Here is a 144179-nt window from a genome sequence, read left to right as displayed (position 1 = left end):
AAGAACCCAGAGAGGGTTATTTGGTTATTATCTATTTAATTAATAGTGTTATTATATTATATTATATTATTTGTATTTGATTGTGGCTTTCTAAAAAAAAAAAAACAATAATTTTTTACATTTAGGCACTCCTGCAAATCGTCACACCTTTTCTGTTACAAACTGACCCTGGCCCCTCATCAGAGAAGGTAAAAGTTATGTGGCCCTCACAGGAAACAGTTTGAGGACCCCTGTTTAACACATATTGCCAAAGGCAGAACAATGACCTATATGCCAATATATACCAATATATTTTTTATTTCTATTAGAAAAATGTTTCAGTAAAATGTTACACATTCTTGTATATTTGCCACTTATTGCCACAGTTAACTATGATGCTTTGGGCCTCTTTTGACCTCCTTGTTAGTTTGTAAGGTTGTGACTTCTGATTAAACAAATTCGATGCTAATCAAAACGTTAGTCCTTCTTTTCCCCCAAATTAGAATCGATAAAGAATCGATAAAGAATCGAATCATTAAGCAATATCGATAATGGAATCGGAATCGTAAAAATCGTTTCAATTCCCATCCCTATTTAGTTCTATTACTTGAATCTATCAAGATTGTTAAAATTGATATTAAATATCCATATGACGAAATATGTTAGAAAACACACAAGCTTCCATAGGGTTCACATGACTTTATATTGCACTCCCATTGAGTAAAGTCTGTGTATGGAACTATACGAGACCGGAGGCTTACTTGTATGTAGAATGTTCGGGATCCGGTGATGATCTCAAACAGATTGTCTCTCTGCAGGAGCTCTCTTATGGAAAGAAATTATTACTCAGTATTAGAAGCTGTTTCATATGACTCCTATTATTTGTATTTTTGTTTTAAGGGTGGTATTTGTGAAGTTTAATCTTAAGAAGTTCACCAAATGAACATTTAAAAACCATGACAAAACACTGTTATACTGTGTTTATAGTATCAGCTCTTGAAAAGTTGACAGAGAACATTATCTAGCTGAGCACACACTGCATGTGTTTATAATCAATTACAAGGGAATGAGAGAGGTGGTGAGAGAGCATGTTGGACTCTGCGGTCTCATTGACTCACCCCGACTTGACGAGGCATTCATGAACTTTCTGAATGTCCCTGAGGGGAATGGCTCGCAGAGGCTCTTTGTCCTGATACAGACATTCACAAGAGAGGTAAGCAGACAAAGCAAAACCACGATAAAGATCTGCGAGGGATGTCAACTCACCATCTCAGACTTGTAGTAACTGACTGCATTGTTATCGAGGGTAAAAAAGCGTCTCTTCCAGCTTTTTCTCTGAAACAACCACCACATGACATTTCCATTCCTTATGCAACTCCACCATTACAACCGTTTAAATGGGCATGAGTACTCACAACGTTGCCTTGTTTTACACAGTAGCCGAACCGCAGCACACCAGGCTTGTTGCCCTCATTCTGTAACATTATGATCTCTTTATTTTACCAGTCAAGAGTAAACAAATCATCATACGCATACGTTTTATACAGTAGTATGAAAAAGTATCGGAACCTTTTCGGAATTTCTCACATTTCTGCATAAAATCCCCATCAAATGTAATCTGATCTTTGTCAAAATCACACCGATGTAAAAACAGTGTTTGCTTTAACTTAAACCACCCAAACATTTATAGGTTTTCATATTTTAATGAGAATAGCATGCAACCAGTGACAGAAGGGTGAAAAATAAGTAAGTGAACCCTCTGGTTAAAGAGACCTAAAGAGCAATTGAAACCAATTTTTGCCAAACAATTTAAGTCAGGTGTTGGCCCAATCACTGATGAGTGGTTTAAAGCTGCTCTGCCCACTATAAAACACACACCTGGTAAGAATTGTCTTGATGAGAAGCATTGTCTGATGTGCATCATGGCTCATGTGAAAGAGCTGTCTGAAGACCTGCGATCAAATATTGTTATTTCTATTAAGCTGAGAAAAGATACAAAACCATCCCTAAAAGTCTGGATGTAGATCAGTCGACAATCAGAGAAGTTGTCTATAAATGGAGAGCGTTTAGCACTGTTGCTTCCCTCCCAAGGAGTGGCCGTCCACCAAAGATGCGCCAAGAGTTCAGCGCAGAATACTCAGAGAGGTAAAAAAGAACCCTAGTGTTTGCTAAAGACTTACAGACATCGCAGGCACAGTCCAATATCTCTGTGCACACATCAACTATGTGTAAAACTATGGCCAAGAATGATGTTCATGGGAGGAAGCAATTGATGTATAACAAAAACATTGTTGCTCGCTTAATGTTCCCAAAAAGGCACTTGGACACTCCACAGAAGTTTTGGCAAAATATTTTGTGGACTGATGAAACCAAAGTTGAATTGTTTGTGAGTAACACACAACATCATGTGTGGAGGAAAAATGGAACAGCTCACCAACATCAACACCTCATACCCAGCCTGAAGCATGGTAGAGGGAGCATCATGATTTGGGGCTGTTTTGCTACCTCAGGGCCTGGATAACTTGTAATCATTAATGGAAGAATGAATTCAAAGGTTTATCAGGATGTTTTGCAGGAAAACCTGAGGCTCTCTGTCACACAGTTGAAGCTAAAAAGAGGATGGATGCTGCAACAAGACAATGATCCAAAACACAGAAGTAAATCAACTTCAGAATGGTTTCAGAAGAACAAAATACACGTTCTGGAGTGCCGAAGTCAAAGTCCAGACTTGAACCCCATTGAGATGATGTGGCATGACCTAAACATGACAGCGATTCATGCCAGACATCCCAGGAATTTGACTGAACTACAACAGTTTTGTAGAGATGAATGGGCCAAGATTAGTCCTGATCAATATGCCAGACTGATCTGCAGCTACAGACAGCATCTGGTTGATCTTATTGCTGCCATAGTGGGGCCCAGAAAATATTAAATGTGATGGTTCACTTACTTATTTTTCCGCCATCTATCATTGTTTGCATACTATCCTCATTAAAATATGAAAACCTATAAATGTTTGGGGGCTTTTATTTAAAGCAGATCTGTGTGATTTTGACAAAGATCAGATCACATTTGATGGGGACTTTATGCTTTTTTTTAATTTTATGCAGATACTTTTCACATACAAGTTTTAGCTTTGGAGTTGTCACTTTACCAGAATGGGAGTGTGCACCACTACACCCCCGTGGATCTCAGTTTTGTATGCCTGCTGCTTCCCCCCTCCATAAATGTCACTGATAAATGCGGCCACATCAGATCTTGGAGGTGCAGGACCAGACTTGGGGACCTAAGCAGTAAACAATACAAAGTTGTTCAAACTAGGGATGTCCCGATCCGATCACGTGTTCAGAAATCTGGCCGATCGGTTTTTCAAAGGAGAAGAAGAGGAATGTTCTTCAATAGATTGTTACATAGGCAGAGTCGCATTCACAGTAGCAAAACTCAAGCATCAAAATACACTTTATTATTTATTACTAGTGCTACAGTAAGGTTGTACTTACGCTATTCAAACACTTGTTTCCACATTAAGATTATCTAGAAATTAGACACACGATGCACATTATCTGGTCTTTCACAATTAGATCACGGACTGTACATTTATTTTTGAATTCATTCTTTGCCTTTGATGGCCAGTGGTTTATATTAATAGTTACCTTATGTTTTTTTTTTTTTTTTTTTTTTTTACAATTGTATGAATGTTAAGAATGTTGCGTAAAAAAATGTCTCAAATGTTAATAAGGCTTTCATGATGTTGGTTGACTTTATAATTACGTAATTCTCCTCACAAATTTCCCTTCAGACGTCTTAAATTAAATGACTGCTCGGGTAACTTCATTTCACTACATGAAAGGAGAAATGCACTCTAAGCTAACTCGAAGTCCAGCTGTCCAGTATGGAGACATTGACAGAAATAAAATAAATTTAAACCATCTGGTGCGTACCAGAAACAATCTAGTAAACAGTAGTTATATATAGCATTTAAAGGGATCCTCGATCTTAAAGACATGTAATTCTTAAAAGATAAATGTTAGTATGAGTTATAATAATTTGATATTAAAACTAGTGTTGCACCGATACTATTTTTTGGCCCCGATACCGATACCGGGCTGTGCAGTATCGGCCGATACCTGGCTGTGCAGTATCGGCCGATACCCATACCGATACCACCCCGTTTTATATATATACATATATATACATACATACATACATACATACATACACACATACATACATACACATATATATACATACATACATACATACACACATATATATATATATATGTATATATATATATATATATTAGAGGTGTGCATCGGTACTGCCCTCACGATTCGATTCGATTACGATTCGGAGGGCCACGATTCGATTCGATTACGATTCGGAGGGCCACGATTCGATTCGGTTCGATTCAGCAATGCATCGCGATGCCTTAAAGCCTGGGATGCATTAAAATTCTAAAGCAAAGCATATTTTTCATGAATCATGGAGCAACACAAGCGGTCAGACATTAAACAACTTTTTATTGGCTCTTGTGTCACTCCTGGTTGAAGTCAAATGAAAATACTTTTAGATATACTGGACTGTCTCAGGAAATTAGAATACACAATATTCTAATTTTTTGAGACAGTCCTGTGTATATATACAGGACTGTCTCAGGAAATTAGAATACACAATATTCTAATTTCCTGAGACCGTTATGAAATTACGATTCGATTCGATTCAGAGGGTCACGATTCGATTCGGTTCGATTCAGCAATGCATCGCGATGCCTTAACGCCTGGGATGCATTAAAATTCTAAAGCAAAGCATATTTTTCATGAATCATGGAGCAACACAAGCGGTCAGACATTAAACAACTTTTTATTGGCTCTTGTGTCAAATGAAAATACTTTTAGATATACCAGTATATATATAAAAAAAAAAAAAAACTGATCACAGCATTTAATTGGTGCTTTGAATGAGACCAGGGCTTTCTCTTTTTTTTTTTTTACACACAGTAGCAGCCTTTCACACAGTGCAACATCTGAACTCCTGTGCAAAATCAGTAATAACAGTCACTGTATTTTAGTCACAACAACCCATCGATAAAAATATTCAAGTAAGTATTAAAGAAAGCGACAAAGAAGATATTGTAGTGCTGCAGCATCTTTATCGCAATGTCAATCCAGGGATCAGTTCAGTTGCAAACAAAACATCCAACTAAATTGCAATGTAGAACTAAAGTAAAATGTAGGCCTAGCCCACTATATATGTGCAATCAACTTAGAAATGCAATCAGTAAATACCACATAACAATAAAAAATAATGAATTAAAATGAAGTGCAGCAGCAGTTTAGCAGCCATAACGATCTGTTTCAACATGAGGAAATATCATTTTTTTGCAATTGAGAGAGCAGAGAGATAGTAGAGGTTAGATGGGGCCTAAAAAATCCAGCCCGACCCGACACGGCCCGCTGGTATTGAAGCCCGAGCCGGCTTGGAGTGACGCGAAAAAAAAAAAACGCAGCAGCAGCAATTTATTTTCATTTCTTCGAGATGGCAGAAAAAAACGCATGTTTCTTAATGTTTAAATAGTCTACACATTTTTGTGATCATAATAGAAGCATTTGCACAACGAAATAACGCTGGGAAAGTTTAATATTAAAAAAAAAAAAAAAAACATGCGATTTTGCAGACACACAGAGAAGATTCAAAAGGATCACATTTCGTTTGCCTTTGTGTGCATATAAAAGTGTCTTTCGTAACAAATTCTCAGTTGGCAGAAAAAAAAACGCAAGTTTTCTTAATGTTTAAGTAGTCTACATATTTTTGTGATTATTATAAAATCTTTTACACAACGAGATAACGCTGGGAAAGTTTAATATATTAAAAAAACGAGTTTGCAGACACACAGAGGAGAGGATTCAAAAGGATCACATTTGTGTTGCCTTTGTGTGCATAAAAAAAAGTGTCTTTCGTTACGAATTCTCAGTTGGCAGAAAAAAAAACGCAAGTTTTCTTAATGTTTAAATAGTCTACATATTTTTGTGATCATTATAAAATCATTTTCACAACGAAATAACGCTGGGAAAGTTTAATATATATATATATATAAAAAAACGAGTTTGCAGACACAGAGGAGAGCATTCAAAAGGATCACATTTGTGTTGCCTTTGTGTGCATAAATAAAAGTGTCTTTCGTAACGAATCGCAAGTGCCACAGCGAAGGAGAAGAAGAAAAAGCGGGCGGCGCCACTGCTTCATGTGAGTGCACAAGCAAATGCACAATACAGAGAGCCTGCTCTCGGTTTTATCCCATTTTTATTTTATTTTATTTTTTTATAATTTATCAGTCCGGCGCGGGGTGGCCCGACCCGACCCGAACGTGAATGCTTAACATTTTGGGCCCGAACTCGGGCACAAGATCTAACCTCTAAGAGATAGGACATAACATAACAATGGCTGAAGCGGAGAAAGAGGGAGCAAGAAAGATTCTTGACGCACCTAAGACATTGAAAGCTGACATCTGGAGACATTTTGGCTTCTAGGAGGTTGGTGGGAAACTTGACCAGAGTTATGCAGTGTGTAAAAAATGAAACATGACAATAATAATACAAATGGGGAAACCAAATCCATTGCATCACCGGAATTGCGCAGGGAAGATTTTTGAACGAACTTATATATTTTAAAATGCGCTGAATCGATTCGGCTTGGTGCCCGCATCAAATCGAATCGTCCATGCCCCGCATCGGGATGCATCGCCGCATCGATTATTGTTGACACCACTAGCTGCAGCTATCGAATATTTTAGTATTCGAGTATTCGACTGAAAATTCTATCGAATAATCGAGTAATCGGATAAAACATTTTTTTTTTAGGTAAGGAGCAATTATAAATATACATAAGAAAACAAGACATTTCATTTAATATTGAACCATTTTCAGTCGATCAATGTCTTTATTTTCGATGTACATTGTTGAAAACAGCCAACAATTGCATCTCAGAAGTGACTAGAAGAAAACAAAAATCAAACATTTTAACTGTTTTCACTCAAAAACTTCTAGATCTTATAAAAAAAAATCTTATTTCTTACCTAAAAATTTCATTACGCTTGATAACACACTAGGGCTGCAGCTATCGATTATTTTGGTGTAGTAGTTGATTAATCAATGAACTAGTTAGTTCGACTAATCGAGTAATCGGATAAACATGAAAAAATTTAAATACCTGAACTGGGCCTCAAACGGTATTAAAAAAAAATGAATAAATAAGGATCTATATGTGTACAACAAAAGAACAATTGGCTAACTTACAAAGCAAACTTCCAGTGGCTTAAACGCTATAAGATACATTTTTTTTTTTTTTTTTTAAATAATGCTCTTAACAAATGGCTCAGACACATATTCCCACAAAAATTGGCTAAATATACCTTTAACCCTTTAACACCTAAGCCTATTTTGGCCGAATTTGCATGCATTTGACGTTGTCTTTATATTTCAAAGAAAAAATTGTTCACAATGGCCAAGTTGGGTCCCTTTTTTAAGGACACCTTGAACTTCATGTCCAAACTGTTGTTTTCTTCACTGACCAATTATAATCCACATTTTGGACCCAAAAAGACAAAAAAATCCCAAAATATTTTTTCAAAATTTGTAATGTTGATGTCCCATTGACAACCAAACATGCTCGACCAAACGTTTTGAAACTTGATAATATTTATTCTACTTGTTAGGATAAACATTCAATAGAAAAAAATAATATTGAATAGTTTTATGTCTGACAATTCAACACAAACAGCCAGTATGGTCATAGGCGTTTTTGGCCTTTACACATACTATGGTCAAAACGGGTTATATACAGTGCAAAATAGTGAGAAAAAAAAAATATATATATATATCATCTAACACAAAAAGGGTTTGGAGGATATCTCTTTGTGAAGTTAGGTATTATACCCATCACCTTATCTAAAGTATTTACGTACATGCAACCAAGCTTCTCGAACACTCATCTTTATAAAAATTTTCTTGAAGAAAAATGTATATAACATTGAAAAAAAGTATTTAAAAAATATTGACAAGTAGTTCAGTTCAATTCAAATTTTTCTGGCATACGACCCAATAAAGTTTTTTATTTTGCGAACTCAATAAAGCTTCTGCATGAACAGGTCACGGAGCTGCGTCTCACACAACGTCACACAGCCTATGCCGTCCCGTTTGTGCGCTGCTGTCAGCCTGTCACTTCTATTCGTAGAAACGCCGACTCATCCCAGGAAAACAACGGCAAATACGCCTCATCTTCTTCCTTGGGTTAATTAAATAATGCATTAGCTTGCGCTAAATTTAGTTTTAGATTCATTCTGCACGTTTCAGAGTCGCTCGCTCAAACTGGCCGTTGTTTGCTTCAGCATGCCTCCTTTTCCTTTGTTGGCGCCTCGCTCGGAAATGTATTTAAATTTTTTTTTTCAACAAATGTCCACATTCGGTTCGTCCTTCATGACATCACAACGACTCTTGGGATATGTAGTCTTTTGTGCTTCTTTCGGTTTTGAAAAAGGACAAGAAATGATGGAAGTATGGAGATAGATACATGGTCCATGCAGCGTTTTAATGCATATTTATGAGTGCAAGAAAACTATAAAACTCAAATGACAATATCTCCCGTTTTTCTTGGTCGATTGACTTCAAATAAAAACTGGTGTGGACATCAACTTCCGTACTTTCAAATGAGACCAACCAGCGGCATGTGGGTGACGTAATTACAGCGTGAAGGAGCTTCAAAGACGACATGGGTAAACGCGTCGCTGCCGACACGTTCGGTGTTAAAGGGTTAAACTAAATTACGAATGTATTAAAAAACATTAGCTCAAACAAAAACCTAGCTTATGTTGATCTTAACAGGGAGCAGCTGGATTTGGCCATGTAAAATGAGGCAGACTAGAGGGCAGTGTATCCACCCAAATCAATAAAACTAAATCCAAACACTTTCAAAAACAAACCATTACAACACCACTTTAATTAAACGAATAATCGAAGCAGCAAAATTTAATTTGAATCTTTTTTTCCTCATCGAATACTCGAGTTAATCGATTAATCGTTGCAGCACTAGTTTAGATTGTTATTTCTTTGTTTGTTTCTCATGATTCCATATTTTTTTCCTCAGAATGGAGTGATACCATATTATATTATATATATTATATATTATATATTTCCCTGCACTTGCTCTATAAAATTAACATTTACTGACCACCACAATGTTTTTTATTCATTTCTTTTAGTGTTTCTGAATGCTAAAGAGTTGCACTTTTGAACTAATTCATTATTTTTTCAAGCTTTTTATCTGAGTTTGTTCTACATGATAAAATGTCTGAGTGAGTGCTCGTCCGAGACTGGTGATTCCATACTTTTTGCTAGGGATTGTAGTACACAGAAAGCCCAGCTAAACTCAAATGTTGTTAAGCATTTGTAGATGTGGAGAGCATTGGCAGCGCAATAGAAAAACAACAGTTGAAATGCCTTGTTAATGGCAGAGTTCTCAGAAAAGGGCCAAACTGGTTTGCGCTGATAGAGGCACCTGACATAACCACTCATTTCGACACATGTATAAAAGACGAGGAGATGATGTATTGTAAGCCACAATGACATCATGTGGAAATCTAAAAAGGCAGCCTGCCCATTAAAAGAAGACATTTTTGCATAAAATAAAACCTTCAAACAGGTATGTAACATTTGTTTGCGTTTGCCTATGTACATAAACAGAGGAAGGCTTTAGCAAAAAAACAGTCCAATATTTTCATACTCATACAAAGTCTATTGTATGTGAAGCTATCCCCAATTATAAAGGCAAAGGAAAGTCCTTCGAAGGAATGCTTATTGAAAATTGGAGCAAATTTCTAGAGTTTTTGGATGATCTATGGAAAAGTTTCACGTACTTAAAAAAAAACTTTCTTGGTGTTAATGTGTGCTACACTTACAGTAATCTTGCTAGCCTGGTTGAGAGCAGTGACCCAGTCCCTCATGTCTGTCACATCATTGGCTTGGAGGAAGTACCTTCGGGATACTGCGTTGATGACTGTGGGGAAGAAAAAAAAAAAAACATCAATAGCAGTTCCATACCTTCCTACAATCACTGCCTTATCTCAGTTTAGCACATGTATAAATAATTTGGTTTTACAGTGTGTGACTGTGACTCAGTGGTTCCCCGAGGACTTACCAAAGCAGAACTCTGTCTTTGGCTTCTGCTTCCCTGTAGCTTCATTTACCTGACAGCAGAACAGAGTAAGTGTCAAACATGAGTTTGCTTTGAAGTTGAGGTTTCTACGAAAGATGCACACACTAGTAGGCATGTGCAGGTTACCGGTTTCAAGGTTTACTGTGGTATGAAAACTTCTCGGTTTCCATACATCAAAAATTTTCCGTCATAACGTAGTACAGTGAAGGAATCTGACCTTTAAGCCAGATTGCCTGAACCACGCCAGCCAAACCGCCGGAACCGCGGTAGTGCAATTCCAACGACCCAGGCCGGCAGTGTCCCTTCAACCAGGCCAAAAGGCCAAACTCTGCGCGTTCACATTAGTTTTAACTAGGGGTGTCAAACGATTAAAATTTTTAATTGAGTTAATTACAGCTAAAAAATTAATTAATCGTAATTCAAACCATCTATAAAATATGCCATATTTTTCTGTAAATTATTGTTGGAATGGAAAGACCGAGATTGATATATACATTCAACATTCTTTCTTTCTTTCTTTATTATAACAATAAATCAACAAGATGGTATTACCATTATTAACATTCTGTTAAAGCGATCCATGGATAGAAAGACTTGTAGGTCTTAAAAGATAAAAATAATAAATATATAAATAAATAAAATATATAAATATTTATAAAGATTTATAGAAAATAAATAAAAGATAATAACTAGTACAAGTTATAGAAGTTTTATATTAAAACCCCTCTTCATGTTTTCGTTTGAATAAAATTTGTAACATTTTCAATCAAAAAATAAACTAGTAGCCCGCCATTGTTGATGTCAATAATTACTTACACAATGCTCATGGATGCTGAAGCCTATAAAATTAGTCGCACCCAAGCGCCAGCAGAGGGCGGCAGAAAAACACAACAAGTACACCTTTCACTTTGCTGTCCTTTTAATATGTTTGAGTGGGGTATTTGTGCGTTAATTGCGTCAAATATTTTAACGGGATTAATTAAAAAAATTAATTACCGCTCGTTAACGCGTTAATTTTGACAGCCCTAGTTTTATTTAACCCCTTGTACTGACTCCAATTCAAAAGCTGGAAAAAGGCTTCGAAACACAAGTTGACAATTTATTCCAAGTCTGCAGCAATCATACAGCACAGAGAGACCCGGGCGAGGAAGCAAACTGGATGCACGGTCACCATATCAGAAGTCAACAAAATAATCCCAGAGAGAAATGACAACTATTAGTTAAACATTCGGTCTTTTAAAGGCTCTGATCAGGCAAGCTATACTCCGAAGAAAGGGTTTGTTTGGGTGTTGTTTAGGATTATTCCCTGTGTGGATTGGGCAAGAGGGTTTTGAGTGTTACTGTTGTCAGAGCAACGAGAGTTGAGGATTTTGCCACCTCACCGCCACGTGAGTGCTAAGTGTCAACTTCACAGTCGCGGGTTCCTCTTTATCAGATGTTCCTTGTGGCAAGACAAGATGTCCCGTCATTTGTTCTGGACTGTCCAGAAGAGCTGATTGCGGGATTTGGTGAAAAACCTCCCAAAAACCTCAATTGACATCCAATTATCAAACTTGGAGGACTGGCTGTGAATGCATTATTATTCGCTCCCGGCCTCCCCCAGTCAAAATGGTTTGGACGCTCAGTGACATAAATGGCAGACATTGAGTGAATAACTAAAGAAATTGAAGACACCTTTTATAACTACATATTACATTCAGTTATGAAATTGTATTCACTGTAAATCAGGTCAAGAAACGCAGCGTTGTGAACATTCTCCCCATTATTTTCCCACTTCCATTACTGGTTTAAAAAGTGAAACAAGTAACTGTGGAGTTAGAAGTTCATATCTCTGATTTCAACTGTCCAGAGAGAAGCTGTCAGCATTGAAGCCAGATGTGATTATCTCTGCTCAAGTCAACATCTGGAATTTGTCAGCGACTCTTTTGCAGCTAAACTCTGCATGTGACCATTAGCTACAGCTGCAGATAGATCAGATTGTTTCTATCTGTTGGACTGCACGAAAGCCATCTCCGTACGCCCACTGGAACAATCATTAGGTACACATGCACATTCCAAGCAGACATCAGATACAAACGCGGCAGCAAATATTTTGTCTTTACAAAGAGAATAGAGATGGAGGTAGAACCAGAAGTCGACACAAACAGCAGATGTTAAGATAATCACTGGAAAATACTTGAGCCAGCTTGTGAGGGGTAGGGAACTTGGAGAATAAAACTTATCAAGTACTTTGATAAAACTTTGACCGTATTAAATCAATGGGCACAATAGGACATGCGATTGTTTAATAATTATTATAATTTTTTAAAATGTAAGCTTTTGTTTTCTTCATAAAAGCAGCAATTGTGCAGAGACATGGCTACCTGGATCCCTTACACCAATCTTCATTCTTCACAGATAAACCCCCCTTAGCCTGAATTAAACGGTATTATAATGAATACTAGGATTAAGCCTGTCGCAATATGCAATAATTCCATTTATCGCGCGATAAATAAAAATGAAGGCAGTAATTTTTCCGCTGCGATTTATCGCCTCGCGTGCACGTGTGTGCGCGCGTGCGGCAGACGTGCTGTTAAAAGTTCGGATTCCTCGTTACTAGGCATGTGCCGGTTACCGGTTTCACGGTTTACGGTGGTGTGAAAACGTCGCGGTTTCAAAACCACTAAAATTTTCCGTCAGACCGTAGGACAGTATTCGCTATTTTTCTTGTGTCAAAAATGCAGCCAGAAGCGGCTTGGCGCAGCAGCGCTCACCCCCTCCCGTTTGTTGCTGTGTGTGAGAGTGATGCTATCGGCTACACAGCCAGCTAACCCAAAAACAATTACTCCAAACATAAGGCGTACTGTTCTTCAATTTATTGAGCTCTCAAATCGTGGTAAGTTTAATATACAAAATGATTACATTTAAAATGTTGTACAATTAGATTTTTCCATGTGAGTAGCTTCCACAGATTAGCACCATGGAAAAAGTTCGCCAAAAACAAAAGACACATTTTCCTTTCAAATATACAAACTAAGTAAAAGCTTACAAAGATGAATGTTAGCCTAGGCTCAGCTGGGAGCGCAACTTCGTTGAGTGTTACAGCCGCAGAGTGAGAAAACAAGCTTGATTCGCTTGAATGAAGGGGAAAAAAATGATAGCATCAAAGATCGCTAATTGCGAACAATGATCTTGCCCTAAGCACAAATCCACGTTGGCTGGATCAAGGTGAGGTCTCACTCCCAATAGTTTTTTTTTTTTTTCAGATGAAACCTTTCCACAACAATATTGACATTTTAACTAACTTATACATTTTTACCTAACTTATGAATTCCTTATGTTCTTTTTAACACAAAGGCATGACATCATGTAGACTAGAGTTGACACAGTGGCTGAAAATGGCGAAACTTCACTTAAGCTTTTCCACCCACAAAAAAAAGTCATGCAGTATAAATTTTTAAAAAGTTTATTCAGAAGTGTTTTTACTTTATAGAAATTATTTTGTTCTTGCTGTAATCTTGTGCAACTTGAGCTGTGGCTGTGAGTATAGTCTATAAGTTATATTTATTTAATTTTATTTAAAATATTTTTTTATTGATAATTTATTCATTTTAATATATTCATGTTCCAATTTGCAACTATGGTCTGGAAAAAAAAAAAAAATCCTGTTCAATGGAAAAAAGTTGTTTGTTTTTTTTAACCCATACATCTCAAAATTTTGGGGAGCTATAATTGCAATACCGTGATACCGTAAAACCGCGGTATTTTTGCTCACGGTTATCGTACCGTCAAAATCTCATACCGGCACATGCCTACTCGTTACCAACTGCGCAAAATGCATCTTCGTTCCAGGTCCGGCAAAAACTAGCGCCGGAGCCAATCGTTCCCATTATATCCTATTGTTCAACGTATACCGGCCGCGTCAGTGCTCCGGAGTGACTGTGGACCATCTACGGCACGCCGGTGTTGTTGACGTGTGGGCGCTCCCGTCAGGAGTGACATTTCACGCGGGGCGGCTATTTTTCGCCACAACGCCGGATATTTACAACGAAGTCCGCCAAAACATTGTTACCGACTTGGCTGCGACGAACAACCTCGCTTTGACAACGAACAGCTGAATGAAATTAAGAGCGCTATGCTTCAAACGCGTCCTGTTTATGAAAGTCGATTGTCATATGCTGGTTTTGTGTAGTAATGAGCAGACGTGACTTCAGCGGCGCTTGCTAACTTTTTTAATGCGCCCACACAGTAGATATCATGAAATGGCAAACGAGATGTGCTACGTCCCATGCCATTGGCTACGTGAGCCCAGAGTGATTATGGGAGACGTAGTCCATATACTACATCGATGAATTCTAAACTGTCATGACTGAATGGAAGTTAAGAAGGCCAAATCAATCCATACCAGTGACTATAGATAATGTTGCAAATATTGTTAATTCAGTACGTGACACAGATGGATTCGGACCACAAATAGGCTATCTTGCTCATGTAGTAAACCTAGCTGCTAGGAGAGCTGTAGCAATCAACAGTGTGCCCTGCCTCACTTTACAAACAGTAAAGATTGTTCTCAGCACTTTTATACAATTTTTTTTCAGATCAGTAAGAAGTAAGCACATAAATATTTTGCACTAAAATGCATGTTTCTATGATGGCAATTTAATTTTTGCTCGTTAGCAAAAACAAAACAAAAACAAAAAAAAAAACGAAACAAAAAATATAATTGTTATTTTTTTACAGAGCATTAAATGCATTGAGTCGGATCCAAAATCGTGTCCCCTGTATCAAAAATCGTACCGAACCATGACTTAACTGTATCGTTGCATCCCTATGGAACACCATTGCAGAAGCTATGACGGGAAAAGTTTTCATTTGCCTAAATGCTTAAGTTATTAAGTGCAATTTTTTTTTTTTAAAACACATTTTATTTATTCTGTGTTTCTGTGCGGTATCAATATTTTTTATTTTTACTTAAGAGGGATGGTCTATTGTTTTTAGTTGTGATTTCTTAAAAAGTATTTTTGAATTTGAGAGTAAATATTTATCGCGTTCAAATTGGTGTACTTGATCTATTAATATATACAGTACACTGTATTCTCACTGTGTTATTGTAAGTTGGTAAAAAAAAAAATATTGGGGGGGGCGCAATAATATCGCATATCGCAATAATTTATGAGAATAATTATCGCACACTAAAATTTGTTATCGCGACAGGCCTACTAGGGATGTCCCGATCGCATATTTTTGCACCTGAGTTAAAAATCGTAGCGCTGCGCCACACCAAAATAAAAGGCGCCACACCTTGCAAATGAGATTTTTTTTTTTTTGGAATATCTTCTAATTATTAATTTGTATTATTCAACATGACGTCTAAATGGATATAAGAAGCTCATTTTTCCGCACTATTTGCCATAAATCGGCTGAAATAGCACGACAAACACAAATTGTTCCTTTACACGCTTTATTTTGAAAAGCGCTTCCGTTCTCCGCCTGAAAGTTTGCGCCTCTAGTACATCGGTGCGGGGATCGAAATGGGAGAAAAATCCACAGAGGCATTTGAAGTTAATAAATTTACTTCTGTCTTATACTGTAAAAACGACCTTCATATTGACATTGACGTAACGTTTAAGTTCTTTATGGCGTGTCTTTGACCCGAATCGTCGCCTCCTAGCATAGCATTTGCTCGGCGCTGATGTCACTCGTGATTTCAGATGAGGATTTCGAAGTACAGCTTTTTGGAAAGACAAAAATTCCTGAATACGAGGGTCCGCTAACAAAATGACAGTTGTTGTGGTGATCTAGGCCGTCGCGTTCCTAAATAATTAGTTAGCGTCTGAAGCTAATTAAATATTTCAAAACGTGAGGCTCACGCTCCCCAAATACGAAGATATTAGCTCTCACGTTCTGAGGAGTAGAAATAAAGAAATGGTTATGGCAAGCGGTGCATTTTAATGTTTATATAAAGTTTTCTAATGAGGCAAGATCACAGCCGGAGAAGAAGATCAGGAAAGTGCACAGTTCAGCGTAGGAGAACTCTCAACTAAGAAAAAAAGGAAAACAGAGAATCTAGCAGGGAACCAACATGGACAGAAATGGCAAAGTTCAAGCCGTGGCTGTACCACACAAATCAAGGTCAGTGGTAAGAATCCTGCACCTAATATTTTTAATAGTCATAAATTCATAATTGTATTATTTTACCTTAAATTCTGGTGTTGAAAAATGTTCGTTGTCTATAACCTGGCATATTCCTTATACAAAAAATTACAAGACAGATGGCGCATTTACATTGAAAGAAGTATTTTTCATCTCATTGAAACAAATCATGATTTGCACTAACAATCAGAAAAGTAACTCCAACAAAGACTTCAGTTTGAACTGAAGTCGGATTGACTAATGTAAATTAGACATATTTGATTTTCTTATTCCTGTGTAGGTGAAGACAGACTTGAGAATCAGGGGCACCTTGCAGCACGCCTCACTAAAAATTGACCATTATCTCCGTCAAACCTGACCGAGTGGAAACACAAAAAGCTTTTTACGTTGAAAATTCTTTTGAACAAACGCTTAACTCCCTGAATTCTTTATAAATATGGACGTAAAACAGTGTTGATTCTTGGTTAAAAGCAAAAGGACAGTTTGCATTTATTTTGTGTAAATATGTCGAATGTGCTGCAAGTCACTGTGGCGCCGCCTTGTCACCACAAAGAGCTTTTTCAGTCTCGATTATTTGTTAAAAGAGCAAAGAACCAGGCAGTTAGCATTTATTTTACGTACATATGTCAAATGTGCTGCTATTCTTTAAGCCGCTGTAGCGCCACCTTATCACCACATTGAGCTTTTTTCTGTTGAAAATTCTTGTGAATAAATGTTTAAATCCCTGAATTCTCAATAGATATGGACGTAAAACAGTCTTGATTCTTGGTTAAAAGCAAAAAAAATGTGCGGTTAGCATTTATTTTACGTAAATATTGCGAACTGACACCAATGCAGTAGCGGCTAATTCCTTCCATTGATTTTTTTTAACGTTTCAAAATGCATGCATGGTACGAAAAATGAAATAATTTGAACAAATCACTCCTGAGACAATGCTTCCTGTTTGTATACGGTACAGTTTTCGTGCTTTTTCAACCTAAATCTGGCGTTAGATTGCTGCGTGTGTGTGATTGAGAATAACTCCTTGTGATGTGGGCAGGCCCCCTACTTGAAGGCGTGGTGCAGTGGATGACGGACGTGACCCGTCAATATAATTATGAAGTCTATGACCTCGCCTAACGATGATTAACACTAGAGCTGAAACGATTATTCGAATAATTCGCGTATCTTGATTTTAAAAATTGATTGAGGCATTTTCTCCGCCTGGAGGAATCGTTTGCTAGCTCTTAAGCATGAAGTTTTGCCAGGACAACTTTTGATGCGGCACAACGCGCTGACGTCATGTGCATAGAGAAAGAAGAGAGTGGCGGCGGATACATTTTATTTTAACCGCACATGAATATAGAGGTAACGACGAAAAAACAGAAAATGTCCAAAGTGCGGGAGCATTTCAAGCTGGAGACCAAGGCGAACACTGTTTCATGTATTCACTGTAAGACAGCGCTTGCACACCACTACCCCTGCCCAGCCCCGGCTTCCGCACCCCCAGCTAGACCCCGCTTGATTACCTTTCTTTTTTTTTTTATTATTATTATTATTATTTTTTTTTAAAACCTGTCCTGTTCAGCTGTTTGACACAGAGAATGGAAGTCTAAGTGCCCGGATTCTGAACAGTTTTAATGTTTCACATTGAGAGTCTGACATACTCCCATTGTGATCATTCAAAATACCTTTTTATTATGACAAAGCAGCGAACAGGAAGGGATTATGGGGGGACAGAAGAAAAGAAATACAAGAGAAGAAGGAAAAGAAACACATACACAAACAACAACTAGAAATACATTGAACATCTAAACTAGTTACTAATATGCTGGTGCTATCGTCAGCGAGATGTATTTCCGGTTTACACCATGTGGGGGCCTATTGGCCAGTGAAAGAGGAGAATGGGGGTGGGGGTGTCTATAAGCCTATAAGCTAAGTGATTGAAAGGGGTAGAGTGTACACAAATCAGTTCTGTGATCTAGAACCCAGTAATCGTGTGAATCTCTTATGAGTGTAAGCCCGTTGGCGACCAACCCTACGCCGCTGCATCGCCAATCCCGGCACCGGGACCCCCGACCCGAGCATGCCCTACCACATCCAGCAGCACGCAGGCCCCACCGGGCGCGCGACAGCCACGCAGACGGGCGGAGAAGCCGCGCGGGCCCCCACCCAGCCAGCCCGGGGAGGTAGGGGGGTGGGGGGCCATGCGCAGCCCATCCCTCCTCCCGCAATCCAGCAAAGGAGCCATCGTCCCCCCCCCCCGGGACCCAGGGTGGTCCCCCGGGCCACCCGCGCACCCATCAACCGGCCTTCAGGGATGGCAGGAGGGGACGCATCACCAACCCCACGCCTACACCCACCCCCGCCCGCCCACCCGGGCCACGAGCCACAGCCGCAGCCCCCCAACCGGCACGCACGCCACGGGACCCCCAGCGGCCCACCAAGCCCCAGGCAAGGCAGGGTCCCCCGCCGGTGCAGGCGACACCCCGCTGATACACCGGAGCCCAGCCAGCGACCCGCGACGGAGCGCAGGGCGGATGCCCAGCCAGAGAAGAGAGGGGAAGGCGGAGGCAGGAGAACGCCCAGGAACTGCCACGGGGCGATGCAAGATCGGAGACCCGACCCCCCAACCTACTCCCGCGGCCGGCAGCCGAGGCAGAGGGGAGGCCACACCCCAGGAGCCACGCCATATAGAAAAGTGTGGGACCCACCTACCACCCCATTACTGTGGCTGCCAGGTTCCCGACTGGCAGCCATCACCCAGCACCGTGATGGGGGTGTGAGGGGAGGGTAGTGCAATGTATGCATTAAAATAGGAGAGCTTGGCTTGGGGCAGTGGGACCGCAGCATGGAGCTTCTGCCCAGCCGCCCGTCCCACCGCCCTTTGCCAGAGCTCTCCTGTGGAGTATGATGTGTGGTGCATTTAAAAAAGGTGCAGAGATGGCGGGGCCTGTGGTGAGGAGGCAGCCGTGAGGTACCCCCACCCCCAACAGGTCCCAACCATCCCACAACCTTGGTGTGTGGTGCATTAAAAACAGGGGGGAGCCGGGCCGGGACTGTAAAGCCCCGTCCCAACTCTCCCCGGAGAAATGTATGAGCATGTAAGTGCCAGGGTGAAAAATATTCAAGTGAGAAGTGCGTGAGTTAAGAGGCAGGCTCCCGCGGGCGTGGCCCCGTCCACCAGAACCACCGGCCGCAGGACGGAAGAGGCGTCAGGGCCCCGATCAATCTCCGCCCCAGACCACCCATGGCGCCTCCGCGACCGCCCACCCCCCTCCCACCCACCGAGCACCCACCCCGCACTCCGAGCAGGCGCCACACCAAGCGCCGGCGACCAGGGGACGTCCACCCCACCGGCAAGGGACAGCAAGCCTGACCCAAGGCCCCGCGGGCCCCAAGAGGCCCCGCCAATGACCCCGCCGGCCGGGGGGCAGCAGCGGCCGCCGCGGCCCAGGGAGGCGGACAGGGCCGGAAGCAGACCAAGGGGACGGAAGCGCACCCCCCACAACCCACCCCCGGGCCAGGAGGGGCGCGCGGCATGACACCAGAGGGCACCTCCCCGGCACCCGGTACAGGGAGACGCGGCTCCGGCCGGGCGGACCTGGGAGGGAACCATGGCTGCCGCATGCACCCCCCGGCCCCCACCCCAACTCCACCCCACCCCACCCCGCTCGATTACCGCCCCCGAAACCCAGGCGCCACAGCGCGACCCGCCCGCCTAGCCCCCGTTCCACTGAAGGCACCACATTTACACCGAAAGCGAAGGAGCAATACTCAGGACAAGGTAAAATGAAGTTAACATAGCGCTAATAAATAGGATCAACTTTACGGTACCTTGCTAACGAAATGTTAGCCCTGGGGAGGGCTAGGTTTCTATTAATTATGACTACTGTCGATGCGTGGCTAACGTGTCTTTCATACAGGCTTTATTTAATATATAGAAACACAGCACTGTAGAGTGATGAGGGTGTAAAATAAAAACATAATAGAGCTAACTGTCAATTTTAGCTTGGTAGTTATTGATGGATAAAACGCTAAGTAGCACTGGGGCCTAATGTGCTCCAATACCATACATTTATTTTGTCCATTGGAAAAACTCAAAATTGTATCAGGACTTACAATTTAGACTTAAACTTCACTAGAACTTAAAACTAGCTTGACACAAATGGAAATTCAATTGAAACACGTGGGAAAGCACCGTGTGTTATCAAGCTTAATGACATTTTTATGTAAGAAATAAGATTTTTTATATAAGATCTTAAGTTTTTTTGTGTTTGTTATTTTCAATGTATATTGTTGAAAACAGCCAACAATTGCATCTCAGATGTAACTAGAATAAAAAAAAAGACTAATTCACTGCTTTCACTCAAAAAAAAACTTTAGATCTTATTTAAAAAATATATATAAAAATGCCGTTACACTTGATGACACACATCACTTAAAAGTTAGGATTTTTTCCCACGTGTTTCAATTGAATTTGTGACAAGCCATTTTTAAGTTCTAGTTAAGTGTTAAGTTAGTCTAAACTGTAAGTCCTGATAGGATTTTGAGTTTTTGCAGTGTCAAAAATAAATGTATGATACAGGCTGTATTGGATTACATTAGGGACCAGTGCTACTTGGTGTTTTATCCAGGAATGACTACTGAGCTAAAATTGATAGTTAGCATTATTTAGTTTTTATTTTACACCATCACTCCACATTGCTATGTTATGTTAAAGCATGTATGTAAGACACGTTAGCCACGCATCGACAATGGTCATAAATAATAGAAACCTAGCCCTCCGCAGGGCTAACGTTACGTGAGCTAGTAACAGTAACGTTAATCTTATTTATTAGCGTTTAGCATTCTTTATTAGCGCTTAGCGCTGTACTGCTTTAAGATGGCGGCTGTTTACTAATACTGCGGCCGAGTCTGTCATTTCGCATCTAGTTCAACATACATGTGATCCCTATGAGACTCATCAGACGCTACCTGCTACCAACATAGCATCGTGCGGGCTAGTATTTAGCAACGTCGGAGTCGTATGTAGCGGCTGTCGGCTGCAGTAAGTTTTTTTTTTTTTGCTTCTTCCTCTTCGCACGTGACATCAGCGTGTTGTCCCTTTGTTTCTTCCTCTTCGCACGTGACATCAGCGCGTTGTCCCGCATTAAAAGTAGTCCGAGCAAAACGTGATGCTTACAGCTGTCAAAATAAATGATTACTCGAGGTGAATAAAATTACTCGGATCAGTTTTTAAACTCGAGTTACTCGAGTTGCTCGAGTATTCATTTCAGCTCTATGTCCAATTACTCGATCAATCAATGAAATTTTCGGTAGAATACTCGATTACTAAAATATTCAATAGCTGCAGCAACACATTTGTGCCTTTGATCGTAGCGCTACCGAGGGGTCTCTGGCCAGATCAAAGCTACAAACCTGTCAATCATCGTTAAACTTTAAGTACCAAACGCCAGCTGCACTGGTGACCAAGAAAACCAGTTTGGTCACACAGCTTTTCAGGAGTGAGCGTGAGAGGCTGTACGAGCATGTAGCAAAAAAATAAAACAAATATATTTTTTAACTAAAAACCCAATCCTTCTCACCCGATTTTGATCCTCTGAAAAACGGTGCGATTTTCAATCATGTGATCGGATCAGGACATCTCTAATGGATACAACGTGATCATAGTGAGTCAACCAAAGTCTTCCCAAACAGAGCTATTCAAGTCTGGTGAAAATTCTTCTAGTTTTAATGTCGCAATATACAGTATACTTTATATCGTAATATATCACAACGCCCCAAAAAGTCACAATGTCCGTTTTTTTTCCTATATCGTTCCGCTCTAGTAGCAGGTCTTAAGTGTTTAGAAAAGTTGGTTAGAAAAGTGTTTTTGCCAAGCGGAGACTAGGCAGCGGCTCGATGAAACAGCTCCGCTGACCCGGGGATGTGCATGGATGTTCACAGGTGCATGTTTGCGCAGAGTGTTCGACCCAAAGTCTCCCTATTGAAGGTAAGAAAGAGGGCTTTTAGGGGCAGTCTCTTAAGATTTCAGGGCTCTGTGTACTCATCAGGGGATTGGTGGAGCATGCATGGAGGAGAAAAAGTATTTCAAATTAACTCAAAATACAGTTGTGGTCAAAAGTTTACATACACTTGTGAAGAACATAATGTCATGGCTCTCTTGAGTTTCCAGTTATTTCTACAACTCTGATTTTTCTCTGCTAGAGTGATTGGAACAGATACTTCTTTGTCACAAAAAACATTGAACATGAAGTTTGGTTCTTTTATGACTTTATTATGGGTGAACAGAAAAAAGTGATCAAATCTGCTGAGTCAAAAATATACATACAGCAGCGCTAATATTTGTTAACATGTCCCTAAGCCATTTTCACTTTAATTAGGTGCTTTTGGTAGCTATCCACAAGCTTCTGGCAAGCTTCTGGTTGAATCTTTGACCACTCCTCTTGACAGAATTGGTGCAGTTCAGTTAAATTTGATGGCTTTCTGAAATGGACTTGTTTCTTCAGCATTTTCCACAAGTTCTCAATGGGGTTTAAGTCAGGACTTTGGGAAGGCCATTCAAAAACCTTAATTCTAGCCTGATTTAGCCATTCCATTACCACTTTTGATGTATGTTTGGGGTCATGGTCCTGTTGGAACACCAACTGCGCCCAAGACCCAATCTTCGGGCTGATGACTTTAGGTTATCTTGAAGAATTTGAAGGTAATCCTCCTTCTTCATTATCCCATTTACTCTCTGTAAAGCACCAGTTCCATTGGCAGCAAAACAGCCCCACAGCATAATACTACCACCACTGTGCTTGACGGTAGGCATGGTGTACTTGAGTTAAAGGCCTCACCTTTTCTCCTCCAAACATATTGCTGGGCATTGTGGCCAAACAGCTCGATTTTTGTTTCGTCTGACCACAGAACTTTCCTCCAAAAGGTCATGTCTTTGTCCGTGTGATCAGCAGCAAACTTCAGTCGAGCCTTAAGCTGCCGCTTTTGGAGCAAGGGCTTCCTTCTTGCACGGTAGCCTCTCAGTCCATGGGGATGCAAAACACGCTTGACTGTGTGTGTGTCTGAAACCTGTGTTCCAGCAGCTTCTAATTCTTGGCAGATCTGCTTTTTGGTGATTCTCGGTTGAATCTTCACCCTCCTGACCAATTTTCTCTCTGCAGCAGGTGATAGCTTGCGTTTTCTTCCTGATCGTGGCAGTGACAAAACAGTGCCATGCACTTTATACTTACAAACACTTGTTTGCACTGTTGCTCTTGGGACCTGCATCTGCTTTGAAATGGCGCAAAGTGACTTTCCTGACTTGTTCAAGTCAATGATTGTTCAAGTCAATAATCACTCACAAGAAATTGCGATTCGTGTTGCTGTATGTATATTTTTGACCCAGCAGATTTGATCACTTTTTCTGTTCACCCATAATAAAGTCATAAAAGAACCAAACTTCATGAATGTTTTTGTGACAAAGAAGTATCTGTTTCAATCACTCTATCAGAGAAAAATCAGAGTTGTAGAAATAACTGGAAACTCAAGAGAGCCATGACATTATGTTCTTCACAAGTGTATGTAAACTTTTGACCACAATTGTATCTTGTATAGTCCCTTTAACTATAAGGAAAATATCCATTTCAATTTTTGCCTTGTAGGAGATTGTTTTGACCGTTTGCGCATGAGCAGTACTACCTGAAAAATTTGAATATCAAGTACAAGTTTTATTTAGGTTATTCAACATTAAAAACCAACACATTTCATTGAGGCATTACACGCATATTAACATACAGTATGTCAAGCAGTTCCTTGTAACTTTGCTGAATAAGATTTTTCCGCTTACGAAACCACAAACCCACAAACTTAGAATTTAGAATACTGTGAAAGTCTTCAGTTTTGCCCACGGTTCGCACATGTGTAATTCAAAACACCTGCAAAAGGGTCTTGAGCTTTTAAGAAGTCACTCTTGGGTTGCCAATCTGAGATGACACTCTAATTTTCTGAATAGTACTGTACATTTATGTTATCAGCTTGAATTCCCATAGCTATGTCTGGTTTTCTTCAGAACAGTGATTTCCAAAAAGGGTGTGGTAGCACACAGTGTGCTGTGGGAGATCATTTTGGATGCTATGCGAAATTATCTTAAATTGATCAATTTATAATGAATGTATATTTGTTAATCTACCAACAAGTGACATACAGGAAAATGACATTCTCTTCCATTAGATGGCAGAAGACACAATAAACCTGCGTATCCACCGATTCACAAGTCTTCCTGTAAGATTTCAAACTTAAGTTGTGAGAAAATTCAGATGAAATCATGAACATTTTTTTTAACAACTAACAAAACTACATGGAATTTGTTGAAATCCACTCCATCGACTAATCAAACCCTCGCTAGCTTGAAGATTAAGCCCGATTTTAAAAATCCTGAACTTCCCCCTGTCAAATACTGTTCCAAATCTACAAATATGGACATCTATTAGGGGTGTGCCATCTTGGGCACCCCACGATTCGATTAGATTATGATTCAGGGTGCTACGATTCGATATTTGAACGATGATCACGGTATTGACGATGATCACGCTTATCGCGATTATCACGACTATCATGATTATCGATGCATCGTACATTACTGATTAATAAAGTAGCCAAACTAATTTATGTCCATTACTTATTTAAAATCGATGGAAACCTGCCCATACAACAAAAAGCTGCCCTTAAGCAGTTTATTTATTTATTTATTTTTACAAGAAAGTGCAAAAACATTAACCATTTTAAAGGGAGTACATATTTCTCTCAACAGTACAATAAAATTTACACTGTTGGAATGAATTCCACATTTTCTGGACACAAAGTGTCCTCAGATATAAGACTTTTTTTTTTTAACCAATATACTTTGTTTTCACAGTGTTACCTCCCTTGTGTCACTCTTGGAGTGACAGGTGGAAATCACAACTGCACTTGATCACTTTTAACTTTTTTAGCGTTTATTGCAGAGCACATTAAAAAAAAAAACACCGCCACACACACACTCATTACAGCGCGCGTACTTTCTTCTCTCCCTGCCCGCCCACGTGCACACACGCCTGTTGGCTCCCAGGCAGCACTTGCAACAAGATTTCTGTACTATTTCGCATGTTTGTAGTGTTACCGCTGTACTTAATCAGGGTTTTACACGTTCTGCGTATGAAATACACATTAGCGAATTAGCTAATTAGCTTAGCGCTCGGCGCTAACTATTAACATCTCAAAAACGACAACAATAAAGGCTACACAGTACAAGAGGGTTCGTGTACTCACCTCTTATAGACGCACACAGGTTTTAGCAACACACTCATGACATTTTTCAATTGAAATGCTTTAAAACTACAGCTGGACATCTGAAAGACAAGGTGCAACAAACTATCTCTCTTCCCCTCTTGCCCTAAAAATGAACTTGCGCACAAAAGCACGACCGCCGGGTCACACTGTGCCTGCCTGTCTCATACAAAAAATTATTTTCCAGTCTTTTAAAAAGGAGTAAATCTCTCTCCCAGTAACCAGGAGCATCCATCATAACGTTGTGCGTGCGTCCAGTAACAGTGTCCGTGCGGCTGACGTGTCTTGAATTTCGTTCCGCTACGAGCGCCTGTCATAAAGTTATGAGGGAAAATCATCGTTTTTGAATCTTTATGAATAGTAATCGAATCGTCACGTGTCGAATCGCGATGTATGTAATAATTAGGGCTGTCAAACGATTAAAAATTTTAATCGAGTTAATTACAGCTTAAAAATTAATTAATCGCAATTAATCGCAATTCAAACCATCTATAAAATATGTCATATTTTTCTGTAAATTATTGTTGTAATGGAAACTTAAGACACAAGATGGATATATACATTCAACATACGGTATATAAGGACTGTTGTTTGTTTATTATAACAATAAATCAACAAGGTGGCATTAACATTATTAACATTCTGTTAAAGCGATCCATGGATAGAAAGACTTGTAGTTCTTAAAAGATAAATCTTAGTACAAGTTACAGAAATTTTATATTAAAACCCCTCTTAATGTTTTCGTTTTGATAAAATTTGTAAAAATTTTCAATCAAAACATAAACTAGTAGCCCGCCATTGTTGATGTACAATAATTACTTACACAATGCTCATGGGTGCTGAAGCCTATAAAATCAGTCGCACCCAAGCGCCAGCAGAGGGCGGCAAAACTCCATAAAACACAATTAACAACTGGGCATTTCACTGGACTGTCATTTGAATCTGTCTGAGCTGGGCATGTGCGTTAATTGCATCAAATATTTTAACGTGATTAATTTAAAAAATGAATTACCGCCCGTTAACGCGATAATTTTGACAGCCCTAGTAATAATCGATTTTTTTTAAACTTCTCTAACATCTATATTCTCACAATGCTAAAATATGGACACTAATATGGAGGTTTACCTTCGAAATGTATGTTAGTCTTAGGCTGCCAACAAAACTTGCTCCACTGGGCAGGTTCTGCATGACAAACAGACACACAGTCACACACAGATGTGTCACAGAGTCACAGTCCAAGGTTACCCTGGCTCGTATTGGTCACTTCCTTTTACCGTTTGTTCAAATGTGTTGTGTCATACAATGCGCGACGCACCTGAGGGTTGTCCATGTACCACAGCAAAGCATTCCCCTGTGTGTCCAGGATAAAGTAACGCCTCTGGAAACGGCTGCTGTTCTCTTTCTCTTCAATGTCCAGGAAGCCACACACGCGGTTCAGACGGTCCACGTACGGCATGCTGCCGCTATCACATATCACTGGGACACAAACAATGCATGTAAAGACCAAGACCTCAATACACATGTGCGCACACACAGGAAGTGAGAGAGCAAGAGCATCTCACACTCAGCAGTTTTTCATGTGACGTGATTGAGGCTGAGCAGCAGCTAAAGCCCGAGGCATGCTCAGGCCCTCCACCAAAGCCAAAAATTACAGACTGCACTCAAGATCTGCACACATTTCCATTGGCCAGACATCAGGCTGTTGGTAATGGAAGTGGTGGTGGAGGGGGTAGCTGCGTAAAGATTCTGAAATGTATTCATTAAGACAATGCCATGCGTGTGAATCAGACAGTCAGCCAATAACTTTGGTATGCTGAAGATATTTAGTGGTGTTAAGTATGGTGTCATCCACACGCACCCACGCAAAACACACAGTCTTGAGGCGCGAGGCACATGAGTGGCAAGTTGATTCTTTACTTATGCTGTCATCCTTATTCAATTCCTGCATGAAGTCAAACATTCTCTCAGCACTGACTGAATGAAAATGCCTTCACTTTGCTTACAGACAGATTGAATTAAAAGAACTTAAATCTTTCAGAACTTGAAACTTCAGAAAAGTGGAGAATAGGCATGTGCCGGTATGAGATTCTGACGGTGTGATAACCTTAAGCCAAAATATCATGGTTTCACAGTATCAAGGTATTGCAATTACAGCTCTAAAATTGGATACTTTGAGACATCTGTTTTTTTTTTTTTAAATCCATTGAACAGGATTTGTATTTTTCAAACCATATTCGCAACTAGGAATATATGTATAATTAACAAAAAAAAAAAAAAAAAAAAGCAGTCGTTTAGGTGAGCCTAAACTCACACCCGCAGCTCAAAATTATTACCATCAGAACAAATTAGTGCTGCAACGATTAAACGATTAACTCGAGTATTCGATTAGAAAAAAAAGATTCAAATTAAATTTTGCTGCTTCGAGTATTCGTTTAATTAAAGTGACGTTGTAATGGTTTGTTTTTGAAAGCGTTTGCATTTAGTTTTATTGATTTGGGTGGATACACTGCCCTCTAGTCTGCCTCATTTTACATGGCCAAATCAAACTGCTCCCTGTTACGACCAACATAAGCTAAGTTTTTGTTGAGCTAATGTTTTTTAATGAATTTGTAATTTAGGTTAAAGGTATATTTAGCCATTTTTTGTAGGAATATGTGTCTGAGCCATTTGTTAAGAGCATGGTAAAAAAAATAAAAAAAATAAAAGTTAGTATTTTATAGCATTTAAGCTAGTGGAACTTAGCTTTTTAAGTTAGCCAATTGTTGTTTTGTTGTACATATGTACGTAGATCCTTATTTTTTTTTATACCGTTTGAGGCCCAACTCAGGTATTTTAATTTTTTCATGTTTATCCAATTACTCGATTAGTCAAACTAACTAGTTCATTGATTAATCGACTACTAAAATAATCGATAGCTGCAGCCCTAGTGTGTTACCAAGCGTAATAATAATCTTTTTAGGTAAGAAAGAAGATTTTTTATAAGATCTCGAAGTTTTTGAGTGAAAACAGTAAAAAAGTTTGTTTTTTGTTTTTTTCTAGTCACTTCTGAGATGCAATTGTTGGCTGACTACGGCGAAGTTGTGCACCCCGCTCCCCAAATTTTTATTTTTTTGTGTGTGTGCTCAATGTATTTATTCAGATTTAGCATTGGAAAGAGATACATATAAGGCATGTTTTTTTTCCTCACTTTTTCCCCAAAGTATGATTTAAAAAAATGTGTATATATATATATATATATTAATAAATGGTTTTAAGTAGGGATGGGAATCGAAATCCGATTCCAATTCGGAACCGGTTCCGAGTGTTTCGAGGCCTCGACATCATAATGAAAAAGCCTTAACGATCCCTATAACGCATATTGCGTCGTGACGTGTCTTGTTGTCCAGACGCATCAAACTAGCATGGCGCCAAGAACCACTCGCTCCAAAGTTTGGCTACACTTCACCAGGAAAAAGGGTGAAAATGAAAGGTTACGATAGTTTAGCACGAGCATTGCCGCCGTAAACATAACAATGACAGCACGTAGGTTCGAACGCTCGAAAGTGTGTCTACACTTCGCGTCCTCACCGAGACGCTAAGGCATAGTCCTGGCTATACAGCTAGCTAAACTCCCAAATGACGATGCAGAAGACGTTGGTATAATTTGCTGACTTCATTCAACCATCACTTGAAACTAAAAATAGAAATGAAACAAATCAATTTCGTCCCCAATAACAAACAGGTTTGCATCAACGTAAATCAGCGATGATTAGTTGCTAACACAGTGATAACAAACAGTTAGCATGCGTTCGCTAGCATTAGCACATCATTTAAACCACTACACAACTGGATTTAAGTGTCTGATCGCGAGTGGAAACACACAACAACAACACAGAAGATGATACATACAGGCGTTGGCTCTGTAGCTATTTTACAAACATTAACAAAGAACCTAGGCTCGTGGCAGTGTTTCCCTTTCTCACTAACTCGCTCACTCGCTTGGATGCGCATTTCTTCTTCTTCGCTGTAAGCGCGCTCTTCTTCACGTGAGAGCGTTCTTCTTCGTGTGAGGAAGCGCAAGGGCGCCACCACTTGAGCGTGAAAGCACCATAAAAACTAAAAGGCATGCATTTCAATATACTGGTAAATAAAAACAGGGGTCCCCAAACTACGGCCCGCGGCTCCATATTTGGTCCGGCCCCCTGAACAATTCCAGAAAGCATTTCGAATTTTTTTTGGTTTTTTTCTCCCTCAGTAATGTTATTTATTTCCTGGCCTTTTTCAGTGAATAACTCAGAGAGGGTTATTTGGTTATTATCTATTTAATTAATAGTGCTATTATTATTTATTATTATTATATTATATTATTATTTTTATTTTATTTACTTTTGCTCCGTGAAGAATCCACAGAGGGTTATTTGATTGTGGCTTTATGAAAAACAATATTTTTTTTACATTTACGCACTCCTGCAATCCTCACACTTTTTCTGTTACAAACTGACCCCGGCCTCTCATCAGAGAAGGGAAAAGTTACGTGGCCCTCACAGGAAAACGTTTGGGGACATTGCCAAAGGCAGAACAACGACCTATATGCCAAAATATACCAATATTTTTTATTTCTATTAGAAAAATGTTTCAGTAAAACTTATTGCCACAGTTAACATTGAGGCTTTGGGCCTCTTTTGACTTCGTTGTGAGTTTGTAAGGTTTTGACTTCTGATTAAACAAACTTGATGCCAATCAAAATGTTTGTTCTTCTTTTTCCCGAAATTAGAATCGATAAGAGAATCGATAAAGAATCGAATCGTTAAGCAATACAGTGTTTCCCACAGGATTTTAGGAGACTGTGGTGGGAGGGTCTCTGACCAGTGTTTCCCATAGGATTTTTTGAAACTGTGGTGGTGGGCTGCATCGGAGTCAGACAGCCTCACCATGTCGTGCCACGGCTAATTTTTTTTTTTTTTCTTCATTATTTTTTTCCCCCAAGAAGAACCATAACAAAGATTTATTTGAAATATTTCATTAGCTAGGCTAATGTTATAGCTCTCAGCTACGGTACATGTATGTAAAATGCGTAGCTGATTACAGCTACGTTACCCTATGCAATAATGCGACTTTTTTTTCTCGTAGCAATAGTACGACTTACATCTCGTAGTGACTCAGGGTTGGCAACCCAAACTGTTGAAAGAGCCAAACTTTTGAATCTATATTTTATCCTCTATCAGTTTTGACATCAACCAGCATTTATATATATATTTTTTAAACATTGACACCTTTTTAAAACGATATCTCGATTCTTGGCAGGAGCATATCGATAACTTTTTGGGATACAAAGTATCATGATTTATCACCATTTCTAGATTCTGTCACACCCCTGGAAAAGACCACTTGAATGCATCTCTACTGTCGTTCAAATGGATGACTAAAAACCCTTGTGCAGAAACTTGGCCCAAAAATGAAAATAAAAGCATTGGACTACTCACACTGGCACACATGCCACACAAATACACAAAAAATTTTGGGATCCTAAAACATCTGGTTCAACCATTAAGGGGAGGAGCAGGGAAGAAGTTGTGGCATTTTCGGTCAATGCGGGAGAATGACACACATGTATTTCATCCGAACACTGATAATAGCACATCTGTTTTATTTATGGAATTTTTCTACCTCTGCTGAGATTTTTCGGGAGACTACAGACCGAAGCACATGTGACTTCATCAAAATGTCTGGGACTAATCAGAAGAATGACAGGAAGGCCCAAAAGTTGATGCAATTCAGGCTGTGATGTGCTAAAATGAAACGCCACTCCCATCAATTTCACAAAGGCAGGAATGATTTGTGAGCTAAACTGAATATTTTCCTCGACTTGAGTAATTAAATAATTGCAGGTTACCAGTACAATCCACAGACAAATGTATTGGACATGGAAGAAAATACTGTAATTGATCCCCCCCATGTGAAGTTATAACAGGTTTAGGGTTTTCTGCATTTTTGTGTGTGTTTTAGAGAATGTTTGCCAGTTTGTCCCTTTAGGGGAGCTTTTGAGAAGTGGAACCATTTAAAAAAATGTTTGAAAAAAATTGCATGATATATTTAGCGCATTACCTTATTCGCTACCATTGACGGCATTATACAGTGGGGCAAATAAGTATTTAGTCAACCACTAATTGTGCAAGTTCTCCCACTTGAAAATATTAGAGAGGCCTGTAATTGTCAACATGGGTAAACCTCAACCATTAGAGACAGAATGTGGGGGGGAAAAAACTGAAAATCACATTGTTTGATTTTTAAAGAATTTATTTGCAAATCATGGTGGAAAATAAGTATTTGGTCAATACCAAAAGTTCATCTCAATCCTTTGTCATGTACCCTTTGTTGGCAATAACGGAGGCCAAACGTTTTCTGTAACTCTTCACAAGCTTTTCACACACTGTTGCTGGTATTTTGGCCCATTCCTCCATGCAGATCTCTTCTAGAGCAGTGATGTTTTGGGGCTGTCGTTGGGCAACACGGACTTTCAACTCCCTCCACAGATTTTCTATGGGGTTGAGATCTGGAGACTGGCTAGTCCACTCCAGGACCTTGAAATGCTTCTTACGAAGCCACTCCTTTGTTGCCCTGGCTGTGTGTTTGGGATCATTGTCATGCTGAAAGACCCAGCCACGTGTCATCTTCAATGCCCTTGCTGATGGAAGGAGATTTTCACTCAAAATCTCTCAATACATGGCCCCATTCATTCTTTCCTTTACACAGACCAGTCGTCCTGGTCCCTTTGCAGAAAAACAGCCCCAAAGCATGATGTTTCCACCCCCATGCTTCACAGTGGATATGGTGTTCCTCGGATGCAATTCAGTATTCTTTCTCCTCCAAACACGAGAACCTGTGTTTCTACCAAAAAGTTCTATTTTGGTTTCATCTAACCATAACACATTCTCCCAGTCCTCTTCTGGATCATCCAAATGCTCTCTAGCGAACCGCAGACAGGCCTGGACGTGTACTGGCTTTAGCAGGGGGACACGTCTGGTAGTGCAGGATTTGAGTCCCTGGCGGCGAATTGTGTTACTGATAGTAGCCTATGTTACTGTGGTCCCAGCTCTCTGTAGGTCATCTACTAGGTCCCCCCGTGTGGCTCTAGGATTTTTGCTCACCCTTCTTATCATTTTGACGCCACGGGGTGAGATCTTGCATGGAGCTCCAGATCGAGGAAGATTATCAGTGGTCTTGTATGTCTTCCATTTTCTAATAATTGCTCTCATAGTTGATTTCCTTACACCAAGCATTTTACCTATTGCAGATTCAGTCTTCCCAGCCTGGTGCAGGTCTACAATTTTGTCTCTGGTGTCCTTCGACAGCTCTTTGGTCTTGGCCATAGTGGAGTTTGGAGTGTGACTGACTGAGATTGTGGACAGGTGTCTTTTATACCGATAATGAGTTAAAACAGGTGCCATTAATACAGGTAACGAGTGGAGCCTCGTTAGACCTCATTAGAAGAAGTTAGACCTCTTTGACAGCCAGAAATCTTGCTTGTTTGTAGGTGACCAAATACTTATTTTCCACTCTAATTTGGAAATAAATTCTTTAAAAATCAAACAATGTGATTTTCTGTTTTTTTTCCCACACTGTCTCTCATGGTTGAGGTTTACCCATGTTGACAATTACAGGCCTCTCTAATCTTTTCAAGTATGAGAACTTGCACAATTGGTGGTTGACTAAATACTTATTTGCCCCACTGTATATCCAATCTAATTTAACTAGAATGTGTTGGCAGTGAATCGTCATGTTTTAATGTGTATTTTAGTAACTGATGGCATTACATGTTTGAATCATGTAGGCATGTGCCGGTATGAGATTTTCACGGTACGATAACCGTGAGCAAAAATACAGCGGTTTCACGGTATCACGGTATTGCAATTATAGCTCCAAAATTTTGAGATGCATGGGTTTAAAAATAAATAAATAAAATCCATTGAACAGGATTTTTTCAAAATATATTTGCAAATTGGAACATGAATATAATGTGAAAATAAATAAATTAACAAAAAATAACAAATATTATATAAAATTAAAATAAATAGAACCTAGACTATACCCACAGCCACAGCTCAAGTTGCTCAATATTAGACTAAGAACAAAATAATTGCTATAAAAAGTAAAAACACTTCTAAATAAAATTAAAAATATATACTGTATGACTTTTTTTGAGGGGGGAAGCTCAAGTGAAGTTTCGCCATTTTCAGCCACTGTGTCAACTCTAGTCTACATGGTGCCATGCCTTTGTGTTAAAAAGAACAAAGAATTCATAAGTTAATAAGTTAGTTAAAATGTATAAGTTAGTTTTATAAATTAGTTAAAATGTAAATATTGTTGAGGAAAGGTTTCATCTAAAAAAAAAAAAAAAAAGAGGAGTGAGACCTCCTCTCACAATTAGCGATCTTCGACGCGATTCTTTTTCTTTCCCCCCTTCATTCAAGCTTTTCTCTCACTCAGCGGCTGTGAGACATAAAAGAAGCTGCTCTCCCAGTTTAGCCTAGGCTAACATTCGTCTTTGTAAGTTTTAGTTAGTTTGTATATTGAATTTGAAAGGAAAATGTGTGTTTTGTTTTTGGCGAACTTTTTAATGGTGCTACTGCTATCCTGTTGAACCTAATCACACATGGAAAAATACAATTGTACAACGTTTTAAATGTATTTATTTGTATATTTCACCACGATTTGAGAGCTCAATAAATTGAAGAAAAGTACGCCTTGTGTTTGGAGGATTTGTTTTTGGGTTTGCTGGCTGTTTAGTGACACTCGCGGCAACAAACGGGAAGGGGTGAGCGGTGCCGCACCAAGCCACTTCGACTGCATTTTGGCACATGAAAAATAGCGAATACCGTACTAAGGTATGACGGAAAATTTTAGTGGTTTTGAAACCGCGACGTTTTCACACCACGGTAAACCGTGAAACCGGTAACCGGCACATGTCTATTTGAATGGGGGAAAAAAATCAATATTTACTGGTTAAAGCAAAATAAAAGTAAAATATGGACACATTTCAGAGCTCTTCTGTGTATGGCATTATAGTGGTGTTAATAACTTGTAGTACTTCCGTAAAGTGTTTGCAATGGGGAAAGACCCAGAACTGAAATTCGTCAACATTATGCTCATCTGATGACTTTGATGCGTGCTCTAGGACACTGGAGTATAAAAGGACTTTACACTAGAGATTTACGGCGCCGATATTTGGAAATTTGATGTATATCGGCATGAGCATTTTGTTTTAATCCAACTGGCCGAAATGAAAAAAACAAACAAATTAAAACTGGGTTATTTCGGCTAAGATGCAGCCCTTCCTCTCTCTCTTGCACTAATATTCACCCTGTCCTCTGATTGGTTAAATGGTCATCAAATGTTTTTTATTTGCATTTACTTGAGATAATGCTGAGCCTGTTTTTGTTGGAAGTTAAAACAAAGTTAAATTATTTAAGTTACAGTGTATTAAAAAGTGAGTAAACCCCTTGCATTTCTGCAGATATTGAAGAATTTCTTTTCATGGGACAACACTGACAAAATGACACTTTGACACAATGAAAAGTGTTTTCCCTCCAAATTGTCGTGTGACTCGTTACAGGAGTGCTGTATGACAATGACAAATGACAAGCAGTACTCAATTTGGACATTTAGGGATGTACGTAGTTTCCATGCTGTGTACTCACTTTTGTTGCCAGGGGTTTAGATATTAATGGCTCTATTTTGAGTTATTTTGAGGGGAAAATAAATCAACTCTATTATATAAACTGCACGCAGACTACTTTTCATTGTGTCAAAGTGTCATTTTGTCAGTGTTGTCCCATGAAAAGATATACTTAAATATCTGCAGAAATGCGAGGGGTGTACTCACTTTTGTGATACACTGTATATTGAAATTTTGTTTATTGCAGCACTGGAAACATAGGCATCATAATCAACTATTGTTGTGACATAACAACCAGAATAGACATAAAAAAAAGTGGGCGTTCCCTAATGCATTGTTTTAGATTAAATGATAATAAAATAATAGTAATAAAATTAACCAGAAACTGCAATTTCTGGAGAAATTACACCTGGTCTTTCCTGTGTGGCTATACAGATCGTAGCCCCGCCCAGGGCTATCAATACAATGGACAAACATGCCTGTCAATGGCATTAAAGAAATTAAATGCCATTAGAAATGAACGGAAAATTTGGACGTCCATGGCCGTCAACGGCAGAACCATCCATAAGCGTCAATGGAAGCGGGGAAGTTTGGGGGACACGTCCCATTGATATCTGGTCATTTTCTGTTAATTTGGGGATATTGGATTTTTTTGCCATTGAAAATGAATGGGAAAATTTTTGGACATCCATGGCTGTCAACGGCCTCAAAGTACATTGGCATCAGTAGAATGGACAAACATGCCAGTCAATGGCAATCAACAAAATATATGCCATGAGAAATGAATGGGAAATGTTGACGTCCATGGCCGTCAACGGCAGCACCATCCGTAAGTGTCAATGGAAGCGGGGAAGTTTGGGGGACACGTTCCATTTATATCTGGTCATTTTCTGTTGATTTGGGGAAATTTTGTTTTTTCCCCCATTGAAACTAACATGCCTGTCAATGGCATTAAACAGAGGAAATGCCATTGGAAATGAATGGAAAATTTGGACGTCCATGGCCGTCAATGGCAGCACCATCCATCAGCGTGAAAAAAATGTTCTCTGTCACTTTTAGGCCCCTCGCCATCCCGGAATTTTTGATGCCCATCTTGTATGTTTTTGTCAAAAATTGACGGACTAGTAACATTTTGAAACTTGTCTTTTTTTTCCCCTTAAAAATGAATGGGCAGGTTTTTGGCAAATTTCCAGGGAACCGTATATTTTTTCCAATTTGTGTTAATAACTTTTATTCCCCTCACTGTCCTGGAATTTTTGATGCCCAAATTGTGTGATTTGGTGAAAAATTGTAGGACTGGATACATTTTGAAACTTTTTTTTTTCTCATTAAAAATGAATGGGCAGGTTTTTGGCAAATTTCTGGGGAACCGTAAATTTTTTCCAAATTCTGTAAACAACTTTTATGCCCCTCACCGTCCCGGAATTTTTGATACCTAAATTATGTAATCTGGTAAAAAAATTGTAGGACTAGATATTTTAAGAATTGCTTTTTTTTTTTTTTTTTTAAATTGTCGTTTACGGACGAACGGAAAATTTTTCGGGGCCGTTTGAAAAAAAGCCTGCGTCACGCGAAAATTCCGGACGCGTCGATACTTGAACGGTGCCGATTGGTCAAGCGGTTCGGGCTGCGCGGCGCGCCGAAGGACTCCCATTCAAAAAAAAAAAACAGAATAACATATACCTGATCTTTCCAAAGGAAAGACCAGATAATAATGAAATTGTAAAAAATAAAAATAAAAAAACAGCATGACTTGAGTGCCCAATTTGTTTCCTGCTTGTAAAATTACATTAGTGTTTTATTTTCATTTTTTTAACATGGTGACCACTTCTTAGAAACTTTAAATATTATTTTCTCCGTTATCATCATTCTAAGAAGTTCGTGATTTGCATACTTATATTCTTTGAGCAACCAACTTTCAAATGAAGGTAATTTATGCTAGCTCTTGTCTTTTCCTTTAACGCAATGCCATGCTAAAATGAACTTATTGCTGCCATTGACGGCCATAGACGTCCAATCCCTTCGCAGTGGCACCTCTGGAAATTTTTCATAGGGGTGGCCAGATGGGGCCACTTAAAATCTTGGGGTGGCACACAAAAACTAAAAGCCATAATTTCAAGTTATCTTGTTGTAGTAAAAAGGCAGAAGAAAACTATCAGAAAGACTTAAGGACACGTCCACTGATATACTTTGGTGTATTGTGTTATATTTCATGTTACTAATGATTTAATGTACATCAGACGTGTCCAAAGTCCGGCCCGGGGGCCAAATGCGGCCCGTGGTCAAATTTCATCCGGCCCCCAGCCTCTGTCATAAAATCAATAACGTCTGGCCCGCACACAGACTTAATAAATTGGTCAGCAGCACTGCTACCAGCATATGAAGTAGCTTACACACTAAATGCTGCTCCTCATTTACCCACTAAAAGGCAGCAGCATTCTAAGCAACATTACCCCACGTTACCCTTTATTCCCCATTTCTAAAATGGCGACAATCAACAAAAAAACTAAAGTTGACTGTGACGGCCGACGCTTCAAGGATAGGTGAAAATTGGAGTACTGTATTTCTTCTCTAAAATATGCAACAACTGTGTCTGTGTCATTTGCAAAGAGAGAGTCATTGTTTTTAAAGAGTTCAATGTGAGGCGATATTAACAAACAAGACACGCTGACATGTACGACAAGATTACAGGGAAGATATGTAGCGAGAAATCGAAGCAAGTTGAAGCTAGTTTAATTTTACAGCAGCAGTATTTTGCAAGAGCCCGAGAGTCGAAAGAACGCCACAAAAGCTAGTTGCAAGATTGTTGAAATAATTAATTTAGGGCTGTCAAACGATTAAAATTTTTTATCGAGTTAATCACAGCTTAAAAATGAATTAATTGTAATTAATCAATTCAAACCATCTATAAAATATGCCATATTTTTTCTGTAAATTATTGTTGGAATGGAAAGACACATGACAGATATATACATTCAACAGACTGTACATAAGTACTGTATTTGTTCATTATAACAATAAATCAACAAGATGGCATTAACATTAACATTCTGTTAAAGCGATCCATGGATAGACTTGTATATCTTAAAAGATAAATGTTAGTACAAGTTATAGAAATTTTATATTAAAACCCCTCTTAATGTTTTCGTTTTAATAAAAATTTGTAAAATTTTCAATCAAAAAATAAACTAGGTGCTCGCCATTGTTGATGTCAATAATTACACAATGCTCATGGTGCTGAAACCCATAAAATCAGTCGAACCCAAGCGCCAGCAGAGGGCGACAAAACACCAAAAAACACAAGTAACAAGTGGACATGACACTGTGCTTTGAGCGGGGCATGTGTGTTAATTGCGTCAAATATTTTAACATGATTAAAAAAATTAATTACAGCCCGTTAATGCGATAATTTTGACAGCCCTAAATTAATTTTAAAAATAAATAAACAAAGCAAATGTGACACACAGAATGGCTTGCTAAAATTTGCTTAAATATATTGTTCTATGTAAAGGCCAATGTCGGCCCTCCAGATTTTTACCACACCAAATCTGGCCCCCTTTGCAAAAAGTTTGGACACCCCTGATGTACATAGTCCATTACAATCCAGTCAACACTTCTATTCAAGTCACAATTTAATTGTGTTATGTAAATATGAAGCATAAAGTGTATTTTCATCCAATTTGGGTTAAAAGCATAACTGATGCTACTACAATCCAAGGGCGTAGGTTTGCATAGAGGTGGTAGGGACATAACTAAAGATACACGATAATATCGGTTATCGATAATTATCGGCCGATAATGGCAATTATGACAGCACACAGATAATACAGATAAAAAAATCAACCGATAATGCAATCCGATAATTATACACTTGATTTAGCCTCCAAATGTGCGCAACCAAGCAGTTTTCTCCACTTCTCCAACGCCGCCTGCTCAACCCCTCCCCTCTCTGAAGCCCCTTTGGGAGGAGTACGGCGTCATAGAAGAGGCGGTGTTACACATCAGTGTTGAGGCGCTCTCACTAGCGTGCGTTGCTTTTCCCGTGTGTGAAATGAAATAAACGACGCTCTCGCCATCTACAAAACAGTTCCACGAGGCGTAAAGAAAGTGTCCTCATTGAACACCACTAACCCAGCAGCCATTTAAAACTGCATCACAATGATTTTTGGAACGAATACGAGGCTGCTGCTAGCGCGAATGCTAAAGCTATTGTAAACACAAATAAACTATAAAGGAAGCTACAAGGCTTGTGACGATACAGAGATGCTGCGGTCCTCCCGGTGTCGGGTTGTTTGGGAATGCAGCCCAATGCGGGTGGTAAACTCCCATCTATGGCTAAACACCTCACGAGACCGATAGTCGACAGGTAGCTGTCTTCCGACGGAGCCCGCCGGTCCGGCAGGCCGCCGCCGCCTCGCCCTAGGCGGGCAAAGCAGAGCCATGCACCGAATATGCCGCAGCGAGCCGGACTGAAGGGCACAGGCGGGAGGAAATTCCCGAAATGACCCGATAGCCAAACCCCTGGATGAAAAAACATGCCGATCACATCAGTTTTACCACGGACATTTACACAAGTGGTGTCAAGAGAGCATGTTTATCATGACGGCACAGTGGTTAGTTGATAATTTTAACATGCACCAAACCACACAAAGAAGTCATCCAGTCAGTAATGCATTCAGTACGCTTTAAATTTATGCCATCTTAATCAGATCATTCTTCTTAAATCTGGTCAAATAATTTCCCCCATCTTGTTTGAGTGTTGAAGACTCGTTAACAGATGAATGCGCCAGATTATTCCACTTACTTGAACTAGATATTGCCATTTGTTCTTATTAAGCCCAAACATTAAAAAAAAAAAAAAAAGTCATTTTTCACCTAAATCAAGAAAAAAATGCTTTCAAATAATGTTTTGAACCATACATATTCTTGAATAAGTTTTGTAGTTGTTTTTTTTTTTTTTAGGATTATGTATAATAATTTATTGCTTAAAATAAGGCTGTTAAGCTTATTTTCAGCTGGCTATTTTTCTTAAAGAAAAATATACTTGAAGTGCTGGCAGTTAATTTCACTTACAGTTGTGGTCAAAAGTTTACATACACTTGTGAAGAACATAATGTCATGGCTCTCTTGAGTTTCCAGTTATTTCTACAACTCAGATTTTTCTCTGATAGAGTGATTGGAACAGATACTTCTTTGTCACAAAAAACATTCATGAAGTTTGGTTCTTTTATGACTTTATTATGGGTGAACAGAAAAAAGTGATCAAATCTGCTGGGTCAAAAATATACATACAGCAACATGAATTAGCAATTTTGGTGACTTGGAAAGTTGTGTCAGTGAAATGAGCTTATGAGTGGTGCGCTGGTGACATTTTCGTTGTCTGTCATTTTGACTGACAGGGTCATAAAAATCTGGTCATAATCTATTTTTACCCGTCACTTAAATTTTTAAAATGATGATAATGACATTGTGGTGACCCTTCGTTTGGCGTAATTCACCTTCCGTACTTGTGTTTCCATTTGGCCGAGCGCGTTAGCGGCTACGACACAGTCACGTGACAGAGACACTTAAGAGCCGCGCGCGTTCCGGCTTGAATAGAGAGTTCACAGAGAGCAGCAGAGCTACAGCGGCTGGACACAGCAATTCGAGCTAACAAGACTCTTAACAATGCATACCGCTTCAACATATTCAATAGTATTTAGTTTTCATTCATTTTAAATTAATATTCTGTCAGAACAAGCTTAACAGAGAATCCACACCGTCCCATCACACGTCAAGCAGATGAATATGTAACTTTTTTCCCCGCAGTGACAAAAACAGCTGACTATGGCCCCAGTAGCTAGGCTACGTATGGAACAATGAAATTAACAGTTCACCTGCTGTGGCCTGAACGGAGTCTTACACCTTCCTCCTGGTGCGCATGGACTTGAATTGCATGCCCGCTTGTGCAGTCCCTGTTTTTCCACCTCTTTTATCAACACCATTGTCGTTTTGGGGCTTTTTGAAGAAACTTCGGACACTCAGTTGCCTTGACATTTTTCAGAGTAAGGCCAACGACGTCATGCATCAAGAGAGACAATAGCTAATTAATATGCTCACTCGCCACCCTGTGGTCTGGGGCGTGAATTGCAACCTGTCAAAATGACAGGTGGACTTCAGTTTTTTCCGTCACCATTTAAAAAAAAATCGGTCAACGACGGAAAATATTCGGTTAACGCGACCCGTGGTTGAATGTATATATCCATCTTGTGTCTTATCTTTCTATTCCAACAATAATTTACAGAAAAATATGGCATATTTTATAGATGGTTTGAATTGCGATTAATTGCGATTAATTACGATTAATTAATTTTTAAGCTGTAATTAACTCGATTAAAAATTTTAATCGTTTGACACCCCTAGTTTTAAGGTGCCGTAGCTCTATGCTGGATTTCGACCTACTTGAGCATTGTAGCTTTTTTTTTTTTTTTTTTTTGGCCCCTCCAGCAGACTAATGCCCACCCTCACCTGGCATCCTGGCAACACCACTGATGTAGAGGTACCACTGTACTGGCAAGCGGGGTGGCCAACAAATTTATAGGGGGGGCCGTGGCCACCCTCGGCCACCCCCTGGTGGCGCCACTGTTAACTAGAAAAGGCTGGCATCAATGAATTGGAGAATGTGCCAAATAACTTCATCAAGAGTGACAAATGACAGTCATTTCCATTTGTTCCACGTAGAATTTGATTGGCACTAATGAGGCTATTATGGTGTACTAACAGGAAGTATAAGTTGGCTCATGAAGAAGACGAGGATGATGAAGAATTGCCGCCATCACACCGACTCTGAAATCAGCTGCACCTGACATGTTCGTGTCGACCCAAGTCACCACTCACACAAGCGCGCAACTCTAAAGTTCAACCGTGTGGACTCACCCGCCTCGCAGTGTCTTGTCCCAACAACGAAACCAGCGTCCAGGTCGGCTACTAGGCACACTTGAGACAGCGGAACAACATGACGAAAGCCGACTTGTTCCAAAACAACTTTTCGGTCAGTACCAGAGCCCCGAGCTCGCCCTGCCTATTTGTTCTTGTGAGCGGATAACGCAACAGGCGTCTTCTGCTTCGTTCTTCTTTCCGGGTTGCACGTTTCGTTATTAGAATAAAACCAACCCCGGATATGATCCTCCGTCCCCTCCTCCTCTGCTCATTTGAGGAACTAGCAGACACAAATTGCAAGTTTTCAACTCAACTACTTATTTCGATTGGATGATCCACCGCAGCCTGCAGTTTTTGTTGTGACAAGCTGAGCAAATGTGCTCACTCCTTTGTTATCTGCTATTGACGCCGGTCAAGTAGGTCAAGCACAAACACACTAGTGTTTCCCAACATTTATTGAGCCAAGGCACATATTTTACGTCGGGTGGGGGGGGGGGGGGGGGGGAACTCTCGGCACTCAGTAAGAATTTTGTAAAAAGTAGATGCACAAATTATGTAAGCCTTCTGCCATCTAGTGGGAAAACATTTCATTGTTCTTCCTGACACTGGACGTCACAGTCAGTGGCGCAACTACGTTGAGCAGCGAATGCGCCGCACATGGGCGCGAGCCGACAGGGGGCGCCGTCACGAGGAATCCCCTTATCGCTCCAGGTCCCAGACAAAATTACTCCCACTCACGTTTTTTTTTTTACTTACACCTTTAAAGAGCATACGACAGGAGAAAAGTCTTAAATGGCATTTTTATGTGAATTAGAATCATATTTTGAGACGATTCGACTATATACAACAATTTAGCAAAGCGCAGATGACGAGAAATTCGTTTTTTAATCTGCCGGTTAGCCACGCCTACCATTATAGGGCTTTAGCGTCCCCAACAGGTGGATGACGTCAGCGGTAGACTGGGCTCATCGGTTTTACTATTCAGCCCATTGAGGGGAAATTATTCAGAACGTGGAAAACGTGACGAAGAGAGCAGCAAAATGTCATTGTTTCAGTCTCTCTACTCCAATATTTTTTACTGGATATTCTTTTTATCCGAGTATTTTTCCCCACTAGCTATATAAATGGCTTGAGAAGGACCAGTCAGCCCGTCGAGGGGGAACTATTCACAACGAGGAAAACGCGACGAAGAGAACTGCAAAATGTCATTGTTTCTGTCTCTTTACTTCAATATTTTTACAGGATATTCTTTTTATCCAAGTATTTCCCCCAATTGCTAAATAAATGGCATGGTCATGACAAATAACAGTCATGTGTTAAATGGAATATGAAATCATAAAAATGCATTTATTCAGGACGACATGGCAAAATTACTCCATAATGGTCAAAACTGTCGACTTCACCTTTACTGTCGCACCTCCCGAACGATATTTTATGACACCTAAATCGGACATGTCATTTCCCTTCCCCGGCTTCGGAGAATGTAAACAAACCAAAAGGCGTGACAGCTAGCCGACATGCTAACCCGAACCGAGTGATGTTTCAAAGTCTTCGAAGCGGAAAATAACACATAACTAGCCTGGATTTATTGACATGACGACTGGGTTGTCGATTGTCTTCGCAGATCGGCAAACTGCCCGGCGGAGAGCAATTTACAGTTCTTCCCCGGAGGAGGGCGGCTGCAGTTGTTGTGCAGCTAACGTGCTGCTAATGTGCATGAGGAGAGCTTTTTATATGCCTATCAATGATCAAACGTAAGTAGTCCTTTATTTAAAGAAAGTTTGTAGTGTTTACTTTGTAATCGCTGTATTCGTATTTGACATAATACAAAACAAGATGTTTACTCACTTCCTCGTAAGTCCAATGGTCCCACAGTAAATATCCACGGTGAATGGGAACCTTTTGAAACTCCAAAAAGGCGCATACGCCTCTCCCTCATACAGAATGATTTTTCTGCAGCCGTTTGGCTGGCTTGATGCGAAAAATAAACGTATTAATCCGCAAAATCAGCTGAATCCTTCGTCCTCATACACAACAGTAAGCTGTATAGTGAAGAGGACGTCTTCTACCGTACACGTCACAGCGCCCTCCTCCTCAATGCAAGACCGAAGCCGGAAGTCACTCATTTTCATGGCGCGGGATTCAAAAAACTAAATAAATATAGCGATCGCTTCCACACACATCCAAGCGGTCCATATCATTCAGGAGCATAAAATACCGCGTGTATTATGAAATAAACGTGCTTTTTCGTGTCACACGCACTTTAAATTGATCATTAGTAAAGTCAATAGATTGTTGCCAACGAATTTGATTATCGATTTTTGCCGGCAGCAATGAGCAGTCCTTAATGAGAGGCATACAGTCACTGACAAAAGTCTTGTCGCTTATCCATTTTGTAGAAACAATTGCTAATAACTAGGGCTGTCAAACGATTAAAATTTTTAATCGCGTTAATTACAGCTTAAAAATTAATTAATCGTAATTAATCGCAATTAATCGCAATTCAAACCATCTATAAAATATGCCATATTTTTCTGTAAATTACTGTTGGAATGGAAAGATAAGACACAAGATGGATATATACATTCAACATAAGGTACATAAGGACTATTTGTTTATTATAACAATAAATCAACAAGATGGCATTAACATTATTAACATTCTGTTAAAGCGATCCATGGATAGAAAGACTTGTAGTTCTTAATAGAAAAATGTTAGTACAAGTTAGATAAATTTTATATTAAAACCCCTCTTAATGTTTTCGTTTTAATAAAATTTGTAAAATTTTCAATCAAAAAATAAACTAGTAGCCCGCTATTGTTGATGTCAATAATTACTTACTCAATGCTCATGGATGCTTATAAAATCAGTCGCACCCAAGCGCCAGCAGAGGGTGGCAAAACTCCATAAAACACAACAAGTGAACGTTTCAATGTGTACTGTCATTTAAAACTCCCTGAGCGGGGCATCTGCGTTAATTGCGTCAAATATTTTAACGTGATTAATTTAAAAAATTAATTAACGCCCGTTAACGCGATAATTTTGACAGCCCTAATATATATATACACATATATATATATATATATGTACTCAACATGCGGTACATAAGGACTGTATTTGTTTATTATAACAATAAATCATCAAGATGGCATAACATTATTAACATTCTGTTAAAGCGATCCATGGATAGAAAGACTTGTAGTTCTTAAAAGAAAAATGTTAGTACAAGTTATAGAAATGTTATATTAAAACCCCTCTTAATGTTTTCGTTTTAATCAAATTTGTAAAATTTTCAATCAAAAAATAAACTTGTCGCCCGCCATTGTCGATGTCAATAATTACTTACACAATGCTCCTGGGTGCTGAGGCCTATAAAATCAGTCGCACCCAAGCGCCAGCAGAGGGCAGCAAAACTCCGCAAAACACAATTAACAAGTGGGCCTTTCACTCTTCTGTCGTTTAAATCTGTCTGAGCTCGGCAAGTGCGTTAATTGCGTCAAATATTTTAACGTGATTAATTTTAAAAATTAATTACCACCCGTTAACGCGATAATTTTGACAGCCCTACTAATAACCTGACTTTTAATTATTAAATTGGTTTCAGAAACAGCTCATATGAATGCTAAGACCCTCCCAAATGATGTTGAATGTACAAAATTATATTCGTTTCACTGAAAAAAAGAGTTCTCATTTAATGACATAAAGGTCAAATTTTGGCAAGACAAAAATATTTGTCGCCTACAGAAAGTAGTGTGAAAATTAAACAAAAAATATACTTCAAATACAAAAATATGTTGCATAACATAAGCGAATTAAGTGGTGGTGCTGTGAGATCCAAATTTAATATTTTGTATGACTTCCATGGGCTTCGGCAAGGATTCATACAATTTATTGATGAAGTCATCAGGAACATCAAAGAAAGCAGTCTTGCATGCCTCCTAGAGTTCATCAAAATTCATGGGTTTCGTCTTCCATGCTTCCTCTTTCATCCTGTTCATCTCTGGTGACTGGGCTGGCCAGTCCTGGAGGATCTTGATCTTCTTTGCCTTGAGGAACTTTGAGGTAGGGATTGAAGTATACGATGGAGCACCACCCTGCTACAGAATTTGTCCCTTTTTATGGTTAGAAATGTAAGAGGCAGCAAAGATTTGTTGATATTTCAGACTATTTATGTTGCTTTCCACCCTGCAGATCTCTTGCACATCCCCATACTGGATGTAACCCCAGACCATGATTTTGCCACCACCAAACTTCACTGTTGTGTGGCGAAAGTGGATTTTTCAGATGAATCTTCCATTGAATTACACCACAGTCGCCGCTAATATTGCAGGGTACCTACTGGAGCCCGCATGGATCCGAGATTCGCTCAGAAAACAGTTAAGTCTAATTAAGTTTAGGGTAAAGAATTGGGCTGGGGCCAATTGTGCCAAAAACCCTTTGAACTTCACATAGTGTGACCGATGTTTTTTTGTTTCGGAATGAACAACAAAACATTAAAAGTAACAGGAGTTACTTTGCCAAGTAACTAATTACTCTTACATTCAGGTAACTTTTAAAGTAAGATTAACAACACTGGTGTCAGCAATAAAATTAATTTACAAGATATATGCTCAGTTAGTAGATTAGCCATAAATACGTACGTAAATACGGGCATCTCAGTTATGTGTGTGTGGGTCACTCACACCTTTGAATATGGTACCCCGGTTGTGGCTCTGTTGTACAATTAGCGTCTTTAATGGACAAACTGAAACGCCGCTTTTGAAAGCTTAGGTTAGAAAAAAACTACGTATATCCATTTTGTTTCTTCTGTCCTAAGGTGTCCTAAGCAAATGACCGTCTCTAAGGTACTAGTCACATGATCTGTTCACAAATTAATTTTGACCCATTATAAAAGTATTTTTTTGTTCATTTCATTTATTTCTGTTGTTTTATTGCTTAACAACTTTTATAGACAAAATTTTTACCGGCAAAGTCTTCATTTTAAACTCATGTATTGGAAAGTCAATTACATTCTATGAGAGTTTCGGCCACCGGGGTGGGGGGTTATAACCTCTTTCTATGTCCGTCTTAATTCCTTATAAAACAGGTTCAAAGTTGTATCCATTGGTTTACTCCGAGTCTCCGATATCTACACAAAATACAAACATAAAGTAAGCTGCAAGTTGTGTTAAAACTTTATCAAATTATTACCCTTACACTAAACTTGTTGAAGTCATTTAGTGAAATCATGAAATGAGAATAATCGTGATATGAGGCCAACTGGTGATGAAAACTTGAGTGGGGTGATGAAAAGTTGATGACAGACAGAGCCCACGATGACTTGTCTTGAATAATTCTTCAGCAATTGTGCAATCCTCATGTGAGCTACACTTTTTACTTCATAACTAAGAGTCGTCTTCCATATGCTTGTCTTCTGCAACCAGAGGAGGAAGTGGCAGCACATCATATGACCTGATTAAGTTAAGTGTGACTTCACAGATTTCATTCTTCAAGTTTATGCCTAGGTTAATTTCTTGAGGCCATTACCGTAGTTACTTCACTTATGTTATTCTTTCATCCACATAAGATGATGTAATATAAATATAAACAAAACATTATTCTTTCATCCACATAAGATGATATAATATAAATATAAACAACACACAAAAACTAGGGCTGTCAAAATTATCGCGTTAACGCGCGGTAATTAATTTTTTAAATTAATCACGTTAAAATATTTGACGCAATTAACGCACATGTCCCGCTCAGAAAGTATTCTGCCTTTTGGTAAGTTTTACAGCAAGGCTTTTTGCGCTGTCCAACAGCGAACCCTTATGGTCGCTTGGCGACATGGTTTATTATTTTCTTCTTTTCTTCATTATGGCTGCACGATGTCTCGGGCTGATAATGTTGTGCTTATATGATCCTTGGACAAGATTTGTCTGTAAGTATGGTTGTTGTAAAGAATGTACATATTATGTTAGTAAGCGAAATGTAATATTTTTTGTATGAGACGCTTTTTGTTTATGTTTAGTGAACCTGTATAGCGTGCTAAGCTAACGTTGTTGCTAATGCAATGCTGTGTACTTTTTTGTTGTTGTTTCACTACGGTCTAAAGAGGACAGTGGTTTGAGGCCATTTTATTAATAAATCAGATGAAAAAGGAAGAAGTCTGATTATTAAGGCGTCGTTCACTAGCTGTCTACCTTTGGAAAAAGTAGACGCTTCGGAGTGAGGACAGCATAGACAGATTTGAATGACAGTAGAGTGAAATGCCCACTACAGTCCTTATGTACCGTATGTTGAATGTATATATCCATCTTGTGTCTTATCTTTCCATTCCAACAAATTATTTTACAGAATATATATATAATTTACAGAAAAATATGGCATATTTTATAGATGGTTTGAATTGCGATTAATTGCGATTAATTACGATTAATTAATTTTTAAGCTGTAATTAACTCGATTAAAAATTTTAATCGTTTGACAGCCCTAACAAAAACATATAACAGTGATATTAAAGGCAGGGGTCAATTTTCATTTGCCTCTAAAAATACTGTAGAGTCAATTTCACATTGTCATGCTTTTGCCTGAAAGTAGACAACGTTACTGCTTCAACGATTACTAAATTAACTCAAGTAATTCAATTGCAAAAAAAAAAAAAAAAAAAAAGCTTAGAATACAATTTTGCTGCTTTGAGGATTCGTTTACTTAGTGACGTTGTAATGGTTTGTTTTGTAAGTGTTGCATTTAGTTTACTTGATTTGGGTGTATTCACTGTCCTCAAGTGGCAACAGAGAATATGACATAACTCGTCTAACATAGCTGAATCCAGCTGCTCCCTGTTTAGACCAACATAAGGTATAGTTTTGTTTGAGGTAATATGCTTTTTTTTTTATGCATTCGTTATGTGGTTTGGAAGTGTATTAAATAGGGCTGTCCCAAACGACTAATTTCCTCCCGATTAGTCAGCCGACTATTTTTACGATTAGTCGACTAATCAAATAATTTTTTTTTTTACTAATTTAATAATGAAATTTTTGTTAAAGCTTATTAATTTACAAAAAAACATTTTGGAACACCTAAATTCTTTATTAATGTATAAATAAATAACATAAATATCAATAATAAATCACAAACAATGAGGTCAAATGCTGCTGGCATTAACTGGTGCAAAAAAAAAATGTAAAAGGAAACACTGTGACTTCACCTTTTTAACAGGAGTCAAAACAATTCTTACTCTTTTTGCGGTATGTCATTGTCTATATTGTTCTAAATGTTAAAATGAATTGCAATGTCCCGGACAATCATTTTCAGAATACTTTGTGTGAGTTCAGATGCTCTTTCCGGTGTGCATTCCGCATTTTTTGGGGAAGGAAAAAACTTTTCAACTTTTGTTTGTTTTAACCTGAAGATAACGCAGAGGGCACACTGAAATATTACCACAATTATTTTGAATGAAAGGCACACATACCCACAGTAACAAAAATTAAGTATATAGTATTAATTTTATAGTATACTATTATATGTAAATATATAATATATAATGTATATATTATTATTATATTATATATTATAATTATTATATATATGATATAATATAAATTAACTAGTGTAATTAGTGCAGTCATGGATTACAGTAAGCAGGCCAGTGGTGTTTCCATATATATTTTTTATATTATGCACAGTGGCAGTGTATCAAATACTTGTTCTGTCCACTGTATATATAGGATATATGTATATATTTTACCTAAGTGGGAGCTTCCATGATCCTAATAAATTTAATAATAATTAAAAAAAATATATATAATTATATTAATTATTTTATTAAATAAAAATGCGCTTTGATACGACGCACATAAAGGCAACTTCCATTTAAAAAATCGTTAGAGAGTTGTATGGACTTACAATCCGCTAGCTTGTTGTTTCTTGTTGTCTTCGAAAATTATACTTGGGTGACGGCGTTTCAAGTGTTCGTTTATAGCCGACGTGCTACCGTGGTATGCGAGCTCAGCTTAGCAAAGAGTACACGCAGTGGCAGTGGCACCCTCCATATTTTCCTTGAAATAATTCCAGGCTCTGGTTATTCTGGTCCGCTTTTTTGGCTTTATGCCGCTTTCACGTGTAACCATCACTGACCTTTTTGGAAATTGGCGGTGTTTTCAACTCCTCACCGGCGATTCACTTGGCTCGTTGTCGCCAGTTCATCTGGGTTCGTTCGATTTCCTCCTTGGGAGGGCGGCAGCGTGCATAAAAACACCGAGAGGCGTCGGATGGCTCTTTAAGGATACTTTTATTGACCAAAACAAAAACGTGGGGGATGAAGCCACTCAACTCCGCGGTAGCCGCGCACTTTTCCAATTCGCCGATCTCGCTCCCTTTCTCTCGCTCGCTCGCCCACTTTCTTCCTCTTTGCTCAATCTGACAACGCCGGTCACATTGAAATAAAAGCGGCCCCCTTGGGGGTGCCAGTAACAACCGCTTGTATCGCGAGCGCCTGCCATTCTAAACTTTATCCGCATGTAATTTTTTTGAACCCGTCATTACCCGTCGACGGTATGTTTTGCCCGTCGACGCATTTACGTCATCGATGACGTCGACAACGTCGACTAGTTGGGACAGCTCTAGTATTAAACAGTTATTTTTTGTGGGAATGTGTGTTTGAATATTTTTTGTTGTTGTCGTTGTTGTACTTAGATCAGCATTTTTTTTTTTTTTTTACTGTTTGAGGCTAAACCCAGGTATTTTAATTTAGTTTTAAATACTTTTTTTGCCCCTGTGAAATGAAAGTGCAGTTCTGCATAGTTTGAAGAAACACTCAGGAATTTTATTTTGTATTCCCATTTAATGCTCTTAGCAAGCCTTTGTTTTACATCTCCTCAAATTCATTCTGCAACGCAGTAAATGTTCTTAATCAGATTACTCGATTATTCCAACTAACTAGTTGATAGAATAATTGATTACTTAAGTAATCGATAGATGCAGCCCTAAACAACACCAAGAAATATTGCCAGATATGTGCCGAGGCTAAAACATTAGTCAACTGCAGATTCTAACATCTGTACGGATTAAATAAATATAATAATGACAGCAATATGGCCTATTTGTTATTTAATTGCATTTGTCATTTTTGAAGTGTTTGTTTACAACTGGGATCACCGTTTTGAAACAGAGTTACTTCTTGAGTACTGAGTAATGTAAAAAGCTACCTGTTTGTTACATACTGCCAAAATAAAAAACAATGCTTCTTATATATGTTCATACTTTACTGAAATGACTTGGATGAGTGAGAATATTCACAAGCATAATGACATGTTATTATTTTATACAATGATTTAAGAAGGTGGGAAGCTGATAAAAACAAATATGCAGCATTTTAATTCTCTGCAAATGTTTACGTTCTCAAATGATCGCTTCTACAAGATTCTGAGGGAATCAACAAAAACATAATGATGTGCTTCCTTGAGGGGTCTGACGGGTCTCTCATGTAGTTCTTGGGGCCTACACTGTGCTCACGGGCATCATATTGGTGACCACCTGGCCATAATACCGTAATACAGTAGGGTTTTTTTTTTGTTTGTTTTTGTTTTTTTAACTGTATATTATGACCTAAAATATTTTACCCTTTTCAGGCGCAGTGATCACTCCAGTGGACATCTACTTAAAAGTTATCATTAGCTTAAATCATTCACAAAAGTTATCATTATCTTAACTCATTCAGTGTTGTGGTAGTTAGAAAAAGAGGGTCGTTTCAATCCCTCGCAGTTAAAATAGATTAAATGTCTATCGCCGTCAATGGTAGGGTGACCATATTTTGATTTCTAAAAAAGACACTCAGCCCAGCCTCAGCCCGGCCTCAAGATACTTGAATTTTATTCGAAGTTCACTCAAAGATGCCTATATCACTTTAATATATTTAAAGTGTGCCCCCTCACTCCGGATGGAAAAATGCAGTTTGGAAAAAAAAAAAAAAAAAAAAAAAATATATATATATATATATATATATATATATATATGCGCAGACCCATAGAAATGTAGTCCAGTCAATACACATACACACAGTAGGCTATGTGCCAACTAAACATTTTTTTAATAAATTACTATCACGACAATTGTCCTTGACAAATTGTTATTCCCATTCAATTGATGTTCTCATTCAATGTTCTAGATTGCACACAAACAAAAACCGAAATAAACTGACAAACTATTCAATCAGCATGTTTCCAAACGTAGCAGTTCAAAACTACGTTTCCCATAATGCCTAGCGCGGTTTAGCTTACTGATAGTTAGCTGAGGCAAAAATCAAACTTTGCTATAAAAGTTTACAATCATCAGCAGCGCGCCGATGCGACACCAAACGGGATTTTACAGTCAAAGCTCCAACAGAAGTCAACAGTTGCCATTATATACGTATTTATCATCAATAAATTGAAAAAAAACTTCAGGCATTGTGGCCAAATCGTCAACCCAGTAGATGGCGGTAATGCCTCATGATAGGGGTAAACTGCCAACAAAAACAAGAAGAACTACTACTTCCCTCCATTCTCGTAGGAGCCATGTCAACTGCTGCCACCAAGCGGTTGGAGGGATTCTCTTCAAATTGGTCCCGTGAAAAATCATAAAAACCGGACATTTTTATGAATTTATAAAACCCGCCCGGACCACGAGGACACTACGTGAAAGTAGGACTTGTCCGGGCAAAAGAGGACGTTTGGTCACCCTAGTCAATGGCAGCCAAAAAGTTAAGCTATGTGATGTCACAAGAGATTTGTATCATATATAATATATAAATAAAATTCCTTGATCAAAATATACACAGCGCACTTATTTGGATTTCACGGAGCTACTAAAGCGACATAGACATAAATAAAATAAATTTAAACCATCTGGTGCGCACCAGAAACAATCTGGTAAACATCAGCATTATATAGCATTTAAGCTAGCGGACTTTTGCTATGCAAGTCAGTCAATTGTTCTTTTGTTTTACTTTAGATCCTCATTTATTTTATTTTATTTTTTTCGTTTGAGGCCACGCTCAGGTACTAGTTGAGTCCAAGATTGACGTAAAGCTCACCTAATCCTTTATTATCATTTTTAGCACTGCAAAACTGCGGTTTACTAAATCCTGTATTATCATTTTTAGCATGCCGAGACTGCTGAAGCCACCTGAGCTTAGCCTCAATCGATATTAAAAAAATAAATACATGAGGATCCTACAAAAGAGCTAACTTGCATAGTGAAAGTCGGCTAGCTTAAATGCTATATAATGCTAATGTTTTCCAGATTGTTTCTGGTATGCGCCAGATGGTTTGAATTTATTTTATTTCTGTCGATGTTCCTTTAGGGCAGGGGCCCACAACCCAAAATGTTGAAAGAGCCATATTGGACCGATAAAAACAAAAAATATATCTGGAGCCGCAAAAAATTAAAAGCCTTATGTAAGCCTTATAAAGAAGGCAAAACAGGCTATATTACCTATATTAGCCTACTAGCAAAATCACTAAGTTGGCTACAAATACATAATGAGCCATCATGATTAAATGTTTATGTTCCCTGCAGCGCATCCTATAGAGAATGACGCACCATGTGACTTCTCTGATGGACGATGCCGTCTGAAGTCTAACTTCATCACAATGTTTGTGTCATGTTTGTCCTCCTACAGAAACCATATTTAATATATATTTCCCTCCCCTATATTTTTCCATTTTTAAACATTTTTGAAAAAGTTCCAGGGAGCCACTAGGGCAGCACTAAAAAGCCACATGCGGCTCTAGAGCTGCAGGTTGCTGACCCCGTTTAGAAGCTCCATAGAATTTGTCTGTTTAATTATTTTATTTTATTGTATTCAGAATTATTCATATTTATTGTTACTCATGGCTTTTTTTAAATTTGCATTTTTTAAAGTTATTTTTTTATTAAATAATTTTTTTTTCTCCAATTAGTTCATTATTTGGATTCATTAACAGTATTTAACAATATTTGTTTATTGCCCATCTCAAAATTTGCCCGAGTAACCCAAATGTTACAATTGGCAGTCAAAAGGGGGCTGCAGAATATTAGCCACTGGGCTGTAAGTTTGAGACCTCTGATAATATAAATGTAATAAATAGGGTAAGGAAAAAAAAACATTCATGCATGAAAAGCCTTAAATCTAAATAATGAATGGCATGTCAAAAGTCTGTAATTGTGAAAGTGCCGTAAATAAACAAATGAGGATTAAAAACAACTTTGTACCAGTAACAGTGAATTAACTAATTGTATGGATCTCATTAAGAACTAGAAAATGCAATTTCGGGAGTAATTACACCTGGGTCTTTCCTCTGTGGAGATACAGATCTTAGCCCCACTCAGGTGTAGCAATAGAATGGACAATAATGCCAGTCAATGGCATTAAACAAAGTAAACGCCATTAGAAATGATTGGGAGAATTGGACGTCCATGTCCGTCAATGGCAGCACCCTCCATAAGCGTCAATGCAATCTGGGACATTTGGGGTACACATTCTATTGATATCTGGTCATTTCCTGTTGATTTTGGGGAAAGAACAAAATTCCAATTGAAAATGAATGGGAAAAAATTTGGACGTCCATGGACATCAATGGTATCAACTTACATAGGCGTCAATGGAATCCAAGTACATTGGCATCAATAGAATGAAAAAACATGATAAAATGTCATTAGAAATGAATGGGAAATTTGGACATCCATGGCCGTCACTGGCGGCACCCTTCATAAGCGTCAATGGAATTTGGGAAGTTTGGGGGACACGTCCTGTTGATATATATTCATTTTCTGTTGATTTGGGGAAAAAAAAAAAATTCCCATTGAAAATGAATGGGAAAAATTTTGGACGTCCATGCACGTCAATGGTATCAACTTACATAGGCGTCAATGGATCCAAGTACATTGGCATCATTACAATGAAAAAACATAATTAAATGCCATTAGAAATGAATGGGAAATTTGGACGTCCATGGACGTCAATTGAATCACCCTCCATAAGCGTAAAAGGAATTGGGGAAGTTTGTGGGACACGTCCTATTGATATCTAGTCATTTTTTTTTTTTTTGTTGATTTGTGGGGGGAAAAAAATTCCCATTGAAAATGAATGGGAAAAAATTTGGACGTCCATGGAAGTCAACGGTATCAACTTACATAGGCGTCAGTGGAATCCAAGTACATTGGCATGAATAGAATGAAAAAACATGATTAAATGCCATCAGAAATGAATGGGAAATTCTTTTCTCCCTCTCTATCTTTAACAGAACACCTTCTTCAAATGCCCAAAAGCATATACCAATATAGGTGGTAAAAATCTAATTCGGGCACAGCAGAAACAGTGAAGGGGTAGAAGAAGAATGGACGGCTCATGTGATGAAAGAAGTTTAGGTAAGTACAATGAACACGAAAAGTCGTGGTGTAGGTGTGTTTACATGTGGCTAAAGGCTAAACTCAGGAGCACGGCACTGAGCAGTGCTGCAGGGCTGCAGGACAGAGCCGCTGTACCGCTGTGGTGCTTGTCTCCTTGGCTGTGGCTCCTGTGTGGGCCGTTACAGTTGTCACCATAGCAACACTCCATCTTTGCCCCAGAGTTGCTCCCGTGAGCTTTGTCACAGAAAGCCTTGTAGGTACATGACTTGAGCACAGTGTCTGAAAGAGAAGTCACACCAAGTGCACGGTTCAAGTTCTCTATTTGGGACTGTGGATTTAGAACTTTAGAACTAGGCCTATAGTAGGAATTAATTAATCATGAAATACCACCACGATCATGTTGCATTTTGTTGTTATTGCGCTAGTATATTTACTGACGGGGTCCGGTGATGGTGGCGCAGGCATCAGCATACAGTGGGCAGGAGGCGGAGCCTTGTTTGTTGCAATCATCCTCACTAGATGCTGCACATGTGTGGCATTTCAGGGCGCCGCCTTTGCAGACAGAACAGGGCACAACACCTGACTTGAAATTAAGCATGAACACTTCACAGGACATTAACTTGAGTAATTTCTTTAGAAAAAAACCTTCAAATCAAAATTTGTTGCTTTGAGGGTTCGTTTAATTAGTGACGTTGTAATGGTTTGTTTTGTTTGCATTTAGTTTTATTGATTTGAGCGGATACACTCCCCTCTAGTGGCAACAGTGAATATGACATAACTCGTCTAACATGGCTGAATCCAGCTGCTCCCGGTTAAGACCAACATAAGGTATGATTTTGTGTGCGCTAATATGCTTTTTTATGCATTCGTTATTTAGTTTAGAAGTACCGTAATTTCCGGACTACAAGCCGCTACTTTTTTCGTTCATTTTGAATCCTGCGGCTTATAGTCCAGTGCGGCTTATTTGTTGATTTATTTGTGTTGATAGGCAACACATGCCTCCTAGCATGCATTGCAGACCTACAGATGTAAGTAACAATCAATATTCAGCATGCATTGCAGTACTACAGATGTAAGTAACAATAAATATTCATGTTCTGTGCTAATTCTTTATTCATTTACTGTTCCAGTTGTTTCATTAATTGCTTGTGATGGTATTTGGTAACACTTTATTTGACAGCGGGGTCATAAGACTGTCATAAGACCATCATAATTATGACATGACACTATCATGGGCATTACTGAATGCTTATGACAGATGTCATTAAGTGTCATCCAGCAAATTATGTTACCAACTTCATTTATGTCCAGCTCAGATATTTTACATCCATTCAAAAGTGAGATCATATGCTGAATAAAACTGAATGATAACGGTTATAAGCATTCATTAATGCTCATGACAGTGTTATGTCATAATTGTCTAATCTTCTAATGACAGTCTTATGGTGCCACTGTCAAATAAAGTGTTACCAAATACCGTAACTAGCAATTAATTAAACAACAGTAACTGAATAAATAATTAGCACAGAACATGAATTTTGATTGTTATTTACATCTGTTGCGCTGCAATGCATGCTAAGAGGCATGCTGGACAACAACAGTTTTGACAGCAGGTGGCATAAAAGGTTGACTGTCTCCCCCGAGGGAGTAGTGATGGCCAAATGAAGCTTCTTGAAGCAATGAAGCTTTGCAGCCAATTGGTTAAAAGCTTCATGGTGGTTCAATTGGTCTTCTGACCGTCATATGATGCCGCTGTCTAATGAAGTGTTACCGGCTAATATCTTTTGGTGTCAATATCCCATAATACAGTGAGGACAGCTGGGACTTATAGGCCAGTGCGGCTTATCTATGAACAAATGCCGTTTTCGTGTCACATTTTGGTGGGTGGCGGCTTATAGTCAGGTGCGCTATATAGTGCGAAAATTACGGTATATTAAGCAGTTTTTTTGTGGGAATGTGTTTGAATGATTTGTTAAGAGCATTGTAAACTGCTCCCCTGTTAAGTTTTTGTTTGAGGTTATATGTTGTTTATGCATTTGCTATTTTGTTTAGAAGTATAGTATATATTTAGTTCTATTGATTTGGGTGGATACACTACCCTCGATGTCTAACACGGCTGAATCCAGCTGCTCCCTGTTAAATCCAACATAAGGTATGCATTTGTTTGAGCTACTATATTTGTTTATGCATTCGTTATTAAGTTTAAAAGTATAGTGTGTATATATGTGTTTGAACAATGGTGTCACTACAAAATAAGTAGCGTGTAAAACATGCTTGAGTGTAGTAGTAATGACTGTGGGACGAGTGGTCTCAATTTGATTTTTAACTAATTAAACACAGTAATCTAAAAAAAAGAAATAATCCATTGACTTTCCTAATGACCAATTTGAAGGTGTTTAAAAAAAAAAAAAAAAAAAAAAAAACAAGAAACAAAAACGGGAGTGGGAGTCATTTTTACTGGGAGCGGGACAAGATTGGGAGTCATTCTACAGGGACAGGATTGGATTCAGTTTTCGACTCAAGTCCAGGATTGGGATGGAATGGAATGGAGTTTTTCTATGGGAGCGGGAAGGAACAGGAGTTAATTCCACTCCCAAAAATTATGCTCTAGTATGCACCTGAGAGTTGCTTGGAGTCCGCCATTAAGCTAAATTTTGTTTACAGTGCAGTGAATTTTATTGCTGTTTTTTTTCTCCATTCTTTCCAGTTTTAAATAAAATTGAGCAGTCAAATACTTTTTTGTTTTTTTTCTTTGCATATCGGCTCAGATCTGACGTTTTTTGCATCGGGAGAAAGTACTTTTACTTTTTACTTGTAAATTATAAAGGAAGTACTTTTGTACTTGAGTAATTTTTTTTCTTAAATACTTGTACTTTTAAGTAAGTAAGTAGTAACAGTGCTTTTACTTAAGTAAAAAAGTGAGTACAGTGGTACCTCGACATACGAAGTTAATTCAATTCAATTTTATTTGTATAGCCATACAGTTGGGTCAAAAGTTTACATACACTTGTGAAGAACATAATGTCATGGCTCTCGAGTTTCCAGTTATTTCTACAACTCTGATTTTTCTCTGATAGAGTGATTGGAACAGATACTTCTTTGTCACAAAAAACATTCATGAAGTTTGGTTCTTTTATGACTTTATTATGGGTTAACAGAAAAAGTGATCAAATCTGCTGGGTCAAAAATATACATACAGCAACACGAATTACCAATTTCTTGTGAGTGATTATTGACTTGAACAATCATTGACTTGAACAAGTCAGGAAAGTCACTCGGAGCCATTTCAAAGCAGCTGCAGGTCCCAAGAGCAACAGTGCAAGCAATTGTTTGTAAGTATAAAGTGCATGGCACTGTTTTGTCACTGCCACGATCAGGAAGAAAACGCAAGCTATCACCTGCTGCTGAGAGAAAATCGGTCAGGAGGGTGCAGATTCAACCGAGAATTACCAAAAAAGCAGATCTGCCAAGAATTAGAAGCAGCTGGAACACAGGTGTCAGTGTCCACAGTCAAGTGTGTTTTGCATCTCCATGGACTGAGAGGCTGCCGTGCAAGAAGGAAGCCCTTGCTCCAAAAGCGGCACCTTAAGGCTCGACTGAAGTTTGCTGCTGATCACATGGACAAAGATAAGACCTTCTGGAGGAAAGTTCTGTGGTCAGACGAAACAAAAATCGAGCTGTTTGGCCACAATGCCCAGCAATATGTTTGGAGGAGAAAAGGTGAGGCCTCTAACCCCAAGTACACCATGCCTACCGTCAAGCACGGTGGTGGTAGTATTATGCTGTGGGGCTGTTTCGCTACCAATGGAACTGGTGCTTTAAAGAGAGTAAATGGGATAATGAAGAAGGAGGATTACCTTCAAATTCTTCAAGATAACCTAACGTCATCAGCCCGAAGATTGGGTCTTGGGCGCAGTTGGGTGTTCCAACAGGACAATGACCCCAAACACACATCAAAAGTGGTAATGGAATGGCTAAATCAGGCTAGAATTAAGGTCCTGACTTAAACCCTATTTAGAACTTGTGGACAATGCTGAAGAAACAAGTCCATGTCAGAAAGCCATCAAATTTAACTGAACTTCACCAATTTTGTCAAGAGGAGTGGTCAAAGTTTCAACCAGAAGCTTGCCAGAAGCTTGTGGATGGCTACCAAAAGCGCGTAATTGAAGTGAAAATGGCTAAGCGACATGTTACCAAATATTCGCGCTGCTGTATGTATATTTTTGACCCAGCAGATTTGATCACTTTTTTCTGTTCACCCATAATAAAGTCATAAAAGAACCAGACTTCATGAATGTTTTTGTGACAAATAAATATCTGTGCCAATCACTCTATCAGAGAAAAATCAGAGTTGTAGAAATAACTGGAAACTCAAGAGAGCCATGACATTATGTTCTTCACAAGTGTATGTAAACTTTTGACCACAACTGTATATCACAACAGGTTTGTCTCAGAGGGCTTTACAGAGTCATTTTGATATACAGTCAGATACGGTAGATGAATGTGATGAATCCATGTCCTGGGCATCCCCCATCCTAAGACCCTCCATGGCCAAGTAAAAACTAAAAAAAAAAAAAAAACATGGGAAAAGAGAAACTTTGGGGAGAACCACAGTCAGGAGAGATCCACTCCTGGGATGGACAGGCTATAGATGCACCAGGACTGATGATGGGTATTAGCAGAAGGAGTTCCAGTTTGTAGAGATGCAGTGGAGTGAGGGAACATGAGGAGGTCCATCTTGCCAGGGGTCAGGATAGTCAGGCGGCTGCGGCTGAATTCCAGGACCTTGTTTGTAAGTCGAAATGGTCGTATGTTGAGCAGGATTTTCCCATAAAAACACATTATAATTCCATTAATTCGTTCCACAGCCCAAAAACCTACACTAAATCCTTAATAAATACTGCTGGTACTGTTGCAAATAGCAATTACACAGAGCAAAACAAATAAATTATGAATAAAAATTGGAATGAAAATAGTAATAATAAAAATAATTCCTGTAATAATGTAACGAATTGGTTCTAATGTGGCAGATGTGTTTTGCATGGTGTACCTGAATGCACCGGGTGGCTGACTTGAAGGAGGAAGAGAGGATTGTTACTTTCACTTTTCATGTACCGTCGAAGTAGGCATGTTGTGTTGCACAAAGTATGAAATAAATGATTAAAAATCTGATGAAGCTGGCGACTTCTTTGGCGATGTTACAATAATAATAATTTTCACCTTAACTTATAAAGACTGGCAAATGGAGGTCGTACGAGGACTATTGAGATCGTAGACATTCTACAGCCGTAATGTCGAGCCAGTTCACGGATGCGGACACCCCGCTCATATTTTTCCATCATTTCCATCTTCATATCAATGGTCAGCCTCACCTTTTTCTTTTTCACCACTTGCACTAACCTTCTTGGAACACATGTTGATTTCTCTCACAAGAAAATCTGCCGTGCGTCCGTCTTGAAGGAAAACAAAGGAACTGCGGCGCTGTCATAAATGGTCTTATTTCGTGCATGTCGACGGATTTGGAAACAAATGGCGAGTCAAATTTCACGTTGGATTTCGTAAAGATCTTTTGTTGAAGCGATCGTATGTCGAGGATCCACTGTACTTCATCCACCACTGGTTGACCATGAAAAGCTACCATATTAACAAAAATGCAGCTCACTTTTGCCTCATTGCATTATATCCAGACCACCTTGGCTTAAAAAAAAAATCTTTCTTTTTTTTAATTGTTCAGCCCTAGTCTCACTAATGAACATCATTTCACCTTCACCACTCTGATGAAAACTTACTGTGGCCAGCCAGAGAGAGGACAATCAGCAGGGCTAAAGGAACCTTCATTGCAGCAGACGTCGATCCAGACAGCGACCGGGTAAGAAGAAGCAATGGAAAGGAGGGATGACCAAGTAAGACGATGCAGTGGAAATGGGGGGTGAACAAGTTGGAAGTTTTAGACGTTGGAAGCCGCCTCACGGCATTAAAGTCTAATCTCTCTAATCTCAATTTATGCTGCACAGCCAGAAGACCATGCTAATTGACTTAACAGAAGATACTTGAACAGAGTTCTATATTTTTGTATTTTTAAAAAACACGCTTCCTAAAAATTCAAATACAGGTAGGGTGTGTGAAAGGAGTTGTGGGTCATGATTAACAGAATGCAACGTCTCCGGTCTGGAGGTCAAAGCTGTTACGTATTGTACGTATGACAACAATGGCGCTTATGTGTCTCGGGTCACATTGATTGAGATGTGGGGTTTAGATCCACTTTGTAAGATAATAAATCAAAGTTTTCCTGTCTAATTTTTTCCCACTGTAATGTTTACATCACTGATATACTGTAATATAACTTTTTTTAATTAGCGTAATAATGATCTATTGAATTACAGGTACAGTGGGGTAAATAAGTATTTAGTCAACCACCAATTGTGCAAGTTCTCCTACTTGAAAAGATTAGAGAGCCCTGTAATTGTCAACATGGGCAAACCTTAACCATAAGAGACAGAATGTGGGTAAAAAAAAAAAAAAATCACATTGTTTGATTTTTAAAGAATTTATATCCAAATTAGAATGGAAAATAAGTATTTGGTCACCTTCAAACAAGCAAGATTTCTGCAGGCATGCAAACTTGCCACCTTTCGGCGAAATTTCGCCGTTTTGAAATCAAAATGGGTCATTTTTCTGAATCACGTAGATCCGAGGAGAAAAAAATGGGGCGATGGGGGGGGGGGGGGGGGGGGTCTGTCAACGAGCGAGTGAAACCGTTAACTTCAAAACCGTAGTCCATGCTCAAAACTACACTCTAGTCCAAGGGTCCCCATCTGCCGGGCCGCGGACCGGTTCCGGTGCGCATTTGCCACCGGGCCGCACAGAAATAATAATCTAATAACGACCGCATTCTGGCCGAACTAACCCTGTGCCCCTGCTTAACACACCAATATCCCTGTCTACTCTAGATATAATACTACGGAATAGATTAGAATGTCGTCACAGAAATCAATTGATTGGACAGCAGGCAGTACATCTTGTTTGTGTATATAATATATCTATGTGCGCTTGTCCTCGATAATAACGTATTACTAGGACGCGGGCGCAGCACATTTGTTCCCGGAAATAATTAGCCCCCACACGAGCGAAGATAACTGGAAAACGGACGTCTTTGGAGATATTTTTAGGACGAAAAGGATATTTTTACGGCGAAAAGGACACCTGACGAGCCTACAACCTCGAAGACCCACGAACTGCGAAGAAGTGGATTCGTGACCCGTTTGTGAATAAACAGAGAGATCGCAAATGACGGCGACCTTATTAAACGTACATTTGAGACAACAACTCTACCGAGGTTCTGGATTAAAGTCATTCTGGAATATCCTGACATCGCGACAAGAGCTTTGAAAACCTTGCTACAATGTCCAACATCGTATCTTTGTGAAGCGGGCTTCTTAATCAATGTTTAATGACAAGAAGAAGTTGTTAATGGTGAGCGCGGTGTGCAGCTGTTGTGTGCAGCTTACATGGCAGGATGAATCTGAGGAGAACTATTCCACAAGTCCTTCCATGATCAAACGTAAGTTAATATTCCTTTCTTTCAAGAAAGTTTGTAGTGTTTACTTTGGAATCGCTGCATTTGCGCATTTTGCAGGTATGTTTAACGTTACGCGCATGCGCATAACCACTTCGTTGCAATTTTTGATGGGGTTCAAAATTTGTCAGAACACCGGTCCGTGAAAAAAAGACCCAAATAACACCGGTCCGTGGTGCAAAAAAGGTTGGGGACCCCTGCTCTAGTCCGATGACCCAGACCTATCACCGCCACTCTCTTCTCGTGACAACAAATGACTGACAAAAGTGAGAGACGGGAGTACAGTGTTTCTCTGCTTAATGCAAATGGGACATACTGTATATTTTATAATTTAGATTTTGTATAATTTGCTACTTAATGTGTCTTATATGTTCTGATTTCAGGCTGAGAGATTTAGACTTGTATATGTTAAATTATTATGTACTGTGTTTAATTCGAGATGTCTCTGGTTGCACTATGAAATGCACTTTTCCGCTCATGCCGTGTGTCCATGTTACTTTGTCACCTTTTTCACCCCTAACCAGTTTGCATGCCTGTTTCTGGCTGTCAAAGAGGTCCAACTTCTAACGGGGTCTAACGAAGCTCCACTCGTGACCTGTATTAATGGCACCTGTTTTAACTCATTATCGGTATAAAAGACACCTGTCCACAAGCTCGGTCAGTCACACTCCAAACTCCACTACGGCCAAGACCAAAAAGCTGTCGAAGAACACCAGAGACAAAATTGTAGACATGCACCGGGCTGGGAAGATTGAATCTGCAATAGGTAAAACACTTGGTGTAAAGAAATTAATTGTGGGAGCTATTATTAGAAAATGGAAGACATACAAGACCACTGATAATCTCCCTCGATCTGGGGCTCCATGTAAGATCTCACCCCGTGGCGTCAAAATGATAAGAATGGTGAGCAAAAATCCTAGAACCACACGGGGCGACCTAGTGAATGACCTACAGAGAGCTGGGACCACAGTAACAAAGGCTACAACTTAAGCCCGACTCCATCCCGTTTACTTGTAGCGTTAGCCGCTAGCGTTAGCCTACCGGGCTTCTGTTTGGCTTCCTGAAAATCACGTGACTCCATACGTAAGCACACTGTCTGCTTTCTTAAAGGAGAATGAACATAGACGAAGAACACAAAGTCAAAGCAGGATGAAAAGACTATATTTTCTTGTTTTATTAATTTACCGAATTTACCGACATGGTCAAAATTACGTCGATCATCGTGAAGAATTTCGGTAACGGTAAATTTTCGGTTTACCGCCCTGCTCTAATACAATGGACCCATTAATAGACTTTTTTTTGGAAAAATCACAATTTCTTTAGGTAGTCACATGAATAATGAGGTGGCCTCTGAAAATCAACGTAAAACAACTTGGCAAGGACTTTCCAGAGAGTACTTGGTGAGTCACTCTTTAAACAATCATGTGGTATTTATAGCTGATTGGACTTTCTTAAACATGTATAATCTACGTGACATGGTTAGTGATGATTGGGACTGATAATAGAATCGTTAGATAATCTGCCAAATGATTCCATGGTATTGAAACACTCTGTTGACTTAATTATCGAGGGTTGATTGAATATTTGCCTGTGCTCATATATACCTAATACATATTTTTTCTTATTGATATAACCAGTAAATGATTATTGCTTGCTCTAATAGGTTGTAGTATAATGTTTAAAGTGTTATAAAGTGTTAAAGAGGGTCGGGGTGACAACTGCCTTGCTTCATGGCCGCAACATTGCGTAACTAGAGCTTCTGGAACATCTTCAGCATCTTACGTCTAGACTTTCGAGGACATCTTCCATTCGAGGACATCTTCCATGGCCGCAGCGTCGCATAACTGAAGTGTCTGGGTCATTCTGACCACTTTATCTAAATGCCCTTGCTTACACACGTGTATTTAGTTAGTTCCGCCTACATGCTCACACATAGCCAATCAAAATCACATGGGTTTCTCCAGCTTGCTTTCCCCCTCCCTTTAGGGCCGCACCTTTCTGTGTTAGGACAAGCCCCTAATAAAAGAAAGAGCAAGGAGTTTAGTTTTAGATCAATTTTGGTGACTAGACAGTGAAATGCTAGTTTACGCTGTCCCTCCTTGCTCTCCTCGGCCAAGAAAACTGAGTGTCTTCTCTCCTTATTTTTGGTTAACTTTACAAATGTCTACCTAAGGATCTATTTTGAACTTGACACACTCCCTACACTTGTCGCAGTGCAGTAAAGCTGCGTGTGCTAAATCTGTTGGCCTCTGGGGACCGCTGTTGGCTGGGGGCCCTAGGCAATTGCCTGGTTTGCCTAATGGGATGCGACGCCACTGTTCATCAATGAATTTTCACAACACGCTCAAAAGTCTGGTTAGTCTTTTTATTTGAACAAATATTTCATGTTAGGTGCTTTTTGTTCACATTAAAACAAAAAATGAGAGAGAAAATAAACTGCATGATCTGAAACAAATGATGGAGAGTGCAATCTTATACAGTCAAGGTGTACAAAACAGAACAGTAAGCCGATTAAAATGGGACTGTCAATATTTTCGTTAATCAGGAAGGAGCCTTCATTCTAACAATACATAACCACACACACACAAACAAAAACTGATGGTATTCATAATTGTGCTGTCCTGCAGTGTTGTTAGTGGCCAATAAGTTTATATTTGTTCTTTCAGTTCCAATGGAACTGTTCTAGTTTTGTAGATCTATTGCCTTCATTTCTCTGAAGGAACCCTGAAGGTGGACAGCTATCTCTGATGGTGTGAATATTGTTTGGTGACAGTGAAACTGATGTTGTAGTGTCGGATAGGAAATTAAAAAATGTCACAGTGTTAATACAATCACAGGGGAATCATTGATTGTCTTTTTATATATCTGTTTGAATGATATGCATCCTTGACACTGACCATTTTTCTCGCTAGCGTGCAGCTTTGGCAACCGTCTACTAACACGCGACGCCCCCGAGACGTTCAGGAGAATAGATTATTCATAATGTTGCTTTAACATGAAACAATGCTCAAGCTTTTGTGGGCATGGCTCAAAAGCAACCTCAGCCCGCCTTAAATGTGATGTCACTCGGCTGTAGCCGTTGCATGACAATTATGCCGTTAAGCTGCTGGGAATTGTATTTAAGCCACAAGCACGTCATTGTTGTCCACTGGCAGGATAGCCAAAAGCACGAGGGGTCCACGAAATGCAATCAAAACAGATGACTACACGTGAAGAGTCTCTTTTAGCATGCTTTCAGAGACAGGAAGCAGTAGGAGACATCTGTGTTGGGGCAGCATGAGGTGTGGGCTGGCACAAGTCATGCTTGAGGCACAATGAAGTCCGCCTCAGTCCACTTTTCCCATTTTAGCGATGAGCTCGTCACAGATCTTAGTGAGTTCTTCAATCTCTTGATTCTGTTGCACAAACGAGACGGAAAAGACAATTTCTTCATTGAACAAACACCATGGTCGATGCTGCTTGCCTTCTGCTGCAGAGCTTGTTCTAGGGACTCGTTCTTCATTTGCTCCTTTCTGAGGCTGGCGGTCAGGGCCAAGCTCTCGGAACTGGCCTTTGTGCGCACTTGAGCGATCTCCTCATTGGCCCTGAGTAGGGTAGAATGTGAATTTTTCTGCAGCAAAATTTATAAGTTGGGACATGACACAAAATTTTATGAAAGTCTTACTTGTCGAGCTTCTCTTCTGCATGGACTTTGAGTGTCTGGTATCTCTGCTCCTCCTGTTTAACTCTGGCCAGATACTCCTGAGCACATTTCTTAAGTACCTCTTCATTCTGTGGAGGGAGCATAAATGAAAATTGTATAATATTTTGTGTAATATGTGTAATATTTTTGTATTAGAACTACATTTTTTGTTCACTTTTCACACTACTTTCTGTAGGCGACAAAACTGTGGTCTTGCCAAAATTTGACCTGTATGTCTTCATTAAATGATAAATCTTTTTTCAGTGAAACAAATATATTTTTGTACATTCAACATCATTTGGGAGGGTCTTAGCTTTCAAATGAGCCATTTCTGAAACAAATAGAATAATTAAAAGTCAGTTTATTAGCAATTGTTTCTACAATATGGATAAGCGACAAGACTTTTGTCAGGGACTGTATTGTAAATATAAAAATCATGTAAAAACTTTTTTACCATTGTGCACTAAACTGACTGAGCTCATCACGTTTGTTTTAGTTTATTACCTATTATTTATGAATACAGTTGTGGTCAAAAGTTTACATACACTAGTGAAGAACATGATGTCATGGCTCTCTTGAGTTTCCAGTTATTTCTACAACTCTGATTTTTCTCTGATATAGTGATTGGAACAGATACTTCTTTGTCACAAAAAACATTCATGAAGTTTGGTTCTTTTATGACTTTATTATGGGTTAACAGAAAAAGTGATCAAATCTGCTGGGTCAAAAATAGACATACATGGATCTGAAAAAGCGAATCATTGACTTGAACAAGTCAGGAAAGTCACTTGGAGCCATTTCAAAGCAGCTGCAGGTCCCAAGAGCAACAGTGCAAACAATTGTTTGTAAGTATAAAGTGCATGGCACTGTTTTGTCACTGCCACGATCAGGAAGAAAACGCACGGTGAAGATTCAACCGAGAATCACCAAAAAGCAGATCCGCCAAGAATTAGAAGCTGCTGGAACACAGGTGTCAAATGTCCACATTCAAGCGTGTTTTGCATCTCCATGGACTGAGAGGCTGCCGTACAAGAAGGAAGCCCTTGCTCCAAAAGCAGCACGTTAAGGCTCGACTGAAGTTTGCTGCTGATCACATGGACAAAGATAAGACCTTCTGGAGGAAAGTTCTGTGGTCAGACGAAACAAAAATCGAGCTGTTTGGCAGCAATGCCCAGCAATATGTTTGGAGGAGAAAAGGTGAGGCCTTTAACCCCAAGTACACCATGCCTACCGTCAAGCACAGTGGTGGTAGTATTATGCTGTGAGGCTGTTTCGCTGCCAATGGAACTGGTGCTTTACAGAGAGTAAAGGGATAATGAAGAAGGAGGATTATCTTCAAATTTTTCAAGATGACCTAAAGTCATCAGCCCGAAGATTGGGTCTTGGGCGCGGTTGGGTGTTCCAACAGGACAATGACCCCAAACACACATCAAAAGTGGTAATGGAATGGCTAAATCAGGCTAGATTTAAGGTTTTCGAATGGCCTTCCCAAAGTCCTGACTTAAACCCCATTGAGAACTTGTGGACAATGCTAAAGAAACAAGTCCATGTCAGAAAGCCATCAAATTTAACTGAACTGCACCAATTCTGTCAAGAGGAGTGGTCAAAGATTCAACCAGAAGCTTGTGGATGGCTACCGAAAGCGCCTAATTGAAGTGAAAATGGCCAAGGGACATGTTACCAAATATTGGCGCTGCTGTATGTATGTTGTTGAACCAGCAGATTTGATCACTTTTTTCTGTTCACCCATAATAAAGTCATAAAAGAACCAAACTTCATGAATGTTTTTTGTGACAAAGAAGTATCTGTTCCAATCGCTCTATCAGAGAAAAATCTGAGTTGTAGAAATAACTGGAAACTCAAGAGAGCCATGACATTATGTTCTTCACAAGTGTATGTAAACTTTTGACCACAACTGTATGTAGCAGAAAACGAAATGTCCTCCAGTTCTGGAAATACCCATTTATTTTATTGTAATTGTTTCTCCAGCTGCCGTGTGGAGCAACTATCCCTCTCCACCCCCTAAGGGAAACCTGAGTAGAGTATGTATTTAAAAAAAAAAATATTTTTTTGCTTTAAGAAACAAATGATTCATTGCAACTTGTTGAGAAACCGAATTCCTGCGACTTAAATTTGTGGCATGACACATGAGGAAAAACTGCACTGTCTGCTTGCCAAGCAGTGGTGTATTGTGCGTTGCCAGCATCTGGCACAGTTATTTGCCTCTTTTTGACCCTTTAAGGTTCTCATATCAGTGTGACTGTTCATCCATCTGTGTGTGAAATGAGGACAAATGTCAGCACGTACTTTCTTAAAGCCTTCAAGGGTGCTCTTCATATTCTCATAGCGCCGGAAAACATCAGACAATGAACGTTCCACCGAATTGAGGTCTGTAAGAGCTGCCTCCTTCTCCATGGTTACAGCATGCAAAGCCTTCTGGGAACTCATGCTGTTTCTTTGCTCATCCTCTGAGCGAATCATACAAAAAAGGAATAAATGATGAGAATTACTTTCTAGCCCAAGTGTATGCGCTTACTCACCAATCATCTGTGCAATCGTCTTCTCGTACTCTGCAACAATCTTTCTGTAAAACCACAAAACACATTATTTGTGTGTCTTTCTGTCTGTCTGTCTGTCTGTTCGACTGTCTTCACCTCATCTCATTGACTTCCTGTCTGCTGTCGTCATACTTCCTCTTCCAGTCGTTCACTTCTGCCTCTTTAGTAATAATCTAAAGAAAATGCATGAGCTGTGATCAGAACCAAAAGAAGGTTCCCAATTATAAAGTGATGACATGCCGCACCTCCTCTCTAATGAGGGTTAAAACAGCCTTTTTCTCCTCTTCACTGATGCAGATGGAGTCCAGAACCTCACTTCCTGTTTTCTGCATGCCACTTCCTCCTGATTTGTTCTTCCACTTGCTTGGGTCTTCATTGTGCTGAGGGAAGAGGAAAAGCAAACAGCTGCTTAATTCAGCATATTCACATACAGAGTACCTAAACATAGCTTACAATGGGGCTACGTTCATACTACAGGTCTTAATGCACGAATCCGATTTTTTCGTGTTTTTCCGACTCCAGTGAGGCATTAACTTGACGGTCTGAACTTGACAAGTCGCATAGATCTGGACCATTTCAAATCCGATCTGGGTCACTTTCGTATGTGGTTCAAATCCGATCCGGGCCACATTTTTCCAGTCGCGGCGGTCTGTACTGTCCAGTCTCTCAAATCAGAATTCATGCAGCAATTACGTCATCAAAAAGCGAGCGAGACGCCACTTTAGCGGTGCAGCTGTGCGTTATTAGCGCCTAGCTTGCCTTGAACACGGCTTTTTAGGAAGGGTCAGACTTGACAACAGTCATAAAGAAAAGAAAAATGGGTTGAGGATAAGCCTGAGAAGGATCGTTTTTTTTGTCTGCTCCATATAAGCTATATTTCAACATTGCTTACACGGCCAAGAGTCGGGGCAAACTCCCCGTATGTGTGTGTGACATGCACGGACAGTGCGTGCATGCTATCGATCCATATGCTTTGAATATAAACCTAAACTGGGATTATTTATGTCTGTTATTTGTGTCCTCTTTTTAAAAAGCAAAATATAATATTCCAGGAATGACGGATGACAGCCAGCATGTGTGGTCATTTGTTTTGATGCTTCTGCGCATGCGGGTCGTCTTGCTCAGCGCGTGTCGGACTGCGAATTAGTGCACATGCGTAATACTTGAATGGTCTCAATGGACAAAGGCAGTCTGAACGGGCACGCCAAAAAACAGATATGACAAAAAAATCGGATTTGTGCATTAAGACCTGTAGTATGAACGTAGCCTAGGAGTGTGACAAAATATCGACATAGTGATAGATCGTGATACTTTGTATCCCAAAACAGGGGTCCCCAACGACCGGGCGGCGGACCGGTACCGGTTCGTGGCGCATTTGGTACCGGGCCGCGCAGAAATAATAAATAATTTATTAAGGACTGCATTCCGGCCAATTGACTTTGTGCCGCTTAACACACCAATATCCCTGTCTACTCTAGATATACAACTACAGGATAGGAGGTCGTCATAGAAATGCATTGATTGGGCTGTTAGCACTAAATCTCGTTTTGTATATCTATGCGCGCTTGGATTCGATAATAACGTATGACGTAGGTCGTCGCCAATCACATTTCTTCCCGGAAATAATTAGCCTCCACACTAGAATAACTGAATAACAGACGTCTTTGGACACTTTTTACGGGGAAAAGGGAACCTGACGAGCCAGAAGATTTATGCTGCTTCCCAATCACTAAAGACCCACGAACTGCGAAGGAGTGAATTCGTGACCCGTATGTGAATAAACAGAGTGATTCGGGGCATGTCTGTGCAACAGGAATATCAGCTTGTAGAGATCGCAAATCACGCCGACCTTAAACGTACATTTGAGACAACAACTCTACCGAAGTTCTGGATTGAAGTCATTTCGGAATATCCCGACATCGCTTGGAGCACGCTGAAAACTGTGCTACAATTTCCAACATTGCTAGCTTGATGCTAGCTTCTCTCACTCTCCCATCTCGTCTCAACGAAACAAACTCAGCCCTCCCACTGATTCAGCGGGTGAGTTGTATTTTTTCCCTGCACTTAACACGACGGGGCTAAAAACAAATGCTATTTTATATTTGCTGTATTTTTCTTCCCCACATTGCCGGTGTTCTGACAAAGTTGGCATGCGCGTAACGTTAAAAAGGACCCCGAATGCAGCGATTCCTGAGTACACACTACAAACTTTCTTTAAAGAAAGGAATATTAACTTACGTTTGCCATGTTTGGCGCACACAACAACTGCACGTAGCCCTCTCACTTAACGACTTCGCCGTGTCGTTAAGCGTTAATTTACGCCATTTCCGTGTTGCACATGTATGTTTGTTATGTAAATAGTTTTTTTAGCACCATTGGGTAACATTGAGAGTCCAAGTGAATATAAAAGAGGGACACCGGTCCGTGAAAAAAAAAAAGACCCAAATCACACCGGTCCGTGGTGCAAAAAAGGTTGGGGACCCCTGCTCTAATCCCATTCATATTTGTGTCGGTTGGCAGAGCGAAACCGATGATAGCATATTAAATGATAATTATTCTATACATTATTTTGCGGCCACGGTGTATCAGCTTCACAAAAAGAAATGCAAAACATACCATTTGGTGTTTCCCACACGAACTGTTGTCGGGGTTTCATCAGTGTGATTGCTCCCCTCAATGATCCTTTCATTATGCTGCATTGGCTTTCGTTTGGGCTCAAATTGAAAACCCAAAACACCAAAGAAAGGTTCATTACTCTCCTCGTCACCATTAGAAGAATGTTCGTTACGTCGAATTCGTCGCTGCAACTAGAAACGTAATTGTCCGCCATCATCGCTGCCATTCAGTACTAAAGCAATTGTTTCCTTGTTTTGATGTCACGCACACAATCTGCCAGATTTCCGGGATCTCGGGGCCGGGTCTTTTTAGCTTGAAATTGACCCAAATTTCTCTCATTTTCTTGGTGTTGCGATGTGTGTAATTACACGAAGTGACATGATATGAATCCAAAAGGCATTCGTTTATGGATAAATGATGGAATATTAGCATTTCCCCAGGTGTTGACATACACTTTAAGCGATAGCTGTGAGGTAGATATCCGTGACTTTTTTACAGACGCCATTTTTTTTTTTCATTGTGACGTAATTTGTTTAAAAGTTTAAAATATGCAAGTCAATAATTTTTTCAAGTCTTTTTTTTTTTTTTTTATTATTATTTTTTTTTTTTACACGAAATATTATACATCAATTAATGATTCTAAGCTAAAAATGACATTTTGTATGATATAATTAATTACCTTCTTTTTATGGCTGGATTGAAACAAAGCGGTTGCGTGACGTCTGTAAACGGGGGTTTCCAGGGTAAAACGGACAAATTCAAAATCGTTCGGGGGCTTAATGCGCCATGAATCTGCTATGGCAGCATATAGACATATTGTTCTATCAAACACAACAGTTCTTTCATCTTAAAATACAGCAGTTTATTTTAAATAGGGGTGCAAGAGCAGAAACTGCTTTTTCAGCCTTGTCTGTTTTCCGCCATATATAGATACAAGTTTTTTTTTTTATTATGAAAAACATGTCTTATATGAATCGCTTTCCAATGCTAAATCTGAATAAAAACATTGAACACGCAAAAAAAAAAAAAAAAAGGTTTTTTGGGGGGGTTTTTTGGGTGGAGGGCGCTACTTCGCGGTTTTTCCACTCATCGCGGTGGGTTCCGGTCCCCGTTAACCGCAAAAAACGAGGAATCACTGTACTGCTTCTTTTCAGTCCTTGCTCACCCCTCGGCCCTTGCCCCTCCCCCATACATGATTTGCCCTTCTCTGGATTATATCTCTATTCTAATCTCTCAGATGATAATCATAATCCATCTGTTACTTGAAGAGAGGAACTCTATGGCTACCATGAGACATGCAGTGTCACTGTGTTGCAGTGTTAACAACACTAGAGCAATGAGGGTAATTTCCTAATGGAGCCTTAGCTATGTTTGTTTTTATGGGCCCATTCAATGTTCAATTCCCAATTGATGGTGTGGATCAGGATAACATTTCAGGCACCAGTAGTCCTTTCAAGTGCATAAAAACATGCTGCCCAAGCTTGTCTTTAGTGGTATACACCAGTACTTCCTAATTGTGAAACTAATCAAATAAAATGCAGTTCTCACCAGGGTGCAGTTGTATGGCTCTTCTGGCGTGGAAGATACATGACAGACTTGAACTGGAAGAGATCGATTAACATTACTTACAATAAGTAGAGCATTGCAATACTGTAAAACTGCAATGAAACGTTAACCTTTAACAATATGGAAGTGAAGATTGATGGATTTACAAGCTGTGGATAGGAGGGTGTTCAAATGTATGTGACCTATATACAAGTTTCTTGAAAAGTGTTGGTTTTGTTGATAGTTCCAACAGACGGTTCTTTTTCATGTTTATCATCTGACCAACTATGCTTACACGGTACATCTTGTCTTCTCAAGCAGATAAGTACTGACTGTGCTGTACAGTCATAGCACACGTGACTACAGTGTTACTGCAGCTCCAGTTAATCATTTGTGTTGAATGTATGCAAACAGTAAGGACTAATGACCTTCTCACTGTCCTGGATTGATCGACTGATTGTTTGTCCCAGAAGGGGAGGCGTGAGAGGCATGGTGACTAAACTTTAACAGCTATCCGAGTCTCGTACACCATTGTCCTTCAATGGCAATAATAACAGTTATTTAAATATGGCATTCATTAAAATACTATGAAAATTTAAAATAAAAATTAAAAAACATAAAAAATTCACATAATATTAAAGCCATAAAGAGAGTTTATCCATAAAGAGAGTTTATTTCCTCTTATATTAATTTTATCAGTTTGGCTTGTATTAAGTTTATTAATTTACTCTTGTTATATATTTTTTTAATCCTAAAAAATACAACCTAAATAGTCCAATAATAATTTAGAAAATAATTATATATTATAATTACTAAATAATATTTAAAATCCTTTTTTTTTTTTTTTTTTTTTTTTTAAAAAACCCTTTCAGGGACAGTAAGGTAAGGTAAATTTATTTACAGGACTGTCTCAGGAAATTAGAATAAGAACTTTATCACAATATTCTAATTATCTGAGACAGTCCTGTATAAATTAGAATAAGAACTTTATCACAATATTCTAATTATCTGAGACAGACTGTCTCAGATAATTAGAATATTGTGATAAAGTTCTTATTCTAATTTCCTGAGACAGTCCTGTATATAGCACAATTCAACACAAGGCAATTCAAAGTGCTTTACATCACATGAAGACCATAAAAATCACATTTAACTCAACACAACGTAAAAACCAAGACAGAAGATCACATTTAATCACAGAATAAAAATAAATGAATAAAAATAAAACAAAAATAAATATAAAGCAAAAACTACTACTAATAATAATCATTGAAATCAGCATTGGAGATAAGCACAAGAGGAATAGAAGGCAGGTAGATTGAAATATATAGACAGTTATGGACATGCAGTGCTAAACAAAAGCGTTTTTAGCCCTGATTTAAAGGAGCTAACAGTTTGAGCATACTTCAGACGTTCGGGTAACTTGTTCCAGAGGTGAGGAGCATAATAACTAAATGCTGCCTCACCCTGCTTGGTTCTTGTTCTTGGAACATGCAGAAGACCCGTTCCAGACGACCTTAGGGGTCTAGATGTCTCATAGGAATCTAACAAGTCAAGCATGTATTTTGGTCCAAGGCCATTAAGTGTTTTGTAGACGAGCAGTAGTATTTTATAGTCTATCCTTTGACTCACTGGAAGCCAGTGTAGCGATTTCAAAACCGGTGTAATGTGGTCCAGCTTCCTTGTATTTGTGAGGACTCTGGCTGCAGCATTCTGTACTAGCTGCAGCTTCCTGACTGATTTTTTATCAAAACCTGTAAATATACCATTGCAGTAGTCCAATCTGCTGAAAATGAATGCATGCTTAAGTTTTTCCATGTCTTGTTGAGTCAGAAGCCCCTTAATTCTGGTTATATTTTTTAGGTGGTAATAAGCGGATTTAGTGACGGACTTTAGATGGCTATCAAATTTTAGGTCTGAGTCAATAATTACGCCAAGGTTTCTGACTTGATTTGTAGCTGTAAGTGACATTGTGCTAAGTTGGCTGCTTATCTTTGACCTTTCCTTTTTTGGCCCAAAAATGATCACCTCTGTCTTCTCCACATTTAACTGGAGAAAATTCTGGCACATCCATTCATTGATTTGATGAATGCATTTACTCAGGGAGACTAAGGGACTATAATCATGTGGGGACACAGAAATGTACAGTTGTGTGTCATCTGCATAGGCGTGATAGGAGATGTACTGTTCCATTATCTGAGCTAACGGAAGCATATAGATGTTAAGATGTAGTCTTATAGATGTAGTCACTACAGTGGGCACTATGTTTTTAATCCTAAAAAATACAAACTAAGTAGTCCAATAATAAATTAAAAAATAAAAATAAATTATATAATAATAGTTTTTAAATAATATTATTTTTTTATAACCCTTTCAGGGACAGTGGTCCTTACAGTGGGCACTATTCCAAAATTGACATTAAAGATCTTTAACCCATCATAGGGCAGTTGACTATTTTTGGTCATTAAAAAAAACTATTAGCAATTATATACAATTATACATATATATCTTGATCATTATTGTATTTAAAAAAAAAAAATTGTCATTATAAATTGTAACTACTACACTGTAGACATGTGCCGATTACCGGTTTCAAGGTATACCTGGGTATAAAAACATCACGGTTTTAACACCGCAAAAAATGTCCACAATACCATCCCTAAGGTATTAGCTATTTTTTATGACCCAAAAATGCAGGCAGAAATCTCTCGCTTGCAGCTGCAAGGCTCAACCCTCTGCCACCGATTGTTGCTCAGTGTCAGTGAGTCAGCTGTGCTACATGATGGCTGGAGGAGGTGAAACTCCTGAACTTTTTCCCCCATCAAAGAAAAAGAAATCGCTGGTATGGAAATACTTCGGCTTCAGAAAAATTACAGACGGCCACGGCTTAGAAGGAGGAGGGCCAACCGACATGTAAGACATTTGCGTAGAGTGGCTGCCGAGGAGGCAATACCTCCAATATGATTTCTGTCATGTCTCGGAAGTCATGTTGGTGTTTTTTGTTTTGTTGGTGCAGAATTTCCTGCTTTTATTTTGGTAGTGGCATTCCGCCTGGTTCCCATCTTTACTTCTTGCTTTTAGCAATCAGGTTGATCATTTCCACCTGTGATCCATTGTATATATAGTCTGCACCTAAACTTGCCCTGTGTCGGTTCGTCTTGTATCCTTCCATATTACCAGCTCATGCAAGATTTTTCTTGCTCAAATTTTTGGTATCCAGCAAGTGCTGTGATTTTTCGTTGTCTCTTTTTGAACTCCAATGAACTGAAAATAAACCTTTTTTGTTTAAACGGAACATTCGTGCATTTGGGTCCTTAGTGAATCCCTGTCAATTTCGTATTTATACAAAATTAAATGTTAGTAAACACTAGAGGTGGGAATCTTTGGGCACCTAACAATTCGATCACGATTCAGAGGCTCTGATTCGATTATAAATTGATCATTGATGCAGAACCCCCCCCCCCCCCAGTGCTTTTAATGTTTTGTAAATTAGTTCCTAAATCCTCTCAGGCTTAACCAAACTACTGTTTCCGTATCAAGTTAACAGTTAATAACAGTAAATAAAATACTCAAGTCCCCATTCTGTATCAACAGCTTTAAAATACATTCCATTAATTTAATGTTGTGAATCAACCGTTAAAGTTGTTAAAATTGCTCCCGTTATTCCATAATTTCCCTAAACTGTTAAAAAGAGAAGTCTACTGCTTTAAGATGGCGGCTGTTTACTAACGCCAGTAAGTCTGTCATTTCACATCTAGTTCTCTAATATATTTTCTATCGCCGCCGTCGTCTGTCATTTCGCATCTAGTTCTACATATATGTGATATCTACCGTGGCCGTATGTTTGTAGCAACTAGCAACTGGTAGTTGTTTGTAGCGGCTGTCGCCCACACAAGTATTTTTGGGTTTTTTTTATCTAGCGGCATGAGTTGAACATGATATTTACTCTTGTTCCGTTCCTCATTGCGTCCTGAAGACCGCGCTGACTGTGTTTTAGTTCCGCTTTACCTGGCATATTTCAACAATCGGAATTTTGATGTTAATGAATCGTTCTCGAATCTTCCACGGCCGACTCGCGAATAATCTAAGAATCGGAAATTTCGCACAGCTCTAGTAAAGATTGTCATGAACGTTTCCCACCAGCTACAAGAGTTAACTCCAGTGTTTAGTGTGTCTAGCGGTGGTAAAACTGGTGGTTTTTTTCTGTCTGGCAACGCTCTGTGTTGAGAAAGTGTGTATAATGTAAACATGATACGAGTCATACACACGAGCTTTCAATGGAAAATAATTCAATTATTTTTGTTCTGATGGTAATAATGTTGAGCTGTGGCTGTGGGTTTACGCTCACCTAAACTGCATTTTAATTTTATTTACAATATTTCAGTATTTTATTTAAAAAAATATTTTAACTTAACATTATACTTATGTTCCAATTAGCTAATATTGTTATTATATTAATTTTGAAAAATAACAATTTTGTTCAATGGAAAAAAGTTTTTTTTTTTTAACCAGATATCTCAAAGTAACATGTTTTAGAGCTGTAATTGCAATACGGTGAAACTGATATTTTGGTTTTAGGTTATCATACTGTCAGAATCTCATACCGGCACATGCCAGCGCCACTGTTAATAAAAGCTAAAATAATTAGATTAAAAGTAATTAAAACAGAAATACACTCTGTTACAGCCCCAAGTAACACTCCAAAGTACTTTTTTTTTTCATGGTATTTAAATCATTGCACGCCATTGACAGCGATAGATGTCCAATTCATTTTAACTCGGAGGACTGCTCATGAATGATGGTTATTTAGTACCATTGACGGCGCTAGACATTTAATCCATTTTGCCAGGGAGAGGTGAATGTCATCTGCCCCTCCCTGTCAAAATTGATACCTTGTGCATAAAAGGGTTAAATTACCAAAAATATTCACTTGCCTTTTAAAAGGGTTCAATCATTTGCTGCCTTTGACAGCGATTGCCGTGCGTCAATGGCAGCCAATGACTGTGTAGGGATGTCCCGATCCAGGTTTTTGCACTTCCGATCCGATACCGATATTGTTTTCCACTTCTGATCCGATACCGATACTTGCCGATACCGACCTATCTGAGCACGTGTAAAGTTATTTAGCCTCCTTATTTAGTTGTCATACTCATGTTGAAAAAGGTTTTAGTACTCTTGATAACAACTAGCCAGCTGAATTAAGTGAGTTTGAATAACACACAACGGTTGGTAACAATGTTTATTCCGTGACAAACACAAAACATTATAAATAACAAACAGAAACGGCATAGTCAGTCAGTAAAACGTGCAAATAATGTTGTAAACTGTCTTAAAAAAGCAAAACACACCAACAACCTCAGTGGAAAATCCCATAAATCCCCCAAACTATTAGATGCTTTTAATGTTTCGTGCATTAGTTACAAAAACTGTATGAAAAGCCTCTCAGGTTTAAATAAACGACTATTTCAGTATCAAGTTAACATTTTAAAACAGTAAATAAAATACTCAAGTCCCCATTCTGTATCAGCAGCTTTAAACTACATTCAATTCATTTCATTTTGCGAATCAACTGTTGAAGTTGTTAAAATTGCTCCCGTTATTCCATAATTTCACTTCTGTCTACTTTCGACATGTGAAAGTTTTAAAACTGTTTTGAAGATAGATTCAAGTCAAGATTTTGCCGATTTCGGGGTATTTTAGATGAAAAGTTAATTAGGTTTGCTTGGAAGGTTCACAACAGCCTACTAGGGAAGTCTTCTGCTTTAAGGTGGCGGCTGTTTACTAACGCATCTGGTTTTCAATACTTCAGTGTTGCTAACCCAGTCTAGTCTGTCGTTTTGCATCTAGTTCTATATACATATGATATTTATTATCTCCAGTAAAACGACCTTGACGTAGTTTGTAGCGGCTGTCAGCAGCAGTCAGGTATTCTGGTGTTTTTTATCCAGCGGCATGAGTTGAGCTAAAGCCGTGAGTTGAGCATTGGCATTACCCGGGTCTACGACAAGCATTATGTTTACTTTCGGGACGCAATGCAGTCAGTTTCTCATTGCGTCCCGAAGACCGCACTGTGTATTAGTTCCGCTTTATCTGACATATTTCAATAATCGGAATTTGGATGTGAATCGTTCTCGAATCTTCCACGGCCGAATCGCTCAAGGATGGAATGACGGCTGGGCATGTTGTACCGTGGTTCTAAGTGTTGGATGGTGCGTCTTTACTCACGAGAGATAATGGCTCGTCATCCAGAATGAATTCTTCGGCAATTACTCTTGTTATTCCCTGGGCTTTGGGACTGTCGAGTGCCAGTTTGTCACGCATTGCAAAAGTTTCTGCCAGTGTTAGTTGCGTAGGACCTTTCTTTTTGTCTTCGGTTTCCTTAACATACTCCTCATATTGTTTGTGGTGGTATTTCGCTAAATGCTTGATTAGGTTGGTTGTATTAAAACTTCTTACAGCTTTACCACTACGCTTGACTTTATTGTTGCATATGTTGCATATGTTGCACTCTGCCTCTTCGTCTTTGTCGTCCTTTAAGGTGAAATGATCCCACACAGCTGACATTTTTACCGATAAAGTCTCTATGTAAATTGGGAGACGGTAACGTAAATGTAGTGTGTTGAAGGTGTGCCGTAAAATGCGGACCGGGTTTTAGGGAAACCTAAGCAAAAACTGGAATGGGTTATGTAAATCGGTGCGCTGAAAACCCGGCGCGGATTTAAAAAAAAAAAAAAAAAAACTGGATCGGAAGTCTGGATCGGAATTTTTCCATGTTCCGATACCGATGCGCATTTTTTTTGCCCATATCGGCGTCCGATCCGATCCTAATATCGGATCGGGACATCTCTAGTTAACAGTGCATGTCTGACTGCTGTATTAACACAATTGGCAACAGCACTGATAGAAGTTTAAAATGGAAGAATAAGTCATGATGTACTGATTCATGAACTCACTGCTTTGGTCCTTGTCTGCTTTGAGGCATGTGCTGCTGGCCAACTTCTCCTCATCAGTAGCATGGCCGTCATGATCATCCTTGATCAAGAGAACATAATCAGTAATTGAAAAGTTATTGTAACCTTTTGATGTGTCTAACCAGCACAGCCATTTTCACCTGCTCACTGAGGTCCTTTTGCTTGGGCTGCACCGGCTTTACTTCACACAAATTTCTGAACATGAAAATGGAGAAAATATAAGTAAATGGGGGGAAGAAAAGCGATCATAAACTTATATTAATATTACAAGGTGGTTGATAAATGATAGTCATACTTCAAGAGTATACTAGTATATTTGGCTGAAAATGCCCAATTGTGCAGAGGATTAAAAATCATCATAAAATAATACATTGTCTAAATATTAGATGCTTTCAGAAACACCCTTTGCAAACAAACACTTTAGGTTCCATAAATAGAAAAACAAGAAAATGTTCATTTAAAGTGCAGATGTTAATAAACCTCTTTTGTAAAATTGGAATAGGAATGATCTCATTGTCAAACTTGACGCCAGAACAAATCTGCTTTCCCATTATATTCAGGAAAATATGTGAATGAGCGAATAAATATTAAGTGCAAGATTTTACAATTAAATGTTTCCTAAGATGCTTCCTAAACACTTTAATTATTGTGACCTCCATAAAAGTGGTTTAAAATTGCTGTTCAATAAATGTTTATCACACTAAGTTTTAAATTGTACAATGGCTCCCTCTTGTGGTGAGATTTTTGTTGCATAAATATTAAACTCGATTTTTTTTTTTTTTTAACAATCATATTACAGCACTGTAGTCTTAGTTTTCAGGCATACACAATCAAGAGAAATTGTGACCTTAGAGTATTCTAAACAGTGAAGCATATTACAATCCTACCACAAGAGGGGGCGTTTGGATCTATATTGTTGCGTACAACATTGTACCACAGGACACTTCATTAAATACACCCATAAAACTCTTCTTTCGTATGGTTATTATCACCCACGATCATGATAGTTATTAATTGAACATTTTGTTGTTGCTGTGGTTGTGGTTGCACTTTAACTTTGGCTGCCATAAACAGTTAATTGCTCAAACTCCGGCCTGCAGGCCAATTGTGGCTCGCGGTTGCAATGTAATTATGTTTGGCCCGCAAGATCAACCCAAATGTATATTAGAGCTGGCCTCCCACTGTGTACTGTATCATATGTACCGCTAATACTCAGTCAAGACCGGCAAACAACCCCTTCCTTTTCTGTTGAGGTTATTAGCAACTATACTACTGTACCTCTCCTGCAAATGAAAGAATGGGGGGGTCTGATGTGAATCAATGTGGATGAGTGTAGATAAGTGTAACCTAATGGATAATTGAGTAAATATTTTCAATTGAATAACTTGATGGAATTTAATATTTTTAATTTTATATTTGCATTTCAATTATTTTAGTTTAAAAATTATCTAATTCACAAAATGTAAATTATAGATGAAACGGGTCTCCACCCCTCTGCTGTAGCACAGGGCGAGTGGAAAATGACCAGCAACGCAATGAGACCGACCCTTTTTTTTCAATTGACCGCATTGTGAGCTGCTCCAGCAGAGAGGTGTTGCATTGGAGAGCCACTGAACGAATTTATTCGACATTTTTATGTTAATATCCCTCCAAAAAGCGAGATAAACTTTTGTAGCACTTCCTTATCAGCGTGGGCTGAGTTGGAGACGGTGTGCGTGAGGCAAAAGTGTAGTTTACGCGTCCTTGGTAAGTTTAGCCTAGCATTAGCTGGACAGTATGGCCGTTAATAAGAATTTGTCGACTCATTGTTGACTAAAGTTAGTGAAATAATTGTCATCTTATATGTAGATGAATAGACAAGGGGGTGGAACCGGTGTTCCTTTAGCCTGGAGTTTGTGAAGCTCTTTGAATGCATCTTGGTGAGTTACTTCAAATGTGCTAACTACAGTCAAGTGCAAAAATGTAGTCACATCAGTTGAATCTTATGCACTCATGAAACCTATTGTCTGTGATACTAAATTGTTGACAATGACACATTTATTTTTCTTTTCAATGTTGAATGTCATTTCTGTATTTGTTTAAATGGGAACAGACTCATTAATTTTGTTAAAAATAACATTGGTTGGGAATTAGAAAAAGAATTCGATTATAATAGCCTTGTTTTATACAGGCTAGGTTTTTGATGACCTTGAATTACACTGGATTTGGATTCTGGATTCTCCCTGAAGAGGGGAATGGCGAGCTAACCCTTGATTGACGGACCTGACTGCTTCCTTTTCCCTAGGAGCACAATCTTCACTTCCTACCTCTCTAGTGTGGTAGGATTGCGAACTGCTTCTGCAGTGGACAGGATAAAAAACCTGAACAGTGCACTTTTATTTTCATATAAATTGGGACACTCTTCACTTATTTTGAAGGGACACTTTAATTTATTCTTTTTTCTGGCACTAATCTGAACTGCTATACATTAGAGAGTCGGCTCTAATAGGCAGTCATTGTGAATATATTGTAAATATTTGTACATAGTTTTCTCTTTTAATTATAATTTCGAATTTTAACCCTTCCGTGGCTCCAGTTATTTATTGTGTGCTAAATTTCTTCTTGTTACACCAAAATTTTCCTTCAGGAGACAAACCTAAGCGCACGTGCCCAATTGGAAAAATTCCTGTTGACTCTACAGGGGTTACATAAGTGTAGCAAACTATAAGATAAAATTAACGTTTCCTTTACATGATATTTCTACTTAAAATGCAGAGACTTTTTAACTTAGGGTTCATTTTTTTACTGTTCATGGTGCATGGGATGAATTTCCATTAAAAAAAAAAAAAAAAAAAATTAAAAACTTGAAAAGGCTAGAGATGGGCAGAATGTATTTAACTCTGTAAAATAAGAAAAACATACAGAGCCCCTAAAGGGACATCGACAGAAATGAAACAAATTTAAAGAGCATACAACAGGAGAAAAAAAGTCTTAAATCGCATTATGTGAATTAGAATCATATTTTGAGACGATTCGACTATATACAATAATTTAGCAAAGCGCAGATGACGAGATATTAGCCTTTCAATCTGCCGGTTAGCCACGCCTACCATTAGAGGGCTATAGCGTCCCCAACAGGTGGATGACGTCAGCGGGAGACGGGGCTCATCGGTTTTACTATTCAGCCCATTGAGGGGGAATTATTCAGAGCGAGGAAAACGCGACGAAGAGAGCCACAAAATGTCATTCAAAATGTCATTTCAGTCTCTCTACTCCAATATTTTTTATAGGATATTCTTTTTATACAAGTATTTTTCCACAATAGCTAAATAAATGGCTTGAGAAGGACCAGTCAGCCCGTCGAGGGGGAGCTGTTCCCGAGAAAAACGCGACGACGAGAGCTGCAAAATGTCATTGTTTCTGTCTCTTTACTTCAATATTTTTACAGGATATTGTTTTTATCCAAGTATTTTCTCCAATTGCTAAATAAATGCCATGGCCATGACAAATAACAGTGTTGTGCTAAATGGAATATGAAATAATAAAAATGCATTCATTCAGGACGACATGGCAAAATTACTCCATAATGGTCAAAACTGTCGACTTCACCTTTACTGTCGCGCCTCCCGAACGATATTTTATGACACCTAAATCGGACATATGTCATTTCCCTTCCCCGGCTTCGGAGAATGTAAACAAACCAAGAGGCGTGACAGCTAGCCGACATGCTAACCCGAACCGAGTGAAGTTTCAAAGTCTTCGAAGCGGAAAATCGCACATAACTAGCCTGGATTATTTGACATGACGACTGGGTTGTCAATTGTCTTCGCCGGAGAGCAATTTACAGCTCGTTCCCAGGAGGAGGGCGGCTGCAGTTGTTGTGCAGCTAACGTGCAGCTAATGTGCATGAGGAGAGCTTTTTACATGCCTATCAATGATCAAACATAAGTAGTCCTTTATTTAAAGAAAGTTTGTAGTGTTTTCTTTCTAATCGCTGTATTCGTATTTGACATAATACAAAACAAGATGTTTACTCACTTTTTCGTAAATCCAATGGTCCAAAAGTAGTAGGGATTGTTTTGACCAATATCCACGGTGAATGGGAACCTTTTGAAATTTCAAAAAGACGCATACGCATCTCCCTCATAGCGCAAGATTTTTCTGCAGCCGTTTGGCTGGTGTGATGCGAAAAATAAACGTATTAATCCACAAAATCAGATGAATCCTTAGTCCGCATACACAACAGTACGGCTGTATAGTGAAGAGGATGCCTTCAACCGTACACCTCACAGCGCCCTCCTCCTCAATGCAAGACCGAAGCCGGAAGTCACTAATTTTCATTACGCGGGATTAAAAAAATTAAATAAATATAGCGATCGCTTCCTCACACATCCAAGCGGTCCATATCATTCAGGGGCATAAAACACTGTGTCTATTATGAAATAAACATGCTTTTTCGTGTCACATGCACTTTAGGCAATCTGGTGCGCACCAGAAACAATCTTAAGCATTATCTGACATTTAAACTAGCAAACTTTTGCTATGCAAGTTAGCCAATTGTTGCAATTGGCGAACTTGTATCGCAAAAGTCTGTTAGCTTAAATGTTATATAATGCTAATGTTTACAACAATAGGCCAACTTGGATATAGCAAAGGTCTGTTAGCTTAAATGATATACAATGCTAATGTATACAGTTGGCTAACTTGCGTAGCAAAAGTCTGGTAGCTTAAATGCTATATAATGCTAATGTTGACAACAATTGGCTAACGTGCATAGCAAAAGTCCACTAGCTTAAATGCTCTGTAATGCTAATGTTTAACAGGGTTTAGGGTTAGTTTAGGTTTCTGGTGCGCACTAGAAACAATCTGGTGCGCACCAGATTGCTTAAATTTATTTTATTTCTGTTGATGTCCCTTTAGGTTTAGGAGCTCCGTAAAAAAAAAATAGTTTCAGTTTTAGATGGCTGGAGTAGAGATTTAGAGCGCTTTCACACTAGACCAAGAGGACCGGGGTCCGTTTGGAGAGTTACCTCACAGCAAAACTTGCAATTGCAAATGAGGTATTGAAAAAGTTCAGCATTCATACTGCGCCAACAGAACTTTTAGAGTAGCACCACGTGGACAAAAGGAGCACTCATTGATTGGACAAATAGAAGAGGAAATACCTCCAACTAGGAAGGAAGGAACATGGAGCGTCATAGCGTGGTGCTGTGACGCTGCACATAATGTAGCATAGCATTATTTTTACATGTTAAATTGTATATAGTTTTTTTTTATTACCTTCTTTTATTTTGCAATGATAATTTAACCGTGAATCTGTATGTGTTAACTGACTGTTTTGTGAAACAGACGTTTTGCATACATGTAAGTTTGAATTAAAAAAAAAAAAAAAAACTAATGTAGCATAGCAAAGCAAGTCGCCGCTCGACTCTCCTCTCTCCCGACTCAATGCCGAGCGAACTGGAGTATATAAAAAATGTATAGGTGGAAAATAAACCACAAAAGGAACCCCAAGTCACACAGGTGTGCAATCGCTCTCACTTTTGTGACTTTTTGGACTGTCAAATTGTTGCCACTTTCAGGAGAGCCGCAGAGGCACTGTCAGATGGTGCATTCAGTAACAGCATGCAAAACACAATCGCCTCATTGGAACCCGATTCTGTGTATCAAATGCAACTGCTTAGCGGAGCACAGCAACATTACACCATGGTTAATCGTCTGTCATCTTGCCATTGTTGATTTTGAATAGCGATCGCGCTGTACTTCCACTTCCAAGGATGCCCTGCGTGTTCCACCACAACCTGGAGCATCACAGCTCCACGCAGTGACACTGCACATAAAGTAGCAAAGCGCACCCTGCTCCGGTTGCGTTCACAAGCAAAGCAGGGTGCGCTTAAAGCGGACCGAGACCCACGATTTTTGAGCTGACCAGAGTTCGGTTGTTTGGTCCGAACTAAAGTTCAGATGCGCATTCACATTAGTGGACTATCTGAGGAAAAAGAACTCTGGTCTGTTTAAAAACGGACCAAACAGGTAGTGTGAAAGTGCCCTAAGTGTGAATGGGTCTGTTTCTTTAATTTATTGGCTGTGTCCTGTGATTGACTGGTGAGCAGTCCAGGGTGCATTTTGCTTATCAACAAGGATAGACTCCAGCTCCATATAACCCCAAACTGGATAAGAAAAGAGCAAATGAATGGATGGTTATTATACAATGTATCACAAAAGTGAGTACACCCCTTGCATTTCTGCAGATAGTTAAGTATATCTTTTCATGAGACAACACTGACAAAATCACACTTTGACACAATGAAAAGTAGTCTGTATGCAGCTTATATAATTGAGTTAATTTATTTTCCCCTCAAAATAACTCAAAATATAGCAATTAATAGCATAAACCCTGGCAACAAAAGTAGGTGCACCCCTTAGAAACTACATACATCCCTAAATGTCCAAATTGAGTACTGCTTTTCATTTTCCCTCCAAAATGTCATGTGACTCGTTCAGTGTTGTTAATTTTGCTTTAAAAAAGTAATTAATTGCAGTTACAAATTACTTCTCCCAAAAAGTAATTGCGTTAGTAACTCAGTTACCTGAATTTAAGATTAATTGGTTACTTGGCAAAGTAACTAGTGATAATTTTCATATTTTGTTTTTTTTCTCAAAAAAAAAAAAAAAAAAAGGTCACACAATGTGCAGTTTAAAGGGTTTTTGGGAGAATTGGCCCTTGCCCAATTCTTTACCCTTCACTTAACTAGACACAAGGGTATTGTGATAACTAGATAGTAACCTTTGCTATGTGTGGAAGTCATTTAAAGTTGTGAATCAACCGTTAAAGTTGTTAAAATTGCTTCCGCTATTGCATTAGTTCCCTTCTGTCTACTTTCAACATGTGTAAGTTTTAAAACTGTTTCATCATTTAAAGATAGATTTAAGTCAAGATTTTGCCGATTTAGGACCATTTTAGATTTAAAAAAAAAAAAAAAATTAAAAGTAGGTTCGCTAGGAAGGATCTCTACAACAGAGCCTTTCTGAGAGGTCTACTGCTTTAAGATGGCGCCTGTTTACTAACGCATGTAGTCCTTAAAACATGTTGCCAATGCAGCCGTGTCTATCAGTTGCATCTAGTTCTATAATATGTGATATCTACCGTATCATGTGGGCGTAGTTTGTAGGCTACAGTCAGGTATTATTGGAGCCACCTAGCATCGCGTTTGCAACGGCGTCTTTCCCACTCCTGCTCTGCTCTCTCGTCTCCGTGAGTCCATCTCTCTGACTTTTTTTATTCAACCAACTTAGTAACACATAGTAAAGCACGCCTTTCCCGCTTCAGTAACGGTAACGGTGTTGCCAAGATGAGAAAAGTAATTAATTAGATTACTCACTACTGAAAAAAATAACGCAGTTTGTAACGCCGTTATATTGTAACGCCGTTATTAACAACACTGGACTCATTACAGGAGTGCTGTCAGCATTGCTGCAGAAATTGAAGAGGTGGGGGGTCAGCCTGTTAGTGCTCAGACACTACGCCGCACTCTACATCAAATTCGTGTGTATGGCTGCCACCCTAGGAGGAAGCCTCTTCTGAAGACGGTACACAAGAAAGGCCGCCCGTCTCATCAGACCATAGGACATGGTTCCAGTAATCCATGTGCTTTGTTGACATGTCTTCAGCAAACTGTTTGTGGGCTTTCTTTTGTACCGTCTTCAGAAGAGGCTTTCTCCTGGGGTGACAGCCATGCACACCAATTTGATGTAGAGTGCGGCGTATGGTCTGAGCACTAACAGGCTGACCCCCCACCTCTTCAATCTCTGCAGCAATGCTGACAGCACTTCTGTAACGAGTCACATGACATTTTGGAGGGGAAATGACAAGCAGTACTCAATTTGGACATTTAGGGATGTACGTAGTTTCTCAGGGTGTACTCCTGTTTCCAGGGGTTTAGATATTAATGGCTATATTTTGAGGGGAAAATGAATTACTGTAATTTTCGGACTATAAGCCGCTATTTTTTTCCGTCATTTTGATACCTGTGGCTTATAGTCCAGTGCGGCTTATTTGTTGATTTTTTTAGGTAACACTTTATTTGACAGCGGTGTCATAAGACTGTCATAAGATCATCAAAATTATGAAATGACACTATCATGGACATTACTGAATGCTTATGTCATTAAGTGTCATTTGGCAAATTATGTCACTAACTCAATTTTTGTCCATCTTGGATCTTTTGCATCCATTCAAAAGTGAGATCATTTGCTGGATAACACTTAATGACATCTGTTATAAGCATTCATGATTGCTCAGGACAGACACATTTCATAATTATGATTGTGTAATGACAGTCATATGGCACCACTGTCAAATAAAGTGTCAGTAAATACCATAACTAGCAATTGATGAAACAATTGGAACAGTAACTGAAGAAATATTTAGCACAGAACATGAGTTTTGATTGTTATTTAGATCTGTAGCACTGCAATGCATGCTAAGAGGCATGTTGGATGACAAAAGTCAATAATGGCAGCAGAGGTTGACTGTCTCCCATAAGGGAGCAGTGATGGCCAAATGAAGCTTCTTGAAGCAATAAAGCTTTGCAGTAACTGGTTCAAAGTTTAATGATGGTTCATTTGGTCTTATGTCAGTCGGTCGTATGATGCCGCTGTCAAATAAGGTTGTACCGGTTAATATCTTTTGGTGTAAATAAATATCCCATGATACAGTGAGGACAGCTGCGGCTTATAGTCCAATGCGGCTTATCTATGAACAAATGCCATTTTTGTGCCAAATTTGGTGGGCTGCGGCTTATAGTCAGGTGCGCCTTATAGACCCTACTCACCTACGTCACAAAATGACGTGTCGCTGTATCCGGCCGCCATATTGTCCATATTTTTTAGACTTATTCTCATTGTTTTCAATTAGTCGTTCAAGTTATAGAGCAATTCACGGAAGCCCCGGTGTTATCTGACGCTGTAAACTCATTGGATGCGTTGCATAAAAGGCGTTATGTGGAAAAGCTTCAGTTTATCCATTCGCCAGATCCATATTTGATGCCTAAATCGATGTTTTTCGACCCGCTGTCTTCGCCGTCTTTGCCTGACATCTGCTAGCTACCCTGATATTTACAACTATCTTGTCCAAACAAAATCAACCTATTCTCACGAAAGTTTGAAAAACTTTATGAGCTTGGAGGCTTATAAATACTTCGTTGCTGGTTGGGTGAAACAGGTCCTCGTCCACGAAAATTCGGCAGGAATCTATCTTGTGCTCGGGAAGGTGAGTTACGAAATTTTCAATTCAAAATCTTTTGTTCTTGCTAACATCCACTGTCAAGTCTAATGTATTTCATGTCATTTGTCAATGGAGCTAGGGCTTTTAATGTTTATATGGTTTAGCGATTGCACTCTCACTACATACATACAGTGCCTTGCAAAAGTATTCGGCCCCCTTGAATCTTGCAACCTTTCGCCACATTTCAGGCTTCAGACATAAAGATATGAAATTTAATTTTTTTGTCAAGAATCAACAACAAGTGGGACACAATCGTGAAGTGGAACAACATTTATTGGATAATTTAAACTTTTTTAACAAATAAAAAACTGAAAAGTGGGGCGTGTAATATTATTCGGCCCCTTTACTTTCAGTGCAGCAAACTCACTCCAGAAGTTCAGTGAGGATCTCTGAATGATCCAATGTTGTCCTAAATGACCGATGATGATAAATAGAATCCACCTGTGTGTAATCAAGTCTCTGTATAAATGCACCTGCTCTGTGATAGTCTCAGGGTTCTTTTTAAAGTGCAGAGAGCATTATGAAAACCAAGGAACACACCAGGCAGGTCCGAGATACTGTTGTGGAGAAGTTTAAAGCCGGATTTGGATACAAAAAGATTTCCCAAGCTTTAAACATCTCAAGGAGCACTGTGCAAGCCATTATATTGAAATGGAAGGAGCATCAGACCACTGCAAATCTACCAAGACCCGGCCGTCCATCCAAACTTTCTTCTGAAACAAGGAGAAAACCTATCAGAGATGCAGCTAAGAGGCCCATGATCACTCTGGATGAACTGCAGAGATCTACAGCTGAGGTGGGAGAGTCTGTCCATAGGACAACAATCAGTCGTACACTGCACAAATCTGGCCTTTATGGAAGAGTGGCAAGAAGAAAGCCATTTCTCAAAGATATCCATAAAAAGTCTCGTTTAAAGTTTTCCACAAGCCACCTGGGAGACACACTAAACATGTGGAAGAAGGTGCTCTGGTCAGATGAAACCAAAATTTTAACTTTTTGGCCACAATGCAAAACGATATGTTTGGCGTAAAAGCAACACAGCTCATCACCCTGAACACACCATCCCCACTGTCAAACATGGTGGTGGCAGCATCATGGTTTGGGCCTGCTTTTCTTCAGCAGGGACAGGGAAGATGGTTAAAATTGACGGGAAGATGGATGCAGCCAAATACAGGAACATTCTGGAAGAAAACCTGTTGGTATCTGCACAAGACCTGAGACTGGGACGGAGATTTATCTTCCAACAGGACAATGATCCAAAACATAAAGCCAAATCTACAATGGAATGGTTAAAAAATAAACGTATCCAGGTGTTAGAATGGCCAAGTCAAAGTCCAGACCTGAATCCAATCGAGAATCTGTGGAAAGAGTTGAAGACTGCTGTTCACAAACACTCTCCATCCAACCTCACTGAGCTCGAGCTGTTTTGCAAGGAAGAATGGGCAAGAATGTCAGTCTCTCGATGTGCAAAACTGATAGAAACATACCCCAAGCGACTTGCAGCTGTAATTGGAGCAAAAGGTGGCGCTACAAAGTATTAACGCAAGGGGGCCGAATAATATTGCACGCCCCACTTTTCAGTTTCTTATTTGTTAAAAAAGTTTAAATTATCCAATAATTTTTTTTCCACTTCACGATTGTGTCCCACTTGTTGATTCTTGACAAAAAATTAAAATTTTATATCTTTATGTTTGAAGCCTGAAATGTGGCGAAAGTTTGCAAGGTTCAAGGGGGCCGAATACTTTTGCAAGGCACTGTATATAATATGTAATAAATATGAAGTGCGATAGCACTACTCCAGATTGTCCCTAGTTGAATTTATTTTTTGGCTTTTGACCTCAATAGTGAAATTGTAAATTAATTGTATGACAACTGTCTGATTATCCCCTTATAATTATATATTTTCAGGTAGTTCATCCACAACGTCTGAGTGTATGTTGTCGGCGATTAGCCAAGCAATGATCTTAATTGTGGTTGTCAGCCCAAAACCCTCTAAATATATATTAAATGCATCTTACCAGATATAAAATGACTACTACATAATCTGTGGTAGTCGTTTGGAGCCCAGTTTTTTCGTCGAATTGCAGCAGTCAATCTCGGTCTCCTCTCCGGGTCTCTCGGAATACGGTAAAACTTCAAGTCTCTCCGTCTATCTTCTCTGTTTTTGCAACCGACCGCCACACACGACTTCACCATTTTGATTATTAATGTTAACGAGCAGAAAAACACGCCATAATAGGAGGAATTTACGAAGCGCTAATGCATTAACATGACGAGTACACGGACAACATGGCGCGGGGGCGTGGCTGTGACGTCACGTGAGTAGGGTCTATAGTGCGAAAATTAGGGTTACTCTATTATATAAGCTGCATACAGACTACTTTTTATTTTGTCAAAATGTCATTTTCTCAGTGATGTTCCATGAAAAGATATACTTAACTATCTGCAGAAACGCGAAAGGTGTACTCACTTTTGTGATACACTGTATATGTTCTTGTTTTGACAGTATAAGTGTACCTAATGAGGTGTCCAGTGAGCTGATTGACCAGCCAAGCATTGAGAGAAGCACAAAAATCAAACCCACTTTGATGAGCTCAGGTTCACTCTGCACAATAACGTGCATTCACTGTTGTTCCCTTCAGCAATTAGACACAAAGCTATGTTTGTTCAGCTTGAAAATGTGAGTCACAGTCCAGCTGGATGAATCTACAGTAACTGGAAGTCGCTACAATGTGAGCATTTCTATTACGGTACTTTACTCACATGATAATGCTGCTGCTGACCACACTTCCCTCTTGCTGGCAGGCTGGTTTTGCACCGTCAGAGTTGACGTTGCCATTGAGCAAGTCATGTTCATGGCAGGGTATCTTGTTTGAGTCTGAGCTCAGGTTAGCAATCACGGGGGCCTCATCGTCCACCTCTGAAGGATCCGGTGTATTCAGCGGGGAGTGGACCGGCAGGGACGGAGGTCGTTGTGCTTGTGATGCAGCATTTGACTGGGACAAAGGCTTGGGTGTTCGCGTCAGATTGAGGTTCTTGCCAAGACCAAAGCTGTTGTTGTTGGGTGATGAGCCAGTCAGGTTATTAAGGGCATCGACCTCATCCTGGTTGCAATTCTTGTGGACAAATTGGTCTATAATATCAGCAAAGAAAGACAAAACAACTATTATATAACATGTTACACAATTACTGTCCATTAGCAATACAATCGCGGAACTGTCAAAGATGTTGCTGTGCTGTTATTAATGTATTGTTGCAATGAATTGCATCATTGTGAAATTTGTTATTTAGGTACAGTAGAATTACTACCTTTTTGACAGTTTCAATCAAAATGTGCATTTTTTTTTTTTGTTAAGTCTTTCAAACTAGCTCTGTTGTGCAGATGTTCCTCATGTTATGGTCATTGCGTTGAAATTAGGGCTGTCAAACGATTAAAATTTTTAATCTAGTTAATTACAGCTTAAAAATTAATTAATCGTAATTAATTGCAATTCAGACCATCTATAAAATATGCCATATTTTTCTGTAAATTATTGTTGGAATGGAAAGATAAGACACACGATGGATTTATACATTCAACATACGGTACATAAGGACTGTATTTGTTTATTATAACAAATCAATTAATCAATTATCAATTAAAGCATTAACATTCTGTTAAAGCGATCCATGGATAGAAAGACTTGTAGTTCTTAAAAGATAAATGTTAGTAGAGCTCATAGAAATTTTATATTAAAACCCCTCTTAATGTTTTCGTTTTAATAACATTTGTAAAATGTTCAATAAAAAAATTAACTAGTAGCCCGCCATTGTTGATGTCAATAATTACTTACACAATGCTCATGGCTACTGAAGCCTATAAAATCAGTCACACCCTTGCGCCAGCAGAGGGCAGCAAAACTCCATGAAACACAATTAACAAGTGGGCATTTCACTATACTGTCATTTAAATCTCTCTGAGCGTGGCATGTGTGTTAATTGCGTAAAATATTTTAACGTGATTAATTTTTAAAAATTACCGCTCGTTAACGAAATAATTTTGACAGCCCTAGTTGAAATTCATTAGTGTTGCAACGATTAATCAATTACCTCGAGTAATTCAATTAGAAAAAAGCCTCAAATTTTGCTGCCTTGTGTATTTAACTAAAGTGGCGTTGTAATGTTTTGTTTTGAAAGTGTTTGCATTTATCAGGCATGCAAACTTGCCACCTTTCGGCGAAATTTCGCCGTTTTGAAATCAAAATGGGTCATTTTTCTGAATCACGTAGATCCGAGGAGAAGAAAATGGGGCGATGGGGGGGGGGGGGGGGGGTCTGTCAACGAGCGAGTTAAACCGTTAACTTCAAAACCGTAGTCCATGCTCAAAACTACACTCTAGTCCAAGGGTCCCCATCTGCCGGGCCGCGGACCGGTTCCGGTGCGCATTTGCCACCGGGCCGCACAGAAATAATAATCTAATAACGACCGCATTCTGGCCGAACTAACCCTGTGCCCCTGCTTAACACACCAATATCCCTGTCTACTCTAGATATAATACCACGGAATAGATTATAATGATGTCACAGAAATCCATTGATTGGACAGCAGGCAGTACATCTTGTTTGTGTATATATTATATCTATGTGTGCTTGTCCTCGATAATAACGTATTACTAGGCCGCGGGCGCAGCACATTTGTTCCCGGAAATAATTAGCCCCCACACGAGCGAAGGTAACTGGAAAACGGACGTCTTTGGAGATATTTTTACGGCGAAAAGGACACCTGACGAGCCTACAACCTCGAAGACCCACGAACTGCGAAGAAGTGGATTCGTGACCCGTTTGTGAATAAACAAAGAGATCGCAAATGACGGCGACCTTATTAAACGTACATTTGAGACAACAACTCTACCGAGGTTCTGGATTAAAGTCATTCTGGAATATCCTGACATCGCGACAAGAGCTTTGAAAACCTTGCTACAATGTCCAACATGTATCTTTGTGAAGCGGGCTTCTTAATCAATGTTTAATGACAAGGCGAAGTTGTTAATGGTGAGCGCGGTGTGCAGCTGTTGTGTGCAGCTTACATGGCAGGATGAATCTGAGGAGAACTTTTCTACTAGTCCTTCCATGATCAAACGTAAGTTAATATTCCTTTCTTTCAAGAAAGTTTGTAGTGTTTACTTTGGAATCGCTGCATTTGCGCATTTTGCAGGTATGTTTAACGTTACGCGCATGCGCATAACCACGTCGTTGCAATTTTTGATGGGGTTCAAAATTTGTCAGAACACCGGTCCGTGTAAAAAAGACCCAAATAACACCGGTCCGTGGTGCAAAAAAGGTTGGGGACCCCTGCTCTAGTCCGATGACCCAGACCTATCACCGCCACTCTCTTCTCGTGACAACAAATGACTGACAAAAGTAAGAGGCGGGAGTACAGTTGTTCTCTGCTTAATGCAAATGGGACATACTGTATATTTTATAATTTAGATTTTGTATAATTTGCTACTTAATGTGTCTTATATGTTCTGATTTCAGGCTGAGAGATTTAGACTTGTATATGTTAAATTATTATGTACTGTGTTTAATTCGAGATGTCTCTGGTTGCACTATGAAATGCACTTTTCCGCTCATGCCGTGTGTCCACGTTACTTTGTCACCTTTTTCACCCCTAACCAGTTTGCATGCCTGATTTATTTTTATTGATTTAGGTGGATACAATGCCCTCTAATGGCAACAGTGAATATGACTGAACTCATTTAACATGGCTGAATCCAGCTGCTCCCTGTTAAGAACAAAATAAGGTTAGTTTTTTGTTTTAGCTAATATGCTTTTTTAATGCATTCGTCATTTAGTTTATGGGTATATTTAGCCGATTTTTTTGTGGGAATATGTGCTTGAACGATTTGGTAAAAGCATTGTAAAACATAAAAAAAAAAATTGGCATTTTATAGCATTGAAGCTAGCGGACTTTTGCTATGCAAGTTAGCCAATTGTTATTTTGTTGTTCTTAGATCGTCATTTTTTTGTAAATACCGTTTGAGTCAAAGCTCATGTATTTTAATTTTTTTATGTTCCTAATCCAATGACTCGATTTTTCGAACTAATTCAAAGACTACGAAATAATCGATAGCTGCAGCCCTAAAATCCATGCACTGTCTATAATGCTTTTATTTGTTATCCAGGCATTGAGTGGTTAAAGTTCCTTCATGGTCCTTCTGGTAGAACACTTAAAATGGCTGCAAGCTTCCTCTAGCATTGCCTTCACATCCTGTTAACAGCAATCTAACGACCGCAGGGGCAGACCAAACTCTGTTGAGTCATATACTACCCAGACGTGGTACACAAAACTCAGGTTACCAAAAAAACAAACACATGAATAGAAACTGTATATAACATTGAAACGGCATTAACCCATCACATCCATGGTGAGTGCATGACAGCATAACAGCATCTCAGTGTTGAAAGTTAATGTGCAAGTTTATATGGTGCCCAAAACCAGAGCTCTCTCAGGCACTCATGCCGTTTTGAGAGAGAACAGCTGTAAAGGAGCCCCACCCAGGCTGACACAGTTCACAGCGCCATGTGGCCTAGCAACGTCAACATTTGCCTTTATTACCCTTTCCTCGCTAATTAAAAAAGCCAACCAGAAATTGGGGCTGTGCTCTAACAGAACGTTTCAATATCAATACAGTCAGTGTTAACAATCACATGTACCCTTCTAGGCATATCGTCTAAATATAGTAAACAAGTATTTCCTCACAAAGACAATTTTATTCAGCACAGTAGTGCATTTTGAACTTCATCAGACAGGGAGGTAAACCTCCATGAATAGGAATTTTAATAAATGGTTAGTATGCCACAGTTAAAGGGACAGACAACAGCTTTATAAGGTCAATACCAGCGGAAATAATCATGATTAACTCATTGGCTGCCGTTAACCGTGTTTGAGCTATTTAAACTGGAAGGCGAACATACGTTCATTTCGGTTTGCGTATTGCATTGCCTAATGGAAACACAGCTACTGTTTGCATGCAAGTCATCACTTAAAGGGAACCTTGGAATTAAAGTAGGGTGACCAAACGTCCTCTTTTGCCCGGACAAGTCCTACTTTCACGTAGTATCCTCTGCGTCCGGGCGGGTTTTATAAATTCATAAAAATGTCCGGTTTTTATGATTTTTCACGGGACCAATTTGAAGAGAATCCCTCCGGTCGCTGGTGGCAGCGCTTGCCTGTGATGACATGGCTCCTAGTGGTAGGGAGGGAAGGAGTTGTTCTTCTTTTTGTTTTTGTTGGCAGTTTACCACTATCATGAGGCTTTACCGCCATCTACTGGGTTAAAGATTTGGCCACAACGCCTGAAGTTTTTTACGATAAATACTAGAGCTGGGAATCTTTGGGCACCTAACGATTCCATTACGATTCAGAGGCTCCGATTCGATTATAAAACGATTATTGATGCACCCCCTCCTTTTTTTTGTTTTTTTTGTTTTTGTTTTGTTTTGTACATTAGTTCCAAAATTGTTCAAAAATACTCTCAGGCTAAACCAAACTACTACTTCAGTATCAAGTTAACATATAGTAGTAAACAAATATACAAAAATAACAGTAAATAAAAAAACTCCAGTCCCCATTCTGTATCAGCAGCTTTAAACTACATTCAATTAATTTAATGTTGTGAATCAACCGTAAAGTTGTTAAAATTGCTCCCGTTATTCCATAATTTCCCTTTTGTCTACTTTCGACATGTGAAAGTTTTAAAACTATTTTAAAGATAGATTCAAGTCAATATATTACCGATTTAGGAGTATTTTAGATAAAAAGTTAATTAGGTTTGCTTGGAAGGTTCGCTACAACAGCCTTGCAGGGAAGTGTACTGCCTTAAGATGGCGGCCGTTTACTAACGCCTGCCTCTAGCTTTTTGTAGGTGTGCTGCTAACGCTACCGAATCTATATTGCATCTATTCCTATATAAATGATATCTACCGTAACATTATTTGGATGTACTTTGTAGCAGCTTTTCGGCAGCAGTCAGGTATGTTGTTGTGTTTTTTTATCTCGTGGCATGAGTTGAGCTAGAGCCGTGAGTAGAGCATTGGCATTACCCGAGGGGCCGGGTAATGAGAAGCATGATGTTTAGCTACTCTCGCTCCGTTCCTCATTGACTGCGCGGCGCGCTGAGTGTGTTGTACTTCCGCTTTACTTGGCATATTTCAATAATCGGAATTTGGATGTTTGTGAATCGTTCTCGAATCTTCCACGGCCGAATCGCGAATAATCTAAGAATCGGAAATTTTGCACACCTCTAATAAATACGTACAGGTATATGATGGCAACTGTTGACTTCTGTCGGAGCTTTGACTGTAAAATCCCGTTTGGTGTCGCATCCATTGTTGCACTGCCGATGATTGTAAACTTTTATAGCAAAGTTTGATTTTTGCCTCAGCTAGCTATCAGTAAGCTAAACCGAGCTAGGCATTATGGGAAACGTAGCTTTGAACTGCTATGTTTGGAAACATGCTGGTTGAATAGTTTGTCAGTTTATTTCGGTTTTTGTTTGTGTGCAATCTAGAACATTGAATGAGAATATCAATTGAATGGGAATAACAATTTGTCAAGGAAAATTGTCGTGATAGTAATTCATAAAAGTGTTTTGGTTGGCACATAGCCAACTGTGTGTATGTGTATTGACTGGACTACATTTCCATGGGTCTGCATGATATATGTATATATTTATATTGTTTTTTTTTCCAAGTCATCATTATTATTATTTTTTTTTTCAAACTGCATTTTTCCATCCAGAGTGAGGGGGCACACTTTAAATATATGAAAGTGATATAGGCATCTTTGAGTGAACTTCGAGTAAAATTCAAGTATCTTGAGGCCGGGCTGAGTGTCCTCTGTTTTGGCAATCAAAATATGGTCACCCTAACTTAAAGTGATCCTCTGATTTAAATACATGTAGGCTCTAATAAACCACAATTGTTCTCTTGTACTAAAATATGTTGTTAGAAACACATAAAATGTTAAATCAGTGGCAATATTTTATAATATTTGGTCCATATTTTGACCGTTAGTTGGTTTGCGGGCTCGCAGTGATGACATAATTGGTACCTTTCCAAATGTGAAGCGTGTTCAACAAGTGCTTATTGCTGCCTAAACTCGCGAAGTAAAATGCTACGATGTGCTGCTTTTGGATGCAATTTCCAGTCAAATGGAAAAAAGGGGAGTGAAGTGAGTGGTCGTGGAATTATTATTTTTAGTGAATAAATGTGCATAAGTGGAAACTTCTCCCCTTTTTGGTCCCTCTATGCATGTATCCTACCCACCACGGGTAGCGCCCGAACATTTTTCCTGGATCCTCAGTCAAGTAAGGGTCCCATCGCGTCTGCAATAAAGGTTTTGGATCTGTCCATTTATTTTTATTCATCGGTCCAACAGCGGCTTTTCGGATCAGTCTATTTTGTGGAATCGACGGCCTGATCGCGGCTGCGATATTGCCATGGGATCTGTCTAATTCCTGGATCTTCGAGTGAGTAAAAAACGCAGATTTGGATTAGATCTTTTTGTTGACTATTCTTCGTGGGAGTTTTCCCCAAATTATACTAAATATTTAAAGCACTATGGCACGCTACAGTGACGACAGTGACTCTGACGTGGACCTCACAACAATGTAGGGCTGCAGCTATCGAATATTTTAGTAATCGAGTAATCGACTGAAAATTCTATCGATTAATCGAGTAATCGGATAAAACAAATATATTTTTAGGTGAAGAGCAATTATAAATATACATGAGAAAACAAGACATTTCATCTAATCTTGAACCATTTTCAGTCAATGTCTTTATTTTCGATGTATATTGTTGAAAACAGCCAACAGTTGCATCTCAGATGTAACTAGAATAAAAAAAAAAAAAAGACTAATTCACTGCTTTCACTCAAAAAACCTTTAGATCTTATTAAAAATATTTACATATACAGTTTATATACCTAAAAATGCCGTTACGCTTGATAACACACATCACTTAAAAGTTAGGATTTTTTTCCCCATGTGTTTCAACTGAATTTTTATTTGTGACAAGCCAGTTTTAAGTTCTAGTTAAGTTTTAAGTTAGTCTAAACTGTAAGTCCTGACAGGATTTTGAGTTTTTGCAGTGTTCCATCAAGATAAATGTATGACACAGGCTGTATTGGAGCACATTAGGGACCAGTGCTACTTGGGGTTTTATCCAGCAATGACTACTGAGCAAAAAATTGATAGTTAGCATTATTGAGTTTTTATTTTACACCCTCTTCACTCCACATCGCTATGTTATGTTAAAGCCTGTATGTAAGACACGTTAGCCACGCATCGGCAGCTAACGTTACGGGAACTAGAGACAGTAACGTTAATCTTATTTATTAGCGCTTAGTGCTCTACTGCTTTAAGATGGCGGCTGTTTACTAACGCTGCCCAGACGCGGCCGAGTCTATCAATAGGCATCTAGTTCAACATACATGTGATCTCTGAGACTCATCAGATGCTAACTGCTACCAACGTAGCATCGTGCGGGCTAGTATTTAGCAATGTCGGCGTCGTTTGTAGCGGCTGTCGGCTGCAGTAAGTTTTGGGTTTTTTTTTTTGCTTCTTCCCCTACGCACGGGTCATCAGCGCGTTGTCCCGCATTAAAAGTAGTTCGAGCAAAACGTGATGCTTAGAGCTGTCAAAATAAACGATTACTCGAGGTGAATAAAATTACTCGGATCAGTTTTTAAACTCGAGTTACTCGAGTTGCTCGAGTATTCGTTTCAGCTCCACAACAATGTTGGAGTTCGTCAGGGAATGCGTGTATGTGTACTGCTGAGCTCCCGAGTGAAGAGTGGTCAAGGTGGAAATATTATTTTTTTGTGAATAAATGTGCATAAGTGGAAGCTTCACCCCTTTCTGGTACTTTTATACACGTATCCTAGCTACCACGCGTTACAATGTACAAGACCTGGATTACATAAGGTGTGCTCTTTGGCCTATACTGTATGTAAAGCACACGACAGATTTGGATGCTAACAATCTCCATAATTGGGAAAACGTTTGAAAATGCAATATGCTTACCTTGAATATCTGCTAATAAAACCGGAGTTCCCGAATCCCAACAGCATGCACTCTCGCTCGCTACCGGAGTTCCCAACAGGACTCTCTCGCATCATTAGTTTTGCCCAACTTTTGTCTTATCAGGTATTTGCTGCACGCATTTTTCCCTGAAGCTCGTCTTGTGAACGACCGACAGTGCTGTCCTGCTCTTCACTTTTCAGATCTGGTTCAAATAGGAAGGGTAGAACTGACGACATGTTGGGAAAGCTAACGAGTGACGCGCTGGAATTTCGCCAACGGGACCAGTGACGTCACGCACTGCGACGTAACAAGAATGGCGACCTATCACTTAAAATAATTTTACAAACTTTATTAAAACAAAAACATTAAGAGGGGTTTTAATATCAAATTATTATAGCTCATACTAACATTTATGTATTAAGAATTACTTGTCTTAAAAATGGAGGATCCCTTTAAGAATAGTAGGCTTTAATAAGCCACAATTTTTCTCTTTTACTAAAATATGTTATTAGAAACACATAAAATATTGGCATTTATTTAAAAATGTATAATATTTAGTACATGTTTTGACCTACGGAGGGCGTCATGTATTATACACGCAATGGACGCTTGGAGTGATGACGTAGTTTGTCACTGTCACTAGACCAACACTACCGATTCTGCAATTCCTTCTACGCAGCGAGACGTCCAACACATGTGCACATCGGTTAAAAGTGGCGAGTACTTACTATTTGTGTTTTTATTGAGTCTTTTATTACCTTTTTATTGCCTCAAAATACTTTTTGCATGTATTTCCCTCTCATACTTTTAAGCATTGTTTTCTTGCGGTAGCTCTAAAGCAGATTGTTGATCTGTTGACCACGTTAGTCACATAGCGTATTTAAATGACCCTTATTTGATATTTATACGTTTAAGTTTTTTCTTTGGGAATCATTACAGTCCCTGACAAAAGTCTTGCCGCTTATCCATTTTGTAGAAACAACTGCTAATAACCTGACTTTTAATTATTCAATTGGTTTCACAAATGGCTCATATTAAAGCTAAGACCCACCCAAATGATGTTGAATGTACAAAAATACATTGAAGGGGAAAAGATATCGTCATCGCACACACCATATAATTGTTTGCATTAGTCTAACACATATATAGTCCAACACATACATATGGTACCGGTTCTCGTAGGCACCGTCTAACTGTTTGCATTACTCTAACACACGTAATATAATTAATCAGGAAATAGTATCATTTTCATATTTACGGTAGGACTACACTACTAATATAAAATAAATAGCACACCATAGTTTAATGAGAAGAAATAGAAGAGATACACAATGCCGTCTTATCACAAGATTGACGCACCAACTCTTGCAATCAGCTCTAAAAGAAGTACAACCAGCCCGGACAGCAAAGTTGATAGCGGGTGTCCCAATCCGCGCACGAACCTAACCCGCCCGAAACCGGCCACAGAGGGAATGACCCAAAAGCAACGCCCAGAAACGCCTTCGACAAGGCCCGCCTCAGCAAAGACTTTAAAAAGACTGGACACTGAGATGACACAGATTTTTGCTGCTCGGAAACATGTAGCCTTGTTTTGGATCCAGAATTGTTCCTCCGTCGTTTGTTTTTGCCTTGTTTTTTACCATTGTCGACGAATAAATTGTCAACCTGTTTTCGGTGAGTGTTCTTCAAACTTTTGAAACATGGAGTCAGTACAAAGGTTTAAAATAAGAAGAGGACGCGCGAAGTTCGGCCGTCCCGGTGGGCGCACGCGAGGCAGCATCGGCCGAGCGGCACTTGTTTTGGCTGGTGCTGTTCCCGGGTGCGTCTGGGCCGGGGGGGCGAATTTCAACTGTTTCACTGAAAATACACTTATCATTTAATGAAGACATAAAGGTCAAATTTTGGCAAGACAAAAGTTTTGTCGCCTACAGAAAGCAGTGTGACAATTGAACAAAAAATGTACTTTAATACAAAAATATGTTACATAACGTAAGCAAATTAAGTAGTGGTGCTGTGAGATCCAAATTTAATATTTTGTATGACTTCCATGGGCTTGAAGGACTGCATCCATGCGGTTCGGCAAGGATTCATGCAATTTATTGATGAATTCGTCTTGCATGCCTCCCAGCGTTCATCAACATTCTTGGGTTTCATCTTCCATGCTTCCTATTTCATCCTACCCCAGACATGCTCAATGATGTTCATGTCTGGTGACTGGGCTGACCAGTCTTGGAGGACCTTGATCTTCTTTGCCTTGAGGAACTTTGAGGTAGAGATTGAAGTATGCGATGGAGCACCATCCTGCTGCAAAATTTGTCCCTTTTTATGGTTAGGAATGTAAGAGGCAGCTAAGATTTGTTGATATTTCAGACTATTTTTGTTGCCTTCTACCCTGCAGATCCCTAGCACACCCCCATACTGGATGTAACCCCAGACCATGATTTTGCCACCACCAAACTTCAGTTTTCTGAGTGAATCTCGGATCCATGCGGGCTCCAGTAGGTCTCCTGCAATATTTGCGGTGACTGTGGTGTAATTCAATAGAAGATTTATCTGAGAAATCCACCTTTTGCCACTTTTCCAGTGTCCATCCTTTTGACAGGCTGTGGGCCTTGGCAAATGCCACACGGATTTTTAATTGTCTGCACCCTCAGAGATAAATAGTCTGAAATATCAACAAATCTTACCTCCCTCTTACATTCCTAACCATAAAAAGGGACAAATTCTGCAGCACAATGATGCTCCATCACATACTTCAATCTCTACCTCAAAGTTCCTCAAGGCAAAGAAGATCAAAATCCTCCAGCCCAGTCACCAGACATGAACATCATTGAGCATGTCTGGGGTAGGATGAAAGAGGAAACATGGAAGACGAAACCCAAGAATGTTAACGAAATCTGGGAGGCATGCAAGACTGCTTTCTTTGATGTTCCTGATGACTTCATCAATAAATTATATGAATCCTTGCCGAATCCCATGGAAGTCATACAAAATATTAAATTTTAATCTCACAGCACCACTACTTAATTCGCTTATGTTATGTAACATATTTTTGTATTTGAAGTACATTTTTTGTTCAATTTTCACACTACTTTCTGTAGGCGACAAAACTTTTGTCTTGCCAAAATTTGACCTTCATGACTTCATTGAATGATAAATGTTTTTTCAGTGAAACAAATATATTTTTGTACATTCAACATCATTTGGGAGGGTCTTAGCTTTCATGTGAGCCATTTCTGAAACCAATTGAATAACTAAAAGTCAGGTTATTAGCAATTGTTTCTACAAAATGGATCAGCGAAAAGACTTTTGTCAGGAACTGTAGTATGTTCTGTCTTTATGCATTGAAACAAAACAAGCTGAAAGCGCACGGTAGTACTTTGGGTTTCAAATTCGTCTCTTGTAGGACATTTCGCCGGTGTAGCACATTTTAGCAGAACATCGGTTTTGTCCCACTCTCATCTCGTCTCATCCCGTCTTTCCTGTTCATTTTGCTTTGCTGCTCATTTTGAGAAATCTCGACAGTGCTGTCATGCTCATTAATGTACTTCTCCGGTACAAATTGAAAGCGTTGAACAGATGACATGTTTATGTCGCTAGAGTCATACTCTGGAAGCCCGGCAGCTTCCAATTGTATTTTTGTATAAAATTGTATAAAAATTGTATAAATTGTATAAAAACGAAAACATCAGGAGAGTTTTTAATATCAAATTATTTTAACTCATAATAACGTTTATCTTTTAAGAACTACAAGTCTTTCTATCGATGGATCTCGTTGAAAAGGAATTTTATGCAGGTTTTTTTTTGTCTGTGTTCGAGTCTGTCAGTGTTTATCTGCGTGGGTATAACTGACATCACAGTTATCAAAGAAAGGCTACGCTCATAAGCGGAGTCATTTTTTTGTGTTTATCCGTTGTCAGAGGTGGAAGAAATTTGTGATGTGACTTGAATGCTTTGAGCTTTAAAATTCCACATTAAGGTAGGTGTTTTCTTTCCCTTTAAATGATCTCAAAACATTACTGTGTAAATCAATATATATAGATTCAGGCTAAATAACTGTGAATAGTAAAAAACTGTGATGCATTCAAATGTGAGGTTGAAGCAGCTGAGTATATTACCTGTGTTCGTGGCGTTGTCAAGCTGGCTCAGCAAATTCACTACACTTGGAGACTCTACCTCTGGGGTCTCGTATGTTCCTTCGGAGTCTGAACTATAAAGAAAGAACGTAATTATTTTCTGAGGCAATCGTGCAAAATCCCTAGGCCATAGATTTATCTGCAGCACTATGATTACAATATTGCTTTATTTCTTAAGTCTTTTTTTTTAGAGTAGAATCAGAAAAAAAATGCAAAAGGTCTTAGAAATCTCAATATTACCTACAATCAGCCTATCTAATCCATCTTCCCTCTTCTCAACATTCGGGATCCCCTCCCCACATTAGGTAGCACATATATTGAATGTTTTTGTATCACTATTACCTGTTCTTTCGTTCTTTATGTCCTCCTAAACCTGTACTTTCTAGCTGCATTCTCTCAATGAACAACCCAATATAAACAACACCTTTACGGCTTTAAAGACACTCGAATGTACTGCACTGTAAGCAGCTGAACAGGACAAAAAATACAGCATAGGCCCGAATATAAGACAGCCCTGATTATAAAACGACCCCGACTAAGACTCGTTTAAAAAAAGCCTTTTTAAACACCAAATTCATTTTTATACAGAAAATAATTACAGTACATCTGAAACAAATGATTATAACAACATATTTGAGAGAAAAAGCATCTTATTTTGCCTCATTCAAATCTTAATATCTGAACATTTAAAGAGCATATGACACGAGAAAAAAAGTCTTAAATGGCATTATTATGTGAATTAGAATCATATTTTGAGACGATTCGACTATATACAACAATTTAGAAAAGCACAGATGACGAGAAATTAGTCTTTTAATCTGCCGGTTAGCCCCGCCTACCATTATAGGGCTTTAGCGTGGTGGATGACGTCAGCGGTAGACTGGGCTCATCGGTTTTACTATTCAGCACATTGAGGGGGAATTATTCAGAACGAGGAAAACGCGACGAAGAGAGCCGCAAAATGTCATTGTTTCAGTCTCTCTACTCCAATATTTTTACAGGATATTCTTTTTATCCAAGTATTTTTTCCCAATAGCCATATAAATGGCTTGAGAAGGACCTGTCAGCCCGTCGAGGGGGAACTATTCACAACGAGGAAAACGCGACGGAGAGAGCGGCAAAATGTCATTGTTTCTGTCTCTTTACTTCAATATTTTTACAGGATATTCTTTTTATCCAAGTATTTTCCCTAATTGCTAAATAAATGGCATGTTCATGACAAATAACAGTCTTGTGCTGAATGGAATATGAAATAATAAAAATGCATTTATTCAGGACGACATGGCAAAATTACTCCATAATGGTAAAAAATGTCGACTTCACCTTTACTGTCGCACCTCCCGAATGATATTTTATGACACCTAAATCGGACATATGTCATTTCCCTTCCCCGGCTTCGGAGAATGTAAACAAACCAGAAGCCGTGACAGCTAGCCGACATGCTAACCCGAACCGAGTGATGTTTCAAAGTCTTCGAAGTGGAAAATCACACATAACTATCCTGGATTATTTGACATGACGACCCGGTTGTCAATTGTCTTAGTGGATCGGCAAACCGCCCGGCGGAGAGCAATTTACAGTTCGTTCCCCGGAGGAGGGTGGCTGGATTTGTTGCACAGCTAACGTGCTGCTGCTAATGACATTTAGGAGAGCTTTTTACATGCCTATCAATGATCAAACGTAAGTAGTCCTTCATTTAAAGGAAGTTTGTAGTGTTTACTTTGTAATCGCTGCATTCGTATTTGACATAATACAAAACAAGATGTTTATTCACTTCCTCGTCAGTCCAATGGTCCCACAGTAAATATCCATGGTGAATGGGAACCTTTTGAAACTCCAAAAAGGCACATACGCCTCTCTCTCATACAGAATGATTTTTCTGCAGCCGTTTGGCTGGCGTGATGTGAAAAATAAACGTAGTAATCCGCAAAATCAGCTGAATCCTTCGTCCTCATACACAACAGTACACTGTAGCGTGAAGAGGACGTCTTCTACCGTACACGTCACAGCGCCCTCCTCCTCAATGCAAGACCGAAGCCGGAAGTCACTCATTTTCATGGCGCGGGATTCAAAAAACTAAATAAAAATAGCGATCGCTTCCACACACATCCAAGCGGCCCATATCATTCAGGGGCATAAAATACCGCGCATATTATGAAATAAACATGCTTTTTCGTGTCACAGGCACTTTAAATATGTAAACTAAAGTGCAATCACATTCGTAAATGAATGGCTTCTGGTTTTTTAAATGTAAATAAACCAATCTATTGTGATGAAACAACAAAATTGCAATAACTGCATCAACCATCAAAGTGAAGTCTAACTGTAACTGTAATCTTGAAACAGATCTGAATAAGGAAAAACATTGCAATAAGATAATGCAAACTGGTTAAACTTGAGAGTAGCTGAGATCTTTCATGACAGAACATCGCTTCAATGATATCTGGCGCCATCTAGCGTCGTGAATGGGTATAATGTCTAGACCGCGAATATATGACGACTCCCACTTTTTCAGTCTCATTTCAATGCAAAAAAACCAAAAAAACCACAGTCTTATATTCGGGCCAATACGGTACTTGAATGTTTCTTTTTTTTTATAGTGTGAAGTGCATTAACAGAATGTCAGCGTGACGTTCTTAAAATGACGAGAACAATACAACTGGGTGTTTCAAGGGAATTCAAAGGAAGAGAGATGGAGGGGCGGGGTAGAAAAGCCGAGGGTCCACCTGCATCCTTTCCCCCTCAATAGGGACACGCTGTCCCAGCATATTCACGTGCGCACAGAACACTTGCAGTTTTATGTCGGGCCCAAATTAATTTTCTCAACAGAGGTGGGTGTCGAAAGGAAGGGAGTGAAACAGTGTGAGTTGATGTGAGAAAGCACAAATTTGCCCACGCATGAAAGCACATCAAAACAACCGCACTCTAATGAAAAACAGCATTCGTAAAAGCCGACCACGCTCCTTCTGATTATACAAAATTGCACAGACCAAAGCTAATCCTGATACAGCTCCCCCGCATACACACACTTCAGACCTCAAATCCAACAGACACACTTTGAAGTCGAACCCAGGGATGGCCCCAATGCTTGCAATCTTGTATGGTTACTTAGAAACTAGAAGTGGATGAGGGGGAAAAAAACTAAAAGCGTTGGAAACTGTGGCTTCTCTCAACCATCCCCCAACCAAACTGAGACATGCCGCGCCTCTCCTTTTACACACATTGTTTTTTACTTAAAAATGAGGAGAATAGGCCAGATTCAGCTCAAACTGCTTCTTCGAATGTAATTCCCCTATTTGTGTGTCATGACATCACACAACAAAAACAGCCCAATATCTTCCCACACTGCCTAAATGAAATGTTATTCCCACCTCTAAGCCAGCAGCCTCTCTCTCTGTTTACAGTCATCACATCTTACTGCCTGTGATACAGTGATAGACGTCCAAGCCATTCGGACTGGGATAGCTCGCAGCAATCATTCAATCCCATCCTTCCCAGTCCAGATGGATCGGATGTACAGTTGTGGTCAAAAGTTTACATACACTTGTGAAGAACATAATGTCATGGCTCTCTTGAGTTTCCAGTTATTTCTACAACTCAGATTTTTCTCCGATAGTGTGATTGGAACAGATACTTCTTTGTCACAAAAAACATTCATGAAGTTTGGTTCTTTTAAGACTTTATTATGGGTGAACAGAAAAAAGTGATCAAATCTGCTGGGTCAAAAGTAAACATATAGCAGCGCTAATATTTGGTAACATGTCCCTTGGCCATTTTCACTTCAATTAGGCGCTTTTGGTAGCCATCCACAAGCTTCTGGTTGAATCTTTGACCACTCCTCTTGACTGAATTGTTGCAGTTCAGTTAAATTTGATGACTTTCTGACATGGACTTGTTTCTTCAGCATTGTCGACAAGTTCTCAATGGGGTTTAAGTCAGGATTTTGGGAAGGCCATTCGAAAACCTTAATTCTAGCCTGATTTAGCCATTCCATTACCACTTTTGATGTGTGTTTGGGGTCATTGTTCTGTTGGAACACCCAACTGCACCCAAGACCCAATCTTCGGGCTGATGACGTTAGGTTATCTTGAAGAATTTGAAGGTAAGCCTCCTTCTTCATTATCCCATTTACTCTCTGTAAAGCACCAGTTCCATTGGCAGCAAAACAGCCCCACAGCATAATACTACCACCACCGTGCTTGACGGTAGGCATGGTGTATTTGGGGTTAAAGGCCTCACCTTTTCTCCTCCATACATATTGCTGGGCATTTTGGCCAAACTGCTCGATTTTTGTTTCGTCTGACCACAGAACTTTCCTCCAGAAGGTCTTATCTTTGTCCATGTGATCAGCAGCAAACTTCAGTCGAGCCTTATGGTGCCGCTTTTGGAGCAAGGGCTTCCTTCTTGCACGGCAGCCTCTCAGTCCATGGAGATGCAAAACACGCTTGACTGTGGACACTGACACCTGTGTTCCAGCAGCTTCTAATTCTTGGCAGATCTGCTTTTTGGTGATTCTCGGTTGAATCTTCACCCTCCTGACCAATTTTCTCTCAGCAGCAGGTGATTCCTTGCGTTTTCTTCCTGATCGTGGCAGTGACAAAGCAGTGCCATGCACTTTATACTTACAAAAAATTGTTTGCACTGTTGCTCTTGGGACCTGCAGCTGCTTTGAAATGGCTCCAAGTGACTTTCCTGACTTGTTCAAGTCAATGATTCGCTTTTTCAGATCCATGTATGTATATTTTTGACCCAGCAGATTTGATCACTTTTTCTGTTAACCCATAGTAAAGTCATAAAAGAACAAAACTTCATCAATGTTTTTTGTGACAAAGAAGTATCTGTTCCAATCACTCTATCGGAGAAAAATCAAGAGTTGTAGAAATAACTGGAAACTCAAGAGAGCCATGACATTATGTTCATCACAAGTGTATGTAAACTTTTGACCACAACTGTAGAGTGACAGTGTTGTCACATTACTGATTACGCCTCAAAAAAGTAATGTAGTTACTGTATTGATTACTTTATTATCAAAGTAACTAAGGCTAGGTTCATACTGCAGGTCCTAATAAACAATTTCGATGTTTTTGTCATATTTGTTTTCTCACAGTAAGAAAACGAGCATTATCAGGCTTATCCTTTTCTTCATTGTTTTTTTTTTTTATGACTGTGGTAAAGCCCGCTTCCTGCATCGTAAAAGCTGAGATCAAGCTAGGCGCTAGCGCTAATGAACAGCTACATCGCTGCCACGTAATTGCTCCATGAATTCCAATTTGGGAGACTTGACAGTTCAGACCACAGCCACATTCTGAAAAAAAATGTGGCCCAGATCGGATTTTGACCACATATATAAGCAGTGTTGGGAGTAACGGCGTTATTTTTTCAGTAACAAGGTAATCTAACTAATTACTTTTTCCGCCATTACGCCGTTACCGTTACTGACGGTCAAAAGCGGTGCGTTACTTACTCTGAATAAATTGAAGAAACTACCAGCCGTGTCGAGTCGACTCTTTGCTCTGTTGATTTGTCATCCAAGACTTAGGGTGCGTTCAGATTCCAGAATAGCGCACGTACTTCTGACTCCAAGCTGTTTGTCCCTGCTCATTCAATTAGACAATGCTTTCCAAAGTTTGGTAACGTGTCTGTGTCTGCTACACCTGATGCTAGCCTCGTTCCCAACTCCCACTGTCAGCCAGCAATAATTCTGCTTCCATCTTGAGGACGGCAGACGCTTTGAAGGTGACGTGAATTGTCGGGAAACAAGCCTACCTGAATGTAGCCCCTCGAGAGATGCGATGGAAGTGATTGTGATTGGCTGAGGGTTAGAGTCATGTGTCGTGGTAAGCCACTCAGAGCCGCTGATTTCACAAGCAAACCGGAACAGCGCGTGCGGCAAACACACACAAGCAAAACAGATGCACAGGGTCGGGATGGCAGAGCATTCAGAAGAAAAATTGTCTTTTAAGAGGTGGAGATATAGACACTATTTCAAGTTTGTCGAAATTAAAGGAAAGAACCTGCATGTAATGTGTAATTTATATCCCGGGGCAAAGCTTTTGTCGACATCTGTGGTAAGCAATTCAAATCTGCTGAAGCACCTATCAAGTTAACTGTCTGTTCTTCTCTATTCCACTGACTCGAATACTGCTCAGAAAATTTCAAATTCTTTGACATACAACAAGTTCTTTTTAAAGTAACGGAAATAGTTACTTTCCCTGGTAACTAGTTACTTTTACTATAGAGTGATTCAGTTTCTAACTCAGTTACTTTTTGGAAGAAGTTGTGAGTAATTTAACTAATTACTTTTTTAAAGTAACGTGCTCAACACTGTATATACTGAAGGAATTTAGTCCTCCCAGCCCAAACTGCACGGGGAGGCCGGCAACAGAACGGAAATGTGCTCCGTCGCTGACTCCCCCGAGGAGCCAGGCTAAGGAGGAAGCTAAACTCCGCGCGTTCCTGTGTTAACCCTTTGCACACTGACTCCATGTTTCAAAAGCTTGAAGAACACTCGCCGAAAACAGGTTGACAATTTATTCGTCGACAATGGTCAAAAACAAGGCAAAAACAGACGACGGAGGGACAATTCTGGATCCAAAACAAGGCTACATGTTTCCGAGCAGAAGAAAATCTGTCTTATCTCAGTGTCCAGTCTTTTTGAAGTCTTTGCTGACGCGGGTCTCGTCGAAGGCGTTTCTGGGCGTTGCTTTGGGGCCGCCCCCGCTGTGGCCGGTTTTGGGCGGTTTAGGTTCGTGCGCGGATTGGGACGCCCGCTATCAACTTTGCTGTCCGGGCTGGTGGTGCTTGTTTTAGGACAAAGCGCTTTGTCCTTGGAGTTTGCTGAGAGCAGATTCCCCGAGTATGTGCGTCACTCTTGTGATAAGACGGCATTGTGTATCTCTATTTCTTCTCATTAAACTATGGTGTGCTATTTATTTTATATTAGTAGTGTAGTCCTACCGTAAATATGAAAATGATACACATTTCCTGATTAATTATATTACGTGTGTTAGCCTAATGCAAACAGTTAGACGGTGCCTACGAAAACCTGTACCATATGTATGTGTTAGACTATATATGTGTTAGACTAATGCAAACAGTTATATGGTGTGTGCGATGACGATATCGTTTCCCCTTCAATACCCTACCCACCGACGTCACAAAACCACGTGCTTGCTGTATGGTTCCGCCCATTTGTCCGTCATTTTGTCTCTGTATTAGCATTGGTTTCAATTGATCGAGGAATTTAAAATGCATTTCATGGAAGACCCGGTGCTTTCTGATGCCGTAAACTCACTGGATGTGTTGCATAAAAGGCGTTATGTGGAAAAGCTTCGTTCTATACAGTCGCCAGATCCATATTTGATGCCTAAATCGATGATTTTTGACCGGCTGCCTTCGCCGTCTCTGCCTGACCCTGATATTTACAACTATCTTGTCCACACAAAATCAGCCTATTCTCACGAAAGTTTGAAAAACTTCAAGAGCTTGGAGGCTTATAAATACTTCGTTGCTGGTTGGGTGAAACAGGTCCTCGTCCACGAAAATTCGGCAGGAATCTTGTGCTCGGAAGGTGAGTTACGAAATTTTCAATTCAAAATCTTTTGTTCTTGCTAACATCCACTGTCAAGTCTAATGTATTTCATGTCATTTGTTAATGGAGCTAGGGCTTTTAATGTTTATATGGATTAGCGATAGCACTCTCACTACATACATACGTGTATGTTGTCGGCGATTAGCCTAGCAATGATCTTAATTGTGGTTGTCAGCCCAAAACCCTCTAAATATATATTAAATGCATCTTACCAGATATAAAATGACTACTACATCATCTGTGGTAATCGTTTGGAGCCCAGTTTTCTCGTCGAATTGCAGCAGCCCATCTCGCTCTCTCCTCTCCGTGTCTCTCGGAATCCGGTAGAACTTCAAGTCTCTCCGTCTATCTTCTCTATTATTGCAACCGACCGCCACACACGCCTTCACCATTTTGATTATTAATGTTAACGAGCAGAAAAACACGCCGTAAATAGGAGGAATGTACGTAGCCGTAACAGGTCAACACGATGTGTTGACGAACAATTGGGCGGCACCAGTCAGGAGAGCGGAGTTGTGACGTCACGTGGGTAGGGTCTATATAAGTGACCCAGATCTGATTGAAATGGTCCACTTCTATGCGACTTGTCCCGTTCAGACTGTCAAGTTAATAATGCCTCACGCGAGTCGGGGAAAAAAACAAAAAAATCGGATTTGTGGGTTAAGACCTGCAGTATGAACCTAGCCAAAGTTATTTTAAAAGTAATTTATTTGTTACTTTTTAACAATTTTTTTTCCTTTAGCTGCCTCAAAATAAGAATGACAACAGAAACATGTCATCGCATGTAATTGACTTTCCAATAATTAAATTTCTGAAGATCAGAATTTTTCACATAAGGCTTAATCTTCGAGTTAGTGGGGGCTTATTTAGTGGATGGAGTTGATTTCAACCACCAGTGACTCACGCTAGCTTAGCCCCTCTGGAGCCCTAACAAAAACCTGACAAACTGCATGGAATTTGTTGAAATCAACTCCACGGACTAATTAAACCCCGGCTGACTGAAAGATTAAGCCGAATGTCAAAAATTGAGAACTTCGGGTTTGGGTTAACAGCATATCAGTGCCAATGTAAAACAATGCAAATGGACTGCACAATAATCAACAACACACAAATGAATTGCACAGTGCAATAAACACAAAGGTGGGGGCGGCGCACAACCCGCGGTCTATTTGGCCACAAAACGTGGAGGCAACTAAGCACTTTACTCTCAATCGAACTTAAAACACATTTCAAAGATGCTAAACGAACACGTCACCTCACGGCATGAATGTGCAACACAAATAGGATGTAAACAATGCACGCCGACTACCCGCCGTTGTGACGGCAAAGTTACAAAATGGCCGAGCATGTAGCGGCTCCAACCTATCACTGGAACCCTCCAGAATGAAGGAAAAATACGTTCATTCATGGACGCACAAAGATCAACATTCCTTTGCACATCCTGACAGGTTCCTCGACTTGGCTCAAATGTGCACCCTTGCTCCACACACCTTTCTCAGTCCCAAAACACCTAGCACGTGTTACTCGAGACCAAAACAGGAAGTAACAATGAGCATTTACCATGGAAACGAACGTGAAGTGTGAACTTTTCTAACATTTTCTATTCAAAATGACGACAATATTTTTCATTCTATATACATTATGAGGCAATAACAAAATAGTAACGCATAGACACTCAAGAAACTAACTTTACTGTTTTGGACTATATGGCACACCTGACTATAAGCCCCAGCCCCCAAATTTGACCCGAAAATGGCGTTTGTTCCTAGATAAGCCGCACTGGACTATAAACTGCAGCCGTCGCCACTGTATTATGAGATATTTACCCCAAAAAATATTAACCGGTAATGCGTTATTTGACAGCGACATCATATGACCAAATGAACCACCATGAAGGTTTGAACCAACTGGCTGTAAAGCTTCATTGCTTCAAGAAGCTACATTTGGCCATCACTGCTCCCTTGGGGGGGACAGTCAACCTCTGCTGCCAACACTGTTGTTGTCCAACATGCCTCCTAGCATGCATTGCAGCGATAAAGATGTAAATAATCAAAATTCATGTTCTGTGCTAATTATTTCTTCAGTTGCTATTCCAGTTGTTTGATTAATTGCTACTTACGGTATTTGGTAACACTTTGACAGTGGCGCCATAAGACTGTCATTAGACCATCATAAATATGACATGACACTGCCATGAGCATTGATAAATGCTTATAACAGATGTCATTTAGTGTTATCCGACAAATTATCTCACTTTTGAATAGATGTAAAAGATCCGAGCTGGACATGAATGGAGTAAGGGCAATAATTTGCCAGATGACTCTTAATGAACTCTGTCATAAGCATTCAATGATAGAGATGTCCCGATCCAATATTTGGATCGGATCGGACGCCGATATGGGCAAAAAAATGCGCATCGGTATCGGATTGGAACACGGGAAAAATTCTGATCCAGACTTCCGATCCAGTTTTTTTTTACGTCCGGTCCGGGTTTTCCAGCGCACCGATTTACATAATCCATTCCAGTTTTTGCTTCGGTTTCCCTAAAATCCGGTCCGCATTATACGGCACTCCTTCAACACACTACATTTACAGTACCGTCTCCCAATTTACCGAGAGACTTTATCGGTAAAAATGCCAGCTGTGTGGGATCATTTCACCTTAAAGGATGACAAAGACGAAGAGGCAGAGTGCAACATACGCCACAATGGAGTCAAGCGTAGTGGTAAAGCTGTAAGAAGTTTTAATACAACCAACCTAATCAAGCATTTAGCGAAATACCACCACAAACAATATGAGGAGTATGTTAAGAAAACCGAAGACAAAAAGAAAGGTCCTACGCAACTAACACTGGCAGAAACTTTTGCTATGCGTGACAAACTGGCACTCGACAGTCCCAAAGCCCAGGGAATAACAAGAGTCATTGCCGAAGAATTCATTCTGGATGACGAGCCATTATCTCATGTGAGTAAAGACGCACCATCTAACACGCGATTCGGCCGCTGAAGATTCGAGAACGATTCACAAACATCCAAATTCCGGTTATTGAAATATGTCAAGTAAAGCGAAACTAATACACATTGCGGTCTTCGGGACGCAATCCGCAAAGTAAACATAACTTGTCTTAGACCCGGGTAATGCCAATGCTCAACTCACGGCTTTAGCTCAACTCATGCCGCTGGATAAAAAACACGAGAATACCTGACTTCTGCTGATAGCCGCAACAAACTACGTCAACGTCGTTTTACTGGAGATAATAGATATCATATGTAAATAGAACCAGATGCTACACGACAGACTCGACTGCGTTAGCAACATTGAAGCATTGAAAACCAGATGCGTTAGTAAACAGCCGCCATCTTAAAGCAGAAGACTTCCCTAGTAGGCTATTGTGAACCTTCCAAGCGAACCTAATTAACTTTTTATCTAAAATACTCCTAAATCGGGAAAATCTTGACTTGAATCTATCTTCAAAACAGTTTTAAAACTTTCTCATGTCGAAAGTAGACAGAAGGGAAATTATGGCATAACGGGAGCAATTTTAACAACTTTAACAGTTGATTCGCAAAATTAAATGAATTGAATGTAGTTTAAAGCTGCTGATAAAGAATGGGGACTTGAGTATTTACGGTTTTAAAATGTTAACTTGATACTGAAATAGTCGTTTATTTAAACCTTAGAGGCTTTTTATACAATTTTTGTAACTAATGCACGAAACATTAAAAGAATCTTATAGCTTGGGAAGTTTGTGGGATTTTCCACTGACAGTTTACAATATTATTTGCACGTTTTACTGACTGACGATGACATTTGTTTGTTATTTATAATGTTTTGTGTTTGTCACTGAATAAACAGGTCAGTTTCTTGTTACCAACCGTTGTGTGTTAGTCAAACTCACCTAATTCAGCTGGCTAGTTGTTATCAAGGGTACTAAAACCTTTTTCAACATGAGTCTGACAGCTAAGTAAGGAGGCTAAATAACTTTAAACTTTAACACATGCTCAGATAGGTCGGTATCGGTATCGGCCAGGATCGGAAGTGCAAAACAATATCGGTATCGGATCGGAAGTGCAAAAACCTGGATCGGGACATCCCTATTCAATAGTGCCCATGATAGTGTTATGTCATAATTATGACAGTCTTATTACGCCACTGTAAAATAAAGTGTTACCTACTAAACCCAAATAAATCAACAGATAAGCCGCACTCAACTATAAGCCACGGGATTCAAAATGAAGGATAAAAGTAGCGGCTTATAGTCCGAAAATTAGGGTATATATACAGTGACAAATTCAGATCCACATGCAGTTCTGAAGCCGCGGCTTGCAGGCGTTTAACATCAATGGCGCTAAAAGAGTTAAGTGTTAGTCCCTTACTTGTCATCGTCATGCCCGTCGTCTCCTGAGCCACCCGTCACAGCTGACCACGTCCATTTGGCCCACTGGACCGGGGACAACCAGGACATCGCTGCACAAGGTTACGAGTCAACTAAATCAACCTGCTGCTACTGCAAACTGCCTTTGTTGTTTCTGTTTTCTGTGATCGGTTAGTAGTTTTTCTCCCGCCTTGAAGCAAAGTCTTCCAACTGCCAGTGCTTTCTCCCTTTGAACATGTCACTTCCTCCACGGTCTTTCCATCCTGAGTAGGGAAAGACTTCTCGCCCGACTCCAGCTGCTGTTTCTCTCGTCTGATTCCGCTCTCCCATGCAGATTAGTGGAGCATCAGTGTTCACTCCTCCCCTCCATTCCTTCCCTCCTCTCACTGGGAGGAACGATCAGCTGGTCAAACGGACGTAGCTTGCTCATGTTTCTATTATTTCGTCAGGAGTCTGCCTCTCCCTTCCTTGTGGTGCCTCCTCCCCTCCGTGTGAAGGACGAGAGGCAAAGCTTCCTGTTTTACGAGGCCACCAACCGACAACTCGGGTTACTCCAGGACAAACCAAATCAGATGGAAAAGATGTCAAACCTTGATTGATGAGGCAAATGGTTAAGTGTGCCAATCCCAACGCCTACATGTTTTTAATACAATGGAACTAACAAGCTGCCATGAAAAAGTGTGACTTTTATTCAAGGAAATAATAAGATGAGGTCGTCTGTAGGGTTTCAGTTGAAAATATCAATAATTACTTTTTTTGCATGAAAATCAAAAAGTGTAATGTCGCTGTGAATGCTTTTAAAGAGTAAAATATTTGACTTTTTTAGCAAGCTGTTCAAAAGTGACATCATAAACAGAAAGCAATGATGATGCCGTGATGTCATGGCATCACTAAGAATATGAGTAAACGTCCAATAAGATTGCTGCGATGATATCCCGCCAATACTCGAAGCCTTTATTTACTTGCAGGGCCGGCCCAGCCTATACGCAGACTATGCAGCTGCTTAGGGCCCCTGACCACTTGGGGGCCCCCAATCTGGCAATTGTTTTTTGTTTTTTTTACTAGTTTGCTTTATTTGACTTTTGTGAGTTTTCATACTTGATTACAAGCTTAAAAAATAAAAGTTCTTCCTTAACTTCTTCCTTTTCTCTTTTAGAAAAAGGTTTGGTGCTGTCTACTGTAAGTACTGACAATCATTTGGGGTGAGAAGTTTTAAGTATACAGTGCAACAAAATCTGATTAATATACAAAATATGGACGTATGGGTTGGATTGCATGTATGGGTTTAACAGTATACTGTGCCAAAATGGTGGGCCAAAAATACGGGCCCCTTTGCATTATTTTGCTTAGGGCCCCCAAATGGCCTGGGCCGGCCCAGTTTACTTGGTACACTCCAGCGTTAGAGGACATTTTTGCTTCAAAATTCTTGAAAAATGAGCCTTCACTTTTCTGTTTTTCTGTTACATATTTATCAAAGACCCATTTATTAAAATTCCTTTTTTCAGCGCACCGCACAGCCCAAACCGTTTGACCAATCAGCACCGTTCGGTAATCAAAATGACCGGAATTTTGGCAAGATGCAGGGAATTTTTCGAAAGACCCCCCAAAAACTTTCCGTTCGCCCAATAACGCATGTATTTTGTACTACAATTTTTGATCAAATCAAAAAAAAAATACGCATCAAAAATTCCAGGATGGTAAGGGGCATATAAGTTGTATACAGAATTTGGCAAAAACTTACGGTTCCTACAAAATTCGCCAAAAAACTTTCCCATTCATTTCTAATGGGATGCCATTGAAAGTCATGTACGTCCAAATTTCCCATTTACTTTCAATGGCTGGAAAACATAGGTCCTTGTAAATTTTGACCATTTACCATGACAGCCCATTGAAATTCAACTGGTGCCCAAGTAAGCCAATACCATTGACAGCCATGTATGTCCAAATTTCCCTTTGATTTTCAATGGCAAAAAAAACAAACGTTTTTGGTTGTGATTTGTGACCAAAATAATTACCGTTACAGCTCATTGATATTCAATTGGCGCCAGGGGTTAATTTGAGCGGGATCATGCTGGAACATGTTCCGGCACCTCTTGATAATGGCCTCCCAGTGTTTTGAAACTTATTTGAGCCCGGTTCTAAGAAACTGCATACTTTAATGTACACAGCACACATTAGATAAGACGGGCAACCACCGCTACCACTCTAAGTCATAATTGCCCAAACTTCCCATCAAGCATTTGGGCGGAATAGATAAGTCGCTACAATATTGTAACGCTTGCGAAGTGAAAGCTTAGCAGCGAAAATAACACAGGGGCCTTGACACTTTTTACCCCCTTATTTTATTTTTCTTTCCGCCACCCCAATGCAAAACAAACAACAGCTACTGTATATACCCTACCCACCGACGTCACAAAACCACGTGCTCGCTGTATGGTTCCACCCACTTGTCCGTCATTTTGTCTCTGTATTAGCATTGGTTTCAATTGATCGAGGAATTTAAAATGCATTTCATGGAAGACCCGGTGCTTTCTGATGCCGTAAACTCACTGGATGTGTTGCAAAAAAGGCGTTATGTGGAAAAGCTTCGTTCTATACAGTCGCCAGATCCATATTTGATGCCTAAATTGATGATTTTTGACCGGCTGCCTTCGCCGTCTCTGCCTGACCCTGATATTTACAACTATCTTGTCCACACAAAATCAGCCTATTCTCACGAAAGTTTGAAAAACTTCAAGAGCTTGGAGGCTTATAAATACTTCGTTGCTGGTTGGGTGAAACAGGTCCTCGTCCACGAAAATTCGGCAGGAATCTTGTGCTCGGAAGGTGAGTTACGAAATTTTCAATTCAAAATCTTTTGTTCTTGCTAACATCCACTGTCAAGTCTAATGTATTTCATGTCATTTGTTAATGGAGCTAGGGCTTTTAATGTTTATATGGATTAGCGATAGCACTCTTACTACATACATACGTGTATGTTGTCGGCGATTAGCCTAGCAATGATCTTAATTGTGGTTGTCAGCCCAAAACCCTCTAAATATATATTAAATGCATCTTACCAGATATAAAATGACTACTCCATAATCTGTGGTAATCGTTTGGAGCCCAGTTTTCTCGTCGAATTGCAGCAGCCCATCTCGCTCTCTCCTCTCCGTGTCTCTCGGAATCCGGTAGAACTTCAAGTCTCTCCGTCTATCTTCTCTGTTATTGCAACCGACCGCCACACACGCCTTCACCATTTTGATTATTAATGTTAACGAGCAGAAAAACACGCCGTAAATAGGAGGAATGTACGTAGCCGTAACAGGTCAACACGATGTGTTGACGGACAAGTGGGCGGCACCAGTCAGGAGAGCAGAGTTGTGACGTCACGTGGGTAGGGTCTATATGCACTGGCAGCTATGGAGTCCACCAATAGGAGCGTTGCGCTGGCGCACCGGTACACCAATAAGAGCCCGGCATTGACGCATAAATTACCACTCGATGACAGCCCCGGTGATGCTACAATATAAAAACGTTTGTTTAAAAAAATGTATAAAATAGAATAATAATATGCATGGATTTATTTATCCCAAGAATTGCATGTTGTTACCAATCTGCACTTTTGGTAAGCGGTGCTTTCAACTTCGAAGTCAACACCACGTTCCCTCTCTCTCCCCCTTACGCTCGCCCACTTCTTCTTCTATGCCAAATAGACCGTACTACCTACGTCACAAAATGACGTGTCGCTGTATCCGGCCGCCATATTGTCCGTCATTTTTTAGCCCTATTCTCAATGGTTTCAATTAGTCGTGCAATTTATAGAGCAATTCATGGAAGCCCCGGTGTTATCTGACGCTATAAACTCATTGGATGCGTTGCATAAAAGGCGTTATGTGGAAAAGCTTCAGTTTATCCATTCGCCAGATCCATATTTGATGCCTAAATCCATGTTTTTCGACCCGCTGTCTCCGCCGTCTCTGCCTGACATCTGCTACCCTGATATTTACAACTATCTTGTCCACACAAAATCAGCCTATTCTCACAAAAGTTTGAAAAACTTTAAGAGCTTGGAGGCTTATAAATACTTCGTTGCTGGTTGGGTGAAACAGGTCCTCGTCCATGAAAATTCGGAAGGAATCCATCTTGTGCTCGGGAAGGTGAGTTACGAAATGTTCAATTCAAAATCTTTTGTTCTTGCTAACATCCACTGTCTAGTGTAATGTATTTCATGTCATTTGTCAATGGAGCTAGGGCTTTTAATGTTTATATGGTTTAGCGATAGCACTCTCACTACATACATATATAATATGTACTAAATATGAAGTGCGATAGCACTACTCGAGATTGTCCCTAGTTGAATTTATTTTTTGGCTTTTGACCTCAATAGTGAAATTGTAAATTAATTGTATGACAACTGTCTCATTATCCCCTTATCATTATATATTTTCAGGTAGTTCATTCACAACGTCTGAGTGTATGTTGTCGGCAATTAGCCTAGCAATGATCTTAATTGTGCTTGTCAGCCCAAAACCCTCTAAATATATATTAAATGCATCTTACCAGATATAAAATGACTACTACATAATCTGTGGTAATCGTTTGGAGCCCAGTTTTCTCGTCGAATTGCAGCAGCCCATCTCGCTCTCCTCTCCGGGTCTCTCGGAATCCGGTAGAACTTCAAGTCTCTCCGTCTATCTTCTCTGTTATTGCAACCGACCGCCACACACGCCTTCACCATTTTGATTACTAATGTTAACAAGCAGAAAAACACGCCATAATAGGAGGAATTTACGTTGCGGTAATGCATCAACAGTGACGAGTTGACGGACAATATGGCGCGGGGGCGTGGTTGTGACGTCATGTGAGTAGGGTCTAACTAACGCAGAACAATTACAAGACTCATACAATATACTGCATCTCTGTGTACACATATAACCTTATGTACAACAGAAGACACGTGATCGAATTAACAGGAGAAACTTACAGAAAGGTGTATGGAGCCACGTCTTTTAGAACTTCTTATTGAACTCCTTACTGTAGTCTGAGCTCTCGCCAAACCGTCAGTAGATGGTGGTAATTCCCCATGAAACAAAGGGTGAACTGTCAACAAAAAAGAAGAAGATCTACTCCTTCTCCCGCCCCTCCTAGATTTTATATTAAAACCCCTCATGTTTTCGTTTTAATAAAATTTGTAAAATTTTCAATCAAAAAATAAACTCGTAGCCCGCGATTGTTGATGTCAATAATTACTTACACAATGCTCATGGATGCTGAAGCCTATAAAATCAGTCGCACCCAAGCGCCAGCAGAGGGCGGCAAAACTCCGAAAAACACAACAAGTACACCTTTCACTTTGCTGTCCTTTTAATATGTTTGAGCGGGGCATTTGTGCGTTAATTGCGTCAAATATCTTAACGGGATTAATTTAAAAAATTAATTACCGCTCGTTAACGCGTTAATTTTGACAGCCCTAGTACAAATACTTATGAACCCCAGTAAGTTACAAATAAATTATTTTTAAAATCATGCAATGTGATTTTTGGATTTTTTTTTCCCTTTTGGATTATGTCTCTATGAGTGGAAATGCATCTATGATTGAAATTTCAGATCTCTACCTATTTTTTTAAGTGGGTGAACAAATACTCCTGCTCCTCAATGTATGTAATCAGAACATCACTAGTTTATACCCTTCTGTAGGTCGCTATACCAGTCAAGTTTCATTGGTGAAGATGAAACTTAAACTTCATCATTGTTGTTTACAGTACATGTTCCATTTCTAGAAAACTAAGTTCCTAATAGGCTCCTGCCTGCACTGCTCATTAAGTCCTTTTTTTTCCCAGAACTGATGTGTGAACACAGCCACAGAAAGACTATTGTCTGTATCCAGGGCAGACAGCAAACATGTCAATAAAGCGAACGTACATTCAACAATACCAGTGCATCACATTGACAAAACCTCCTCTGCCTGCTCACGTGCACTGATCAAGGCTTACTTATGTAAGCGGAGGCTTTTCCACACACATGCTCACACAGAAACTAGGCCAGCTAAAACACGCTCATAGAAAGATATCCAATCACCAGTCTAACAAGAAGGCTAAAACATAACTACAGTGTATCACAAAAGTGAGTACACCCCTTGCATTTCTGCAGATATTTAGGTATATCTTTTCATGGGACAACAATGACACTTTGACACAATGAAAAGTAGTCTGTGTGCAGCTTATATAATAGAGTTAATTTATTTTCCACCTCAAAATAACTCAAAGCCATTAATATCTAAACTAGGGATGTCCCGATCCAGGTTTTTGCACTTCCGATCCGATACTGATATTGTTTTGCACTTCCGATCCGATACCGATACTGGCAGATACCGACCAATCTGAGCATGTGTTAAAAGTTTAAAGTTATTTAGCCTCCTTACTTAGTTGTCAGACTCATGTTGAAAAAGGTTTTAGTACTCTTGATAACAACTAGCCAGCTGAATTAGGTGAGTTTGAATAACACACAACGGTTGGTAGCAAGAAACTGACCTGTTTATTCAGTGACAAACACAAAACATTATAAATAACAAACAGAAATGGCATAGTCAGTCAGTAAAACGTGCAAATAATATTGTAAACTGTCTTAAAAAAGCAAAACACACCAACAACCTCAGTGGAAAATCCCACAAATCCCCCAAGCTATTAGATGCTTTTAATGTTTCGTGCATTAGTTACAAAAATTGTATAAAAGGCCTCTCAGGTTTAAATAAACGACTATTTCAGTATCAAGTTAACATTTTAAAACAGTAAATAAAATACTCAAATCCCCATTCTGTATCAGCAGCTTGAAACTACATTCAATTCATTTAATTTTGCGAATCAACTGTTAAAGTTGTTAAAATTGCTCCCGTTATTCCATAATTTCCCTTCTGTCTACTTTCGACAAGTGAAAGTTTTAAAACTGTTTTGAAGATAGATTCAAGTCAAGATTTGGCCGATTTAGGAGTAGTTTAGATAAAAAGTTACTTAGGTTCGCTTGGAAGGTTCACAACAGCCTACTAGGAAGTCTTCTGCTTTAAGATGGCGGCTGTTTACAAACGCATCTGGTTTTCGATACTTCAATGTTGCTAACGCAGTCGAGTCTGTCGTGTAGCATCTGGTTCTATGTACATATGATATCTATTATCTCCAGTAAAACGACGTTGACGTAGTTTGTAGCGGCCGTCAGCAGCAGTCAGGTATTCTTGTGTTTTCTATCCAGCGGCATGAGTTGAGCATTGGCATTACCCGGGTCTAAGACAAGTTATGTTTACTTTCGGGACGCAATGCGGTCAGTTTCTCATTGCGTCCCGAAGACCAAGCTGAGTATTAGTTCCGCTTTACTTGACATATTTCAATAATCGGAATTTGGATGTTTGTGAATCGTTCTCGAATCTTCCTCGGCCGAATCGCGTGTTGGATGGTGCATCTTTACTCACGTGAGATAATGGCTTGTCATCCAGAATGAATTCTTCGGCAACGGCTCTTGTTATTCCCTGGGCTTTGGGACTGTCGAGTGCCAGTTTGTCACGCATAGCAAAAGTTTCTGCCAGTGTTAGTTGCGTAGGACCTTTCTTTTTATCTTCGGTTTTCTTAACATACTCCTGATATTGTTTGTGGTGGTATTTCGCTAAATGCTTGATTAGGTTGGGGCGATTAAAACTTCTTACAGCTTTACCACTACGCTTGACTTTGTTGTGGCATATGTTGCTCTCTGTCTCTTCGTCTTTGTCGTCCTTTAAGGTGAAATGATCCCACACAGCTGACATTTTTACCGATAGTCTCTCGGTAAATTGGGAGACGGTAATGTAAAAGTAGTGTGTTGAAGGAGTGCCGTTAAATGCAGACCGGATTTTAGGGAAACCGAAGCAAAAACTGGAATGGATTATTTAAATCGTGCGCTGGAAAACCCGGACCGGACTTTAAAAATAACTGGATCGGAAGTCTGGATCGGAATTTTTCCCGTGTTCCGATCAGATACCGATGCGCATTTTTTGCCCATATCGGCGTCCGATCCGATCCGACATCTCGAATCTAAACCCTTGGCAACAAACATGAGTACACCCCTTTGAAAAAAACGTACATCCCTAAATGTCCAAATTGAGGACTGCTTTTCGTTTTCCCTCCAAAATGTCATGTGACTCGTCACAGGAGTGCTGTAAGCATTGCTGCAGAGATTGAAGAGGTTGTTGGGTTGGTGGTGCGTCCCCTCTTGCCATCCCTGAAGGCCGGTTGACGGGTGCGCAGGTGGCCCGGGGGACCACCCTGGATCCCGACGATGGCTCCTTTGCTGGGCTGCGGGAGGATGGATGGGCTGCGCTGCCCCCCCGCTGGGTGGGGGACGTGGCCCTGGGTCGGTGCCCACGTGGCGTCACCGCTCGTCTGCTTGGCTGTCGCGTGCCCCTCTTTCCCTGGTCAACAGGCCCCCCACATGGTGTCAACCGGAAAAGCATTTAGCTGACGATAGCACCAACATATTAGTAGTTAGTGTAGTTAGGCGTTCAATGTATTTCTTGTTGTTGTTTGTGTTTCTTTTCTGTCTTCTCTTGTGTTTCTTTTCTTCTGTTCCCCCATAACCCCTTCCTGTTCACTGCTTTGTCATAATAAACGAGGTATGTTGAATGATCACAATGAAAGTATGTCAGACTCTCAATGTGAAACATTAAAACTTTTCAGACTATCCGGGCACTTAGACTTCCCTTCTCCGTGTCAAACAGCTGAACAGGACAGGTTAAAAAATAAAAAAGTAATCCGTGTGCTTTGTTGACATGTCTTCAGCAAACTTTTTGCGGGCTTTCTTGTGTACCGTCTTCAGAAGAGGCTTCCTCCTGGGGTGACAGCCATGCACACCAATTTGATGGAGAGTGCGGCGTATGGTCTGAGCACTTACAGGCTGACCCCCCCACCTCTTCAATCTCTGCAGCAATGCTGACAGCACTCCTGTAACGGGTCACATGACATTTTGGAGGGAAAATGACGAGCAGTACTCAATTTGGACATTTAGGGATTACGCATTTTTTCAAAAGGGTGTACTCCCTTATGTTGCCAGGGGTGTAGATATTAGTGGTTATATTTTGAGTTATTTTGAGGGGAAAATAAATTAACTCGATTATATAAGCTGCACACAGACTACTATTCATTGTGTCGAAGTGTCTTTTTGTCAGTGTTGTCCCATGAAAAGATCTGCAGAAATGCGAGGTGTGCACTCACTTTTGTGATACACTGTATTAGAGCTGAAACGAATACTCGAGCAACTCGAGTTTAAAAACTGATCCGAGTAATTTTATTCTCCTCGAGTAATCGTTTATTTTGACAGCTCTAAGCATCACTTTTGCTCAGACTACTTTTAATGTGGGACAACGCGCTGATGTCACGTGCGGAGAGGAAGAAGGAAAAAAAACTTACTGCAGCCGACAGCCGCTACAAACGACGCCGACGTTGCTAAATACTAGCCCGCAAGATGCTACGTTGGTAGCAGGTAGCGTCTGATGCGTCTCATAGAGATCACATGTATGTTGAACTAGATGCAAAATGACAGACTCGGCCGCGTCTGGGCAGCGTTAGTAAACAGCCGCCATCTTAAAGCAGTAGAGCGCTAAGCGCTAATAAAGAGTGCTAAGCGCTAATAAATCGGATTTACGTTACTGTCACTACTAGCTCACGTAACGTTAGCCCTGTGGAGGGCTAGGTTTCTATTAATTATGACCACTGTCGATGCGTGGCTAACGTGTCTTACATACAGGCTTTAACATAACATAGCGTTGTGGAGTGATGAGTGTGTAAAATAAAAACTCAACAATGCTAACCAAGTAGCACTGGTCCCTAATGTGCTCCAATACAGCCTGTATCATACATTTATTTTGAACACTGCAAAAACTCAAAATCCTATCAGGACTTACAGTTTAGACTGACTTAAAACTTAACTAGAACTTACAAATGGCTTGACACAAATAGAAATTCAATTGAAACACGTGGGAAAAAATCCTAACTTTTAAGTGATGTGTGTTATCAAGCGTAACGGCATTTTTAAGTAAGATATATATATATATATATATATACATACATATATATATATATTAGGGCTGTCAAACGATTAAAAATTTTAATCGAGTTAATTACAGCTTTAAAATTAATTAATCGTAATTAATTAATTAATATATATTCTGTGAAATAATTTGTTGGAATGGAAAGATAAGACACAAGATGGATATATACATTCAACATACAGTACATAAGGACTGCAGTGGGCATTTCACTCTACTGTCATTTAAATCTGTCTATGCTGTCCTCACTCCGAAGCGTCTACTTTTTCCAAAGCTAGACAGCTAGTGAACGACGCCCTAATAATCAGACTTCTTCCTTTTTTATCTGATTTATTAATAAAATGGCCTCAAACCACTGTCCTCTTTAGACCGTAGTGAAACTACAAAAAAAAGTACACAAGCATTGCATTAGCAACAACGTTAGCTTAGCACGCTATACAGGTACATACATAAAAAATATAACATTTCGCTGACTAACATAATATGTACATTCTTTACAACAACCATACTTACGGACAAATCTTGTCCAAGGATCATATAAGCACAACATCACAACGTAGGCGTCAGCCCGAGACGTCGTGCAGCCATATTGAACTGGCAAGAAAGCAATAAACCATGTCGCAAAGCGACCACAAGAGTTCGCTGTTAGACAGCACAAAAAAACCTTGCTGTAAAACTTACCAAAAGGCAGAATACTGTCTGAGCGGGACATGTGCGTTAATTGTGTCAAATATTTTAACGTGATTAATTTAAAAAATTAATTACCGCGCGTTAACGCGATAATTTTGACAGCCCTTATATATATATATATATATATATATATATATATATATATTTGAATAAGATCTAAAAGTTTTTGAGTGAAAGCAGTGAATTAGTCTTTTTTTTTTATTCTAGTTACATCTGAGATGCAATTGTTTGCTGTTTTAAACAATAAAGACATTGATTGATTGAAAATGGTTCAATATTAGATGAAATGTCTTGTTTTCTCATGTATATTCATAATTGCTCTTCACCTAAAAATATATATGTTTTATCCAATTACTCGATTAATCAATAGAATTTTCAGTCGATTACTCGATTACTAAAATATTCGATAGCTGCAGCCCTACACTGTATTTCAAAAAGGAGATTTAAGAATGGCATTTGCACATATTCATGTTTGCGTGCCAACATATTCCTTAGTATTGCAAAAAAGGGGTGTTAGACTGGAGTTATTTTTCACTGTGAAAGTAAGGCACATGCTAAGTCAAAATTCCTGACATTGTAGTTTTTTTCCCCCTAGTCAGAACAGCTGAGAAGACAGACCTGTCTGTCTTAAAGAGGACAAAGCTGACGAAGGACACTCAATGTCAGACGGGAGGGTGTCGAAGTCCTTTGTTGGTATAATGTGCCTCTAAACACAAAAACTAACGATTTACACGCATGCACAGCAAGGAGAATGGTTTGTCCTGATCCGTGCTCAATCTAAAAAACCTCTGATAAATGTAGGGAGGCAGCAGAAACAGCTCTTATGTAATACCTTGAGACCAGAAATAGCTCACAGAGAGGGGGAAAAAAACATGCATACTTTGCCGTCCTACACCAAGTAATGTCATACATTCTGTATTTTCATATTTGGTATATGTGTACCCCAGGCAGTCACGTGTACCAATCTAATCCACCAAGCATACACATCCTTAATTATTGATTACACTGTGACTGATAGCGCCATCTGTGCTTATTATGAGCTAGAAATAAAGCCACAACAACAGATGCATTAGTCACTTGTAAATGTCATGCTAAATGAAATACAGGGATCCCTCACTACTTTGAGTTTCAAACTTTTCTCCCTCAGTCTATCATGGAAAAACAGAAAATCACATTGTTTGATTTTTAAAGAATTTATTTGCAAATCATGGTGGAAAATAAGTATTTGGTCAATACCAAAAGCTCATCTCAGTACTTTGTTATGTACCCTTTGTTGGCAATAATGGAGGCCAAACGTTTTCTGTAACTCTTCAAAAGCTGTTCACACACTGTTGCTGGTATTTTGGCCCATTCCTCCATGCAGATCTCCTCTAGAGAAGTGATGTTTTGGGGCTGTCGTTGGGCAACACGGACTTTCAACTCCCTCCACAGATTTTCTATGGGATTGAGATCTGGAGCCTGGCTAGGCCTCTCCAGGACCTTGAAACGCTTCTTACGAAGCCACTCCTTTGTTGCCCTGGCTGTGTGTTTGAGATCATTGTCATGCTAAAAGACCCAGCAACGTCTCATCTTCATTGCCCTTACTGATGGAAGGAGATTTTCACTCAAAATCTCTCGATACATGGCCCCATTCATTCTTTCCTTTACACAGATCAGTCGTCCTGGTCCCTTTGCAGAAAAACAGCCCCAAAGCATGATGTTTCCACCCCTATGCTTCATAGTGGGTATGGTGTTCTTCAGATGCAATTCAGTATCCTTTCTCCTCCAAACACAAGAACCTGTGTTTCTACCAAAAAGTTCTATTTTGGTTCCATCTCACCATAACACATTCTCCCAGTCCTCTTCTGGATCATCCAAATGCTCTCTAGCGAATCGCAGACGGGCCTGGACGTGTACTTTCTTCAGCAGGGGGACACGTCTGACAGTGCAGGATTTGAGTCCATGACGGCGCATTGTGTTACTGATAGTAGCCTTTGTTACTGTGGTCCCAGCTCTCTGTAGGTCATTCACTAGGTCCCCGCGTGTGGTTCTGGGATTTTTGCTCACCGTTCTTGTTATCATTTTGACGCCACGAGGTGAGATCTTGCATGGAGCCCCAGATCGAGGGAGATTATCAGTGGTCTTGTATGTCTTCCATTTTCTCATAATTGCTCCCACAGTTGATTTTTTTTTTACACCAAGCGTTTTACCTATTGCAGATTCAGTCTTCCCAGCCCGGTGCAGGTCTACAATTTTGTCTCTGGTGTCCTTCGACAGCTCTTTGATCTTGGCCATAGTGGAGTTTGGAGTGTGATTGACTGAGTTTGTGGACAAGTGTCTTTTATACCGATAATGAGTTAAAACAGGTGCCATTAATACAGGTAAAGAGTGGAGCCTCGGTAGACCTCGTTAGAAGAAGTTGCTTGTTTGTAGGTGATCAAATGCTTATTTTCCACTCTAATTTGGAAATTCTTCAAAAATCAAACAATGTGAAAAGTTCTATTTTGGTTTCATCTGACTATAACACATTCTCCCAGTCCTCTTCTGGATCATCCAAATGCTCTCTAGCGTACCGCAGACGGGCCTGGACGTGTACTTTCTTCAGCTGGGGGACACGTCTGGCAGTGCAGGATTTGAGTCCCTGGCGGCGCATTGTGTTACTGATAGTAGCCTTTGTTACTGTGGTCTCAGCTGTCTCTAGGTCATTCACTAGGTCCCCCCGTGTGGTTCTGGGATTTTTGCTCACCGTTCTTGTTATCATTTTGATGCCACGGGATGAGGAGGGAGTTGAAAGTTTGTGTTGACCAACGACAGCCCCAAAACATCACTGTTCTGAGGAGATCTGCATGGAGGAATGGGCCAAAATACCAGCAACAGTGTGTGAAAAGTTTTTGAAGAGTTACAGAAAACGTTTGGCCTCCGTAATTGCCAACAAAGGGTCCATAAAAAATTAGAGATGAGATGAACTTTTGATATTGACCAAATACTTATTTGATTTGCAAATAAATTCTTTAAAAATCAAACAATGTGATTTTCTGTTTTTTTCCACATTCTGTCTCTCATGGTTGAGGTTTACCCATGTTGACGATTACAGGCCTCTAATATTTTCAAGTGGGAGAACTTGCACAGTTAGTGGTTGACTAAATACTTATTTGCCCCACTGTATATGATGAGAATAAGAAGCATACATCAGCCTGGACAATCCTTCTGCCTTAGAGAGTAGGATACGTCCCCTTAAAGATAAATTTCTTGGAAGCCTCTGGTTTAATTTGGTTTGGGTATTTTTAATGATCGGGACAAAATTAGAGGAAAGTCTTAGCTTAGAATCCTTCGAAATGAAGATACCCAAATAATGCACTTCTTAATGCCACAAACATTTAATGTGTCGCATTCTTTAATTGGGAGAAGCTGATTATTATTATTAAACTGATATTTAGGTTCAATGTTAAACCAGATGCTTCGGGAAAACTGTTTATACAGTGCCTTGCAAAAGTATTCGGCCCCCTTGAACCTTGCAACCTTTAGCCACATTTCAGGCCTCAAACATAAAGATATAAAATGTTAATTTTTTTGTCAAGAATCAACAACAAGTGGGACACAATTGTGAAGTGGAACAAAATTTATTGGATAATTTAAGAGTGGGGCGTGCAATATTATTCGGCCCCCTTGCGTTAATACTTTGTAGCGCCACCTTTTGCTCCAATTACAGCTGCAAGTCGCTTGGGGTATGTTTCTATCAGTTTTGCACACCGAGAGACTGACATTCTTGACAGTCTTCAGCTCTTTCCACAGATTCTCGATTGGATTCAGGTCTGGACTTTGACTTGGCCATTCCAACACCTGGATACGTTTATTTTTGAACCATTCCATTGTAGATTTGGCTTTATGTTTTGGATCATTGTCCTGTTGGAATATAAATCTCCGTCCCAGTCTCAGGTCTTGTGCAGATACCAACAGGTTTTCTTCCAGAATGTTCCTTGTATCCAAATCCGGCTTTAAACTTCTCCACAACAGTATCTCGGACCTGCCTGGTGTGTTCCTTGGTTTTCATAATGCTCTCTGCACTTTAAACAGAACCCTGAGACTATCACAGAGCAGGTGCATTTATACGGAGACTTGATTACACACAGGTGGATTCTGTTTATCATCATCGGTCATTTAGGACAACATTGGATCATTAAGAGATCCTCACTGAACTTCTGGAGTGAGTTTGCTGCACTGAAAGTAAAGGGGCCGAATAATATTGCACGTTCCACTTTTCAGTTTTTTATTTGTTAAAAAAGTTTAAATCATCCAATAAATGTTGTTCCACTTCACGATTGTGTCCCACTTGTTGTTGATTCTTGACAAAAAAAATAAATTTCATATCTTTATGTTTGAAGCCTGAAATGTGGCGAAAGGTTGCAAGATTCAAGGGGGCCAAATACTTTTGCAAGGCACTGTATCGTTTTGCATTGTGGCCAAAAAGTTCCATTTTGGTTTCATCTGACCAGAGCACCTTCTTCCACATGTTTGGTGTGTCTCCCAGGTGGCTTGTGGCAAACTTTAAACGAGACTTTTTATGGATATCTTTGAGAAATGGCTTTCTTCTTGCCACTGTTCCATAAAGGCCAGATTTGTGCAGTGTACGACTGATTGTTGTCCTATGGACAGACTCTCCCACCTCAGCTGTAGATCTCTGCAGTTCATCCAGAGTGATCATGGGCCTCTTGGCTGTATCTCTGATCAGTTTTCTCCTTGTTTGAGAAGAAAGTTTGGAAGGACGGCCGGGTCTTGGTAGATTTGCAGTGGTCTGATGCTCCTTCCATTTCAATATGATGGCTTGCACAGTGCTCCTTGAGATGTTTAATGCTTGGGAAATCTTTTTGTATCCAAATCTGGCTTTAAACTTCTCCACAACAGTATCTCGGACCTGCCTGGTGTGTTCCTTGGTTTTCATAATGCTCTCTGCACTTTAAACAGAACCCTGAGACTATCACAGAGCAGGTGCATTTATACGGAGACTTGATTACACACAGGTGGATTCTATTTATCATCATCGGTCATTTAGGACAACATTGGATCATTAAGAGATCCTCACTGAACTTCTGGAGTGAGTTTGCTGCACTGAAAGTAAAGGGGGGCCGAATAATATTGCACGCCCCACTTTTCAGTTTTTTATTTGTTAATAAAGTTTAAATTATCCAATAAATGTTGTTCCACTTCACGATTGTGTCCCACTTGTTGTTGATTCTTGACAAAAAAATTAAATTTCATATCTTTATGTTTGAAGCCTGAAATGTGGCGAAAGGTTGAAAGGTTCAAGGGGGCCGAATACTTTTGCAAGGCACTGTGTACTGTATGTGAACTTATTCACACATTATTATATCATTGTTGCTAGTTAGCATGTTCTTTATGCTATAGTTATCCGAATAACTCTAAATAGCTATGTTACATACCAGGCATGTTCTCAGTTCATTGTTTATGAGTCATGTAATGTTAGCATAACGTACACTTATTCAGCCTGTTGTTCTCTATTGCATTTTATTCTAAATTGCCTTTCAAAATGACTTGTCTGTTCTTGGTGGTGGATTCTACCAAATAAATTTCCCCCCAAAATGCGACTTATACGCCGGTGCGACATATATGTCTTTACCTTTTAATTGCGCATTTTTTGGCGGGTGCGACATATATTCCCAAAAAATACGGTACGATCTGATGTTGCTCACCGTGGGCCGCAGTGTGCTCAGGGAGCAGGTGTGTTTGCTCAGACACATAAAAAATTAGAGGGAACATTGTTGGGCACCCTTGTATGATACCACGGTTAAAGTTAAATCTGGTAGTTGTGCCAAATTTCAGTTTAACAGAGCAGTTAGCATTAGCATATAGAGCTTTGACTGCTTTACAAAAGAGCTTTCCAAAGCCAAATTTTGAAAGTGTTTAAAAACATGAATTCATGGTAAATTGAATCAAAAGCTTTGTAGAAATCTAAGAAGAGGAGAAAGGAATTGTCTGATATCAAGTCAGAGTAATCAAGGACATCCAAAACAAGTCTAATGTTGTTTGAAATGTGCCTATTTTTCATAAATCCAGATTGTGTTTCATCAATTGTAGAATCAAGGGTGCGTTTGATCCTATTAGAAAACACCAAAGCCATTATTTTATAATTATTTTCAGCCATACACGATGGCATTATTTACGTTCTCAGTGTATTCGCACCCACCACTTTGAACTCTGTGGCGTGGCTTAGTGGTAGAGTAGTTGTCCCCCAATCCAGAGGTTGTGGGTTCAATTCTCCGCCCTGATAAACTCATCTAAGTGTCCTTGAGCAAGACACTGAACCCCACGTTGCTCCTGGTGCTGCGTCACCAGTAGGTGGATGGCGAGATAGTGTAAAACACCTTGTAAGGTGGAAAACCGCTATATAAGTATAACACCATTTTGAGGGACTTAAACTTAATTATAACACCATTTACCATTTATGTTGGGGGTTACCAGTCAGAATGATCAAACCATATGACTTCAAGCAGCAAATTTGTCAGTTAACTGAATCACTTGGCTGTTTTCCTTGTGACTCTGGTATTTATTGATACAGCATAAAATATTGTTCTATGCTGCTATCTAGTGGTCATACGTTTTAACTATATTTTTCAAATGAGTAAGGAATGAATTTGAAATTATTTCAGAAGCGATTATTTGTATTTGTATTTATTTTGATCTCCATTAGTTGTAACAGCTCCGTTCAAACATTTACACCAGTGCTTGCCTCACCAACCAAAATGCATACAGAAAAAAAAAATAACAATAAATCAAACCCACCCCCAACCCCTCCCTCTCCGTACACTCACACACACACCCCTACATATAAATGCACATATAGTACAGACAAACACATTACATATATCTCTATACATATCTATATACTACATGCATGTACATGTACAGAAAAGACCCACTCTTTGTTTTCCTGGCGTTCATTGAAATTATCTGGCTCATGGTGGTTAGTTATTTCGATTCAGAATTCATTACTAATAAAATGTCTCTTCAGAAGGAACTTAAACTGGTTTTTACTGTTTGCAGTATATTATATTAGATTGGAGAAGATATACTGGAAAAACATCGACTTTACATTCATAAAGTCCCACAAGAGTATTCTCCTTGAAAACATACCTACCGTTATCTAGTTTCAGTTCACTGTATAGAGCTTTTTTTAGAGGAAGTGATGTCACAAAGTGTGATACTTTGACCCTGAATGAGAAAGGAGGGCTAACGTACTGAAAGACTGTGCTTTTGTTCATGATTACAACAAGGACACCAAAGCACACAGTTCCTAGACAATGGCTCATGTGAACTGTGCACACATGTGTGCACAAGGCACTCAAGCAACACACCTCCTGCCCTTTGCTTTCATTTTAACCCTTTAGAGCAGTGGTCCCCAACCTTTTTTTGCATGACGGCTCTGTGTGACATGGGCCTTTTTTTCACGGACCGGCAATATGTGGCAGAAAATGACGGTAAATATAAAACAACTAGGGGTGTCAAACTATTACAATTTTTAATCGAGTTAATTACAGCTCAAAAATTAATTAATCGTAATTAATCGCAATTAATCGCAATTCAAACCATCTATATAATATGCCATATTTTTCTGTAAATTATTGTTGGAATGGAAAGATAAGACCGAGATGGATATATACATTCAACATACGGTACATAAGTACTGTATTTCTTTATTATAACAATAAATCAACAAGATGGCATTACCATTATTAACATTCTGTTAAAGCGATCCATGGATAGAAAGACTTGTAGGTCTTAAAAGATGACTAAAAATAATAAATAAAATATATAAATAAATCAAATATACAAATATTTATAAAAAATTATAGAAAATAAATAAAAGATAATAACTAGTACAAGTTATAGAAATTTTATATTAAAACCCCTCTTCATGTTTTCGTTTGAATAAAATTTGTAACATTTTCAATCAAAAAATAAACTAGTAGCCCGCCATTGTTGATGTCAATAATTACTTACACAATGCTCATGGATGCTGAAGCCTATAAAATCAGTCGCACCCAAGCGCCAGCAGAGGGCGGCAAAACTCAACACAAAACACAACAAGTACACCTTTCACTTTGCTGTCCTTTTAATATCTTTGAGCGGGGCATTTGTGCGTTAATTGCGTCAAATATTTTAACGGGATTAATTTAAAAAATTAATTACCGCTCGTTAACGCGTTAATTTTGACAGCCCTAAAAATAACACGAAAGGGCTTCAAAAGAAAATTAAGAGCATGGAAAATGTGACTCACCATACGCTGAATCAACATTTTTTAACAGCAGCCTCTCCTAAAACTTGACGGGAAATATCCTTGGTCGCAGGCATAATGAGTTATCTCCAATCGTAAAAGGCTTGGCTTTAGCAATACGGTTCACTACGAGGTATGATGATCTCAGTGCTCTGTTTGTTGTCTCGTTTGCTAGCATTTAGCCAAATATTATGCAGAATGGACTTTGTTTTAGGCTCCTCTTCTGGCTCAGCAGGTGGCCTTTCCCTGTAAAAAAGTTGTCCAAAGACGTCTCCGCCCGCAGCACACAGCAAACAGCAGTTAACGGTACTGTTTACACTGACTGACGCTGCGCTCCAAACAACCCAGTAAGGGCAGCCAAACACTAGAGGGCGACATACACAAATCTTTACTTGGATTACTGTCATTTTCAGACTACAAGCCGCCACGCACCAAACCGCACCTGTCCTCACTGTATTATGGGATATTTAAACCAAAAGATATTAACCGGTAACACTTTATTTGACAGCGGCATCATAAGACTGTCATAAGACCAAATAAACCGCCATGATTCATTGCTTCACGAGGCTTCGTTTGGCCATCACTGCTCCCTTTGGGGAGACAATCAACCTCTGCTGCCAACTGATGTTTACCTTTAGGTATTTATTGGTTTGTTTTACCTACATTTTTAAGTGCCCCATCAGTCTCTGTTAGTTTGCATAATTCAACCAATGTGCTTGTCCTCATGAATTCATAATGTGAATTTCATTTTCAAAGGCCAGAAAATGTTACTGTCCCTAGTCTCCACTGTATTAAACTCCAAATCCAGGCCACTTTCATCTGAAACTCTCTATATATCATACCTGTGAAGTTGTAGAAATTGCAAATAGGGAGATTTCTGTTTGCCAACCCCGATGACGCGCGCGCGACAATCGCTAAGACAAAATGCAACCATTTTTTTTCAAGTTCATTTTGGTCACAACACTTGTGTAAAAATTAACTACACTGTCAAAGAACCTCTTTTTGGTGGCATCAGTGATAGTCTTCAACTTGCTCCATGTATTGTCTGGCATCATGTGATACTGCTATGTTGCCTGTGTCATGTCAGTTCTCCTTGTTCCTGTAATCAACATCTAGGATATCCTCAGCTTTCCTGATCACATCCATTTGCACAAATTTGGACATCAGCTTCCTCAGCAGCCTCTTCATCTCATCAACCATCACTCCAATTAGGGTTTCGTGAGACTAAATCAGCAAGATTAAAAACATTAATTACATCATTTAGAAAATTAATCATATTTGTTTTAAAAAGTATCTTTGTCATGGCAGTTTTTTAATTGAATTGTAACCTAGAATTGAAACTTTATATTTTTTGTTTCAGCACAGTAATAATGATATAATGTAACAAAGTGTATAGTATACACTTTAGCTTTAGCATAATAGCGAATCTAAATGATTAAACTTCAAGTAAGTAACGATACGCTTTCTCACTTAAATTCATATATTGTGGGGGTAGGACCGCAGTGGTTTAATATTCCATGATGTTTGATCCACGAAAACACAGAGTAAAGCAACGACTTCTTCCTCGTCATCGTTCTCCCATCATTAGCTCTAGTGCTATTAGCATTAGGCTAGTTAGCTATCGCTGGCAGGTAAGACTTACGGCAATTACGTTGACGAACGTCGTTTTTCCCGAATACTGGAGGCTGACCAGGGTCAGCTCCATCTCTTCCTTCCAAAATAAAGACTTGAACCAGTCTAAAAGCCGGTTTATTAGTGCCAGCATCTTGGGAAGTCGGTGGTGCTTCGCCTCTTCCCTCCCTGTCAGATGTATGGGTTGGGCTTTTCCAGCTCTGAAGGGGAGGGAGGGCAGGGAAGTCGGAGACGGCCAGGCTATTCGTTGTTGGTCACTTTCCGAATCAGGCCGAATGGTATCGTTACAAAACGGTGACAAACAAAAACGTAAAAAAATTTTTTTTTTAAATTTACATTTTTGGAAAATCGGGAGATTTGGCTTTCTAACCGTGAGGCGTGAGCATTGGGGTCAAAATCGGGAGTCTCCCGACCAAATCGTGAAACTTAACAGGTCTGATATATAGTATAGTATGTTCAAATTTGTGCATAAGCATTTGTTTTCTTGGTTTTTAAGGAACAATAAAATGAAGCCAGTGCTAAATCTGATCCATACAAATAAACCAACTAAAATTAGACTAGAAGCTTGTCTTTTTTGTTTTACCCATGGGGCTACTGCATCTAAATCCAACCCCTTTTGTATTAACCCCACATACATCAGGGGACAAATTCTACGAAGGAAGAAAAAACAAACTTCTGCTTCTCCATGACTGAACCGACTGAGTATATAATATGATATATCATAATGTGCATTAATGCTTGTCACAGGAGAGTGAAAAGCAGCTTTAGTTAAAAGCCCTCCTGGGTTTAGCTGTGATGGGACGAAATGAAAGGACTCACTCACTGTTTGTCATGAAGGATTAATGGAAAAACGAAGGGGGAGTCTATAGCATCGGTGCCTTTTTTAAAACATCTTCACAGCATGCTTTAATACCAGCAGAATCATCCTTTTTAAATATACTCAAGGAAACGAGAAGGAATCACAAGGTGTGTTAATGAAGAAAGCCTGACAGTCATCCCGAACGCAACTTCGCTCATGCCTTGTGACACGCTCAAAACAAGTCATCAGATCAAAACAACTGCCGCTCCCATTGTATCGCTGCATCCTCTCATGACTCAGCTATTTTTACGCATCCTCACCAAAACAAGACAATGGTTCTTACATGCTGTTTTTCTTGCGAGGTGAGCCCTTCCCGTGCTGACTGAGGGTGCCCCCCATGGCATCCAACAAGATTTGACTGGGTTCAGGATGTATTCCTTAGATTCCAAGTCCTCAGTTCACCTCTTCTGTGGAAAATTAGAACTCTGTGAGGTTCTGGCTGTCATTTCATCTCACTTAACCACTCCTTGTGTGACTGTTCCTTATAGAGATCACATATAAACACTAGTGACAATCCCGCCTCCTCACTCCCTCACTTGTTATCCTCATCCTCTCTCTCTCTCTGGGGCAAAATACAGTCAATCAGAAGAAAGAGAGGCGGGGTGTATAAGAGGTGGGGTAGTCAGGGATGTAGTGTCATGGGGGGTATTGTCCTGAAAAGAAAGACACTCCTTTATTGTTAGCCAAGCTGCACATGAGAACCGGGGGGATGGGAAGGGCGGCCCTACTTTTTATGCCGCCTAACTCATGGTGTACCTGTCGGGACTACAAGCCCTAGCAAAAAGTATGGAATAACCAGTCTCGGAACGAGCACTCACTCAGATAAAAAGCTTGAAAAAATAATGAATTAGTTCAAAAGTGCACGCCATAGCGTTCAGAAACACTAAAAGAAATGAATATAAAACAATGTGGTGGTCAGTAAATGTTACTTTTATAGAGCATGTGCAGGGAAATATATATGGAATCACTCCATTCTGAGGAAAAAAAATATGAAATCATGAGAAACAAACAAAGAAATAACGATCAAAAAACATCTCTAGTATTTAGTAGCACTACCTGTTTTACGAAATGTCAAGGTTCGCAGTGAGTCAGCAACAGGCACACTTTTGCGAAATAGACAATGTTTATTGATTAGAAATTGCAAAATAATGAAGTTTATTGATTACAATCCCACAAAGGCATGCAAAAAAACAAGCATAACACAGAATAACAACGCTAGGTCTAAATTGTCACTTGTCATTACCTAAGACCCCCACGATGCAGTCAAAACACACACAAGCACAAGAAACAATGGCGCTAGATATATTAGTTGTCGAAGCTAAAACACCCCCACGCCACAGTTAAAACACAACGAGTTCCCTGATATGAATCAAGCTCCTACCTGTCGACAATGAGCGGAGAGCCAAACGCTCCTGGTGTGAGTATTCAAGGAACAAAGCCAAGAGATCACATTAATCCTGTGGCAGACTCTGACGTGGCCCGGAAATGTCCGGCTCTTTATTGGCACATGCCACGTGAGAACAGAGATGGCCAGCCCCTGCTCTCAGGAGGCACGCTGCCTGCCCCAAAATGGTCATCTTAACATGTTTTGCTCAACCTCTTAAGGAGATGAGTCTCGTGTCCAAATATGATTGGTTCACTCGTTGTACTTTTTAGCAGCAGATGGTTCGTATCAGGTATCTCGGTAACCACAGCAATGAGCTAAATTGCGTCAAAGTGGCGGGCATAACCTGATAAGAGTTGTACAGTCAGTCCAAAAGAATGTGTGCACATAGAAACAACAACACACAGTTAGTTACTCTTAAAGGCAATCAAAGGCAGTTATTGCTATATATATGTGCAGTTATTGCTATATGTGTGTAGTTATATATGTGGATTACAATTCGGGTCACAAAAAGGTCACAAGAAAGGTCATACAAAGGTTACAGCTTTATGACAGCTAGCAGTCTCTGAGGCATGGACTTGATGAGGATTCTTCATCAATTTGGTGCCAACTCCCTTTGATTGCAGTTGCCAGATCATCTTTGCAGGTCGGAGCCTTGCTGTGGACCTTTTTTTTTTCTCTTCGATTTCTACCACAGGTTTTCAATAGGGTTGAGATCTGGGCTATTAGCAGGCTGTCAAGTTCAAAAATATCAAAAATAGATCCTTAGGTAGACATTTGTAAAATTACCCAGAAATAAGGAGAAGACACTCAGTTTTCTTGGCCAAGGAGAGCAAAATGTGACTCGTGAGTTACCAAAATTGATCTAAATCAAAAAAATCCTCCTTGGTATTTTATTTAGGTGTTTGTCCTAAACAAAAACGGATGCCGCCCTGAGGGAGGGGAGAGCAAGCTGGAGACACCCATGTGGTTTTTGATTGGATATGTGTGTGCATGTAGGTGGAACTAAGTGAATACACGTGTGGAAGCAAGAGCTTATGTAAACAATCATGTAAACAGTCAAAACAATCATGTAAACAGTCAAAATAATCCAGACACTTCAGTTATGCAACGCTGCGGCCATGGAAGATGTCCTCGGATGGAAAATTGTCCTCGAAGGTCTAGACAAAAGTCCAGACGCCAGGTGCTAAAGATGCCTTGGAAGGTCTAGTTACGCAATGATGCGGCCATGAAGCAAAACACCCTCTTTTACCCTTTGTAACACTTAAGCATTATACTACAACCTGGTATAGCAAGCAATAATCATTTACTGGTTATATAAGTAAGAAAAATATGGCAATATGTATTATTTATGGTATATATGAGCACAAGCAAATATTCAATCAATCAACCAAGCAAATATTTAATCAATCAACCCCGATAATTACCTCAACACAGGCCATGACATTGACTGGATGAGTCTTTCTCCAAAGAATGCTTTAACAATTTTAGCTCTGCCGCATGATGCAATGTCATCTTGGAAAATGACAAACATATTTTCAATTGAGGGGATAAGAAAGCTGTCTAAAATTTCAATGTAAACTTGTGCATTTATTGAGTGCCTTTGCCTGACATGCAGCCCCTAGTCTGAGGGAATTTTGATGTCTTCTTGAGTCAATCATCTCTGTAAATCTCACTGTAACGGCACCAAACAATAAAGTTTCACCATCATCACCTTCTCAAGAGTCAAGAATCTGCACTGGAACTTTTGTTTGGTGCTGTTCCAGTGAGACCTTAAAGAGCATACGACAGGAGAAAAAAAGTCTTAAATGGCATTATTATGTGAATTAGAATCATATTTTGAGACGATTCGACTATATAAAACAATTTAGCAAAGCACAGATGACTAGAAATTAGTCTTTTAATCTGCCGGTTAGCCACGCCTACCATTATAGACCCTACTCACCTACGTCACAAAATGACGTGTCGCTGTATCCGGCCGCCATATTGTCCGTATTTTTTAGACCTATTCTCATTGTTTTAAATTAGTCGTGCAAGTTATAGAGCAATTCATGGAAGCCCCGGTGTTATCTGACGCTGTAAACTCATTGGATGCGTTGCATAAAAGGCGTTATGTGGAAAAGCTTCAGTTTATCCATTCGCCAGATCTATATTTGATGCCTAAATCGATGTTTTTCGACCCGCTGTCTTCGCCGTCTCTGCCTGACATCAGCTACCCTGATATTTACAACTATCTTGTCCACACAAAATCAGCCTACTCTCACGAAAGTTTGAAAACCTTTAAGAGCTTGGAGGCTTATAAATACTTCGTTGCTGGTTGGGTGAAACAGGTCCTCGTCCACGAAAATTCGGCAGGAATCTATCTTGTGCTCGGTAAGGTGAGTTACGAAATTTTCAATTCAAAATCTTTTGTTCTTGCTAACATCCACTGTCAAGTCTAATGTATTTCATGTCATTTATCAATGGAGCTAGGGCTTATAATGTTTATATGGTCTAGCAATAGCACTCTCACTACATACATATATAATATGTAATAAATATGAAGTGCGATAGCATTACTCCAGATTGTCCCTAGTTGAATTTATTTTTTGGCTTTTGACCTCAATAGTGAAATTGTAAATTAATTGTTTGACAACTGTCTTATTATCCCCTTACAATTATATATTTTCAGGTAGTTCATTCACAACGTCTGAGTGTATGTTGTCGGCAATTAGCCTAGCAATGATCTTAATTGTGGTTGTCAGCCCAAAACCCTCTAAATATATATTAAATGCATCTTACCAGATATAAAATGACTACTACATCATCTGTGGTAATCGTTTGGAGCCCAGTTATCTCATCGAATTGCAGCAGCCCATCTCGCTCTCCTCTCCGGGTCTCTCGGAATCCGGTAGAACTTCAAGTCTCTCCGTCTATCTTCTCTGTTATTGCAACCGACCGCTACACACGCCTTCACCATTTTGATTATTAATGTTAACGAGCAGAAAAACGCCATAATAGGAGGAATTTATGAAGCGCTAATGCATTAACATGACGAGTAGACAGACAACATGGCGCGGAGGCGTGGCTGTGACGTCACGTGAGTAGGGTCTATAGGGCTTTAGCGTCCCCAACAGGTGGATGACGTCAGCGGTAGACTGGGCTCATCGGTTTTACTATTCAGCCGATTGAGGAGGAATTATTTAGAACGTGGAAAACGCGACGAAGAGAGCCGCAAAATGTCATTGTTTCAGTCTCTCTCTCCAATATTTTTACAGGATATTCTTTTTATCCAAGTATTTTTCCCAAATAGCTATATAAATGGCTTGAGAAGGACCAGTCAGCCCGTCGAGGGGGAAGTCTTCACAATGAGGAAAACGCGACGAAGAGAGCAGCAAAATGTCCTTGTTTCTGTCTCTTTACTTCAATATTTTTTACAGAATATTCTTTTTATCCAAGTATTTTCCCCAATTGCTAAATAAATGGCATGGTGATGACAAATAACAGTCTTGTGCTGAATGGAATATGAAATAATAAAAATGCATTTATTCAGGACGACGTGGCAAAATTACTCCATAATGGTCAAAACTGTCGACTTCACCTTTACTGTCGCACCTCCCGAACGATATTTTATGACACCTAAATCGGACATATGTCATTTCCCTTCCCCGGCTTCGGAGAATGTAAATAAACCAAAAGGCGTGACAGCTAGCCGACATGCTAACCCGAACCGAGTGATGTTCGAAGTCTTCGAAGCGGAAATATCACACATAACTAACCTGGATTTTTTTGACATGACGACTGGGTTATCGATTGTCTTCGCGGATCGGCAAACCGCCCGGCAGAGAGCAATTTACAGTTCGTTCCCGGAGGAGGGTGGCTGCAGTTGTTGTGCAGCTAACGTTCTGCTGATGTGCACGAGGAGAACTTTTTTCATGCCTATCAATGATCAACCGTAAGTACTCCTTTATTTAAAGAAAGTTTGTGGTGTTTACTTTGTAATTGCTGTATTCGTATTTGACATAATACAAAACAAGATGTTTACTCACTTCCTCATAAGTCCAATGGTCCCACAGTAAATATCCACGGTGAATGGGAACCTTTTGAAACTCCAAAAAGGCGCATACGCCTCTCCCTCATACAGAATGATTTTTCTGCAGCCGTCTGGCTGGCGTGATGCGAAAAATAAACGTATTAATCCGCAAAATCAACTGAATCCTTCGTCCTCATACACAACAGTACACTGTAGTGTGAAGAGGACGTCTTCTACCGTACACGTCACAGCGCCCTCCTCCTCAATGCAAGACCGAAGCCGGAAGTCACTCATTTTCATGGCGCGGGATTCAAAAAACTAAATAAAAATAGCGATCGCTTCCACACACATCCAAGCGGCCCATATCATTC

At 39.5% G+C, this 144179-nt stretch overlaps 3 protein-coding genes across 5 annotated transcripts in view; all 3 read right to left on the bottom strand.

Annotated features, from left to right (window-relative positions):
• Positions 1-42512, bottom strand: part of LOC130913214 (pleckstrin homology domain-containing family A member 2-like) — a 64078-nt gene extending 21566 nt beyond the window's left edge. Inside the window, exons 1-10 of one of the 2 annotated variants that reach the window (XM_057831643.1) lie at positions 42179-42512; positions 26924-27084; positions 26734-26790; positions 10171-10219; positions 9932-10029; positions 3134-3265; positions 1395-1454; positions 1246-1314; positions 1098-1168; positions 741-804 (exon numbers count right to left, since the gene is read on the bottom strand). In XM_057831643.1, the coding sequence (XP_057687626.1) occupies positions 741-804; positions 1098-1168; positions 1246-1314; positions 1395-1454; positions 3134-3265; positions 9932-10029; positions 10171-10219; positions 26734-26790; positions 26924-27064 (741 nt within the window). In that variant the 5' untranslated portion in view covers positions 27065-27084; positions 42179-42512. The remainder of the gene's footprint in view (positions 1-740; positions 805-1097; positions 1169-1245; positions 1315-1394; positions 1455-3133; positions 3266-9931; positions 10030-10170; positions 10220-26733; positions 26791-26923; positions 27085-42178) is intronic. The other variant, XM_057831644.1, reaches the window with a different exon arrangement.
• A 22920-nt stretch (positions 42513-65432) lies between these two features.
• On the bottom strand, positions 65433-138927 carry LOC130913351 (transforming acidic coiled-coil-containing protein 1-like). 2 transcript variants are annotated; one of them, XM_057831903.1, is made up of 13 exons: positions 138696-138927; positions 104934-105025; positions 92511-92880; positions 80623-80677; positions 80465-80543; positions 73515-73567; positions 69596-69730; positions 69447-69523; positions 69333-69376; positions 69100-69260; positions 66775-66881; positions 66574-66694; positions 65433-66505 (listed from the first exon to the last, which is right to left on the bottom strand). In XM_057831903.1, the coding sequence occupies exons 1-13, from the start codon at positions 138749-138751 to the stop codon at positions 66437-66439; spliced, it is 1419 nt and encodes a 472-aa protein (XP_057687886.1). In that variant the 5' UTR covers positions 138752-138927; the 3' UTR covers positions 65433-66436. The 2 variants fall into 2 exon arrangements, with proteins under 2 accessions (XP_057687886.1, XP_057687885.1); XM_057831902.1 differs by lacking the exon at positions 138696-138927 and adding an exon at positions 116919-117410 and having other exon boundaries at positions 65434-66505.
• Positions 136781-137971, bottom strand: LOC130913352 (ADP-ribosylation factor-like protein 8). Its single transcript, XM_057831904.1, has 2 exons — positions 137564-137971; positions 136781-137145 (listed from the first exon to the last, which is right to left on the bottom strand). The coding sequence occupies exons 1-2, from the start codon at positions 137684-137686 to the stop codon at positions 137005-137007; spliced, it is 264 nt and encodes an 87-aa protein (XP_057687887.1). The 5' UTR covers positions 137687-137971; the 3' UTR covers positions 136781-137004.
• Positions 138928-144179: the final 5252 nt, after the last annotated feature.

This window comes from Corythoichthys intestinalis, chromosome 3 (assembly GCF_030265065.1).
Source record: "Corythoichthys intestinalis isolate RoL2023-P3 chromosome 3, ASM3026506v1, whole genome shotgun sequence".
Classification (NCBI taxonomy): Eukaryota; Metazoa; Chordata; class Actinopteri; order Syngnathiformes; family Syngnathidae; genus Corythoichthys; species Corythoichthys intestinalis.
The sequence above is the reverse complement of the archived record's forward strand: the minus strand, read 5'-3'. Positions and strand labels throughout refer to the sequence as shown.

Coding starts and splice junctions, on each gene's coding strand:
- LOC130913352 (XM_057831904.1), bottom strand. CDS start 137,686: ATGCTGGCACTAATAAACCGGCTTTTAGACTGGTTCAAGTCTTTATTT. Junction 137,146..137,563: donor CGTTCGTCAACGTAATTGCC/GTAAGTCTTACC, acceptor TTGCTGATTTAG/TCTCACGAAACCCTAATTGG.
- LOC130913351 (XM_057831902.1), bottom strand. CDS start 117,007: ATGTCCTGGTTGTCCCCGGTCCAGTGGGCCAAATGGACGTGGTCAGCT. Junction 80,544..80,622: donor AAAAGGACCTCAGTGAGCAG/GTGAAAATGGCT, acceptor CTCTTGATCAAG/GATGATCATGACGGCCATGC. Junction 66,506..66,573: donor AACAAGCTCTGCAGCAGAAG/GCAAGCAGCATC, acceptor TTTGTGCAACAG/AATCAAGAGATTGAAGAACT.